The sequence below is a fragment of the Molossus molossus genome, unplaced genomic scaffold, assembly GCF_014108415.1.
Source record: "Molossus molossus isolate mMolMol1 unplaced genomic scaffold, mMolMol1.p scaffold_m16_p_12, whole genome shotgun sequence".
In the NCBI taxonomy this organism is placed as follows: Eukaryota; Metazoa; Chordata; class Mammalia; order Chiroptera; family Molossidae; genus Molossus; species Molossus molossus.
Window position 1 is genome coordinate 38,595,537 of NW_023425347.1, and position 120,226 is coordinate 38,715,762.

At 38.8% G+C, this 120,226-nt stretch overlaps 2 protein-coding genes across 19 annotated transcripts; both read left to right on the top strand.

Moving 5' to 3' along the window:
• The first annotated feature begins 6,770 nt into the window (after positions 1 to 6,770).
• Positions 6,771 to 52,657, top strand: LOC118626117 (SSX family member 2 interacting protein). 17 transcript variants are annotated; one of them, XM_036255461.1, is made up of 16 exons: positions 6,775 to 6,875; positions 13,375 to 13,471; positions 22,004 to 22,105; positions 25,833 to 25,992; positions 26,795 to 26,964; positions 27,409 to 27,621; positions 31,246 to 31,356; positions 33,496 to 33,631; positions 35,917 to 35,992; positions 36,071 to 36,248; positions 40,048 to 40,198; positions 43,459 to 43,601; positions 43,951 to 44,124; positions 47,108 to 47,222; positions 47,936 to 48,098; positions 51,631 to 52,484. In XM_036255461.1, the coding sequence occupies exons 4-16, from the start codon at positions 25,950 to 25,952 to the stop codon at positions 51,806 to 51,808; spliced, it is 1,851 nt and encodes a 616-aa protein (XP_036111354.1). In that variant the 5' UTR covers positions 6,775 to 6,875; positions 13,375 to 13,471; positions 22,004 to 22,105; positions 25,833 to 25,949; the 3' UTR covers positions 51,809 to 52,484. The 17 variants fall into 17 exon arrangements, with proteins under 17 accessions (XP_036111364.1, XP_036111357.1, XP_036111354.1 ...); XM_036255462.1 differs by having other exon boundaries at positions 25,863 to 25,992; XM_036255470.1 differs by lacking the exon at positions 22,004 to 22,105 and having other exon boundaries at positions 43,459 to 43,595; positions 51,634 to 52,657.
• Positions 52,658 to 53,390: 733 nt separating this feature from the next.
• On the top strand, positions 53,391 to 89,650 carry CTBS (chitobiase). 2 transcript variants are annotated; one of them, XM_036256937.1, is made up of 7 exons: positions 53,391 to 53,897; positions 65,976 to 66,114; positions 66,624 to 66,832; positions 73,387 to 73,558; positions 75,369 to 75,466; positions 75,832 to 75,993; positions 89,397 to 89,650. In XM_036256937.1, the coding sequence occupies exons 1-7, from the start codon at positions 53,895 to 53,897 to the stop codon at positions 89,586 to 89,588; spliced, it is 975 nt and encodes a 324-aa protein (XP_036112830.1). In that variant the 5' UTR covers positions 53,391 to 53,894; the 3' UTR covers positions 89,589 to 89,650. The 2 variants fall into 2 exon arrangements, with proteins under 2 accessions (XP_036112830.1, XP_036112829.1); XM_036256936.1 differs by lacking the exon at positions 53,391 to 53,897 and adding an exon at positions 62,711 to 62,884.
• Positions 89,651 to 120,226: the final 30,576 nt, after the last annotated feature.

The following is a 120,226-nucleotide window of genomic DNA, read 5'->3' on the forward strand; positions in this document are numbered from 1 at the left end:
AATACTCATTAAACCACTGAGGAAAATTTGAAACAAGAGCAAGGGAGACTAGGACTACGTAAAATAAAAGGGTGCTTTGGTGCAGAATTAAATTAGAACTTTTCAAGTTGATGCTGGAACTTTGTGCTCTGTGGTTTTTAAATAGATTTCAGTGGGCCTGGCTGGTGTGGCTCATGGATTGAGCTTTGTCCCATGAACTGAGAGGTCCCTGTTTGATTCCCAGTCAGGGCACATGCCGGGGTTGCAGGCTCGATCCCCAGTGAGGGGGTGGGGGGCGTGCAGGAGACAGTCGATGTTTCTCTCTTACATCGATGTTTCTATCTCTCCCTTACTCTCTGTCTAAAAATTCAATAAAGACCTTTTAAAAAATATTAATAATAAAATAAATAAAAAGTGTAATGTTATGAGCTGCGTGATGGAGACCCCATAAGATTTCAGTAAGAATAAAAACAAATTATACTGACTATGATCGGATACTGAAGAAGATGAATTTGTGTCAAGGACCTTAGTTACATGGTCAAAGTGTTATATCAGAATTCAGGACAGTCCTCCTGAATGTGCAAAATGTTCAAAATGATTGCCTATTGTATGTATGCATACGTGTGTATGTATTCACCAATTTAATTAAAGGAGGCGTGCTTTTCTCTTGGAAATACAGGACTTGAGAACTCCCCTGGTTGCTACCTGACTACTCTGGTTGGCTGGCACCTTATAAACTGTTTGAGTGATTTATGCATAACCAAGTTTTACATGGCATATTTGAAAGTCAATTTGGGGACAAATAGAGAGTTGGAAATCAATGTGTTAGAGCTTAATAAAAATCTATCAGCTGTTCTTGCTCAAAAAGAACCATTTCAAAAGAAATAGTGGGGAGAAACACTCAGCAGGCCAGACAAAGATCTGAAGTACTAAGAACAGAGCACCTAGAAGGTGATCAACCATGTCTTCTGTTCTGTGTGCCTGTGTCTGGCAGGGTGAGTTAGCACAGGGTGGGTAATGAGTAAGGATAGTTTTCTTTTCTGAGAATTTTCACCCGAGTGGATGTGGGAGGCAAAGGGAACCACAGTGGTCTGTTTTTCCTGTAAACTCGGCCAGCACTTTGTAAATGGCACAAGATTGTCATTTCAAGTTGGACTACTACTGGCCCAAAGCCAAAGGGATTGGCCAGAAATGAATCATCTTTGGAAATGCAGCATGATGCAGAGAGCCAGAGGAGCCAAGCCCTGCTAACTGTAAGGCCACCTCTACAAGTCAGCAAGCAGAGCCGGTGGTCTGCTATTTCCGTTTGCAGAGTGAAGGCTGCCTCAAGGCCCTACTCCAGTTCTTTCTCCTCCACGGAGTACACCCTGACCACTACAGCCCACATGTGGGACTCTGAGGTCTTGCAGCCCTTGGAAGCTGTTCTGTGCTATTTTGCAGTTAATTACTAACAGCCTTAAATCTAGCTTGTGATTAAAATGAGGCCATGGATATGGAGTTCCTAGCACAGCATCCAGCAAGACTTCGTTTCTCCACCCTGCCACTGCTGGAAAGAAAGTCCTGGCCAGAATGCAGAATTAATGAATGTGGAGCCATTAAGGAAAGGTGACCCAGCCCATCTTCTCATCTGTTATAGCATACAGGCCCTAACAAGAAATGATCTTTGCTAGATCCAGAAATTGTTGCTGCTATTGAAATAATCCAGATGGTATGAATTACAGAAAGCTGTAATTCATAAAAGCCCATTATTACCCAGATTTGAATATACATGTAGTAGAAGCTGTGTGGCCTGAATGTTTGCTGGGGTATTTGAAACATTAGTTTCTGAGAAACACATATGAGTAAATAAGGGTAGGTTATTAACTTAATACGTTTTAAAGTCAGAGCCTATTTATTTCAGCAAAATTAAAATATTTTAAAATTACAATAATACATACTTATAAAAATTCATTTATAACAGAAGTTAATAAAGTGAAAAGTGGATGTTCCTTGCCTTCTATCCACCCAATTTCACTATTAACGGTTTGGTTAGCAACCCTCCAGTTGGGGCATGGAGGGGCTGGGCTACAGAGGCAAGCACAACCAGCAAAGTCCCTGCCTTCTCTGGGCTCACATTCTGGTGGGAAGATATAGACCATAAGCAAGCAAACAAACACACAAATAAAATCAAGCCTGGGAAGTTTGCTTTATATATGGAAGTGGGATCCAAATGATGAAAAAGAATCATAGTCTTGAACCCTGTGGGAAAAGCCTTCCAGGCTAACTGAATGGCAGGTGCAAAGGTCCAGGAGACAAAAAAAGGGGCGGGGGCTACTATGGCTGGCACTTTGTGTGCCCAAGTGAGAGTTCCAAGATGGGGACAGAAGCCAGATCATGTGTGCAAGACTGGGGAGAAAGTTCAATGTCATGCTGAATACAATACAATTAAACGTTCTTCATTGCAAGGGGGTGGGGAGAGGAGTGGAGAGGATTTGATTTTCATCTTTGAAAGACTCTGATGTAATGGGGACAAGAATGGAAGTCTGCAGACAGATTGGAAGAGGTTCATTCACACATACACACAAACATATAGAGTTTAAAATATATATATGCTTTTTCTGAAACTTGTTACAAGTGTACATTTTAAGAACTCCACTCTGACATTATGTTCAGAGTCAGTTTACTATTTTAAAAAATCAAGCACATCTTATTTTTTGACCTTTCTCTATCCATCCAACTGCAGTAACTTAGTTGAAAAAATACAGGTTTGGCATTTTAACGTGGCTCCAGAATGTGTTCATCAGATTTGGCTCTGACTAACTTTTGGATTATTTCAAAAATTAGATTTATTCTCAGATAATTATTGAGCACTAACCACTAAGTACCAGGCACTATTTTAGGCACGATGCATCAGTGAACAAGCAAACAAAACCTCTATCTCTGCTGGGATTACATTCTAGTAAAGGGAGATGGACCAAACGAACAAACAAACAAATAAAGTAAATTCTATATTATGGTTGAAAATTACATTAGAGAGAGGTAAGAGATTTGGAAAACTATAGGGGGGTTCCAATTTTAATGTTGTCAGGTTGGGCCCCACAAAGATGGTGATTTGGGGCAGACTAGAAAGGGGGGAGGTAAGTAATATGAATGTTAAGAGGGAGGACATTCAGAGGGAATAGCTAGTGCAAAGGTCCTGAGGCACTAATGTGCCCTGCAAGGTTGAAGAAAGTGAGGTGGCTAATGGTTACTCGAGTAAGGGACACAGTTGTAGAACATGAGATCAGAGAGGCAAGGAGATAGAGGGTAGTTCATAAGAGCCTTGTAGCCATGGAAGAATTTTGGCTTTAACAATGAATGATGAAAGCAAATGCAGAAAAATGACATGATATAAATTATATTTTAAAAGAATTATTCTGATCACTGTGATATAAATAGACCATAGAGGAGTAGGGGTGGAAGTTTTGATGTGTTTTAGAGAACAACCCTTGATAGTCAGTCACATTCCCTTAATTTTGCTAAAAGAGAGGAAAGTAGCCAAAGTAAAGCATTTAAAAAATATTCTGGATAGCACCTTTTCCCTTTATCTTTCCTTACCTTAGCAAAGTTCTATTAAGCCCAATTTCTTTAGTCTTGTGTTTAATGTGTCCTTACACTATTTTCAGGCTGACGCCAAATTCTTTATCTTGTCCTATATATCAGTCAAGATCTTCTTGGCTGCAAGTAACTGAATACCTGACCCAAATTGGCTTAAGCCATAGGCCATTTGCTAACTCACATGTCAGCAGTCTGGAGATGTGCAGAGCTAGAGTAGGTTAATTTAGCCACTCAGTGACATCTGGGTTCTGGGTTGCCTTCCATGTGTGTGTGTGTTTTCTTTTTTTCCCCTTTCTCTCATTGTTTCAGGATATGCCACCACAGCTCCAAACATGTCTTGCTCACTGGAGAATGGCCAGGGCAGGAAAGAAAAGACTTCTTATGGACTCTCAGGGCTAAAACCCTTCCCCTGAAGCAGCCCCCGACCCCCGCAAAAACAAACAAACAAAAAAAAAACACACACATATACACACACTTCCCATTATGTACTCACCAGAGTTAGGTCACCTGCTCATTTCCTAAACCAGCCACTGACAAGACAGCTTTAGACCAGTTGTATCCCCAAGACTATCTCAGGAAGTCTACAAAGTCAAAACTATTTTTATTACAATACTGAAATGTAACTTTTTACTCCCATTCTCTTAGGAATGTACAGTTTTCCAAAGGCTATGTGAGATATTGCTACAGACTGAATGCAGCGGATATGAAAATCAATTACCTTCCATTAAGCCAGACATTAAAGATATTTGTAAAATTTTTAAGTAATATCACTCTTTTTTTGGGAAAAAAAGTTATTTTTTCATTAAAATGTACTATTTATGTTAAGATGTAATTTTTATTCTTTTTATTATTACTTTTTAGTCCTCACCCAAGGATATGTTTATTTTATTTTTTAGAGAGTGAGGAAGAGAGAGAGACAGATAGATAGACAGACAGACATCAGTGGCAGCAACCAGGGATCAAACCCACAACCTAGGTATGTGCCCTGTCCCGAATCCAACGTGTGACCTTTTGGTGTACCTGCAGACAGTCCAACCAACTAAGCCACAATGGCCTGGGCTCTATTATTATTTTTTAAATAAATATTTAAAAATATCTGTTCTGCCCCGTCGGTATTGCTCAGTGGTCAGGCGTTCAACCCCATGCATCAAGAGGTTCGATTCCTGGTCAGGACGCATGCCTAGGTTGTGGGCCTGATCCCCAGTGGGGGGCATGCAGGAGGCGGCCAATTGATGTTCTATCTCTTCGATGTTTCTATCTCTCTCTCCCTCTCCCTTCCTCTCTCTCCAAAAATCAATAGAGGAAAAAAAAATTTTTAATATCTCAGTTTTAATTTCTAGTGTGGTAAATATCAATAGTTATAACCCACATAAACAAAAGCTCTTTGGGGTTTTCAATAATTTTTAAGGATGAAAAGTTGGTCTTAAGAGCAAAAAGGTTGAAAACCGTTCAGACGGCTCTGTCTGATTGATCCTTGGGGCTGGGGGCGGGGCCGAACTTTTCGCTGTTTATCTCAGCCTGACGTTAACTTTTTAAAATCCTGACTCTGTAAGTGGTTAGGTCACAAAAGTGTGTGCTGGACTCTGCTTATTTAATTCCTTGATCTCAGCTCCTCCAGCTAGTCAGAGAGTGAGCTCTCGCATTTTGACTGTGGAGGAGGTGAAATGGTCAAACTGAAGCCTAAAGTGTCATTTCAAAGAAAAACTGTCACGTTAAATTATTTCTTAAGATGGGAAGGGATGTGGGATTTGGGGACGGACAGTTGAAATTGCAAACCCCCTTTTTGGATCACTGGTAACCCGCCCCCACCACACACACACACACACACACACACACACACACACCAGTATCTGGGGTAGGGAGTAAGGTAATTATTGGTAATCATTGGTTTCCACAGCCCTGCAGTAACAGCGTCCTTAACAATGATGGGCCCTAATGAGTTATTGGGCTGTCATTCACCTAAACTCAATAGCATCCAGCAGGGCCTCCCAATCTCTTAAACCAAAGGCAAACAGGAGGATTTCGTTGGATTCTGAAGTGTTCACCAGGGCTTGCTCATTTTCTCGCCTTCACCTCTCATCCAGGATTGAGGATAAGTACGTGTAAATAGGGAAGGGGCACTCGTTCCTCTCTTGTTCTTCACTGTTAATTTTTTCCCCCATGTCTCATACTATTTTGGTATTTTAGTATTAAAGTGCTCTCAGGAGCCTCCTTAAAATACCAAACCTATTTTTCCCCCTTTTGAGTAAATAAATACCTTGGGTTTCACACACACACACACACACACACAAAAATCCATCAAAGTACTTCTTTGTGTTTATAACTCAACTCATATGCCTGCGATTTCCCAGTCTGATCTTTCCTTTCTCCGGCCTCTCTCCTTCCCCGGAGAATTTTAGGCTCACGTGGAACCGGGGAGGAGCCGGCCTGACCCCGGTACCGGTGCAGCAGGCATACATTTTCTTTCCACATATTTTGCGGGTGGGTGTGAGAAATTTCTGCATAAATTTCTAGATCATAAGTGCCATTTCTTAGTCTTCCCGTTGTCTTCCGCCTAGGTCGTTTTCTTTGCCCCGATTTCACACGTAACTTTCCCCCGGCTGGGTTATTTGCATCCAGGGTTCCCGACGCTTGAAACTCCATTCCCCTGGGCTCAACCTAATTCTGGGTGCCGGCTGTTGTTTGGTTTATTTCTCCACTTTTACAAGCGCACGTGGCTCTTCGGGGAGCTTCACTTTTGCTCTTAAAGTGGGTGTTGGGGTTCACTAGGTGTTGGGATTCACTGGGGTCCGGAACACGTGCTTTAATGCCGCCATGACCCCTCCCCCTCCCCCCACGGGGCCCCGAGCCCAGCCCGGGGGAGGAGGGGGAGGGAGCAAAGCCGGGCCGGGTGAATCACAGGGCGTAACAGGTGCCGCAGCCGCAGCTGCGCCAGCATCCCGTTCGGCTCTAGGGATAAGGTTTTCTTTTTCTCTGGGTTTTTTGGAGGTGGGGAGGAGACTCAGGAGGCCCCACCCGGCCAATGCAGGCCGCGGTTGTTCATTGCCTAGCAACGAGCGGAGCCAATGAGAGGCCGCCGGGCCTGCGGCGCCGGCTGCGCGGGGGCGGGGTGGGAACCGTGCGAACCTGCCGAGGCAGGGAGGCGGCCGCCAGGGGCGGAGCGAGCCCGGCTGGGGACGGGCAAGGCGGGAGCCGGAGGCGGGGGCGGGGCCGCCGGCCCAGGGCGCTGCGTGCGGCGCGCCTGTGCGGGCCCTCGGGGCTGCGCGATCCTGACCGGGACGCCAAGCGGTGTCTCCCCGCGGCTCCCGGGGATTGTGACGGTGAGAGCCTAGCCCCGCGGCGGGGATAGTGACGCGCCCGCCTGGGGAGGGGCGACGGCACCGGCGGGGCCGGGGACAGACCGGCCGGGGGTGGGCGCGGAGGTGAGCGTCGGCACCTGGCTCGGCGCCCCCCCGCTTCTCTGGGAGAGGCGCGGCGTGGCCGTTTGGGCCGTTGGAGGAGGCGGCGAGCGTTGACCCTCCGGCCGCGCCCGGAGGTGGAGGTGGAGGTGGAGGTGGAGGTGGAGGTAGGTGCCAGTTCCGGGACCGCTCCGCTGGCGGTTGCAGTGCTGTGCCTACCGAAGGGCTCCGGCCCGGGGAGCCTAAAACCTCCTGCAGGATGGAGAGCGGGCGGCGCCGGCCTGCGGTGCTGGGGACGTGGGGGAGGAGGGGATGGCCAATTTGGGGCTGCGGTGTCTCAGCTGAGGCTGCGGGGCGTGCGGGCTTCGGGATTTGTTAGCGCGAGCCGCGAGAGTTGTCGCTAGAATTGAGTCCCTCTGTGGCCCTTTACCGCCGCAGCGGAAGGGAACCCCGATGATAAATGTCTAGGAGACGAACATCCTCTAAGAGGCAGGCTTGTGAGAATATTTCGGTGTAGAAATTTACAGTAAAGTACAGTACACTGAATTACGAGCTCCCTGCTCCCTTTTGATCCTGTGCTGATCGCCCTGTTATGCAAGTCACTTCGGCCCAGGAAATGGAATCTGCTAAATAATTTGTTTCAGCACTTGGTAATATGGGAATCTTTAGGTTATTACCCTACTTCGGGGTCCGCAGTTATTATTGCTAAATCATCATTACTTGCAACGCAGACACAGTTCTTGTTGAATCTGAGCGAACTGAGATTTCCTTTTTCTGAACTCCATAATGGGGTGAGGGTTAGAAGAGGCACTCCTCTGAGGGTAGTTCAGAAGTGTAAGAGAGGGGGTTTCCTGGAATTAAAAAAATGCTGGGCTTTCCTATCAATTCAGATTGGAGTCTAGGTCTAGAGTTGGCTATGAGTGACGGGTGCCTTGCAGTCCCTCACGACTGGGGACAGATTGGTTTACTGTTTAGGTAGATGAAAATTCTGGCAGCCTTGACCCTGACCTGGAAAGGTAGAGTAGGACTTAACACATTTAGGAGACTGAACAAAATTTGAAAGGAATGAGAGATCTTGAGAGAGAAAAAATTGCCTTTAGTGTTAAAATTTAGGTCAAGCTATCTTGAAATTTAGAAGAAGGTAGATTTATGAACTTGGATTCAGTCAGCAAAACTTAATCTATCCAGTCCTAGAACTATCTTAACCTACAGGCCCAGGATGCTTAGGTTATTCATTCAAACTAAACCAGTAAAAGCTAATAATTAATTTGACACTCTATTCTGCCTGCTGTCCATGAAAGTTTCTCAAAATGGTTCTTTGCAAAGAGGATGAATGAGCTGAAAAGGAAGGCTCTTTTAGTGACTTGCTGGGTCTTTTCAGCCAAGTCATTTTATATCTTCCCTTCCCTTTCCCCATGTGTACAGTGAAGATAATAAAGCCCTAGGGTTAAGTAACATGAGTGAACCAGCTTGAAGATAACTGCAAGGACTTAGTTATTCTAGGATGAAATGTGAGGATCTCAGCCCCACACATTATGCCTTATGATAAGACTTGTTAAAGTATATTATGTTCCAAACACGCTGAGGCAGTATATGAGAAAACTGAAATTGTTTAGATGACTTGCCAAAGGCCTCAAGGCCAATACAAAATCAGATTATATTCTTGGCCTATCCATAATCCTGCCATAGCTGCTCTTTGACAAAGCTGGCTATGACACAGGTTTTATAAAAGGAGGCATTTGAATATCTTCTATGTAATATGCACCTAGAGATAAAAAGATGAGAAAGACACTGCCCCAGAATTGTGTGATTTTAAGTCATTGCACGTGCGTAAATTGGAGCAATTCCAAAGCTTTTACATGCTGTTTTTCCATATCATTTACCAGTGAATATATATGCCTTATTGGTACTCTGGGGTCACTTTTGTGATGGTGATCATGACCCGCTGTTAATAAAGGTGCAAGTTATCTTGAATTCATGAATTTATAGATTGAGATAGAACAGAAAAGTGCACTATTCATTATTAATAATGGAAAACTACCTAACATTTTTACTTTTGATAATGGGTCAGTATTTTTTGTACCAGCAGATTTACTGAAGTATGCTTTAATAATGTATTCTTTTAATAAATGTTTATTAAACACTAAGCCTCTACTTGTCAGACCTGAGGATAAAAATGATGAGTGTTGCCTTGTGGCGTTTGTTTTAGGAAATTTATAGTATAGTAAGGGAGAGAGCAAAAATAGAAAATAAAAATTGCAAATATGGGAAGGCTTTAGAAAACATAATTTCAGCTGTGTCCTAGTGGAGGAGGAGGAGAAAGAGGAGGAGGTGGTGTCATTCTTCACAGGTTGAACATATAGTGGTATTGTCTGTGCAATGTACTGTGGGGGAGGTACAGGTAGTTTGGTAGTTAGAGCCAGGTGGAGTGGGTTAGTGATAAGAATGAAAAATAGGAAGGTGATCTTTGACCAGTAGATGATAGGGAATCTTTAAAGGGTTTTATTCAGGGGAGTTATATTTTATTTTTAATTTATTTTTTTTCTTTAAAAAAAATTTTGTTTTCTTTATTTTAGAGAGAGAGAGGAAGGGAGAGGGAGAAAGAGATAGAAACATCAATGAGAGAGAGCATCAATCGGCTGCCTCCTCCATGCCCCCCACTGGGGACTGGGCCCACAACCTGGGCATGTGCCCTGACTGGGAATCGAACCATTGACCTCTTGGTGTATGGGTCGATGCTCAACCACTGAGCCACACCAGTCAGGCTGATTTTTACTTTAGAAGTATTTCCACTAAAATTAGTAATTTAAATGATCTAAAAATGTTCTGAACATAGACAATTTAAGTAATATTTGTGAGGCAACAGCCCTACACAGCAAATAAAAACTTTTAAACTATTTTATTGAAGCCCCCAGAAACTTTAAAAGAGTAAAAATGATTATTCGTATAATCAACCTTTGAATATTTTGTTTGTTTTTGTATTTTTTTTATTCCTCACCTGAAGATACCTTTCCACTTATCATCAAATAGAGTGGGAGGGAGGGAGAGCCAGAGAGAAACATCAGTGTGATAGAGCCACATCGATTGGTTGCCTCCAGCACGACCTGACTGGGGCCGGGGAGGAACTACAACTGAGGTATGTGCCCTTGACCAGAATTGAACTCACGATTCACTGGTCCGAGGGCCAAAGCTCTAACCACTGAGAAAGAATGGCCAGGGCTGTTTTTGTACTTTTAAATGAGGTATAATAGACATAACATTCACTTTAGGTGTATAACAATGATTCAGTATTTTTATATATTGTGAAATGAACACCTCTGTAAGTCTGTCTTCTACTTTTAAGATTAGGGGAATAGAGATGCCAGGAAAAATAAGATTCAGCCCCATTTTCAGGCAACTTGCAATTCATTAGGAGATAACACAATTTATAATGCAGTGTAGAATCTGAATGTCATAAGAGGCATAAAAATGTCAGGTCCTAGCAATGTAGGATTCTGAGATGAGAGAAGACAGAAATTCAAATTAAAAAGCCATCTAACCCCTGAGTTGGCAGTAGTCAGGCGTAGGACCCAGGTCTGTGGGTGTCTCATAGCCAGACTGGGTAGAATTGTTTGAAATATTTGAGGAACAGTATATATTTTAAAAAATATCTTTGAAGGACTTTAAGTACAAAGAATCATATTAGTTATATTCCTTGGTTCATGACACAGTTTCATAATTGGTCTATTTATTTATTTAGCTTTAGTAGAATAATAGGCACCACCTAACATAAAAGCTAAGACCTCGATAGTAACCTCGATATAACTATCTGGGCACCTCCATCCCTTCATCCCTTTTTCCTGCTTCCCCTCATCTGAGGCAACTATTTACTGAATCCTATATTTATCATTTCCTTGGTATCTTTCTTTAAAAATATTTTTTCTTTATAGATTTCTTAGAGAGAGGAAGGGAGAGGGAGAGAGAGATAGAAACATTGATGAGAGAAAACATCAGCTGGCCACCTCCTGCATGCCCCCCACCCCATTGGGGATTGGGCCCACAACCTGGGCATGTGCCCTGACTGGGAATCAAATCGGCAACCTCTTGGTGCATGGGTCAACACTCAACCACTGAGCCACACCAGCCGGGCTCCTTGGTTTCTTTTTAAATACAGCTTTATTGCTGTATTTAATGAAATTCCATTTTGCCAAAATGCCAGTCTGTCCATTTTCCTGTTGAGTGCGTCATTGCTTTCAGGGTTATGCTTTTATGCTAGTATGTTGTTGTGAAGGGGGCTGCTGCTTATGTTCATGCCTCCTGGCATACACATGCAAGAGTTTTTCTTGGATTTATACCTAGAAGTGGACTGTCTAGATTGTAGAGTATGTGAATAGAATATATGAATTTCAACTGCCATACTGATTGTTTTTCAAAGGTTCTCCTCATCCTCCAGTATTTAATAAGCCTTAGCCAGGTGTTCCCTAGGACTTTTATTTTCAACTTTGGAACACTTTTCCATTATTATTGCTATCCATTCTATAGCACCCTTAGAAAAGAATACCTTTTTGGCACTCTGTAATCTAAACTGCATAAATAGAGTACTTATTACATATAGAGAGAAACACATTCTATAGAGTACAGCCATATTCTCAAACTTTATGCATTAGAATCACATGAGAGTCAGGTAACATACTGATTTTTTTGGTTCCACTTCCAGAGTTTCTGAACCTGTAGGAGGTCTGAAGTGGGACTTGAGAGTGTGTGTTTTTAACAAGTTCCTAGGTGCTATTGATGGGGCTGGTCCTGGAACCACAATCTGAGAACTAGAACCAATGATTAAATTTGGGCTAAACATTGAAAAAACTATAACAGAAAGGTAACTACACTATTCTGTAAATAATAACAGATCGATAAATAATGTTTAGTTTGTTTGTTATTTTCATGTCTTTTAGTAGATTTTGTTACCTGTTAAGTATTTGAGGAATGAAATAGCAATAAATGGTCATTGATTTTTACTTTATTTGGACTTTTTAGCTGACTTTCAACTTTACGATGTAAGCTAGATTTAAAAGTAGTGCTTCTTGCCGGACTGGTGTGGCTCAGTGGTTGACCCATGCATCAAGACGTCACAGGTTCGATTCCCAGTCAGGGCACATGCCTGGGAATCCCAGTGGGGAGCGTGCAGGAGGCAGCCAATCGATGTTCTCTCTCATTGATGGTTCTATCTCTCCTCCTCCCTCTCTCTCTCTCTCTCTCAAATTGATATACTAACTATAAATCGTCATGTTCTTGATTCATACACTAAATCACCTTTCTGCTTCTCTAAACTGGCACTAGTCAAGATTCAAGCAGTGTGGTGATAGCCAGAGGGAAAGAAGGGTGGGGGTAGGTGGAGGTGGACAAAGGTGGGAGAGTGTGGGAGGAAAATAGATTTTGCTTGAGGTGGTGGGCACATGATGGAATGTGTAGATGATGTTTTGTTGAGTTGTACATTTATTTGACGCCTGTATGATTTTTTGAACCAATGTCACCCCGATATATTCAATTTTTTTTAAAAGCTAAAGTATTCATTCTTGTTTATCGTAATATTACAGTAGCATTCTTTCCGTTAATATATCATTGAACTTCATTGACAAATGAACTTCAGCAAACTTTATTGGGTTCCCACCTTGGGTCAATTATGGTATCTCATAAGAAAGCAGGATACAAGCACTACGATGACAGGCCTACTGACCTGAAACTCAGTTTGGATGGAGAGGGGGTTCATTACTTTTAGATCCCTACTGTAATAGGGTTAATGCAAAGTGTTCTGGAAGCACAAAGAGAATGGTGATTTGGGGAAAGCCTGGCAGTTTGAGCTCTATATTCACTAGATTTTTAAAAAATGTGTTTTTGAGTTGCTTATTTGAATTTAATATTTTGTCTGTTTTTATACAGTTCACATTCCAGTTACTCAGTTGGAGTAATTACTGTCTGGTTGTAATTTAGTGTCAAGGTGAGGTGGTAGAGAAGCAAGTACCTGTGTGTGTGTTCAGTTTGTGAAAGCAGCTCACATATTGTGTATTCCCTCCTCTCCTGCATTATAGTCAGGAGGATGTGATAATTAAATGTGTTGGACGACTGGTTTAAATCGTGGCTTTGTCACATTCTAGTTATGTCACCTTGGGCAAGAAAACTCTCTGGGTCTCAGTTTCCTCATCTGTAGTATGGGAAAAAGAACTATTTGAGTTATTTTGAGATTGAATTAGTTAATATATGTTTTTATATGCTTTTACTTGTTCCAAGTAAATGGTTTATGCATAATAAAGTTTGTTTTTATTGTTAAAATTAAGTCACATCTCATTAGTTAAACATGGTTGTGAAGACAGTGTGTGCACATTCTGTTATAAAAAATGTGAAGAACAAATTAAACATTATCTAGTTTGACCTCTTGATTTTACAGATGTGGAAACTGAAAACCAAAGAAAGTATGACTGGCCCAAGTTTGCTCAGTAAATGACAGAAGTGGCACCGAGAACCACGGCCCTGGACACCATCTGGTACTCTTTCAATACCCTGAGCAGCTTCCTTGAAATGACAGTGCCCTGAAAAAACTAAGTGTAATTAGAGGACCAAGACCAAAGCACATGAAAACATTAGCAATTAAAAGTCAGCCTAGCCCTGGCCAGTTTGGCTCAGCAGTTAGAGTGTTGGCCCGCGGACCAGAGAGACCTGGGTTCGAATCCTGCTAAGGGCACGTACCTTGATTGTGGTTTGTCCCTGGCCCCGGTTGGGGTGGTGTGGGTGGCAACCAGTTGATGTGTCTCTCTCTCTCTCTTAAAAAAAAAAAAAAGTCAGCCTGTAACGAAATACCCAATGGTGTGATATAGACTCTGCTCTCTAGAAGCAGAGAAATGTACCTTATCTGGAGGTTGATAGATTAAGAACATTCTTTATTTTGAAAAGAATCATCATAGTTATAAATCAAAGTCATCTTCCCCCTTCTTTCCTCTTACCAAGTTTGGATTACACTTGAGCTGGAGGGAGAGTCCACCTTTGCTGGGAAGGCCAGTATTCTGTGTCTTTGCTCTTCACAACGTGGAGGGAGATCTGCCTCCCTGATGGGCTGGGTCCCCACAGACACACTGACATAGCAGGGTATCAGTGTGAAGACTGCAACATCCTTGCTCACTTGTATGTGTGATATGTGAGATAGGTGCTAGACTTGTAATTGATTGGTGCAAAGAGTTTATCATTTGTCTAAGTTTGTATTTTCACTGAAGGGCAGGGGTGCTGCTGTTTGGGATTGAGGTGGGAGTACTTTCACACACTATTTCATTAAATCTGCATGAACCCACTGCCTCTAAAAACTTACAAACTGTTATATGCCCCTAAAACATTCCAGCTGTGTCAAGGTACACCCACCCATCCCATTCCCCAGGAATGTCATTGGTAACAGTTTGTAACTCTTCTAGACTTCTTCTCCTAAATGTATTTACATAGTTTGATTTGGTAAAAAATGGTGATCATACTATTCTCCTTATCCATAACCTTGTTCAAGCTATAAGTGCAGATCTACTTCACTTTAATTATCCTAGAGTGCCCTTTCTTCAGTTTGATAATCCCAAAGTACCTCTCCTTCTCACTGTACCATGTATATGTATTGGTTTTAACTGTTTCTCTATTGATGGATATTTAGATTGTCTCCAGTTTCTTCCCATTACAAATAATGCTACAGTATCTTTGTGTATGTATCATGCTTACTCATGTGTGTGATTGAATATGTGGTAATAGATGGAAATACAATTGATCAGTGGAAAGATTTACACATTTCAAATGTTTGTAGACTGTGAGATTCCCACCTAAAACTACAAACTACTGGCCTCTGGTAATGGTCTATTTTCTTTATATAATTGATTATCTGAATAACTCTGGGACATTTCTATAATTTATAACCATGTTTTGCCCAACAGGAGGGCTGCTTGTGTTAAGGTGCTGTAGATTAACTGATTAATCTAGAAATAAATGTATTCTTTATTATTCAAGCTATTCTGCCATTAATTTTGGTGTTTGAGACTGGTGCTATTCATCTCCATTGCCTCTGCTTATCACTGTGATTTCCTTTTAAAAACATATTTTTTTCTCATGTGAAAAACATATTCTCTTATAGAAAATTTGGAAGATGCAAAAAATGTAAAGATTATCCATAATATCTTTATGTGTGTGAAAATGCATGAAGAAAGGGATGAAGGTCCAGCCCTAGCCTCTCCCTTTTCTGTTCCCAGTTTGGTCTGGTCTTCCAGTTTTTCCTGTTCTTCTGTCTTTATAGAGCAGAATTTATACCTGTACGTAGATACTCATATATAATTTTTTAAAGACCAAATAAGATCATTTTATAGATTGTTGTGCAGCTTTTAAAAATTACTTAACAAATTATCATGGAACTCTTTCCAAATTAGTAAAATATCTAATAATAGCCGACTGACGTTTTTGAGCATCTACCATGTACCCAAGACAATTTACATATATAAATTTATTTAATAAACTTATTAAATACATTTTGCAGCTAACTTTATTATTTAACTACATTATAGTCCTTTGAGGTAAAGACTGTTTTTACCCTCCTTTGCAGATGAGGAAAATGAAGTCAGAGATTGGTCAGGGCCACTTACCTTGTAAGTGCTGGAAGTGGGCTTTGAAACCAGGTGGTCTGTCTTTGGATCATGTGCTTTTAGTCATTATAGCATACTATTTTACTTACTGCAACAATAATTGATTCAAGGGTGTATATAAGGAATTTAATGTAGTGTCCTACTCCCTAAGGTTCTAAGAAGATCACTTTCTAATGGTGGATTCTGGCTTGGAGCTTCACTGAGATTGTATTCTTCAACCCAAAGGGTACACATGAAATGGTTTACCATACTGTGTGTTATCACACTAGTTTGTGCAGTCTTTGTCCAGTTGGGAGATTTGATTTAATGAGTGGTGATGTGAGACAGTGCTGCTTCCTGAGCCTCACATCCACTGGGGCCACAACATGTGATGGTTAAGAATAGGCTCTGCCTTGGCCGGTTTGGCTCAGCGATTAGAGCTTCGGCCCGTGGACCACCAGAGAGGCCCTGGTTCTGTTCCCGCTAAGGGCATGTACCTCGGATTGCAGTTTGTCCCCGGCCCCAGTTGGGGTCGTGTGGGTGGCAACCATTCAATGTGTCTCTCTCTTTCTTCCCCCCTCTCTCCCTCGTGCTCTATCTGAAGATAAATGCAAAAAAAAAAGGAATGGGCTCTGAAGTCTGGGCTGGGGAATATCCCCCGGCTCTCCACTTGCCTACTCTAGAACCTTGGGCAAATTACCTAACCCTTGTGTCCTCAATTCCCCTATCTGTGAAAAGGAAATAATATAACACATAGGGTGGCTGTGAGGATTGACCTCGTAATATATCCAGAGCAGTTAGAACAGCACCTAGCATGTGTTTGTCAAATCAGTCCCCTGCATCCTATGTATGCTGTGCTTAGTTTTTTACCCATTGCCTCATTGTGTACCCACAACCACCCTACAGAGTATCACCCCGTTTTCCAGGTGAGGAAACTGGCTCAGAGGGACTTGGTCAGGATATGGCTGCAGTCCGTGTGACCCAGGCCTGTGAGGCTTCATTGTGTGTACTGGACTTTCCAACTGTAAATCCTCCTCATGGTCACAAACTCGGCAAGGGGGCAGGTGATTAAGGGAATACCACATTTTGAGTTTTAGCCATTCAGGTATATATTAAAATTTAATTTATGAATTTATTTCTGTGGAAAATAGCGATATTATTAAATCATGCCACTCAGATGAAGAAATCATTTAGATTTTAAATTTGTAAAATGTGAATTTTTCTAGAGGCTGAATTTTTATTGTTTCTATTCTAATATGCATGTCTGAATTGGGATTTTATTTAAGGTAGCAGAGGCATTTGTAATGGAATTAAAAACTCTCCTCTGGAACAAAACTATAGTAGAAGGTGGTATTAATTTTTTAAATAGTCATAACTTGGTTTTTGAGAGTAATAACATAAAAATATGCTCATAACTACATTCTCAAGTTTTATGACTAAATTTCTAAGATAGAACTAATGTTTAAAGACTTAGTTTTAACTATTTTATTTTATTATTATTACTTTTTATCTTCACCCGAAGATATTTTTTCATTGATTTTTAGATAGAGTGGAAGGGAAGAAAGGAAGGGGTTGAGGGGGAGGGAGAGAGACAGAGACAGAGACATTGATGTGAGAGAGACACATTGATTGGTTGCCTCCTGCACAACCTTGACCAGAGTTGGGGATCTAACCTGCATCCCAGGTATGTGCCCTTGACCGGAAATCTAACCCATAACCCTTCAGTCTGCGGGCCAGTGCTCTAACTGCTGAGCCAAATCGGCCAGAGCCAATTTTATTTTTTTAACTCAACAGTTTGGTAGCTCTAACTTTGTGAGATTTTAGCAAAGACTTTATTTAGTTATTTGTGAAAAATCCTGTGCAATACTTAGAAGCCCAGATGGTATAATGTTACCACGTTCCTGTATAATGAAAAACTTATTTTCTGACACCTGATTGAAGTTTGTTTTAGAATTCTGATTAGGTAGGCAATTGCACCTTCTCAAATTTGAATTCCAAGTGAACTTGAACACTTAAAATAGTGTACAGTGTGAAGGAAATCTTGTAATCATGATCCCAATGTTTCTGCTGTGCTCTCTTTCATTGGTAGATGTGTTAGAGATTTGAGGGATAAAGAGTAATACTTTTCTCTCAAAGACTCACCTCTTTTATATCTTTGCTATTGCTCCCTTACTTTATCCACTTTTGCTGGAATGAACATGTTAATTTATCATCAGTTATTTACTTGAGTATTCATTGATGATTCTGTCTATTAAGATGAATTGGGAGAATACAGAAATGTAATATGTGTGGTAAAGACTAGCTGGGAAAGATGAAATGAGCTCCTAAGTGTATGGCACACTCCCTCCAGCCTGTGCTCCTCCTGTGCTTTCTTCTTTCACCTCCTCCAAACTAATGCTTCTTCAAAGCCCAGCTCAACCGCCACCTTCCCCTCCACATAGCCCACGAAACTCAATTCACTAGGTCCTCCATACACTATTTGTTAGAAGCTAGCCACTAAATCCACCCCACACTCAATGAGCAGAATACAAGGAAGCAGGAATAATTGAGGGCGATCGTAGAGGCTTCCTCTTCCAAAATTCTACAAGTGATTGATGCATATAGAGAACCCCTGGATCTTTGGGTAGAAGGAATAGGAAGAATCAGCCAAGGAACTTTTCTGATGGAAAAAAGCAAACAAAACAAAATACAGGTGTAATTAACTTGAACTACAGATGTTTTTTGCTGAAGATCTATAAAATTACTTTTGATGTTATCTTAATATATATTGTACTACAAAAAATGGTAAGGAGTTATTCCATCCTTATTAAACTTTCTATGTAACTGATCTCATTTCTGGGAATTGTTTTTATGCCTTTTCAAGCAAACTGTATAAATGAGAGGAGCATAACAGTTCATAAATGTGCCTCAATTTTAAGTAGTAGGTAAGTTCCTTTAGAATTGTGTGCTCTGAGTGAAATAAAATAAATTCTGGAAACTCAGCCTTTTAAAGTCACTTGATGAAAATATTTTGTATTACATTGTATTTTGAAGATACATAGATAGGTTGAATGTACAGTGTTGAAAGTTTGGCGATAAAATGAAAAGAGCACAGTTTTGAAGACTGAGATTTGTATCCAGGCTTCACAACCAATTAGAATAGAAATGTGACTTTAGGTAATGCTGTTGACTTTTCTGAGTTCATGTTTTCTGTCTATAACATACATAAATATATATGAAAGAAAATTTGTTGACATGAAAAATGATAAATTTATGAAACTTAGTAAAATCTTTATTTTCTTTCAGAAAAGGCACAATTATATTAAGTTTAAATGTCTCACTGCTTTCCAGTTTTCTTTCAGGATTCTAACCTAGAAAATGCTACTAGATAATTCTTAGGTTCTGCAGAATCATTTTACCCAGAACAAACCAGAGTACCCTTGCTTATTTTACACCTGAAGTGCATGGTATTGGTAGTTTGGGACCCACAACACAGAGGGAAGCCAAAATAGTTCTTCAGAAATAGTAAGATAACTTCTTTTTTTTTTTTCTGAAATGATTAAAATTTTACTGCAAATAAGATTTTTTATTATGAAGACTTATTGACATAAATACATTAAGAAATACATGGGCTCAGCCAGTATGGCTCAGTGGATTGAGCGTCATCCCATGGACTGAGAGTCGTCCCATGGACTGAGAGATCCTGGTTTGGGTTGCAGGCTCAATCCCCAGTGGGGGGCGTGCAGGAGGCAGCCAATCCTAGTTTCTCTCTCACATTGATGTTTCTATCTCCCTTCCTCTCTCTCTCTAAAAAATCAATAAAAAGACATCAAAAAAGAAAAAGAGAACTACTTCGGACAAGGAAGTTTATTAGATGCCTGAATACATATTATTCACCAGTAAGGAAAAAAACTATGTCTCAGAATAGGAGAAAGAATTTTTTTTTTTTTTTTTATCCTCACCCGAGGACATTTTTCCATTTTTTTGTACAGACAGAGTGGGAGGGAGAGAGAGGAAGAGAGAGAGTGAGAAACATCCGATGTGAAAGGGACACATCGAGTGGCTGCCACCCGCACGGCCAACCAGGGCCGGGGACAAACTGCAACCAAGGTACATGCCCTTAGCGGGAACCGAACCCGGGTCTCTCCGGACCGCAGGTGGGCGCTCTAACCGCTGAGCCAAACCGGCCAGGGCTAGGAGAAAGAATTTTTAAAAAATAGATCAGTTATTTAAAAAATCATAGAACACCAGTTTGTGAGGATAAAGCCCACTTATGAGAGCAGACACAGCGGGAAGGTAGCCCTGAGCTGAGGAGCAGCTTTGGTTTTTGGCAGAGTCTGAGCCCACAGCTCGCATTTCTCTTTCTGCGTGTCGAAGCGTCTGGGCTAGCGCAGCTAGAAGTGAGCATCAGTGAGATGTTTGGGAATTTTTATACCATTGATATCAATTTTGGTTGCAATGACAAATTTCTTGTGTGTTCTATGCAGAGGAACTCAATTGAGGGACAAAGGTGCAGTCATAGGTGGCAAGCCACTGATCAGCTAGTCCAGGAAAACCACCCTCCTGCCTCTGTGGCGCCCAGCGAGGATGAGAATGGTCCCGGGAGCGGTTCTCACATGCCAGCTGAAGGGTTTCTTGCCCTGGCTCAGCAGCTTTTGAAGCACATCTTCAGTAGGATAGTATCAAGTATAACCACTCGGGTACCACCGTTCTTGTCACCACCAACTGGTTTCTCCTCTTTTTTCTTTTTCAATCCTGGATTTAGCTGCTGATTACTTCATCTGTACATGGCCTTTGGTAATACATAGCCGATCAGGAAGACCTGTCACTGTCTGACCACGACAGGCTATGCCTGCAGTGCGCCTTCCCCTTGTGCGCCTTGGCTTGAGGTGACGCTTCTTAACATTGCCGCCAGCTCCACTTTCCTGGCTTCGGGTTCTTCTCCATGGTATCTTGCTTCTCAGTTTTATTATTTATTTTTCTAATCCTCACCCGAGGATATTTTTCCATTTATCTTCAGATAGAGTGGGAGGGAGGGATCGGGGGAGAGAGAGAGAAACAGAAACATCAACATGAAAGAGACACATCGACTGGTTGCCTCCCGCATGACCCCGACCAGGGCCGGGGATTGAATCGCAACCGAGGTACATGCCCTTGACCAGAATTGAACCCTCGACTCATTGGTCTGAGGGCCGACGCTCTAACCGCTCAGCCAAACCAGCAGGACTGGCTTCTCAGGTTTTTCACCTGCCATTTTGCAAGATTGGAAAGGAGAAAGAATTCTTACTTATGGAACACTTTATAACTTATTTGCTTTGATATATTTCAAGATTGTTCCTTAACAATCCTAGATGAATGAAGTGATGCTTACAAGGTGTTTAAATTCTTTAAGCATCAGTTTTTGTTCATAAAATTCACTTGTGATTTTAACCTATCTTGGAATCTGAGCCGCTGTCCTAACCAGTGGTATATAGAGAGAATTGGAGATTGCAGATTACCTGAACCAGAATAGGATTCACTATTAACGTTTTTCCTTTCTTTTTTCTATACTGAAACTATAGTAACAATGCTAGCTAGCATAATCAGATTTTTTCTTATATGACTTGTCATGGATAATCATATTCACTATGTAAAGGTTTGCTGTTACTTGATTAATATATAAACACATGTTACATGTTTTATATATCTATATCTATATATATATGTGGAACTTAATTCTGGGATTCTTAAGTCTCCTTTCTTGGAAAAACTGGTGGGATAACTTCTATCATAAGCCTTGTTGTATATAATTAGTTGCATCATTGAGCAGAAAAGGACATAAAAACTGCTAGATGGTGTGAAACCATATACTGTAAGTTTGTTCCATAGCAGTTTAAAATGGGAGTTCTGGTTTTCTTTGTGAACATTTAGCTGGATTTGCCTTAATATTTAGCAGTTTGGTGTTTCTTCTTAATTAATAGGCTAGGTAACAATTCATTGTCTAAACCTGTGGATGCTGGAGAACAAAATGCACAGAGAAAGAGTAACTGACTTAAATTATTATTTTAAAGAATGGATATGCAATAGACACATTTTGATGTTTGTTGATCTTTCTGTATGAGGAGAAGAGGCACTTAGGGCACTTTGTTTCTTATTTTCAAATATATTGGAAGAAAAAAAAGGGACTTGGAAAGGTGCCATGTCAGTTTTCTTATGATTTTGTCTCTCTCCCCAACTTAATGATTACAAAGTTAACCCACTGCCTAATGTGTTTTTTATAAGGATATTTGTCTTAAGACCTTCTAAGGATTTATGTTCAACTTTTATTAAGAGCAACAGTGCATTTTATTACAGGTTTTAGGACCCATTATTTCAACAGTCAGATTGTATCTTGATAATAACAACAGATATTAATTCCTTGTGCCCCATATGCCAGGCAGCGTGCTAAATACTCGATGTGTGTTTATCTCACTTAATCTCCAGGGGAAACTGAAGCAAGAGCCATAATAATGGCAGTTTACAGTGAGGACACTAGGGCTTGGAGACATTAAATAACCTACCCAAAGCAGAGCTGAGTTAGAGCAGGTGGGTTTATTGTCCCTTGGACCCTGTATTGCTTATAGCTCCTACCTCTGAAAGCCAAAAGTAAAATCATTGCCAGTCTTGATGCAAACTCAACCTTTATCCTGCTCATCCTGTTGTTGAAGGCACCCATTTAAGGACAGTGGGAAGTGCACAATGAATAGAAAAATGGTAAAAGGTCAGTGCCAAACTGGATGACCTTCTGTGCATGTGTGTGTGACATCATAACATGTAATACACTCTTAACATCATTTGCATTAGTATAAAGAGTATGCTGCTGTACTGAGTAGGAATTATCTGTGATTTCTCTTTTGTCCATTACTTTAATTTGTACAAGTCCTGAAGGTTCAAACTCCAGAACACATTCCTAATTTATCCACCTGTCTCTGCTTCCACTGTTAGAACTTGAGTGTAACATTGGTCTTGCTTGAACTATTGCAGTATCCTGGTTTCTTTCAGCCTCCTCTATTGCTCACCTATAATCTACTCAGAGGGTAGAGTAGCTAGAGGGATCTTTTCTAAAGCCTAAAGAGATCATGTTGCTCTCTTGACAAAAGTGCTTCAGTAGCATTTTATTGCAATTTAAGAAAGTCCAACTGCCTTTCATCTATCCTTTCTTACTGTGCTTCAAACGACTGACCATTATGTGTTTCATTCTTACCAAATTCATTTCTGTCTTGAGTCTTTGTACCTACAGTTTCCTCTACCTGGTCTGTTCTAGTCATTGATCATCATCCCCTATCATTTAGGTCTCAGTTCAAATGTCAGCACCTTATTGCAGCCTTCTTGACTAATCTGGATACCCTCACCCCAATACTTTCTCATATTACTGTGTTTTCTTTCTAGTTCTTGTCACCTTCTAGTATTATGTTAATGTAATTTAAGGTCCCCACCAGAATGTGAATGTCTCGGGAGCAGGGCCTCCCCTGTGCCTAGAATAGTGTGCCGGGTACATAGTAAATAGCACAATTAAAAATTTATTGGATGAATGAAAATTTTCAACTCACTTTAACGTTGTACTGTAAACATTTCCCCCCCAGTCTCATATATTCAGAATATGGGTTGTGAACTCTTGAGCCACAGTCCAGATCTGGCCTAAAGATATTTTTATTTGGCTTATTAAAAAGTGTTGCCCTGGCCAGTTTGGCTCAGCGGTTAGAGCGTCGGCCTGCGGTCCAGAGAGACCCAGGTTCGGTTCCCGTTAAGGGCACGTATCTCAGTTGCAGTTTGTCCCTGGCTCTGGTTGGGTCATGCGGGTGGCAGCCACTTGATGTGTCCCTTTCATGTCAATGTTTCTCTCTCTCTTCCTCTCTCTCTCCCTCCCACTCTATCTGAACAAAAAATGGAAAAATGTCCTCACGTGAGGATTAAATAAGTAAATAAAAAGTGTTGTTTGCCTGGCTGGTGTGGCTTAGTGGTTGAGTGTCAGTTCATGCACCAATAGGTCGCTGGTTTGGTTCCTGGTCAGGGCACATGCCCAGGTTGTGGGACAAATCCCCATTGAGGGGCATGCAGGAGGCGGCCATTTGATGTTCTCTCTCATCGATGTTTCTATCTCTCTCTCTCCCTTCCTCTCTAAAAATCAATAAAGAAAAAAAAATTTTGTTTCAGTTTTGTTTGAGGTGTAACTTACATCCAGTCAAGTGTGCAAATCTTGCCCTGGCCAGTTTGGCTCAGCGGTTAGAGCGTCAGCCTGTGGTCCTGAGAGACCCGGGTTCGGTTCCCGCTAAGGGCATGTACCTCGGTTGCAGTTTGTCCCCGGCCCTGGTCGGTTGTGCGGGTGGCAGCCACTCGATGTGTCCCTTTCACATCGATGTTTCTCTCTCTCTCTCTCTCTGTTCCTCTCTCTCCCTCCCACTCTACCTGAACAAAAAAAAATGGAAAAATTTCCTCGGGTGAGGATAAAAAAAAAACAACAAAAACGTGTGCAAATCTTAAGTGTACACTTTGATGAATTGCACTGATGTGTATACCTACATAACCACTTTTTAGTCAAGATAACGGAGGCTCTCTCCTATCCCCCTCCTGGCCACTCCCTCTTTCCACAGGATAACTTAACGTAGTTAATTTTTTTAATTGGCATCTAACTTTAAAGATTGGGAGATTTCACACAAAAATCCAGAATTCCAACATATCTTAAAAAATAGAAAGGGTTGCCCTGGCCAGTTTGGCTCAGCGGTTAGAGCGTCCGCCTGCGGTCCGGAGAGACTCGGGTTCGGTTCCCGCTAAGGGCATGTATCTCGGTTGCGGTTTGTCCCCGGCCCTGGTTGGTCGTGCGGGTGGCAGCCACTCGATGTGTCCCTTTCACATCGATGTTTCCCTCTCTCTCTCTTCCTCTCTCTCCCTCCCACTCTATCTGTACAAAAAATGGAAAAATGTCCCCGGATGAGGATAAAAAAAAAAAAAAAAAAAAAAATAGAAAGGGTTAGCCCTGGCCAATTTTGCTCAGCAGTTAGAGCTTCAGCCCATGGACCAGAGAGACCTGGGTTTGGCTCCCGCTAAGGGCACGTACTTCGGTTGCAGTTTGTCCCCCGGCCCTGGTTGGGGTCGTGTTGGTGGCAGCCAGTTGATGTGTCTCTTTGACATTGATGTTTCTCTCTCTCTCTCCCTCTCTCTCCCTCCCTCTCGCCCTCTGGCTCTATCTGAAGATGAATGCAAAAATGTCCTCCGGTGAGGATTAAAAAAAAAAAAGGAAAGGTGTAACAACACAGGACCTGCTTTCTCTTTGGCTACAATTTGCTGTGGCTGAGATGAAGCTGTCCGAAGTGTTGGCATGTGTCCTCCAGTGTGCCTCCAGTCTGACCTCTCCTCCTCCCGTCCCTGGCCTGGAAACCAACTTCCATTTGCCACTTGTAGTTTCACTGCATGTTTGTGATGGAGAAATATTTATTTCTTCAATGACTAATATAAAAAATGGAAACATGAATGGCAGGCTAAGAAGAAAATTTGTTTCGTAGTTGACCTCACACATGTTTCTTAACTTTTATGTATTTGTTAGCTACCCTAATTCTTCTTGTTTATGTTGCAAGGTTGCAGTGTCCTTTTGCATAAATATATTATTTATGTAAACAATCTTCTGTGAAAAATATGTTATTTCATTTTTTTTGATATTATAAAAAACAGATGAATCTTGTACAAATCATTTTATTAGGATAAACTTTTAGAAATGGAATTTCTGGATTAAAAATATTTTTTCTTTTAAGAATTTTGATACATATTGCCAAATTGCTTGATAGTAGTATAAGTTGATATAATCTTTCTGGAGAGCACTGAATGGGAGTATTCACTTCTCTACACCTGTGTCAGCATTGGGAATTATAATTAAAAAGAAAAGTTTTGCTAATGTAGTTTGTAAAAACAAAAAAGGGAAATGCTGGCCAAGAATTTTTTCAACTTATCTGTGTAAATAAGAAGTGTACTGTATTCTAAAAGAAATAATATAGAAATATTTATTACTGCAATGCTGTATCTTGGATCTATATTGTGAGTTAACTCATGTGCCATGTACTTTGTATATGAAGTAATGTGAATACCTCAGTATAACTGGAAAAGCTTTTAACTTTGATCCTTACACACACACACGTACACAAACACGATAATTATTATTGAGTTTTGCCGTATTCTATATGGGTGTACATGAGGGTAAATAATGTAAAGTCCTTCTGTTTTGAAGTACTTAGAACTAATTCTTACACATGGGTTTGATATATGCTTTCATATTTTTAATTAGATGCTGCTGTTGCATGATTTGTTTTTTAAGGAGATGCCTACATAGAAGAGCGACAGCAGCTGGCCTAAATGTTTCACTGCTGAAGTGGCTCCTCAGGTATCCCAGCCTGGCTTTGCTATGGGAGATTGGATGGCTGTTACAGATCCAGGTCTGTCTGCAGGTAGCTGAGTTTAAAATACTTATAAGCTAAAGCAGTAATTGTGAAGGTGATTTTTTTCAATGAAACTATAAAATAATTACCACAAATATTGGAGATGTGACTAATGAAAGATATGAATAATTGTAAAATGTCCAATTTCCATCTTTAGTAAATTATTATGGAGAGCTAAGAATTATGCCATAATTAGTGGGGTTAACTGCCTTGGATGGGATGATTGATCACTTGATTGTTAACTATTTTTGAGAAAATTTTTAGGCATTTGAAATAAATTCATTGGCTGCTTTGGTACATTTCCTTTAATTGCATAAACTTTGAGTGCATAGACAAATGATTTTTATCTGTTATTATAAACCTAAAACACTTTAAATTAAGGTAGCATATTGTATCTTAACACGTCTAATAAAAGCACCACATTACAGTTGTGTGTTTTTGAGAAAAAAGTACATAGGTTGCCTGGCTTAGTGGATTGAGTGTTGTCCCATGGACTGAGAGGTCCTGGTTCGATTCCCGGTCAGGGCACATGGCCGGGTTGCGGGCTCCATCCCCAGTAGAGGAGCATGCAGGAGGCAGCTGATCAGTATTTCTCTCTCTCTCTCTCTCCCCCTTTCTCACTAAAAAAAAAAGTCAATAAAAAACATTTTTTTTAAAGTATATAGTTTTCATATAAAACCAACTTTGCCCTGATTTGGAAATACTTAAAAAATATGTATAGAATCCAAAATTTTTGGTAATGGAGATTATGTTATCATTGCATGCATTTTTACAGAGTATTTACATAAATGCCTTTTGTTGATTCTTTCAGAAAACAAGAATATCTCTCAATATACCTCAGAAACAAAGATGTCTCCATCCAGTCTGTACTCACAGCAAGTGCTATGCTCTTCAATACCTTTATCAAAAAATGTGCACAGTTTTTTCAGTGCCTTCTGCACAGAAGAGAATATTGAACAAAGTATTTCATATCTTGATCAGGTAACATGGTGTTTTGTTTTTGTAAGAAGCAATAGTGTAAATCATGTTCTATCATAGAACATATTGAAGTTGAGAACACTTGCCATTACAAATGTTTTGTTGTGTATTAGTCCAGGACCTGTATTAGATTTGCAGAGGTCCTTGGTGATCACTTGTCTAGATACAAGGTAAACGTTTGTATCTGGAGCAGGTTGGCCTCCTTTCACCCCAGGGCTGCTCCACTGGGAATCTCAGCCTCATTTACTATGTGGAGAAGCCGCATGTGACTGCAGAGCAGAGGCAGAAAAAGCCCAGTTCTCTCAGTCCGCTGTCCTTTGGGATAGTTAGTGTTTTCTTAACCATCACAGGATAGTTTTCTTTCTTTCTCAGAGACGATTTTTATCTTTTGTTTTTTTACTAAGCTGTCTGGTAACCAACTTTTGGGAAAATGTTTTCTCCTACCAGGAATTGACTACTTTTGGTTTTCCTTCATTATATGAAGAATCCAAAGGTAAAGAGACAAAGAGAGAATTAAATATAGTCGCTGTTTTAAATTGTATGAATGAGCTACTTATACTTCAGCGGAAGAACCTTCTAGCTCAGGAAAATGTGGAAACACAAAATCTGAAACTGGGAAGTGATATGGACCATCTACAGAACTGCTATGCAAAACTTAAGGTAAAAATTACGTGTCAGTCTGAATTTCAATGCCATTGCTGTATAATGTGATACTATAAATTTTCATGGGCTTTATCAAAATTTAAGAGTTAACTTTTTTTAAGTTTTAGTTTTTTTAAACAGATAAAAGTGAACTTAGAGTAATTTATGCAAATCAATCATACTGCTTCCTAATATCCATATTGACAACATTGATTTTATGAACCGTGTAGTGACTTGCTGAATCTGTAGAAAGTTAGATTAGGAAATATTTATATCTGAGGAAAATACATAAGGATTCCCCCACGCCATTCAGTCTCGCTTAATAAAATAGATGGTTAATTTACAGAAGTCTTATTTTGAAAGGCTGCATTGTTTAATTCCAAGAAAAAGATTCTAGAGGGCATTTATGCCAAAGCTGTTAAAAAAGCTCAGTAATGGGCCCTGGCCAGTTTGGCTCAGCGGTTGGAGCGTCGGCCTGCGATCCAGAGAGACCCGGGTTCAGTTCCCGCTAAGGGCATGTACCTCGGTTGCAGTTTGTCCCCGGGCCTGGTTGGGTCATGCGGGAGGCAGCCACTCGATGTGTCCCTTTCACATCGATGTTTCTCTCTCTCTCTCTTCCTCTCTCTCCCTCCCGCTCTATCTGAATAAAAAATAGAGAAATGTCCTCGGGTGAGGATAAAAAAAAAAAGCTCAGTAAGATAATCTCTACCTCTTAGAAGTGTCTGGGGCTGTAGAGAAGACCATAGAAGAATGCTTTCGCAAACTTGCTTGTTTCTCTGAACAAAGCAAATATTTTTCATAGGGCCAATGACCTGCTACCTTAAAATATAGAACATGTTACTGGCTTTTGCTTTGCTTCCATCCATTTCTTTTATGTTTTTCTTTTTAAAATTCTTTTTTATTCATTTATTTGAGAAGGAGAGGGGAAAAGGTGTTCAGAATCACAGTATGGTAGTGATTTAAGATTGTATATTAGGAAGGCCGTAATAGAATCAATCCAAGGCAAATTTTTTTCTAAAGATACTATTCTATTTTGGGTTTCCTTATTTGGGGGGGAGGCGCTTTTGGACCTGCAGGATCAGCTTCCTTTTTGTTTTTCACTTGTTGATCCATGCCTTTCTACTTATTTTTCTTCCTCTAGACTCCCTACACCCACCCACAACCTCTAGAACAGACAACAGTTTTTTAAAAACCACTTAATAGCTTGAATCGTTGAGCTCTGTTGGAGAATAATAGGATCTCTATGTAATATTTGAAAATCCTTTAGTAGTGAGTATACAATAAAGAAATGGCTGGAGTGGCCTATAGGTGAACACTGGGAGCCTTCAGTAATTGATTTAGAGAAGCATCTTAGCTCCTCAGCAACACCTGCCCATACCTGCCTGTCATTGCCTAAGGCTCTTTTATGTTATCTTCTAGCTCATACACAGTAACAATAATATGTTTTCTCCTCAATAGTTTTAGTTTTTTATACATCCTATATGCCTAAGGGATAGAGATTATCCAACTATGTATCTTGGCAGGCTCGGGAACTGTGGGGGGCAACATACGTAGATGGTACCCTCCCCCCCAGGTTTATTAGAAGGTTGCAGGTTGTGGATATTACTTTAATCTTAATCAGGGAGACCTACAGAAGGTCTTATGCATTAGACTGAGCCAGAGTTGTAGATCCTAGACTAAGGTTTAAAACTTTTTATCTGGGCACTGTTGGCCAAGTGCCTTATAAGTAGCTACTAAATAATTACATATGATATTGGTAATTTGGGGCTATCGAGCCTTTCCTCTAAGAAGTGATCATTTATTGGGACTACCCAGAGCATGGAGTATTTTACAAGATACCTTCTAATTTAGGATTTGACCTGGGTCAAAAATCAAGTATTTTGGGTCAGCTTTGGAGAGAAATGTGTATTCATTGGGAAAGGTTGCTGATCTATCTTTGAAGAAGGTCTAGATCTAGCATATGATTTATTCAATTTGTTAAGCAAAATTTATTGAGTAGGTACTAGGCACTGGGTTTCAGAGATAAGCAAAGTTATCTGCTTGCAAGGAGATTGTAGTCCAGTGGAAGGAGACACCTTGAACCCTAATCATTTGCTTTACTAATTGTTCTTGGTGTGAGCGGTAAGGAAAAAGCTTCGCAACACTTGATGTAAGATTTGAGGAATGAATAGAAATTTGTTAGCATTTGGAGAAGACACGTTAGGCAGAGCATAGGACCTGTATAAAACATGGAGGCATGAGAGAACATACTTTCGGGGAATAGCATATAGCTCTGTAGGGACTGAAGTATACGATGTGTGATGAAGAGTGGTAAGTGGTGAAGCTGGGATCCAGGCCCCAGCTGATATGAAAGGCATTGTGCAGAAACCCGGAGGCACGGAGGAATGGAAACCGGAGGAAGGTATCATGTAAACATCAGTCTGGCAGTTACAGGGGGAGGTGTGGATTTGTATTTGGAGTGGAAGTAGGGGATGCTCAGAAAGCCTGATGGAAAGGACAGCTGTTAGTGAACCTTGTTAGCCACCCAGACTAGGGCGGTTTTGGACTTGAATGAAGGTAGTGCCAGTGCAGATGGTAAGAGTGAGACATGAGGACAACTTAGGAAGCAGAATGGGTAGAATTTTATGAAGTTAAATTTAGGGAATAAGATTTGTGAATTTAAGATGCCATTCAGGTCTCTGACTTGAGCTTGCTGCAGATGGTGGTATGATCCACTGAGGTGAGAAATGCAGGGGGGTCAGTGTACAGATGTGCAGGGATGATGATGAGTTCAGGTAGTGTTGCTAATGTCTGAGTGAATCTCTCATTTGACATTTATAGGACATGTCAGCTGGCCTAGAGGCTGTAAGTTAGGCCATGCCAAGTGGTCTGGCATGATATGAACTTTTTAGCGAGAGGGTGCCACAATTTTTGACAACCTTAGAATTATCCAAGTTATAGTCCCAAGTTTTGTGTATCTTATTGAGGTCCATTGTTATAGAGATTGTACAAGTCGTTTTTTGTGTCAATTGTGACATAACTTGAGTGGCTTTTATATTTTATGAAGATAAGAGGACTTAAATACTCTAGTGGCTTCACCAAGAACTTGACCCAGTTCCTCTTGGAATGGGCAGAATGAATTGAAAGTCAGCATCTTGTCCCATACTGATTCCAGGATTGCTGCCATTCCTCTCTGGGAAAATCTTCAGTTTACCCCCGCAAGGGAGAGGGGGCACGCTGTCATCCGCCCTTTCTGACCTGAAGTGTTCTGCTTTGCTTGGTCACCAGCCCTCTTCACACGTAGCTTTGAATTACTTTGACTCTTTCTCAGAGTGTGCTATATATACATATAGAAGGTTAAAAAGTATTAAAAAGAAAATTTTTCAATATTCAATGACATCACTGGAATAAGTGAAGAGCCTTTCAAGGAAAACATTTTGAAGCTCTTGAATGTACATGAAATTTGGTATGTAAATTAAGTAAAATATGATATTTAAATAAATTGTATAACTTTATAGTATCAGGACTTATAAATGCTTTAAAAATATTTTCAATTTTAGTGAAAAAACACTAGCAGATGTAACATGTTTTTACTAATCTTAAGAATTCACTTGCTCTGAAGTCTGTGTTAATTGTAATTAGAATTGCACACGGATGTTTTAGGAACAGCTGGAAACCTCCAGGAGAGAAATGATTGGACTTCAGGAAAGGGACAGACAGTTACAGTGCAAGAACAGGAATTTACATCAGTTACTGAAAAATGAGAAAGATGAGGTGAGTTGTCAGTTATTACAGATCAAGTTTAAGTGAATTTTTAAAAATAATTTGAGGTGACCATTAAGAGCCACTTCACTTCACAAGAAAGAATAATGTATTTATCCTGTGTCAAGTGTATGGTGGACCTCTGTGTACACAATATTGTATCATTTTTAACCGAAGTCGAGAGCCCTGCCCACAGTCCCCTCTGCCAAGTATATCCATTTGGCTCGTGACAACCAGTGTCCTTTCCCACCCACTCCGGATGCACAGGCACTGTGGCTTTTTCTCCGGCACCGGGTGCTTGAAATGCACATCTTCTCTGTCCTTCCTATCTGGCATGCCTGTTCCTGCTCCACCATCTTAGATATTGATATTGTTCATCCAGTCAAGCAATTAATTGATTAACTGGGCACAAGAGTTATTGTTTAAAAAGACAACGCACATTTAAAATCTCATTTCTGAGGCCAATGACATAATTCCAACCTCATTTCTACTTTAATGGTTACTTAGTATTTGGACCTATAGAGTCAATGCATTTGAAATTATTTTTAAATTTATATAAGAAGAAACCTTTATGTATAAAAACATAATGGTTAAAAAATGCTGTACAGTTTGATCCTTGACAATCTGATAACTGTAAAAATATAGTACTTAATATAATTCAATGTTGTGTATGGTTTTTTTACTATAAAGACTGTCAGGGGAGTGTATTTCTTTAAAGACTTTGTGATTTAGATATTTTACCATATTTGGTTATTTAGTAGTATATTTAGTAAGTGGTTAATGAAGTATCTTAACTAAACCCCAAGGTTGTTTATACATTTCCTTGAGTTATTTCTCAGGCAATTTTGACTTGACCTGTTGATTACATGTAGATGGTTTGAAAATACTTCACCTTTAGTAAGGATTAAGTTAAGCATGATCATCTCTAGCAGATATTAAAAAAGAAAACTTACTTTCTATTAAGGGCTGCCTGAGAAACTGTAGTAGAAATTAACATTGACCATGTGTTACTGGCATGCAATAAAAACTCAGCAAATGTTTGAATGTTTGAATTGTATTCTGCTATTTGTACTTTAATTTGAGAACTGTTTATGGTCAGAGAAAAATGAACCTGTTTACCTACTGCCATGAACCATGGCCAATTTGCCTTGCCACAGATTGGTAAGGAATAAAGTGATTCAAGTCATTCCTATAAGGAAGTCACTGCAAAGGATCAGATGACCTCTACTTGTTTCAGATGACACTTTAATCACTTTAACACTTCCATAAATGAGTTTCTGGCTTCTAAGTGATCAAGAGTCTGTATGCAGGGTGAAAGGTGTAGAACAGCGATTTTCAACCAGTGTACTGCAAGGATTTTTAAAACATGCAATACCTATTTAGTCAGGAGCATTGACCTATTTCCATTAGATTGTCTAATTAAAAAATGACAATAGCCCTGGCTGGTGTGGCTCAGTTGGTTGAGCAGTTCCCCATGCACCGAAAGGTTGCCCGTTCAATTCCCGGTCAGCGCACATGCCAGGGTTGTGGGCTCAGTCCCCAGTAGGGGGCATGCAGGAGGCAGCTGATTAGTGTTTCGCTCTCCCTCTCCCTTCCACTCTCTCAAAATCAATAAAAATATTGGGAAAAAAATGACAGCCAATACGACAATAGCTGTCCAGTGTGAATGAATCAAAGTTATACTTATTTTTTTGTTGATTGGCAAAAAATATAGTAATTTTTGGTGTACCACAGAATTTCAGTAATTTGTGTATGCCATGAGATGAAAATGGTTGAAAATTGCTAGTGTAGAAGATAATTTAGAAAGTTAGCAACACTTAGAAATTTCAGAACTGAAAATAAAAATTTGATGAGATTAATTTAAATTATATTTTAAAGAATAATTTCCAGTGGTTATGGAGAAGGAAGAATAATCCTAAAATTTTAAAAATGTTTTATTTTATTTTATTTTTTTGGTACGTGCCCCTACCAGGAACCGAACCTGGGACTCTCTGGTCCGCAGGCCTATAATCCAACCGCTGAGCCAAACTGGCCAGGGCTAAAACTGTTTTATGGAGAAGTGAATGCTAGGACCTCTTTTCTCTTTTGAATTTGTGAATTTTAACTGGACTTATCCTAAAGGGACACATTTGATAGAAATTCTTTTTTCAGGTACAAAAATTACAAAATATCATTGCAAGTCGAGCTACTCAATATAATCATGATATGAAGAGAAAAGAGCGTGAATATAATAAACTAAAGGAACGTCTACATCAACTTGTTATGAACAAGAAGGATAAAAAAATAGGTAAGAAGCAGCAGCTAAGATTAGAGCAAAGAGAATAAATAATTAGTACTGTGCTAAGAAATAAATGTAAAAGCATTGAGCACAGTCACTTCTGAAGTGTTATTTTCATGCTTTATACAGTTTTTAAAAAATGGTGTATATCCATATAAACTACAACTTGAGACAACTGGTGAGTGAAAAATAGTAATTTTGCTGTGCTTACTAATTGCATATAAGAATCGTATTTCTTGCTAACATGGCAGGTGTGGATTACTCCATAGAGACAAACTAAGCCAGAGGACACACTCTCTGATCTTCCATAATAAAGAACCGTAATATTAAAAATCAGGATCAGTTGCTGAGTATCAGAAGTATGTTTTTGAAAAAAATGTTGGCCAAAATGACCAATAATTTGTCATTTTGAGTTCCTTTAAGTTGTACATTTTTGAAGCAACTATTCAAAAGGATGGACTATGAAAGTTGCGCTTATATTTGTGTCTAAGGTATACTTCTGTCTAGTATTTTTTTCTGAAAATTAATGTATAACTTCATCACAGTATGTGCATAAGAAGTAGATCTAAACTTACACAAAAGCAGAGCTACACAGATAGTTTTGCTGGCCTGATAAGATTCAAGGAACAGGAAATCTGCGTTTATTGACTGAAGCATGGTTTCCAAGTGGACAGTAGTCTGTCTTGTAACCTTGTTTTGTACAGTCATGCCCCTAAACTCTTTGTAAACTGAAATTGGACTTGCATACAACAGCTAATGGGCAGATGTTTCCAGCTGTCACGTGGTGGGCTCTGCCTGCTATCAGCAAGCAGTTCAGTGATGACTGCATCTCTGTATAGCAGAGATTTTATTTTTAAAATTATTGAAAATGAAAGTGTAATAAGCAAGACAAGGTTGAAAATCTTTAGGTATTCTAAGGTAGTGAATCTTGAACTACACTTGGACACTCACTGTTTTTTTATTTTTTTAATGTTTTTATTGATTTTTTTAGAGAGAGAGAGGAAGGGAGAGAGAGAGAGAAACATCCATGTGAGAGAGATACATCATCAATCGGCTGCCTCCTGTACACCCCCCCCCCCCATTGGGGATTGAGCCCGAAACCCTGGCATGTGCCTTGACCGGGAATTGAACCAGGACCTCTCAGTGCGTGGGACAGCACTCAATCCACTGAGCCACACTGGCTTGGGCCACTAATTGGTGGGGTTTTTTAGGATTTTTTTTTTTTCCTTTATTGATATTAGAGGGAGAGAGAAGAAGGGGGGGGACATCAATGAGAGAGAACATCAGTTGGCCACCTCCTGCATGCCCCCCACTGGGGATTGGGTCCACAACCTGGGCATGTTCCCTGACGGGGAATCGAACCGGCGACCTCTTGGTGCATGGGTCAGTGCTCAACCACTGAGCCACACTGGCTGGGCCACTCATTGGTTTTTAAGGTTGGTTAACCTTGTGTTTATTTATGAAGAAAATAAAGGATTAAATGCTAGAAGTATAACAAGTATCACCTAGAGAAGTTTATTACAATTTTACTCTGGTAACAAAGCCCTTACTTTATTGGGGCAGGGGGGAGGACTCGCTAGTTCACAAACCCAGTTGGAAGTAACAGGTTCATAATGATTTTATCAGCTCTAAACTCTCATCGTACTTCCTTCTTATGCCAACTGTTTCCACCTACACCTGGTGCAGACAAAGCATTAATACTGACGGAGCCTCAACTCCTTTACTGCTGCTGCTGCTGCTGCTGCTGATGATGCAGGGCTTTGCAAACTTCTGTAAAGGTCAAATACTCAGTATTTTCGGATGTTTGGGGTCTAAACTCTGTATCTCTGCCATTGTAGTACAAAAGTAGCTGAAAGACAATATATAAACAAATGGTGTGGCTGTGTCCTAGTAAGTCTTTATTTATAAAATCAACCAGCCAGCCTGCAGGACTTAGTTTGCCAACCCCAATGATAAAATTAATGATGATAATAAAATAACATTTATTAGGTACTTACTGTGTTAAGTGCTTTAACATTTCTTTTGTTCTTCACAACTTCTCTTTGTTAGATACTTTCATTATTATATTACCTGTATGGATGAAGAAACAGGCTTAGCAGATAAATAAGCATAAGATCTCAGTGCTTATAAATGATGGAACTGTAATGTGAAATTTGGGCTGATTGAACCCAAATCTTAATCTGTATACTAGGTTGATTTACGTGCCTGATAAGTTATAGAGAGTGTATTACCGTTTTAAACACTTAAACGTATATGGTGAGAATTAGTATTGTTTTGTGTGTTCTTTTTTGTAGCTATGGAAGTTTTAAATTATGTGGGGAGAGCTGATGGAAAAAGAGGCTCTTGGAGGACTGGTAAAAGTGAAGCAAGGTCAGGTACAATTTAAATTGATCAATTTAGTCAGACTTTTTCTATACTGCATTTTCACAGTGACAGTTTCTTTTTTAGGAATGAAGAGGAAATGTATAAAATTCTCTTGAATGATTATGAATATCGTCAGAAACAAATCCTAATGGAAAATGCTGAACTTAAGAAGGTTCTTCAGCAAATGAAAAAGGAAATGATTTCTCTTCTTTCTCCCCAAAAGCAGAAACCTAGAGAAAGAGCAGATGATAGTACAGGAACTGTAAGTGGCTCTTTGTTCTCTCATATAGTCTTCAGGTTGCTAATTAGAACAGTTGAAACACTAGATAGATATTCTCAATGGGGACACTGTTGATATTTTAGAAACAGGAGGACACTTTCTGCCATGCTACCCACAGTCACCATGACAACCAAAAAAATTTCCCTGTATGTTTCCAGACGTGTCCTGGGAAATGATGGAGGTTATTTTCTGAGGATTTCATCTATGCCAAACACTGTGATAAGCACTTTTATAAACGTTGTGTCATTGCATTCTTATTATAATGTGATGCTTTTGATGCCATCATTATCCCCATTGTATAAATGAAGGCACCTGAGGCACAGTAGTAGCTCAGTGTCACACATGACAGAGCCAGGGTTTGAATCCAAGTCTGTCTTACCCCAGACTTCATGTTTTTAACCACTGTGCCACATATTCTTTAAATATTTTATTTTAAGTATTGTGTACTTAAGCATGCTCTACTTTTCAGGGAGTGGAACCTTTGTTAACTTTAGGAACCAAATAATCATTCAGTTCATAAATACATTGAGTGTACATTATGTTCTAGTCCCTGGAAAGAAAACACTAAAAAGATTTTGACTTTTCCCCTTGTCTTTGTGTCTTTGTTTGGGATGCTATAACAAAGTACCATAGACTGGTTTATAAACAACAAATTGATTTCTCACAGTTCTGGAGCCTGGAAGTCCAAAATCAGGGCGCCAGCAGATTCGGTGCCCAGGGAGGGCCCTCCTCTTGGTTGCAGATTGCTGACTTCTTGCTGTATTTTCACATGGTGGAAAGGGCCAGAGAGCTTACTGGTCCCCTTCATAGAGGCACTCATCTCTTTCACGAGGGCCCTGTGCATGACCTGATCACCTCCCACAGGCCACCTCCTAATACCATCCCACTGGGGGTTAGAATTTCAATGTGTGTGTGTGTGTGTGTGTGTATTTTTTTATCCTCACCCGAGGACATTTTTCCATTTTTTGTTCAGATAGAGTGGGAGGGAGAGAGAGAGAAACATCAATGTAAACGGGATACATCGAGTGGCTGCCTCCCGCAGACCCAACCAGCGCTGGGGACAAACCGCAACCGCCGCACATGCCCTTAGGGGGAAGCAAACCCAGGTCTCTGGTCCGCAGGCCGATCCTCTAACTGCTGAGCCAAATGGGCCAGGGCTCAATGTATAAATTTTGAGGGAGCACAACATTCAGTCCACTGCATCCCGCAAGAAGCTCTTGTGGGGAGAGAGAGATGTAGAGAGTAATAATTCTATCACCATTATAGGGCTATATAATAGGGTGGTGCCATGTGTAAAACAAAACAGTTATGGCAATCAAGGAAGGCCTCATAGAGCAAGTGACATTTGAGTTGGCACTTAAAAAGTTAGTTGTTTGTGAGGTAGAAAGCATGGGTAAGCATTTGATAAAGGGAGAATAATGTGTGAAGGTTCGAAAAAACAAGACAATGGTGAAAAGATTTTTTATGTTAATTGCTTTACATCTAAGTTTAAATTCTGGATTCAAGATTTGTGACGAAAATCTGAAAATAACAATGTTGATAGAAAATGCTAATTACCAGCACGTCACTAGAACTTGTTTTTGTACCTTCCTTTTTGAAAGTTTGCATTCTGCCACTTCACTTTTTTGAAAACCCTACATTAGTATGTGTTTTTGCTAAGTAGAAGAGATCCGAAGAGGATTTTCACTTTTAAATTAATAGTAATTGCTTCTTCACTTGACTCCATTTCAACTTATGGGAGGTTTTGTAGGCACTTGGATAGCAGGGGAAACTGGTATGTTTGTAGTATCACAGATCCCTTCAACCCATAAGCCCATACCACCTCTTACCTTTTTTTTCTTTTTTAAAAACATTACCTGAATGTTCTTTTAAACTCTACAATTTGGGGCCTGCTTAGTGTCTTATATTTAACCTTTTCTCTCAAAATCTCTCCCTTCTGGTCAGGTTCTTAACATTCACTAATACCTCCCCAAGATTGGCATAGTTTCTGTTACTCCTGTAGTTGCTTAAGTTTTTGGCCCAGCCTTTACTAACTGCTCATTACCAGCTTTTAGTCAGCAAAAGTAGGTGGTAAATCAAGAAAATCCTTCTCAGAGAATTAAATTCCCCTTCTCTCCAATTATTCAGCCAGCAGGTAGCATCTGTGTAATTCATAATTCAAATGTTTAGGTTTGGAGAAACAGTTTCTTAAGTATATTTTCAGTTTTTTAAAAGATTTTATTTTCAACCAGCTGGTGTGGCTCACTGAGTGTTGTCCCATGGACTGAGAGGTCCCGGTTCAATTCCCGGTCAGGGCACGTGCCCAGGTTTCGGGCTTGATGCCCGTAGGGAGTGTGCAGAGGCAGCTGATCCATGTTTCTCTCTCTCTCCCTTCCTATCTGTCTCTAAAAAATCAGTAAAAACTTGTTTAAAAAATAAGAGATCTGTTTTTCTAGATCCTTTTTTTTTTTTTTTTTTACAATTGAGTAAATCAACTATATCTTCCTTTTAAGGAAAAATTTTGGAGCATTATAGCGAGAAGAATGAGATGTAATATTGGAATGTCTAGGTAGCATTCAGGTTTCATTTATTTATTATTTGCTTAGTTAATTGTAGCCAAAATTTATACTCAAAGTTCACATTAAATTAAATTTTTATTTTCATTTTGTGGTTTTAGAGTTTCATTCATTTTGGAAATGTGTAGCAATTTTGTTCATTTTTTTTTTAAATGATGGATTTTTAGTATTTTTTAAAATATATAGAAAAGAAGGTATACCTCTTGGGAAAAGTTACTGGCAAATAGCTTTGGAAGATTGATTGGCAAAAACCAGAGTCACAATGAGCTACACCCTGGGCATTTCCCCACCTGCTCCCCATGGTGACCTTGACCTCTACAACCTATTACTGACCTCACTATTGCTACAAATCTTCAGATTTAGTTAGGACTGACTGTTTTATGTAGATTCAGATTATTATGACATATTCATTTTAATAATGTTTCTATATGTTCTTTATCCTTTGATTCTAGGTGATCATATGCAGTAATTCAGTTTGTTACACTTTCCTGTGATTTGATGTCTTGGTAGAATTTACAAAGAAAAATAATCTCCAGTTTTTTTTATCTTTACTTGAGAATATTTTTTCGTTTATCTTCAGATAGAGTGGGAGAGGAGGGGAGAGAGAGAGAGAGAGAGAGACATTGATGTGAGAGAGAGACACTGATTGGTTGCCTCCTGCATGACCCCGACCAGGGCTGGGGACAAACCACAACTGAAATACATGCCCTTGGGAATCAAACCATACCAGCCAGGGCATCTCCGGTATTATTTTGTAAATTTACATGAGAAAATAGGAATAGTAGTTGCTTTTACTTTGGAGATTATTTCACAGGTTTATTTAAGCAGCCTAAGATTGTAGACAGGTTGATCTAACTTGTCTCAATTCTACCTCTTTGGCTGTGTGACATTGGGCATGTTATTCTACGTCTCTAAGCCTGAGTTTCCCCACATTGATTTGAGTAGTACTTAACCTGTGGAAGCATCTAACACATCAGACAGGTAGTAAGTCTTCCTCACACAGCTCCATGACTCTTGTCACTAACTCTGGATTCAAATTCAGGTTTGAAGAGACCTGAATTGGGGAATGTCTACCTTCAACATTAATTGCTTTTTCTTAAAATACTCAGTCATATATTCTTAAGAGACAGCACAGAAATGATTTTGATAAGTATTTGACAATCAATCTGATTACTGCTTAAGTATCTAAAGCCATTTTAAGATACTAGTCTTTTCATCTCTTGTAGGTTATCTCTGATGTTGAAGAAGATCCCGGGGAGCTGAGTAGAGAGAGTATATGGGACCTTTCCTGTGAAACTGTGAGAGAGCAGCTTACAAACAGCATCAGGAAACAGTGGAGAATTTTGAAAAGTCACGTAGAAAAACTTGATAACCAAGGTAACTAACTACTGCCTTAACTACATGCAGTGAGTTGTGATTCTCGGTGAATTTAATTTTCAGTCACTTAAAAAGCCATGTTTTGAGATCAGACCTGAAGTATTTTAGCTCATTTGGGTAGTTTGAATCTCACTGAGAAAATACACTTACTTGGCTCTAGGAGTGAATCTCTGAAAAGAAGACATCATGATTCATGAGCGCTGAATGCAGTGTGCAGCTGGATGAAGTGGTCAGTGTACTGAATCTTGGAAATCAGGAAACACTAATCAGCCCTGGCCAGTTTGGCTCAGTGGTTAGAGCGTCAGCCTGCAGTCCAGAGAGACCCGGGTTCAGTTTCCACTCAGGGCGCGTACCTCGGTTGCAGTTTGTCCCTGGCCCTGGTTGGTCGTGTGGGTGGCAGCCACTCGATGTGTCCCTTTCACATCGATGTTTCTCTCTCTCTTTCTCTCCCTCCCACTCTATCTGAGCAAAAAATATGGAAAAATGTCCTCGAGTGAGGATAAAAAAAAAATACTAATCATTATATGGTACAAATATGAATGTTTTGCTTATTCTAGATACTTGTATCTGGGTTCCTAATCAATTTTTTAAAATTTTTTATATATTTTTTTTATCCTCACCCGAGGACATTTTTGCACTTATCTTCAGATAGAGTAGGAGGGAGAGAGGGAAGAAGAGAGAGAGAAACATCAATGTAAGACACATCGACTGGTTGCTGCCCACATGACCCCAACCAGGGCCAGGGATAAACCGCAACCAAGGTACCTGCCCCTAGCAGGAACTGAACCCGGATCTGTCTGGTCTGCAGGCCAACGCTCTAACCGCTGAGCCAAACCAGCCAGGGCTTTATGTTTTTATTGATTTTTTTTTTTTTTTTTTTTTAGAGAGAGAGAAACATTGATATGGTAGAGAAATGTTGATCGGCTGCCTCCTGTATTCCCCCTACTGGAGATTGTGCCTTGACAGGGAATTGAACAGGGACCTCTCAGTTCATGGAAAATGCTCATTCCACTGAGCCACACTGGCCAGGCTAGTAATCCCTTTTTAAATTATTTTCAGAATAATAGATGTTCAGTGTTTTTGTGTCAATTAGGGAGTACATAGAGTAGAATATCCAGGTCTCTATTCCCTGTGTGTAACACTTACCAGTTTGGTGCATATCTTCTTTTTTTTTAATCCTGTGCCCAAGGATATGTTTTTTATTGATTTTAGAGAGAGAAGTGAGAGAGACACACATACACACAGACATTGACGTGAGAGGGAAACATTGATCTACTGCCTCACGTACAAGCCCTGACTGACCCCAACCAGGGATCGAACCTTCAACCTAGGTATGTGCCCTGACCAGAATCGAACCCATAGCCTTTTGGTGTACAGGACGATACTCCAACCATCTGAGCCACTGGCCAGGGTGGTGTATATCTTTCTAGACTTTTCTCTTTGCATTTGCAAAATATTTATTTAAAAATTCATAAAAAAACAAAAATTGAGTATCTTAGACACCTTCTCCTGTCAATACAGATAATATAGATAGCTCTACATTGATGAATATATTAATATTTTATATTTATTAACGTTTACATGCTTTTAAATCAAGAAAATTAAGTTTCTGCTAAGTAAGTGAAGTCTATTTTTAAAAATTATTCTAAATTGTCAAAAATAAAAAACTCAGTGCCAGTTGCCTTCGATAATAAAAAACAATGAGCGACATTATTATAAGTATCAAAATTAGTTTACATGAGATTTTACTGATTTGAATGAGTCATCACTATTAGTAAATAGCAAGTATGTTTTGACTTCATATTTGTTGAATTTAATACCAGAGAGCAAGATTTATAGCACTTCATTGTTCTTTGAAGAAGTGTCAAAAGAACATAGTTTATGAATGTTATTTTTCACTTTTGTGAATATAGGTTGTCCATTTTTAATTAGCACATGATCTTCAGTAAATATGGATTACAAATTAAATGTTGGCAATAAAGATCTGTTTGTATGGATATCGTTTAGTCCAAAAAGAGTACCAATTTATAGTTGTTATAAACTCCTTACAGTTGCTTAGCTTTTTAAAAATTTTCAAGTGTTGCTCTGGCTGGGTGGTTCAGTTGATTGAAGCGTCGTTCTATACACCAAAACTTTCGGATTTAATTCCCAGTTAGGGCACTTACCTATGTTGCATGTTCAATCCTCGGTTGGGGCCACCAACTGATGTTAGGTACTTTCTGATAAAGAAAAATTTTCAAGCATTAAAATAATATAAATTTAATTTTATTATAGCTTATGAAAAATTTAAAGGGCACAGGGAAATAACTGTTTTTGGAAAACCTATGGGATTCCAGAAAGAGAAAAGTTCTGAAAGCCTTCATTTTATTTATTTATTTATTTATACTAATTAATTTTTGTTACAGATGTTTCTCCTTTTTCCCCCACTGATTCCCCCCTCCCCCTCCCTCCCTGCCCTGTCCCCAGCTTTGTTGTCCATGTCCATTGTTCATGCATACATGCATGTAAGTTCTGTGGTTTATCTCTCCCCCACCACCCCCTCTTCTGGGGATTGTCAGTCTGTACCCCACTTCCACGTCTCTGGCACTACCCCATTCCTCAGACTGCTATGTTCATTATATTCCACAAATAAGTGAGATCATATGATACTTGTCTTTCTCTGTTTGGCTTGTTTCACTTAGGATGATACTTTCCAGGTCCCTCCATGTCGTCTCAAAGGATAAGAGATCTTTCTTTCTTACAGCTGCATAGTACTCCATTGTGTATATGTACCACTGCTTTTTTATCCATTCATCTACTGATGGACACTTGGGCTGTTTCCAGATCTTAGCTATTGTAAATAGTGCTGCTACAAACATGGCGGTACTTACATTCTTTCTGATTGGTGTTTCAGGCTTCTTAGGGTATATTCCTAGAAGTAGGATCACTGGGTCAAATGGAAGTTTAATTTTTAATTTTTTGAGGTAACACCATATTGTCTTCCATAGTGGCTGCACCAGTCTGCATTCCCACCAGCAGTGTACTAGAGTCCCCTTTTCTCCACACCCTCGCCAGCACTTGTTTGATGATTTGTTGATGGCGGCCATTCTGACAGGTGTGAGGTGATACCTCATTGTTGTTTTAATTTGCATCTCTCTGATGATTAGTGATGTTGAGCATTTCTTCATATGTGAGAGCCTTCATTTTTAAATATGTCCAAAAGACACTGTAAACTAAATGGTGACTGTTAAATGTTACGTCTAATTACTGCTTTGTGTTAGTTTCAAAGGTACACCTAGAAGGTTTTAATGAAGAAGATGTAATCTCACGGCAAGACCATGAGGAAGAAACTGAAAAACTTGAGTTAGAAATTCAACAATGTAAAGAAATGATTAAAACTCAGCAACAGCTTTTACAGGTAAATGTGAGTTATTTTTTAAAACTATTCTTCCTTGAAAAGGAACCAGGATGTTACTGAAACTTCCTAGATTTTATTCCTTTATTTCATAAGATCTATAGTATTTGACATTTAAATATCTGCTCTAACGGGTAGTTCTCTGCTTCCTAACAGGTAGATTTCATATCACTGCTTAGTTGGTCTTTGGCAGTTAGAGTAGATGCATTTGGGAAACGACACACCGCAGTGGACATTCTCATTCTTCCTGAGTACTGTCCATCCCCTAAAGTTTGACCCGCCTTCCCTTGTCATTTCAACTTGGTGGAGTGTTTGTTGCAGGGACCTCTGGAACTTACTGTGTCTTAAAATCCAACAGCAGCAGCTTGCTACTGTGTGTGATGATGATACGACTTCACTGCTCCGAGACTGTTATTTATTGGAAGAAAAGGAACGACTCAAAGAAGAGTGGTCCCTGTTTAAAGAACAAAAAAAGAATTTCGAGAAAGAAAGACGAAGCTTTACAGAAGCTGCCATTCGCCTAGGAGTAGAGGTATTTTAAATAAGTGGCTTTCCTTGTAGAGCTGTTCAGAGTTGTGAGGAGGCCTCAGGAAGAATCCGTCCAAGTTCTGTCTGTTTAAACGTATTTTACCAGTGACTTCATAAATAACTTGAAATGAAAGGGATGCCAAGCATGTGAACTGTAGAAGGATATCTTTTTGCCTTTACCAGATTTGGGGATTGAAAATTTTTCAAAAACAACCAAGCATTCATCATCCCTTTTGGATTAGCTTTCCTGTTGTTAAGTGTGTAGCATCACGAGAGATTTCGTGTGGGCCTCTGTCGTCCATCCACTGTCAGTAGGTATGGTGTCAGAAGACAGTACAAACAAGAGCATGTTTGTGGTTTTTTTATTTAAAAAGGAAGTATGGTAAAAATCCAGTCCCTCACTCACGGTGCGTGCCTCACCTTTGAGTTTGGACTGTTGTGTGTGCACTTCTGCAGTGTGCTGTTTTTACTTAGCAGTGTCACCTACAGATTTCCCTTTCAAAAGTTAGAGAAGTAATGTCAGTCATGGTTTAAAAAATAAAATCAACCCATGCAGAAAGCTGCAAAGTGAGAAAGCATCCTCCTTTCTCATCGCGTTTCTTTCCTTAAAGGTAACCACTGTAACAGGTTTCTGTTTGGCATTCTTCTGGGAAATACTATTTTAACTTTAATACATTTCAACGTTTTTTCCCCCTTGATATCAGTCCATTGATTCCCCGCTGTGAAAGAGAAGGCGTTTGATGTCGTTATCTTACTTACCATCTGCACTGCTCCTTTGTTCATAATGTTGTTACTTTTTTAAACAACTTTTTTTGTTTTTTTCTGGTTAACCTTTTTACTTTGAGTAAACTGTTTAATGCTCCTACTTCATGTGTGTGCAGCTTCAGACAGTATTAATTTATCCTTGCTATGGAAGATGACATTCTCTTCATTGCACTTATCTTACTTCTCTTGGCCCTGTACTTCTCAATTTTTGTGATAGTATTTTTCATTGTCAAGTGTTACCATGTTTATATTCTGGCCTATAATATAATCCAGGTGTAAGTACTTTGTGTATGATTGAGACTTAAAAATTGAAAACCAGGAAAGAATATTGATAGCATCATGGTTATGTAAATGTTATTCATTTTATAACTAAGTAATATGTTTGGACACATAGAAAATATTCTATATTATTAAGACTGCCATCTGAAAGAGAATCTTCTATGTATCACTGTGTAGTGAATTATTTTACTTTCTTCCTAGTGTCCTTTATGATTTCCTGATTCAGAGTCAGCTGTTATGTTTCTTATACCTCATATTAGCCTTTTTCTTGGGTTCCTCTTTAAGTATGCTGTAGTACGTTATTAATTTTCTCATAGTAGTGTGGTGAGTGAAAAATATTTTGAATTCTGGAATATATAAAAAATATATTCATACTTGATTGATTTGGCTGGATATAGATTCAGGTTCCAACTTTTCTCATTGAAACTTTGAAAAAGTTATTCCATTTTTTCTGGTATGTGGTTTTGCTCATGAGAAGCCTTATTATAATATAACCTACATTACTTAGTAAATACCCTGTGTTTTGTTTCCTTTCCACCTCCCTCTCGGAAGCTTTTGGAATTTTATATCCATCAAGTTCTGAAATTTTATCAGAACCTGTCTAGCTGACTCCTTTTTGCCTGAAGATAACACTATATTTCTTTAGCTTAGGGAAATTTTTTTCTATTCTGTATTTTTCCTCCTGTGACTTCTCCCTCATTCTGAAACTTTTATTAGACAGATGTTTGGCCTTCAGACTGTATCTATAGATTGACCTTACGTTCTGAATGTGGGGATGTTCTCTCACCTTTATCTTGTACCTCAGCAGCCTGGTGTTCAGCAAGGTCAGTTTCACTATTCACTTCATCCACTGAGGTTTTATTTCAGAGTTTATCTCTTAAGTTTTTAATGTCTTTACTTTTTGCTTTTCTTTATATACCATTGTGTTATTTTATAGGTGTTCACAAGTCTATTGGATAGTTTATATTATAGTTTTTTTTAAAGATTACTTTTTCTATCTTGAACTACCTGTTATCCATGATCAGTTCTCTTTATCTTGGCCATTTTTTCTCTTATACTATTAGTTTTCTTCAATGTCTGGTGATGAATGATTTTATATTAATATTTATGAGTGAAAGACTGTATGTTGGTTATTTTAAATAGTTGACATGGATTTTCTCCACAATTGTGAAAGGCAATTTCATAAATAGCTATCTTTCTCAGGAAACAAAAACAATCTGCACTAGCATTTTCCGTTTTATAGACCACCTCTGTTTCTGAGCTCATATCCCCACCCTACTCCAAGAGATGCTTGTGCTACTTTGCATATCGCTCCCAGTTCTCTGAGGGGAACCTCTCTGCCTCTGGTCTGGGGGGTGGCAGGGCCAGGGAAGGATGGGAAGGAAGGAAGGACCAGAAACCTAAGGGGTGGGGTAGAATTTAGTTTAGGATTCATCAGCTTTATGGAAGGGGGAGGTTTGACATCTGCCCCCTTGTGGTTTAGTGGTGCTGCTCATACTGGTAGATGGTTGGAGGATGAGGGCGATGCTTGATGAAGCCTTATGTCCTTTTTTTATGTGATTTATTTACAGTGGGGTGTTTTTTTATTTATGATTTTATGTATATAATGTTCTGTATGTTCAAAAGGTATGCTAATATTCTGTATGTTTAAAAGTTATGCTAATATGCTATTTTTTTTACATTGTCCATTTGAATTTATTCAAAATTGATGTGAAAAAGCGGTGATTAGTTTGTTTATTAGGTGAAAGAGGTGACTTTTTTAAACAATTTTCTTAAATGAAATTTTTCTTAGTTTTCTAGGTTAATTCATTTGACTTAAGGAATATTGTATGTGGTGGCCAGAAGGCACACACATTTAAATATCTAGAGAAATCGTGTGAAATGGCAACTATGTGAATGTTGAAATGTTGATCAATATTTCTTTGGTTTGCTTGTTATGATAGAGAAAGGCATTTGAAGAAGAAAGAGCCAGTTGGTTAAAGCAACAGTTCTTAAATATGACTACCTTTGACCACCAGAATTCAGAAAATGTGAGAGTTTTCAGTGCCTTCTCAGGAAGTGAGTATTTCATAAACTCTTTACTCTGAAAATGCATGTAAGTAAACTACTGTAAATTATTAATAGGAAACTTTGGAGAGCACCAGTAAGAGCTTTCTAATTGGAACTAAAAAATCAACTTTAATATTTTATTTACTGTGGTCAAAATGGGAATCACAAGAGGACTGTACATACCAAAGACAACTTTTGTTGTGTGATAATGTCAAATTTTTGAAAATTTACATAACAAATATTTATTTTATTTATATATATATATTATGTTTTTTAATCCTTACCCGAGGACATTTTTCTATTTATCTTCAGATAGAGTGGGAGGGAGGGGGAAAGAGAGAGAGAAACATCAATGTGAGAGAGACGCACTGACTGGCTGTCTCCCACACGGCCCCTTCCAGGGCTGGGGACGAACTGCAACCGAGGTACGTGCCTTTGACCAGAATCGAACCCACGACTCTTTGGTCCTCGGGCCAGCGCTCTAACTGCTGAGCCAAGCTGGCCAGGGCAAAACAGAAATATTTTTTAAATGATCCTTTTAAATATTTGTGGAGTCAGCATAACGAAGATTACAGGATGAGCTAAACTAGCGTTCTGTGTCTCACACCTTATTCAGAACTACAAATGATTCATCCCAGTTAACCTACAAATGATTCATCATAGTTAATCACTTTCACTATATTTATTACCTCACCGTATACACTGCCTTTTTTTGCCCACAGGTTCTGATCCAGATAAGCTTACAGTGCACTCAAGGCCACAGCAAAAGCCCCACAGGGTGTCTAACGGGTCTCCAATTTGTACCTCTAAACTTACAAAATCTCTTCCTGCTTCTCCTTCGACTTCAGACTTTTGCCAGATGCGTTCCTGTGTATCTGAACATAGGTATTGGTCTATCGGTCATCTTCTCACGTATACATAACATAGCTGGAGTTGCACTGCTAAGGAAAAGTTGGCATGTTTGTAGAATTAGCAACAGTAGAGGTTTTTGAGAGGCATTTAGTAGGTTGATTCATTCATCATGCAAATATTTATTGGGTGTCCCTTATCTATAGACAACTGTTAGGTGTTGGGAATACAGTTGTGAGCAAGATAGATCTAGTTAGTCTCTGTCTTCTGGGAGCTAAATGATATAATGTGATTTTTTTTTTAATTTCACATTTTAAAATACAATTTAGAATATAGTCTCATTTATAGGAATCACTTAGTATTTTAAGTACTTAAATTTTATTAACTAGAAGGATATTGTTTTGACAGTTTTTGTAGAGCACATGTTTTAGTTCCTTTCGGTGTGCCCATTGCATTGGTGTGGAAGGGCAGAGCACCGAGGCGAGCCTGCCCATCTGACTGTAAAGAGGATCTATGCCTGAGGATGACGGGGTCACACAGCTGCTCCCCCTCCCAGGAAACCCATGGATTGCTATTAGCTGCTGCATTTTGGTATATTCCTCTCTCAAGTTGAATCATTTTCTAAGATATATTATCAGTTCTCCACCTCACACCCTATTCCAAGAATAGCTTTGAACTAATTGGCTAGACCGTGGCTAGTGATACAGAGGAAGAGAGGAGAGCTGTGGGCTGCGTGGAAAGTGTGTGCTGATCGCTTTCCTCTGCAAGGAGGCGGCGGGCTGCGGGTCTGGCCGTTTGCCGGGCGCCTTAGGAAGCAGGAGCGGGCCCGCAGCACCCTCGCAAGGCCTGGGGTAGTGAGGGACGGTGTGGAGCCTAGTGCTGAAGAAGCCGGCTAGCCCTGGGGCCAAGAACGTAAACAGATGAATTTTAAAACAAAAACATGAAGCTTTAAAAAAGGACAAGACACTCTAATTTAGAGTTGACTTTCAAAAGAATTAGGACACTAAGTCAATGTTGGGAGCAAAGAAGAGCTAGGGAAAGAGCCGTCCAGGCAAGTGTGGGGACCCTGAGGTGGGGACACTGGTGTGTTTGTGGTGGTGAGTGTAGTTAGCAAGCAAGACCAAGAGGGGGGGGCAGAGGGGTCACATCCTTTAAGACCCTGGGTGAGTAGATAGGGATTAAACTGTTATTTTGTATAAGTTAGAAAATATATAAATATAGAGAGAATAAGATCAGGAAACCCTGTGTACCCATCACCCTGCTTCAGCAGTTGTCAATTCAGGATAATATTGTTCCTGTGTGACCCTGCTCTGTTGCCTCTCCACCTGCCGCATATGCTCTTGAGATTTTATCTATAAAATAGTTTTAGTCTGTATTTGTAGGTTAAATATTATTCTAAGGGCAATGGAAAAGAACTGGAGACTTTTTAAGCAGGAAAGTGAAAAAAAAAAATTTTAATTTTTAAAAAGATTACTCCAGTCCTGCCAGTATGGCTCAGGTTGAGTATCAACCTATGCACCAAGAGGTCGCAGGTTCGATTCCCGGTCAGGGCACATGCCCAGGTTGTGGGCCCAATCCCCAGTGTGGGGCATACAGGATGCGGCCAGTCGATGTTCTCTCTCATCGATGTTTCTGTCTTTCTCCCTCTCCCTTCCTCTCTCTAAAATCAATAAAGAAAAAGAAATTTATTTATTTATTTATTTTTTAATTAATTTATTTTTTAATCCTCATCCGAGGACATTTTTCCATTTTTTGTACAGACAGAGTGGGAGGGAGAGAGAGGAAGAGAGAGAGAGGGAAACATCGATGTGAAAGGGACACATCGAGTGGCTGCCACCTGCACGACCGACCAGGGCCGGGGACAAACTGCAACCGAGGTACGTGCCCTTAGCGGGAACCGAACCCGGGTCTCTCCAGACCGCAGGCGGATGCTCTAACCGCTGAGCCAAACCGGCCAGGGCTTTTTTTGTTTGTTTGTTTAGGTAGAGTAGGGGGGAGAGAGAGGAACAGAGAGAGAGAGAGAAACATCAACGTGAAAGGGACACATCGAGTGGCTGCCACCCGCACAACCGACCAGGGCCGGGGACAAACTGCAACCGAGGTACATGCCCTTAGCGGGAACCGAACCCGGGTCTCTCAGGACCGCAGGCCGACGCTCCAACCGCTGAGCCAAACCGGCCAGGGCAAGAAATTTTTTTAAATAAATAAAAAATATACATCTATACATATATATATATAAACATAAATGGATTACAAAAATGCTTTTCTGTTTCTTGTATTCCAAGGTTTCATACTGTACGACATCAGTAGCGTAGAAACAGAATTTTGAACTTAAATTTCATTAAGCTGTTCACAGTGGCCTCAGAGAATGAAACAGGACAGAGGCATGTAACTAGTTATCAGGAGAGAAGTTGCAGCTTGGCGTAGTTCTTGAAATTTTATATTATTTGGTAAATTTGGGTTTCTGATCCTGAAGCACCTTGGGTCTGGGTTTTGTAATAAGGTTACAGCAAAGTAATTAGTAGTATTTGTAGGTAATTTCTATAACATCCTCACTACTCCTTCACATTAGGATGGAATTTCACATAAAGGCTGTGCCTGGGTTCCATGCAGAGTAATTGTACTAAATTAAAGAATTTGGTTGATCATTCATCTGAGATGGCAGGGATTCTGAGGGCCGAATTATAAGCAGGTTCTTTTTTTTTAAAGCAATGTTTGTTTTTGGTTTAACTTTTTATTAATTAATGCAACTTAATTTTTTTTAAGATTGCCACATTCTAAGATGGAGTTGGTAGACCAAAGTCAGAAAACATGAACATTTAGAAAAAAGTTTTTTGTGACAAAAATTCAACCTCATGAATTTGGAAGCAATCATTTAACAAGCTGTCTCTGTTTTGAGGCTGGTTGCAGAGCATGTTCAGGTTGTATTGCTGAAGTTAGGAGCTGTGTCTTTGTCCAGACACTAAAGTTGTGATTGCCTGACACAATTAATGAGCGCTGTTGTCAGTGCTTAGTGTATGTTAACTCATTTAGTTCCTGCCCCAACCCTGTGAGATAGGTTGCGTTATTATTTCTATTTTATGACTATGGTAGCTGCAGAACAGGGAGGTTAACTTACCACAGTGGTATAGTAAGTGGTTCAGCTGAGGTATGGCCTCTTAACCATTTTAGTAAGCACTCATTAAGTATCTGTGGGTGAATGGATGGGTAAATGAAACTGCATGAACAAATAGCCGAGGACTGATAGAAACTACAGAGACTGGAAAATAGTAGCAGAAAGATGGGGTATGGGAAACTTTCGCTTTCAGAACCCACATGTTCTCTGTCTATTTTGGGTTTTAGCTGGGCAGCGTGCTTTAGAGTTAGACTAAAGAGATAAATAAAAAAAATAGATGGATAACATAAAAGTGAATAATGAGGCCATTTTGAAAGACTTAATTTATTTGGATCAATGTGTCCTGAAAATTTCCTCAGCATGGACAAGGGAGCAGTCAGCCTGTAGCTGTTGAGGCATATCTACAGTGTAGGAGGAGGAGATGCTTACTACGATCTGCCTTTCTTTCCCCAGCAGTTCAGTCAGTGTGCTAAATATAACTCCTGAAGAGACTAAACCAAATCAGGTCGGAAGAGAATGTGCAAATCAGAAGTGGAGCGTGGCGGCAAGACCTGGGTCACAGGAAGGCTGCTGCAGTGGGTGCTCCTTGGCCTACACAAATGCCCACGTAGAAAAAGATGACTTGCCTTAGACATGTGGACTGGAATTTTTTTCATTAACATGTTCATCAAATTTCACATCTAAATTGAAACAGGGTGTGTCATAAAGTCAATCATCTCTAATAATTTAAGATGGTCTCAGTTGTTTGTTTGAACTTCCTGTTCTTCTCCCCAAAGAACTAAAATGTTAAATCTATTTAAAAGAATATAAAGGTTTGGATATGTATTTTTAGTAATAGAGGCATCTGGTTCTGTGAATAAAGTGATGTATAGATGTTTGGATGGAAACAAAAGCACTAGAATGAGTTTCCTCTTATAGGTATTAAAAATAGCACTTTTAGAAAAATGATTGTTGTAAATGTTTCAATTTTGTCCCATATATAGTTGAGAGTTTAGCCTTTACTTGAATGTATACTGTAGATTTTTAACAAAGCAAGTTCTATATTTATTATGTTTAGTGTGATTTGAAATTTGCTCTTTCATGTTTTAAATAAAGTGAAGTTTATGTATGTTTTGTACATAGATACACATGATTATGTTAAGAGGCTTTAAGATTTAAAAATTGTGCACATCCATAATTATAGTATTTCATGCCAATAAAATTTTTATTAGTGGGATTCTGTTTACAGGTGTATTGGAGCCATTGCCACATTGCGTGTAAGAGTTTTTGGAACCCATTTGAGCAATAAATATTCAAAAGCTATTTCATGAAGCCAAGTTCTTTAGATAATTAACATTACTAACATACATTTTTGAGATTTGTACAGCATTAGATTTTTAAAATATATGTAGATATAATTTTTCAAAGGAGTATTGATTATAGGGTAATAGAGGTAAGACAACAAAAGTACCTTTGAATAAAGCAATTTAAGAATATTGTCTCAAGCCTGGCCAGTGTGGTTCAGTAGTTGAGCATTGACCCATGTACCAAGAGATCGCCAGTTTGATTCCCAGCCAGGGCACGTGCTGAGGATGTGGGCCAAATCCCCAGTGGGGGGCATACAGGAGGCGGCCAATCGATGTTCTCTCTCATCGATGCTTCTGTCTCTCCCTCTCCCTTCCTCTCTCTCTGAAAAAGAGCATCGATCTGCTGGAAGTTGTGTTTCACCCATTAATTCTGCTGTCATGTGCATTCCACTCCAAAATGATTCCCAGTCACACTAACTTCCCAGGATGTGGAAGCGGCTGCCATACTGGGAAACTCCTGGCTCCACACAAAAAACTCCTAGGATCGTGTTTCCCTTCCCTTTCTAGGTATTTGTTGTGTACTGATGTTTTGACCTGGTTAGATTATGGTATACAGTGTACTTCAGCATGAAAAGTTCTGGTAACCTTAAATGTTTTGTTTATCAGTATGCAAATCTGAAATATTTTGTACCTGAAGTTGGTTTTTACAAGGCATATCCATTTTGATTTTTCAAACCATAAAAGTGGCAAAGAAAATTTAAGAGAAAAACTTTATTTCCTACTCTAAAAATTTTTGAATCTTCAATTTATGATGAGAAATTTAATAGAGGCATAATCATGCCAGAAAATTAAGATTAAAATTTAATAAATAGGTATTTTCTTGTAGAAGCAATGTATTAAATGTTTAGATTCATAGAACGGTTCATTTTTTCCTCACAGAATTAATATATTACTTAAGAGTTCCATATTGCCTACCTTGGACTTGTTCGTAGGCTATGATAACATGGTTTTGTGGGGAAATGTGTCCCATGGTGTATGGTGGAAGGGAGAGTGGCCTGGAATCCAGTGTTGACCTCCCCTGATGGGCGGGGCAGGAGATCTTCAGATGTGTGCGCAGAACGCCGTGAGCTAGCAAACCCCTCATTTGATGGCCCTGTTGTAAAAATCTTCCAAATATGTTGCCTAATATAAAATATGCTGTTAGTTACAGGTTGGATTTAAAGTAAGTATGGGTCATGAAAGTCTAGTTAATATACTTTTCCATGTGTTTGTCCTTAATTTTTTTCAATCTCATAATAAGCATTTATAAACTGCCTGCTGTATCAGGACTTATTTCTACATCCTAGTCAGTGGGGATCAGAAGACAACTAAGCCTACTCCCTGCAACTGAGAATCTCATACTTGAGTGGAAGACCAGCTCTATAAAACTAAATGGTAATAACTGATAAATGCTATTCAGACATCGTTAATAAAACTTGGACTGATTGTTCTGCTCCAGGCCTTCATAACAGTGACCTGGCTAGGCTTCTATTCCAGTTAGTCTTGGCATTATGTCCTATGGAAAGTAGTATGGAATTGATACCTTACTGTTTTGTTTTGCTGCATCTTTCTGATGGGTGTTTCAGGCTTCTTAGGGTATATTCCTAGGAGTGGGATCACTGGGTCAAATGGCAATTCAATTTTTAATTTTTTGAGGTAACACCATATTGTTTTCCACAGTGGCTGCACCAGTCTGCATTCCCACCAGCAGTGTACTAGAGTCCCCTTTTCTCCACACCCTCGCCAACACTTGTTGTTTGATGATTTGTTGATGGTGACCATTCTGACAGGTGTGAGGTGATACCTCTTTGTTGTACCCCCATGTTCATAGCAGCACTATTTACAATTGCTAAGATCTGGAAACAGCCCAAGTGTCCATCAGTAGACGAATGGATAAAAAAGCAGTGGTACATATACACAATGGAGTACTATGCAGCTGTAAGAAAGAAAGCTCTTATCCTTTGAGACGATATGGAGGGATCTGGACAGTATAGTATTATCCTAAGCGAAACAAGCCAAGCAGAAAAAGACAAATACCACATGATCTCACTTGTATACGGAATATAATGATCATAAAAGTCTGAGGAATAGGGTAGACTCAGAGACGTGGAAGTAGGGTACAGACAACCCTCAGAAGAGGGGTTAGTGGGGGGAGGGAAGATATAAACCACAGAACTTATATGTATGTACGCATAACCAATGGACATGGACAACAAAGCCAGGGATGGGGTTGGGGGAATGGGGAGGAGGGAGTCAATGGGGTAAAAGAGAAACATCTGTAACAAAAATAATAGTGTACAAATACCGTTTGAAAAAAATTTTTTCTGCCCACTAAAAACCGTGTATTATTATCTATTAGACGAACTATTTACAAAGCTTAGGGCTATGTAAATAAGGGAAATGAAATAGGTTATTCTAGTCATTTTCTAAATACTGGTTTTTTTCAGGCTATATGTAAAAGTGGAGTGGTCTGTTGATTTATATAAAAACTTGCACTTGACTGGTTAAGAGTTTTTAAATTTTTAACATTTACAAATAATTGCTGCAAAGGTATCATGAATTACTGTAATGCCAGTGATACATAAAGGTCTGCAATATTCATATATTTGATGTTCAGAAATATTTATACCCAGTATGATGCTTAACACACAGTAAGCAGATAATATTTGTTAATGAGAAATATAAAATTGTTTTAATTTGCATCTCTGATGATTAGTGATGTTGAGCATTTCTTCATATGTCTGGGCAGAAAATCTTATACTACTTTGCAGGTCACTATTTTGTTGAAAACAAAACAAAATATAAAATTACTAGTTTATTGGCATAAACAGACTATAAATTTCAGATCAGAATCTTAAAACTTCCCATGAGGGTAGGAACTTTCTGGGTATATTCCTAACCCTATGTAGCTTGGTTCCCTGCACAGAGCATTAGGATAGAATAGGCCATCATACAAATAAACACAAAATTGGTGTGGCTCAATACAAAAGTTTAATTTTTGCTCATGAAATGTTTGATATGAATTGGATAGTCTTCCACCATCTTTATCTGGAACACATGAGGTGATGTTGGCAATGAAGGACCTGACTGAAGAGACATGGTTTCCACCTTGACTACTACTCTAAGAGCAGCCCAACCTAACTACAAACACGGCTGGGAGAGAGATGGCAGCTATTTTGTGATTGATGATGTAGCTGGGGCTTGATAGTTCATCCATTAATTACTTATTTTAAAAACAGTACAACACTGCACTCTGTGCAAGGGACTTATTGCTCGATTATTAAAGGCTTCAATATTAATTTTTATAAGGAATGTATTTAAGACTCACCTTCTCTAACATTTTTCATAATACAAAGTTTTAAGATGTTCAGATGGTGGTTTTACACAGTTACTAAAATATCTTACAGTGCACAGAACACTTTTTCTTTTGATCCAATAACCTTGTGAGAGATTATGAACCATATTTTTAGAGCTGGTAACAGACTCAGATGTTAAGTGATGAACCTAAGGTCACATAACTAGTAAGTGATGAAATCAGAACTTAAAAACCAGATCTTCCGATTTCTAAATTTCCAACTTATTTCAGACTGCTACATTGCCTTTCAGTGTGACCTTTTAAATGAAATTGTTCCATTCATAACCCCTAATCTGCCAGCGGTTCTCAACCTGTGGGTCGCGACCCCTTTCAGGGTCTAACGACCCTTTCACAGGGGTCGCCTAAGACCATTGGAAAACATATTTCTGATGGTCTTAGGAACCGAGACACCCGCTGCTCTGACCTCTCCAGGCGTGTCCGCCCACATGCCGATCCGCCCACATACAGGAGGAATCCTACTAAAGGGTAGCAGCATTAGGAAGGTTGAGAACCACCAAAGAAAGGTACTTATTTGGTCCATGTGTAAGACTCAACCTGGTTTTGTGATATTGTGGCAATTCTATTCAGAATTAGACCCAATCTTTTCAAAATTAGGGCATTAAGGCTCTCATTGAAATAGCAAGTTTAAAAATAAAAACAAGGTTAAAAGAATAGTTTGGTATTCCAAAATGGCGGCGGAGAGAGCGGAAGCTACACTGACCATCTCCCAGACCAAACTGGAATTACAACTATAACACAGACAAATCGACAGGGAAAAGCAACAGAAAAGCAGCTTGCAAGGACCATATAACCAGGGGCACTGACTCGATCCTGGAAGGACTGCGAAGGCGTGAGACGGGGGCTGGGAGCCCACGGTCGGCAGCTCGGCAGCGGCCTTAGCTGGGAGCGGCGCCCTCAGGTTACACTCCCAGGCGGCCCCACAGCGCAGAGCCGGGACAGAGGCTAAAACAGCCACAGCCAATCACCTTGGGCTCCGCAGAGGGAGGGCAGACTGGACTGGAGCTGTGTGGGGACACTCGGGGTTTGGAGGGCACTCAAAGCTTTTGCTGAGTTGCTACCACGCAGGACGGTGGCCATATTGCTCCTTCCCATGGCCATGGGGAGAGGCAGCAGCACCTCCCTCGGAGATCCAACCCCACCCTGTGGGCCATTGAAGTGCTAATTGAAGCTCATTAAAAACCAGCATCTGCCACACCCTCGTGAAATCACCTAATGCTAAGCACCTGAGGGAGTTTTTCAATCAACTGACAACCCAAAACTCATCAAGTAACCTCAACTGCTAGTCTCCAGGCAAAAAGCTAGAGGATAACAGTACCTTTCATGGGCTAGCAACTTTAACCAGGAAAGTAAGACTTGACAGTGGTGTTTAACGTGGGTCCTCCCTTGCTCATCTAAACCCAGGAGAGGGAGCCACAAAGAGCAGAACACCAACACCCACAGGGAAAACTTGACAGGCTCCAAAGGCCACTGTGATAGCCAAAATGGTGAAACACAGAACCAAAAGCCAAATAAAAGAGCAAGAGACCTCCACCGAAGATGAGATCAATGTGGAGCAGTTAGGCATGTTAACAGAGCTAGAATTCAGAGCCATGATCTTCAGGAAGCTCAACAGCATGAGTAAGGACATAGAGATGCTGAAAATAAGCCAATTGGAAATTAAAAACCATCAAGAAGAAATAAAAAATGACATATCAGAAATGAAAAACACATGGGAAGGTTAAAAAGCAGAGTAGAGAAAGTTGAGGACCGGATGACTGAATTAGAAGACAGGGTAGAAAAAAATCAACCAATCAGAAAACCAAAAGGAAAAAACGATTAAAAAACAGGAAGACAGTTAAGAGAACTGTGGGACAACTGGAAACGTAATAACATTCACATCATAGGAGTCCCCGAAGAAGAAGAAAACGAGCAAGGGATAGAGAATATATTTTAAAAAAAATAGTGACAGAAAACTTCCCTGATTTGGTGAAGGAAGAAGGCATTCAAGTTCAAGAAGCACAGAGAGTCCCAAGTAAAAAGAACCCAAACAGGCCCACATCAAGACACATAGTTATTAAAATGACAAAAATTAAAGACAGAGAGAATCCTAAAAGCAGCAAGAGATAAGCAACGGGTTGGCTACAAAGGAAACCCCATAAGGCTCTCAGCTGACTTCTCACAAGAAACACTACAGGCCAGAAGGGAATGGCATGAAGTAATCAAGGTCATGAAAAACAAGGATCTGAATCCAAGACTACTCTACTCAGCAAGGCTATCATTTAGAATAGAAGGTCAAATAAAGAGCTACGCAGACAAAAAAAAAGACTAAGGGAATATATTAGCACCAAACCAGCACTACAAGAAATATTAAAAGGACGGCTGTAATTAGTAGAAGAAATAGGAAGAAAAATAAAACCAAACTAAACAAAAATGGCAATAAATAAGTACATATCAATAATCACCTTAAATGTAAATGGACTGAATGCTTTGATAAAAAGACACAGAGTAGCTGATGGGATAATAAAGCATGACTCATCTATATGTTGTTTCCAAGAGATCCACCTCACAACAAAACACTCACATAGGTTGAAAGTGAAGGGATGGAAAAAAAATTTTCAAGCAAATGGAAAGCATAAAAAAGCTGGGGTAGCAATACTCATATCTGATAAAATAGATTTCAAAATGAAGGCCATAACTAGAGACAAAGAAGGCCACTACATAATATTGAAAGGATCTATCCAACAGGAAGATATAACCTTGATAAACATATATTCACCCAATATAGGGGCACCAAAATATATTAAAACTCTTCTGGAAGACTTCAAAGAAAAATATCGAGAGCAATACAATCATAGCAGGGGACTTCAACACCCCATTGACACCACTGGATAGATCCTCTAGACAAAAAATTAGCAAGGAAACAGAGACTCTAAATGAAGCACTAGACGAAATAGATTTAATAGATATCTACAGACAATTAAACCCCAAAACTACAGAATTCACATTCTTCTCAAGTGCACATGGGACATTCTCAAAGATAGACCACATGATAGGATACAAACTAAATCTCTACAAGTTCAAGAAGACTGAAATCATATCAAGCATCTTCTCAGATCACAATGGCATGAAACTAGAAATCAATTGCAACAAGAACATTCAAAGATATTTGAACACATGGAGGCTAAATAGCATGTTATTAAACAATGAATGTGTTACCAAGGAGATCAAGGAAGAAATTAAAAACTTCCTGGAAAGCAATGAAAATGAACACACAACAACACAAAATCTATGGGATGCAGCAAAAGCAGTGCTGAGAGGGAAGTTCATAGCACTACAGGCCTACCTCGAGAAACAAGAAAAATTTCTAATTGACTGTCTAACCTCACAGCTTAAAGAATTAGACAGCAAACAAAAAGAATACCCCAGAGCAAGTAGAAGGAAGGAAATAGTAAAGATCAGAGCAGAAATAAATGACATAGCATCCAAAAACAAAAAACAATTCAAGGGATCAATGAAACAATGAGCTGTGTTTTGTAAAAAGATAAACAAGATTTATGGACCATTAGCTAGACTCACAAAGAAACAAAGAGAACCCAAATACACAAAATCAGAAAAGAAAGAGAAGTAACAACAGACACCACAGAAATACAAAAGATCGTTAACAACTACTATGAACAACTATATGGCAACAAATTCAACAATCTAAGCAAAATGGACAAATTTCTAGAAACACAGAGTCTCCCAAAACTGGATCTGGAAGAGATAGAAAACTTGAACAGACCAATAACAACTAAGGAAATTGAAGAGGTAATCAAGAATCTCCCAGCAAACAAAAGCCCCGGCCCAGATGGCTTCACGGGGGAGTTTTACTGAACATTCAAAGAAGAACTAACACCCATTCTCCACAAACTATTTCAAAAAATTCAAGAAGAAGAAAGACTTCCAAACTTGTTTTATGAGGTCAGCATAATTCTAATTCCAAAATCAGAAAGAGACATTACAAAGAAAGAAAACTACAGGCCAATATCCCTGATGTACATAGACACCAAAATCCTGAACAAAATACTAGCAAATTGGATCCAGCAATACATCAAAATAATTATTCACCATGACCAAGTGGGATTCATTCCAGGGATGCAAGACTGGTACAATATTTGCAAATCAATCAATGTGATACATCACATAAACAAAATGAAGAATAAAAACCACATGTTCATATCAATAGACGCTGAAAAAGCATTCGACAAAATCCAGCATCCATTTCTGATAAAAACGCTCAGCAGTGTGGGAATAGAGGGATCATATCTGGACATAATAAAGGCCATATATGAAAGACCTACAGCCAACATCATACTCAATGGGCAAAATCTAAAATCTTTTCCATAAGAACAGGAACAAGACAGGGATGTCCACTTTTGCCACTCTTATTTAACATAGTACTGGAAGTCTTAGCCACAGCAATCAGACATGAGGAAAAAATAAAAGGGATCCAAATTGCAAAGGAGGAAGTAAAACTGTCATTATTTGCAGATGAAATGATATTATACATAGAAAACCCTAAAGACTCCATCAAATATCTACTAGACTTAACAAATGAATTTGGAAAAGTAGCAGGATACACAATTAACGTCAAGAAATTGACAGCATTCTTATACACCAAGGATGAACTCACAGAAAGAAACCAAAAAAATCCCATTTACCATTGCGGCAAAAAAATTAAGATACCTAGGAATAAACTTAACCAAAGTAGTAAAGGACCTATTTGCAGAAAACTACAGGACATTGAAAAAAGAAATAGAGGAAGATATAAAAAAGTGGAAGCACATACCTTGTTCATGGATTGGAAGAATTAACATCATTAAAATGTCCATACTACCCAAAGCAATCTATAGATTCAATGCAACCTCCATCAAAATACCAATGACATATTTCACAGAACTAGAACAAATACTTCAAAAGTTCATATGGAACCAAAAAACACCCCGAATAGCCACAGCAATTTTGAAAAAGAGACAAAGTAGGTGGGATCACAATACCAGATATCAGGTTATACTACAAAGCGACTGTAATCAAAACAGCCTGGTACTGGCACAAGAACAGGCATATAGACCAGTGGAACAGAATAGACAACCCAGAAATGGACCCAAGGCAATATGCTCAATTAATATTTGACAAAGGTGGCAAGAGCATACAGTGGGGTAAAGACAGCCTTTTTAATAAATGGTGTTGGGAAAATTGGACAGCTACATGCAAAAAAATGAAACTAGACCATCAACTTACACCCTACACAAAAATAAACTCAAAATGGATAAAAGACTTAAATGTGACCCGTGAATCTATAAAAATTCTAGAAGAAAATGTAGGCAACAAAATTTCGGACATCATACAGAGCAGAATTTTCACTGATACATCACCTAAGGCAACAGAAACAAAGGAAAAAATGAACACACGGGACTACATCAAACTAAAAAGCTTCTGCACAGCAAAAGAAACAACCATCAAAATGGAAAGGCAACCCACGGTATGGGAGAACATCATAGCCAATGATGTATCAGATAAGGGGTTAATTTCCAATATATATAGAGTACTCATACAACTCAACAAAAGGAAGACAAATAACCCAATTAAAAAATGGGCAGAGGAGCTGAATAGACACCTCTCCAAACAGGACATACAAATGGCTAAGAGACATATGAAGAAATGCAAATGAAAACAACAATGAGGTATCACCTCACACCTGTCAGAATGGCTGCCATCAAGAAATCATCAAACAACAAGTGTTGGCGAGGGTGTGGAGAAATGGGGACTCTAATACACTGCTGGTGGGAATGCAGACTGGTGCAGCCACTATGGAAAACAATATGATGTTACCTCAAAAAATTAAAAATTGAACTTCCATTTGACCCAATGATCCCGCTTCTAGGAATATACCCTAAGAAGCCTGAAACACCAATCAGGAAGAATGTATGTACCCCCATGGTCATAGCAGCACTATTTACCATAGCTAAGATCTGGAAACAGCCCAAATGTCCATCAGTAGATGAATGGATAAAAAAGCTGTGGTACATATACACAATGGAGTACTATGCAGCTGTAAGAAAGAAAGATCTCTTATCCTTTGAGATGACATGGAGGGACCTGAAAAATATTATCCTAAGTGAAATAAGCCAAGCAGAAAAAGACAAATACCACATGATCTCACTTGTATACGGAATATAATGAACATAACAGTCTGAGGAATACGGTAGACCCAGAAACATGGAGGTAGGGCACAGACTGACATCAGTCAGAAGAGGGGGTGGGGAGGGGTGGGAAGAGATAAACCACAGAACTTATATGCATGTATACATAACCAATAGACATGGACAACAAAGCCGGGGACGGGGCGGGGGTGGGGTGGGGAAGGGGGTGCCAATGGTGTAAAAAAGGAGAAACATCTGTAACAAAAAAATTAATTAAAAAAAGAAAAGAATAGGTAGTTTAATAGCAAATAATACTCTAAATACTCCACCTCCGACTCCACAGGCGTGCACAAACCACTAACTGCTGCAGTGTTGGTGGAGATATGAAAGGTACAGACGATATTTACTTGATTGAGTCAACTGGTCGTCTGTGACCTGAGACGCTGGCTCACTGGAGAGTCACTTTCCACAGAAGCCTTTCTACCACCTCCAGCCTGCAGGCACCCAGCCTTGGCTAATAATGCCCAGGCCCCCACCCGCCCCCACCCGCCCCCTCCACCCCGGGCGCACCGCCCACCCCGCCCCACCTGGAAAGCCGCAGGCCCCGCCCCTCTGGCCTGGCCCGAGGAACCCACTCGCGCCAGGTGACCGGTGACGGGTGAACAATCAGCATGTCCCGACCATCGCTCAGGCTCCAGCGCCTCCTAGCCCGCCGGAGGAGCAGCGCCCTTGGGATCGCTCGGCTTCTGCTGCTGCCGCTGCTGTGGCCCGTCGGGGCTAGGGCCAAATGCCCGTGCCAGGATCCAGCGCTGTGCCAACCCATCTACAAACAGCCCGACTTCGAGGTTCGCGCCTCTCGCCTGCCCCTCTGGGTCTGGTCCTCCAAGCTCAAAGAGGAGTTAGAGTAGAACTGAGCCCTAGAAAGAGCTGGTGTGGGCGCTGAAACCAATTTAACACTCAGCACAGGGCCTTTCTACTTCTGAATTTCCGTCGTCTTTTAAATGAGGAAACTCGATCTCAGCAAGGTTGAGTAACTTCTCCCTGGTCTCACACACAGCAAGTATTCAAACCCAGATCTAACCACACAAAGCTCTTGTCATTACCCGCTGTGTCTCCGCATCGCACTCTAGGCTCACAAGCAAGGAGCTAGGATAATGAGACATTTTCTAAGTAGCAAGACCCCCTGATTTTCAAGAGAATGAGGATTCAGTTGGAAAGAATCTCGGCACTCCAACAGTGCATTGCAGGGCGGAATGTCTGCCTACCTTTGCTTTCCTAGACCCACCACCCCTTTCCTTTAGGCACCTCACAAACCACCCAAGGAGGGGCTAAAAATAGGTCTTTCAGTGAATTTTCCGTCTATTTAACTAACAATCTGTAAGGCCGTTGGCAACTGGAATCAAACTGTTTCCAAGGCAACCTGAAAACTACCTGACTGCCTAGAGTTTGATACTGCAGCAGGAACTGGACATCACAGAGGTGAAAAGGCTCAGTCCAAGGAGCATTATTTTGTAATGTAGGGGCAATTGCTAGTTCTTAATCTAGAAGATGAAGTTTGAGGCTGTGGCAATTCAATGCCAATTTTTGTTTTAAAAAGCATACATACATTGTTTAGGAGAAAAAATTAAAGTGGTGAAAGTGTTTGCTGATGATGGAGAGAGAACCTGCCTACTATGGATACTTAACATCTGAAAGACTTACTATACCAGCAATACCTCTTAGCAGGTTAGACAGTGTCTGTGGGCATTTGGAAAACCAATTGTGCAAACAAGCAAAATTGTGTTCATTTTTATGTTCATGGTAATGGTCTTTTTCTCTACTGACCTTTTCCAACCCCAAGACTAGACTACATAGCTTTTTTTCCCCTTGTACTTTCAATTGGTTCATCCAGCTATTTTTTTTTTTTTTTTTTAGAATTTCTATTATATCACAAGCCACCAGTATTGTTTTTAACGTATTCAGTTTTAATTACCAGATTAAGATAAGGAATAAGTCTTGTGATGGAAATATGAATCTAAAAACAAGCTGTTCAGTTTTGCATTTTTACATTTTTATTATTTCAGTGGGCAATTGCTTAGCAGAAAAAATGAGTTATGCAGAGTTAATTCTGAAAAGTAAAATAAGCTCGGCCGGTGTGGCTCAGTAGTTGAGCATTGACCTATGCACTTAGAGACTGCTGGTTCGATTCCCAGTGGTCAGGGCACATGCCCAGGTTGTGGGCCCGATCCCCAGTGCGGGGCATGCAGGAGGTGGCCAATTGATGTTCTCTCATCGATGTTTCTATCTCTCCCTGTCCCTTCCTCTCCCTATAAATCAGTAAAGAAAAAAAAAAGTAAAATAAAACAAAAACCTAGAGGTTGGAAAATTGAGAAATGTTCAGTTTAACTTTTATAGCTAGCTCTCCCCACTAACCTTCCCCATCTATTCTATTCAAAGTGACCCGCTGATATCTCCTTCCCTCTCCCTTTCCTATTTCTTAATGTACGTCTTAGGTTCCACCCGTACTTAAAATACTCTAATGGCTTCCCATTGATCTCAGAATAAAATACAAAATCCCCCCTGGTCCACAAAGCTTTACTTGATCTTGCCACCACCTGCCTACCTTACTAGTTTCATCTGATTCCATGTACTTACAGGATTTTGTGGTCTCGCCACATTGACGTTCTTTTGGTTCCAAAAATTCAGAATTCTCTTGAGGAATTGAGACCTTTGCACTTTTTGTTCCCTCTGCTGAGAATGCTTTTTGTTGTTCATATGTATGTCTCCTCCATTCTGTCCACATCACTCCCCAGATTTCAGTCCTTTCCTACAAGTGTGTAGTCCTCAGTGAAGTTTTCCTGCCCAGCTAGGGGAAGCGGGTCCCCTAGATGCTGACATGATCTCCTGCATTCCCATGCAGCCCTTAACACCATTGTACTTAAATAACGAACCTATTCTCTCTTTTTATCCTCTTTGTCACTCATGCCTAGCAATATACTATTCCTATACCTTACAGGATGGAATTCAATAAGTATTAGCTGAATCAATTAACTAACACCTTATTTGGGATCCATAATAATAATCATTGAACCTTCTGTGCTTCTAGAATTATCTGTGGGGTAAAAATACTGAAGAAACATAACATTGTCTGTGTTAAAATTTAACTTGAGTACTATTCTAAGAAGTCAGGTTCACCAAAAATCATTCCTAGAAATGCAGCATCTGTGGCTCCACTTACAACAGCCAGAAACTTGAGGGTTATCAAACTCCCCTTTTTCTCTTGCCTAACTCATTCAAATAGTCACAAAGTCCTGTTCATTCTGCCTCCTTGGGATCTTTCAGATCTGGTCACTAATCTCACCTTTGTCTGCTGTTCCACAACATTAGTCGAGATCACCATCATCTCCTGTCTGTATTCTTCCAACAGCTTCCCTATTAGATATCTGCCTCCAGTTTTCACTTCTCTTGAATCCATTTCCACTTCATTTAGAGAATTTTCTGAAATGCATACATAAATAAAGACCTAAAATACAAATGTGTGAGTTCTTTAAACCCCCCTTTTCAGGCTAAAACCTTAATTTCTCAAGAGGGCTTTCAAAGCCTTTTATGATTTATCCTGCCTGCCACTCTCTGGTTCTCCCCTGCTGTTGCAATCCAAATTCTAGGCGCGAGTCATACTCAGTGTTTAGTTACAGAACCACCATGTTTTCTCTGCCTCCAGGCCTTGCCACACAGTCTCCTCCTAGCTACAACTGCCTACTTTTCAGGCTGGCTAATTTCCCCTGCCACCAATTATATTTGGACCCCTACCCGAATGTCTTATTCACTCTGGACTCTCGGTGCCCCCAGTGCCGGGCATATGTTTGGTGTTTAATGTTATTTTAAGGGGGGGGGGGGTCGGCATTATATGCTTCTTGGTTTCAGTGATTGTGCTTGCTTATCCTTGTTGTCCTGCAGGTCTTTGTGTTTGATGTTGGTGACAAAACTTGGAAAAATTATGACTGGTCACATATTACGACTGTGGCAGTTTTTGGAAAATATGACTCAGAACTTATGTGCCATGCTCATTCAAAAGAAGCCAGAGTAGTGCTAAAAGGTGAGTGACAACTTTTACCAGGTATGTCCAGATAATAGGTAAATTTACTTGCATCATTTCGTATTCCTGCTTTCCAAAAAATTCCCTTTTCATGTTCATCTGGTATATTTCTTAGCATCCTACATTCAATCTTAAATACTGTTTAATTCATTTTACAAATACAAATATGATTAAAGCATTAATTATATAAACTGCATTGTTTTGAACAAAAAGTGACTCGTAATTAGCAGGGTGATCTTGAGCTAGTCATAGTACATAATTTCTGCTTCTGCTTTGAAAATGATTTTACTAATTACTCATGATGGTTATTTTGGAGATGAATAAGAAATAACTTTTTATTATTTTGATATCTTATTTCTTCATTTAGAATATTTAAATTGGAAACTTAGTATTCCAAAATGATGAGATGTTTAAAGGACATTTTGATCTCTTTGGAATGGGTTTGTAAAGTGAATGTCATTAACCCGTGAAAAGCATATATGCACAAAATATGTGTATTTCTTTCACAGGAGAAGTAACCTTAAAGGATATCATTGATCCTGATTTCAGAGCATCCTGGATAGCTCAGCAAGTTACTTTGGCCACAACACAGTACATGGACGGAATTAATATAAATGTGGAGGAAGAAGTTAATTGTTCATCACCTGAATATGACGCATTAACTGCTTTAGTCAAAGAAACTGCAGATTCTTTCCATCATGAAATTGAGGGATCACAGGTAAAAATTCCTTTGATGAAATCCCTAAATTTTCTTATCAAAATGTATTCATGAAGGTATAGCTAATAGACTCTCAGTTTTATAGTAATTAAGTAGAAAAAAGTTCAGCACCTGAATGAAGTTCAGTGTAAAGCACCTGGAGCCCACCAAGGCCCAAAGGACTCACTCCGAAGATCTGGTCAGAGCTATGACAAAAGGCTGGGTGCTTCCCCACTGCCATAATGAGTGTGATTAGAGCAGAAGATCATAGCACAAGGCATCTTATCTTGCCAGGCAATGTGTGGGTAACAAAGGATAATGTGGCCCCATATTAGTGATTCTCAAACCTGGCCATATATCAAGGTAAGTATTCGTGGGAAATACTTACACACACACACACACACACACACACACACAAACTCACACTGGAACCCACTCCCAGAGATTACTATTCACATGGTTTAAGTGAGCCTAGAGTCCATATATATATATATATTTCTTTTTGGTACGTGCCCCTAGCGGGACCAAACCCAGGATTCTCTGGTCCACAGGCCGATGCTCCAACCGCTGAGCCAAACCAGCCAGGGCCAGAGTCCATATTTTTAAAAGAGTTTCATAGGTGAATATGATTAAAAATTACTAGACTAGGAGATTCTGGACCAAGTGGAGACATAGGAATTCCTGAGTTTTCTGCCTCAGATGGACACATGGAATGTACAGCTACAAATGAAACAATTTCCTTGGAGAGAAATTCAGAATCTAGCTGACTGCCTACACATCTGGTGACTGAGAAAATAACACTGAAATGGGTAGGAAAGGGTGAAACACACTCTTGCCATAAACCCCATTACTGACCCAGCACCATATAATAGGGAGGGAGCCCCAACTTCAGCTTTTCTCTGAGAGTGGAGGGTTCGGAACGCACATTTAGTGCCTCAGTTTTTTAAGGCTCCACATGAGGGATGGGTCCCCCAAACCTAGCTCTAAAAGCCAGCAGGGCTTGCACTCACCGGTCTCACAGGACATAGCAAAGAAGAGGTTCCCAAGGCACTTGAGTACTTGCAGTGGGTATTCCCCTCTAGGGCTCAGCTCAGGAAGAGCAGACAAACCCCCTCATATCTCCTAGTCTTTTCCTGGAAGGGTTTGACAGCATATTTTACAAGTTGCTGCCTGAGGGTCTGGCTTCTAATTAGCACACGTCTAGGTAGTGACTGCAATTCTCTCCAGACCCAAACAAAATAACAAGATAAAACATTATAAAAAGATCTTAATGAAATAGAGATAAGTGATTTACTCAATAGTGAATTCAAAATAATAGTCATAATGTGACTCACTGAGGTCAGAAAAGCAATATCTGAACAAAATGAGAATCTCAACAAAGAGAAAATACTAAAAAGCACTGAACAGAAATCATAGAAATGAAGAATAACAATAATGGAACTGAAAAATTCAACAGAGGGGTTCAACAAAAGACTGAATCAAGCAGAAAAAAAGGATCAGTAAATGTCATGGTAGAGAAATTCATCTCATCAGAGCATTAAAAAGAAATGAAGAATGAAAAAGACTGAAGATAGCTTAAGGAACTTATGAGACACATCAACTGGACCAATATATGTTATAAATATTTATGCATCCACATTAGAGCACCCAGATATATCAAGCAAATGATAACATATCTGAAGGGAGCAAGAGATAGAAATACGGTAACAGTAGGGGACTTCTATACTCCACTACCAACAGTGGATAGATTATCCAGACAGATAATCAGCAGGGAGACTTCAATAAGGAAACTACATGTTAGAGCGGAGACTTTCAGCCTGTTTCATCTCATGGCACACACAAATGACTAAAATTCTGCAGCACACCAAAAAATATATTTCTTGCTGATCTGACAAAAAAAATAAGTATAATTTTGATTAATTTACAAAAAAATATATACTAATTACCTCCCCTTTTGGCTCCAAAGTGACTTAAAATCAGGTGCCTGTACTTGTATATAAGGACTTCTGGTACCAAGAATTAATAAATCAGATACAACCTTATTATGCGACAAGCAACTCTATTATATGAGACATATTTATGGTTCAAGAAAGGGCACACACTAGAGGACTGTTGTTGTGTTGGCTGTTGTCATTTTTTATTTGACAATCAAAGGGAAAAGAGGTCAGTGCCCCTGACTAAATAGTCAGATGTTTATTATTGATTTTTAGAAAGAGGAAGGAAGAGCCCTGGCTGGTTTTGCTCAGTGGTTAGAGCATCGGCCTGCGGTCCAGAGAGACCCGGGTTCGGTTCCCGCTAAGGGCACGTACCTCCGTTGTGGTTTGTCCCCAGCCTTGGTTGGGTCGTGTGGGAGGCAGCCACTTGATGTGTCCCTTTCACGTCAATGTTTTTCTCTCTCTCTGTCTCTTCCTCTCTCTCCCTTCCACTTTATCTGAACAAAACAAAAAAAAAGGAAAAATGTACTCAGGTGAGGATTTAAAAAAAAAGAAAGAGGAAGGGAGTGAGAGAGAAATACCGATGTGAGAGAGAAACAGCTATTGTACATGCCCTGACCGGGGACTGAACCTGCAACCTAGGTATATGCCCTGATCTGGAATCAAACTTGCAACCCTTTAATGTACAGGATAATGCTTCAGCCAACTGAGCCACCCAGCCAGGACAAGTATTGCATGTTTTAAAAATTCTGACCACAATGATATGAAACTAAAAATCAATTATAAGAAGAAAACTGGAAAATTTACAAATATGTACAAATTAAACAGTATGTTACTGAACAACCAATGGATCAAAAAAAGAAATAAAAATTGAAATAAAAATATCTTGAGACAAATGAAAGGAGAAATACAACATGTTAAAACTCATGGGATGCAGGCAAAAGCAACTCTAAGAAGGAAGTTTATACTAATAAATGCCTGCATTAAGAAGAAATCTCTTGAATAAACAACCTAATCTTATACTTCAGAGAAACTAGAAAAGAAAACAAAAAACAAATGAAGCCCAGAGTTAGTAGAAGGAAGGAAATAACAATGATCAGAATGGAAATGAATGAAATAGACTATAAAGATAATAGAAAAGATTAATGAAACTAAGAGCTGGGTTTTTATGAAAGATAAAATTGACAAACTTTTAACTAGACTATAAAAGAAGACTCACGTAATGAAAGAAGAGACATTGCGACTGATAAATGAGACATCCTAAGGATCATAAGACACTACTATGAACAATTATACATCAACAAATTAGATAACTTAGAACATATGGATAAATTCTGATAAACATGCAACCTTGTTACTGTTGGTAGGAATGTAAACTTGGTACAACCACTGTGAAAAATAGTTCTTCACGAAATTAAAAATAGAACTAATATAAAATTCAGGACTCCTACCTCCGGATATATATCCAAGGAAACAAAATATCTCAAAGAGATAGCTGTACTCCCATGGTATTGCAGCATTATTCACAAGAGCAAAGTTATGAAAACAGCCTAAGTATCTGTCAATGGATGAATGGATAAGAAAATGTGATTATACTTCTCCCGCCACCTATCTCCCCCCCCCCACCCCCCCCTCACACACAGAAATATTACCCAGATTTTAAAAAGAAGGCAAGCCCTGGTCAGGTAGCTCAGTTGATTGGAGCATTGTTCAGGTATGCCAGGATTGTGGGTTCTATCCCTGGTCAGGGGGCACTGGAGAATCAACCAATGAGTAATGAGTAGAACAGCAAATCTATGTTCTCTCTCCTTTCTCTCTCTCAAAATAAAAAAAAAAAAAAAGGAAAAAGAATTAAATCTTGCCATTAGTGACTACTTGAATAACCTGGAAGAAATTGTGCTCAGGGAAGTATGCCGGACAGACAAAGGCAGATACTACATGGTATCACTTATGTGTAGAATCTTAATAGGAGAGGCTGGTAAAAGGGTATAAACTTATAATTAAAAAATGAATAAAGTCTGAGGATTACTATATAATATAGTGACTATAGTTGATAATGCTGTATTATATAAATGAAATTTGATTATAAAGTAGAACTTAAATATTATCGCTAATAAAAAAAAAAGTAAATATGTGGCATGTTTGATGTGTTAATTAACTTGGTGGTGGGAATCCTTTCATAATATATATGCACATCAAATCATCATGTTGCACTCTAAATATATTACAATTTTATTTGTTAATTATACCTCAACAAAGCTAAAAATAAAATATTAAGCCTAGACAGTGAGTTTTATGAAGACAGGGACCAGCTCCTTTAAACATCATTGAGAGAATGAATGATACTTGCCTTTCAAAAAATTTAAATCTAGTTAACTAGGAAATATAGAGAGAGATAAAATATATCTTATATTATATATTATGTAAGTGATATTAACCAGTGATTCCAAACCTCTCTCAGAATCACAAAAATATCCCCAGTGATTGATTCAGACTGAGGCAGCCAGACTCCTCTCCTCACATAGTTTGGTCTTAAAAACTTTTCCCTCATTCATTACATTGCTGTTATTAATAGATTAGAATTGGTGTGTGGAAAAAAATAACCTATTTGCTAGTACTGGTTAAGCTATAGTGAGACAGCAAGAAGAAAGATTGAGCAGACTTTGCAGTAGGAATATCTATGTTTGAGGGGCAAGTAGAACAATTTGGGCTTCTATGTCAAGTTCATGTTAGGTAAATTAGTGGGAGGCACAGTTGCCAAGATAGGTCAGATTGTGTCAGATCAAGAATATCAGACTGAAGGGCATACAATTTATTCTGTAAGTAACAGGTTACATGTGTAGAAAGTGTTTGGATAAGAAGATTCTATAGCAGTGTGTAAAATAGTCTAGAGGAGAAAGGAAAACCAGTAAGGACTAAGCCAATAAAACAATAATGGGATTTGTGGTTTGGATTGTGATGATGGCATAACCCTAACAGTCAGCAAGTATTCAATTAATATTTATTGAATTAATTAATGGAAAAGAGAGGGCTGAACACTTGTGAGAAGCCACCCAAAGGAAAATATGAGATTAGTGATGGAGTATAGGGAAGAGGAGTCAGAAAAGGTTCCGAAACTGGTGACCAAAAAAAAAGGGACTAAAATAGAGTCTGGAAGGAGAAATGTGTTTGGGGGTAAAGATGGTAATTTAAGATTACAGAATGTTGGTCATAGAATTAAAGAACTAAAAATACTTTTGAAGAGTTCCTTCTACAGCCTCATTTTCATAGGTATGAACACAAATTTAGATGTTTTACGTTACGCAGACCTAGTTATAACAGAGTCAAGACCAGAGTCTTTTGATTTGTCTAAATTATTAATGCTGCCTTCTCAAAAATATAAGATTAACTATGACATGAAATCCCAGTGGAAATGCTCTTAATGCTCAGGAGAGAAGTAAGGACTTACAAAATGGATTTGAAATTTACCTGCTTGGTAGCAATTATTTAGTTTCTTCTTTACAATAGTATAGCTCCCATTCTGTAATAGGAAGCAGTAATAAAACAGGGTCCAATAAGTAAAAATTTCACTTTATAACCTATAAGCTTTTTTTTGTAAAGCAGAGAGATTAATTTAGTGCTAATATTCCAAGAATTATTACTTTTAAAAAGAGTAATAGTAGAATAAATTGGCAAAAGTGTAAAAATTTTAACCAAAGTATCTCAATTGTTTGTAATAATTATTCAATGGGTTTACTGGGAGCCTAATTAAGAACTGTTAATGAAACTTTAGAATATTTGCACACATATAAGACTCACCATTCAAAATGAAAGGTAATTTACCACTCAAGTTTTATTGGAACGGAACATTTTCATAAAATTAGAGCATTTAAGTGATTTGCTCAACATTTGAGTTGATTATACCTGTAGCTATAAAACACCACTATTCTTTAACTGTAATATTGGAATGAACCTACCATAATGATGTAATTGTAAATCAGAGCTCAAACTTCCAACACAGGCCAGTCAGCTTGTGCCAGACATATGTCTGACCAATTAAGCCTGCACGATTTAAAAAAAACACTTTTGGCCCTAGTCTCGCTCTGGCCAGTTTGGCTCAGTGGTTGGAGCATCAGCCTGAGGACCAGAGTCCCGGGTTCGGTTCCCGCTAGGGGCATGTACCAAAAAAACAAAACAAAACAAAAACACGTTTGTATTTGAATTATTTCTGTGTGCTGCTTTTATTTTCCAGTTGCTTAGAGGCCCCACCACACCTTACTGTCATTATACCGGTTTCTTTCAATCTGTTGAGTTTCCAGTCTCACCTCTGAAGACATTTGAGTTTAATACCCCTCTACACAGTTCTCTGTTCCTGGTCATTGTATAGTATGTCCAAATGTGTCTGGTTCCAAATATATGTCCATTATTCAAATATAGATCCAAAACATTGTTCAAATATATGTCTGGGTCAGTCCACGTAGTCAAAAAAGTATGTTTCTTAGAACTGTTCTAGTTCTACATGTGTCAAACCTTACATTCATTTATGAAAGCAGTTCTGTTCTCTTGGGTAGGATGAGGCAAGAGAATATGTACTCAACAAAACAACTGATATAATATGTATATTTGATCATGTTACATAAAATGGTTTGCGTTTCTCCACAGGTAACCTTTGATGTACCTTGGTCTCCTAAATGCGTAGACAGAAGGTGCTATAATTATAGGGGGATTGCAGATGCCTGTGACTTTCTCTTTGTGATGTCGTATAATGTACAAAGTCAGATCTGGTCAGAATGTATCGCAGCAGCCAATGCTCCCTATAATAAGATAATAACTGGTAAGATGCAACAAATAATCAGCTATTGCTAATATTAATTCCAAAACCTCAAACACTAAGACATATTTTAGTATTTCTAAGTCATTTATATACCTTTTCCATTTGTAAAGCTTTCTTGAAATATGAAAAATACTTAATTTGGAGAGCTTTAAAGTTTTACAAAAAGTATTCATTTAATTCTTCAAAAAATCTTGTGGGATAAGTATGTTATTTATTAACCATCTATTATACATGAGATGAAGGGTGTTGTCTTAATTGCACAACTATTAAGTATTATATAGTTGAAACTCAAGCAGGTGTTTTAACTTCAAGTTGTCACACTTCTCTCAAAATTACATGAATAAGATATTTTTAAATCTAGAAATTAACAAGGTATTTTTTGTTAAAATAACCAATAGTAAATACTTTAATAACAAAGATAGTCATGACTGAGTACCTTCTATACATGATTAATAGGATTGGCTTTTATGTTGACAATTACTATTAGTAACATGCTGTATACAAATTATATGCAGACCTAGGAGATATTATAGGTTTGGTTCTAGACCACAGCAATAAAGCAAGTATCACAATAAAGCAAGTCATAATCATTTTGTGGGTGGAGAGTCTGTTGTCAATTTGCAAAACAAGCAACATCTTTGAAGTGCAATAAGGAGGGTATGACTGTATAGCATCACAATTAAGAGTATTTGTGATCTGTCATTCATATGATGCATTATACTTTTCAAAGTTTGCATTGGTTTGTATCCCATCAGCTAATCGAATTAAAGGTTGCTTGTTATCATATGGACTCAAGTAAGTTTTTCTCAAACAGTTGGCACTGATTAATTGTTAATTGGTAAATACATTTAAAAATTCTTTCTTTTTCATATAGAGGTAAAACCTTAGAACCTGGCCTCATTTTATCATGTCCTCGTTGTTTGGGCAGAATAGTCTGATCACAGCACATACTATTAAAATTTTGACAAATAATTTAATTCTGATACAATTAAAAAGTAATTATTTAATTTAATATTCCCAAACTGTGTTTCATGGAAGAGATGATAATTGTGTTCTATCAATAAAAGTTTCATAATCAAATATGTTTGGGAAATGATGCATACCCCAGCCCTTTCTTGGATATTGAATGGTACACAACAACCTCAAAGGCCCTGAAAAGTACCAAATTTACTTAACATTCTAGTTGGTCTTGGACTTCTCTTGGTGGAAAAACATATCTTGCAGCATTGGGCAGAAAGGGATTGATAGTAGCAGTACTTTCTTCATTTTTCTCTTTGTTTCTATATAAATTATCTAATACTCTGTATTAAATACAGAGTAAGAAGGGGACATTTCTCATCCCCAGCTGTAGTTCGTACTTTTAGGATATTTGTAAAACATGGAACACTTGTGCTTTCTATTAGAAATTCCAAGGTCATCCCAGACCGAAAATTTAAAACTTACAGAACTTTATCAAAACTTTAGAATCTAAAATATCAAACATACATCTTAGCAGTTAATAGACACAATCAGCATGTTTTCCTTAAATGTGTCTTTAATTCTTCCTAGAATTAAATTTTGTAATTTTTTTGCATCAATTTGATCTTAATGGTTTGTATGTTATTACTTAAAGGAAAAAGTTTAGAAAGTGTTTTAGAATTTATAGTTAAGGGATGACTTTCAGAATATCAGAGAAACACTGTATTAGTATTTTGCATAAATGCACCTGTTTTTACAAACTCAGATTTGGAATGGCTGCATAGCTTGTATGAACATATTAGTAGATGTATGAAGAGAAAAAAATATGCTTTTTCTGTCCCTGTTTGATTAGCATTTGATGACTACATCCAGTTGGGCATTAACCCTAAGAAACTTGTAATGGGTCATCCCTGGTTTGGTTATGATTATACTTGCCTGAATCTATCAGAGGTAAGAACAGCTCATTTCTTATGTAATTTTTTTTTCTCTTTATTTTGTATTTTTACACCTTGTTTTCATATATATATATTCTATTTAGAACTTATAGGCTATTCTATATATAGAATATGTAAACTTTAGAATTTCTAAAACATAGTTTGAAACTAAAAAGGAGAGAGTTTATTTTTAAATATTCAATCCCATGAAAGTTTCTGAATGTTCTATATTTTCATTTAACAATGGAATTTAATTTTCATACTGTATAGTCAGTATGTTTATAGTACATATTTTTTCTCATAGTCTTTGGTATATTTAGATTTAACTCTTAACTTATGCTTAGTTAATCATCTATAATATGAACATTTTTGCATTTCTAGGATAATGTTTGCAACATTACACATGCCTCTTTCCGGGGAGCTCCCTGTAGTGATGCTGCAGGACGTCAGTTGCCTTATAAAGAAATTATGAAGCAAACAAAATGTTCTATGTCTGGAATCCTGTGGGACAATAATCAGAAGTGTCCATATTTTAACTATAAAGTAAGACTTCACAACCTAGGAACATTCATTTCTATTAGTTTTCATAATTGTATATTTGATATGGAGAATTTCTGTCAGTTTTCTTTTAAGGTACAGCAGCTGTTTACAGTAGTCGACGCGTCTTTCAATTTGATCTGTGTAATCAGTATCTTTACTTCCCTGGTGAGCAGTTCCAGTTATGGTCACAGTGGAAATGCCCTGCGCCACTTGTCGCTGTAGGTGGGGTAATAAAAACATGCACATCACAAACAGGAGTTCCTTATGGTTGACAAGTATGAAGAGTGTGACTTCTAATAAGCTTTGGGCCAAAATAGGCTGCTAGCTCTGAATGCCTCCATTTCAAAGTAAATAAAATCTCTGATGAGGCTCTGACGTGGGAAAGAATGAGACTGAGAACAAGAAATACTCCATCATGGACTTTGCAGTGGAAAATGGCATCATTTCCAATTTATTTCACAATTCAGTCAAGCTATGTGATATTAGACCAATAAAAAACACTGTTAAAGTCAAAGACTAAAAATATTACAGACATGAAGAAACTAAGTGAATGATTAGCAATTCTGTCAGGTAACGTTTGATGAATGGGAATTGCCATGACAAAGAGGCATAAGAAAAATTATATTTTTCACAATTTACCTTTAGCATAATAAAAACTTCACACCTCAAAAATCTAAGTACACACTATCTTTGAATTCACTTTGGATTATGTTACTGTAAAAGGAGCCCTAAAAAGATATGATGTAAGTTAATTCCAGTAAGAATAAGTATTTTTAACTAATGGTCTGATACTCTTTTATAAAAAATGACTGCAAACATACACGTTTAACAGATTATAATGAATTTACATTTATATATACCTATATATCAATTACATAGAAAGCTTTACTGAACAGTTTTCTAAACTTTAGAATCTAGTGTACATACCTAGTAATTAAACTCGGGCATACTGTGACCTCGCCTTTGCCAAACAGCATTTATAGAACTCTGTTCTGGGAACTATGAATATTACGCACACACACCATGGATAAATATATTTGGAAAACAATGCATACTGTATGTCCCTCTTGGAGATTTAAAATGTACATTATAGTAAAAGATTTGAGAAGTGCTGCCCGACATACGCCGTTTGATTGTTTGACATGGAACCTTGTTCCCCAGCACTCATAGAAACATGGAGGGGGAAGAGCTTGTCATGGATGTGTTTTGTAAGGGCTGTGTGTAACCAATTACACATAATTTAGACATATGTAATATAGAATAATGATTGACACTATGATGTAGTGTTGTTGAATCCCTGACTTATTTTTTTCTTAATGAATAAGAAGACACATTCTTTAAGGTCTTAGAATTCAGAAAACATTCTGATGAGCCTTGAAGGACATTCATTTAATGGCGCATTAGACAACAACCTAGTTATACCTCTTTTTATTCATTGTAGAATTTGTAGCAACCAAAATCAAGTTTCTGGTGTGACCAAAGAGAATCACCCTGCTTTCTTATGCTGTCTCAGCAACAGCAGCTTCATCTTGCTACTCAATATTCTTGAAGACATTTATGCCTTAATCACACATATATCAATCTTACATATACTCAGTTTTTCATCCCTGATCCTTCACTATTTTGAGGCATTTGAAATTTCTTAACAGTGTCAAAAAGTACTAGCTAGAATGACAATAAATTCAAAGGTATATGTATTTGGGTTTGCTTCTAAATCTTCAAAAATCAGTATTTCTATATTTACATACAAGCTTTTCAAGTTTCCTTTTAATGGTGAATCACAATTGTTACTAGAGCATGCGTGGCTTTTACTAGTTCTAAATATTTGAAAAGACAGAATATAAGATATAGTATAAGATGTGCTTGTATGAAATGAGTTTATTATACTTAAATATGCCATAGCTTATTTATTTACCAAGTGACTATTGTCCTTCAAAGTACTCATTTTAGGAGACTATTTTAATTCCAGCAACGCTACCATAAAGAAAAAAAATGTTACTGGCATTAGTTGAGAATTGCCTTTAAAAATTTCCCCAGATGTATCTAAAAAATCAGTAAATTATTTTTAACCACGGGTCATTCTAATTTTTACCTATTTTTCCTCTTCCTCTACCCTTTTGCCTAGATCTTCTTTTCTCTTTCCTTTATCCCTTATCCAACAGATGATATACCTTCTAAGAGAGACTGTTAGTATTAAGTAGAGGCAGGTGTTATTGGGGCGAAGGACTTTACAGGGTAGAAAGTGAGCACAGACCATTTTCTAGTTTATGGTTCTTCATCAGCTATGTGCATAAGGCACACATGGAGTTCAGACCTGACAGGCTCTTAGATCAATTCTGTAAGACGGAGAAAAAGAGGTACTTACCTTGTCTATTGCCATTAACTTTTTTTTTTTTATGCATATAAGTTCTTTGGTTTATATCTCCCCAAACCCCAACCCCTTTCCCTTTGAGGTTTGTCAGTCTAGCAATGAATTTGTACTTCTTAATCCCTTCACCTTTTTCACCCATTCCCCCAACCCCCCTCCCATCTGGCAACCAACAAAATGTTCTCTGTATCTATGAGAATGTTTCCGTTCTGCCTGCTCATTTTGTTTGTAGATTCCATTGTCGATAGATATGTATTCATTGCCATTTTGTTTGCTCATATATTTTATCTTTTTCTTCAAAAAAACCCTTCAGACCTGGCCGGTTTGGCTCAGCAGTTAGAGCATCAGCCTGCGGTCCCGAGAGACCCGGGTTCGGTTCCCGCTAAGGGCATGTACCTTGGTTGCAGTTTGTCCCTGGCCCTGGTTGGTCATGCGGGTGGCAGCCACTTGATGTGTCCCTTTCACATCGATGTTTCTCTCTCTCTCTCTCCCTCCTATTCTATCTGAACAAAAAATGTCCTCAGGTGAGGATAAAAAAAAACCAAAAAGACCCTTCATCATTTCATATAATAACGGTTTGGTGGTGGTGAACGCCTTTAGGTTTTTCTTGTCTGGGAAAGTCTTTATATGGCCATCGATTTTAAATGACAGCTTTGCAGGATAGAGTAATCTTGGTTGTAGGTTCTTGCTTTTCATCACTCTGAATATTTCTTGCCACTCCCTTCTGGCCTGCAAAGTTTCTTTTGAGAAACTAGCTGACAGTCTTATAGGAACTCCCTTGTAGGTAACTGCTTTTCTCTTGCTGCTTTTAAGATTCTCTCTTTGTCTTGAACCTTTTGCATTTTGATGATGATGTGTCTTGGTGTGGGCCCCTTGAGGTTCATCTTATTTGGGACTCTCTGTGCTTCCTGGACTTGTATGTCTGTTTCCTTCACCAAGTTAGGAAAGTTTTCTGCCATTATGGTTTCAAACAGGTTTTCAATTTCTTGTTCTCGCTTTTCTCCTTCTGGCATCCCCAAGATGCAAATGTTGGCACGCTTGAAGTTGTCCCAGAGGCTCCTTACACTATCCTCATTTTTTTGGATTCTTTTTCTTTCTTTTTTTTTTTTATCCTCACCCGAGGACATTTTTCCATTTTTTGTTCAGATAGAGCGGGAGGGAGAGAGAGGAAGAGAGAGAGAGAGAGAAACATCGATGTGAAGGGACACATCGAGTGGCTGCCACCCGCACGACTAACCAGGGCCGGGGACAAACTACAACCGAGGTACGTGCCCTTAGCGGGAACCGAACCCGGGTCGCTCTGTACCGCAGGCCGACGCTCCAACCGCTGAGCCAAACCGGCCAGGGCAATTCTTTTTCTTTTTGCTGTTCTGATTGGGCATTTTTTGCTTCCTTATATTCCAAGTCAATGGTTTGCTTCTTGGATTTACGTACTCTACTATTGAATCTGTGTAAATTATTCTTTATTTCAGTTAGTGCTTCCTTCATTTCTGACTGTGCATCCATCATTTCTGACTGGTCCTTTTTTATGCTCTTGAGGCCCTCACTAAGTTCACTGAGGTTCTCACTAAGTTCATTGAGCATCTTTATAAGCAGTATTTTGAACTCATCATCTGTTAGGTTGCTTATCTCCATTTTGCTTAGTTCTTTTCTTGGGGTTTTGTTCTGTTCTTTCATTTGGGACCCGTTTCTTTGTCTCCTCATTTTGGCTGCCTCCCTGTTTGTTTCTGTGTATTACTTAAAGAGCGGTATGGGGCTAGCTGAGACCAGATGCTGCTTGTTTGAAAGGATTTAGGAAAAACCTGAAGCAGGATCCAAGACAGGCCAATCCTATGGTTAAGCAAGTGGCAACAGCTTGGGTGGGCCTGAAAGTTGGGTGGGGCGGGGCCTCAGGGAGTCAGCAGGGCGGGGCTACCAGTGTGAGCCAGGTTGCTGGAGTTCCAGATATGGCTTCTGGCTGCCGCCCCAGGGAAAGTCTCACCAAAAGAACAAAGGCCTTCGACAGCACGTTTGTCCCAGAGAAAGCCCCCTCTCCAGCCCTCGCTCCAGTCCAAACAGCTCATTTCTTCCCTGTGTGTCCCTGGTGCCCCTCAAGCTGCCTCCCCTCCAAGCTTAGAGGAAGTGAGTCCCATAAGTCCGTGCGCGGGCCCTGTAAGGAGCTGCCTGGGGCTCCAGCCGGTTCAGCTTCCCTGAGCCTCAGTTCCTGCTGGTGTTTCCAGCCAGAAGTTATAGGGATTTCTCTTCCTGGCACTGGAACCCTGAGCGGGGCGCCTGGTGGGGGACAGGGACCCCTCAGTCCTCAGGGAGGACCTTCCCAGCAGTGGTATCCTGATTTTTATCTGCCACACGTGGGTGTGGGACCAGCATGTCGTGCCTCTGCCCCTCCTACCAGTCTCAATGTGGCTGCTGCTTTAATTCCGTAGTGGTAGGACTTCCATTCAGCTTGATTTCAGGCAGTTTTGAATGATGGTTGTTCTGTAGTTTAGTTGTAACTTTGATGTGGTTGTGGGAGGACGTGATACCGCGTTTACCTACGCCACCATCTTGACAGGAAGTCGTGTGTCGCCATTACCTTTTGATTTGACTAATTCATTGTAAACAAAAGCATCTGTTGAGCTCCTAACTAGGCACACTTCTAGGAACTGTAGAGAATACAAAAAAAAGTATATAAGCTTACATCAGAGAATGCAAAGCAAACAAGTACACATCAGAGCACTTGCCCTGGAAAGTTTTGATTCAGTAGGTTTCATGTTGTATGGGTCCCAGGAATCTGGACTTTTAAAAGCTCTCCAAACCTGGCTGGTTTGGCTCAGAAGTTAGAGTGTCGACCCCAGGGCCAAAGAGTTGAGTTCAGTTCCCGGTCAAGGGTACATATTTCGGTTTTGGGTTTGATCCCTGACACCTTTTGGGGTCGTGTGGGAGGCAGCCAATAGATGTGTCTCTCTCACATAGATGTTTCTCTCTGTCTCTCCCTCCCACCCTCCCACTCTATCTAAAAAGTCAGTGGAGGAATACCCTTCGGTGAGGACTTATTTTATTTCTTTTTGTTGTTTGTTTGTTTGTTTGTTTGGGGGTTTGTGTGTGTGTGTGTGTGCTTTTTGTTTTGTTTTATTTTTTACTGTTTCCCCACTTCCTGAAGCTCTGGGTTGAGGAAAGCCCAGAGTGTCATCCCAGAGAGAGGGATGTTTCTGTGGCTGTAGATACTGGCACAAACCTCACCTCTGATGCCACGAGGCTCCGTCAGGTAACAAGGAAGCCCAGGCGGGCCAATCCAGGCCAGGCTTCTATCTCCACCCGCTTCTCTCTCTTCTTTTTAAAAAAAATTATTTATTTATTTTTGTTACAGATGTTTCTCCTCCCCCCACCCCAGACACCCTCCTCCTGATCCGCCCCCAGCATTGTTGTTTGTGTCCATTGGTTATACATATATGAATATAAGTTTTTTGGTGTATCTCATCCCTGACCCACCCCTCCTCTGAAGTTTGTCAGTCTAACCCTACTTCCTTTTTTTTTTTTAATTTTTTTTTTTTGTTATAGATATTTCTCCTTTTTTACCCCATTGACACCCTCCTCCCCATCACCCCCGCCCCATCCCCAACTTTGTTGTCCATGTCCATTGGTTATGCATACATGCATATCAGTTCTGCGGTTTCTCTCTTCCCACCCCTCATTACCCCCCCTTCTGAGGGTTGTCAGTCTGTACCCTACTTTCGTGTTTCTGAGTCTACCCTATTCCTCAGACTGTTATATTCATTATATTCCATATATAAGTGAGATCATATGGTATTTGTCTTTTTCTGCTTGGCTTGTTTCACTTAGGATAATACTTTCCAGGTCCCTCCACGCCGACTCAAAGGATAAGAGATCCTTCTTTCTTACAGCTGCATAGTACTCCATGTGTATATGCACCACAGATTTTTTATCCATTCGTCTACTGATGGACACTTGGGCTGTTTCCAGATATTACCTATTGTAAATAGTGCTGCTATGAACATGGGGGTACATATATTCTTTCTGATTGGTGTTTCAGGCTTAATAGGGTATATTCCAGGAAGCAGGATCACTGGGTCAAATGGAAGTTCAATTTTTAATTTTTTGAGGTAACACCATATTATTTTCTATAGTGGCTGCACCAGTCTACATTCCCACCAGCAGTGCACTAGAGTCCCCTTTTCTCCACACCCTCGCCAACATTGTTTGATGATTTGCTGGTGGCGGTCATTCTGACAGGTGTGAGGTGATACCTCATTGTTATTTTAATTAGCATCTCTCTGATGATTAATGACGTTGAGGATTTCTTCATATGTCTCTTGGTCATTTGTATGTCCTGTTTGGAGAGATGTCTATTCAGCTCCTCTGCCCATTTTTTAATTGGGTTCTTTGTCTTCCTTTTGTTGAGTTGTATGAGTACTCTATATATTTTGAAAATTAACCCCTTATCTGATGTATCATTGGCAATGATGTTCTCCCATACAGTGGGTTGCCTTTCCATTTTGATGGTTGTTTCTTTTGCTGTGCAGAAGCTTTTTACTTTGATGTAGTCCCATGTGTTCATTTTTTCCTTTGTTTCTGTTGCCTTAGGTGATGGGTAGTGAAAATTCTGCTGTGTATGATGTCCAACATTTTGTTGCCTACATTTTCTTCTAGGATTGTTATGGATTCATGAGTCACATTTAAGTCTTTTATCCATTTTGAGTTTATTCTTGTGTATGGTGTAAGTTGATGGTCTAGATTCATTTTTTTGCATGTACCTGCCAATTCTCCCAACACCATTTATTAAAGAGGCTGTCTTTACTCCACTGTATGCTCTTGCCACCTTTGTCAAATATTAATTGAGCTATTGCCTTGGGCCAATTTTTGGGTTGTCTATTCTGTTCCACTGGTCTATATGCCTGTTCTTGTGCCAGTACCAGGCTGTTTTGATTACAGTGGCTTTGTAGTATAACCTGAAGTCTGGTATTGTGATCCCACATACTTTGTCTCTTTTTCAAAATTGCTGTGGCTATTTGGAGTCTTTTTTGGTTCCATATGAACTTTTGAAGTATTTTTTCTAGTTCTGTGAAATATGTCATTGGTATTTTGATGGGGATTGCACTGAATCTATAGATTGCTTTGGATAATATGGACATTTTAATGATGTTAATTATTCCAATCCATGAACAAGGTATGTGCTTCCACGTTTTTATATCTTCCTCTATTTCTTTTTTCAATGTCCTGTAGTTTTCTGCAAATAGGTCCTTTACTTCTTTGGTTAAGTTTACTCCTAGGTGTCTTAATTTTTTTGCCGTGATGGTAAATGGGATTGTTTTTTCAGTTTCTCTTTCTGTGAGTTTATCATTGTGTATAAGAATGCTGTCAATTTTTTTTTTTTTTTAATCCTCACCCGAGGACATTTTTCCATTTTTTTGTACAGATAGAGTGGGAGGGAGAGAGAGGAAGAGAGAGAGAGGGAAACATCGATGTGGAAGGGACACATCGAGTGGCTGCCACCCGCACGACCAACCAGGGCCGGGGACAAACTGCAACCGAGGTACGTGCCCTTAGCGGGAACTGAACCCGGGTCTCTCCGGACCGCAGGCGGATGCTTTAATTGCTGAGCCAAACCGGCCAGGGCAAATGCTGTCAATTTTTTGACATTAATTTTGTATCCTGCTTCTTTGCCAAATTCATTTATTAAGTCTAGTAGATTTTTGATGGAGTCTTTGGGGTTTTCTATGTATAATATCATGTCATCTGCAAATAATGACAGTTTCACTTCCTCCTTTCTAATTTGGATCCCTTTTATTTTTTCTTCCTGTCTCATTGCTGAGGCTAAGACTTCCAGTACAATGTTAAATAAGAGTGGTGAAAGTAGACATCCCTGTCTTGTTCCTGTTCTTCAGGGAAATGTTTTTAGTTTTTGCCCATTGAGTATGATGTTGGCTGTAGGTCTTTCATATATGGCCTTTATTGTGTCCAGATATGATCCTTCTATTCCCACATTGCTGAGTGTTTTTATCAGAAATGGATGCTGGATTTTGTAGAATTCTTTTTCAGCATCTATTGATATGATCATGTGGTTTTTATTCTTCATTTTATTTATGTGGTGTATCACATTTATTGATTTGCAAATATTGTACCAGCCTTGCATCCCTGAGATAAATCCCACTTGGTCATGGTGAATAATGTTTTTAATGTATTGCTGGATCTGATGCTCTAGTATTTTGTTCAGGATTTTGGAGTCTATGTTCATCAAGAATATTGGCCTGTAGTTTTCTTTCTTTGTAATGTCTTTCTGGTTTTGGAATTAAAATTATGCTGGCCTCATAAAACAAGTTTGGAAGTCTTCCTTCTTCTTGAATTTTTTGAAATAGTTTGAGGAGAGTGGGTGTTAGTTCTTTTTTTGAATGTTTGGTAAAACTCCCCTGTGAAGCCATCCGGGCCTGGGTTTTGTTTGCTGGGAGATTCTTGATTACCTCTTCAATTTCCTTAGTTGTTATTGGTCTATTCACGTTTTCTATCTCTTCCCGGTCCAGTTTTGGGAGACTGTGTGTTTCTAGAAATTTGTCCATTTCGCTTAGATTGTCGAATTTGTTGCCATATAATTGTTCATAGTAGCTGTTAACGATCTTTTGTATTTCTGTGGTGTCAGTTGTTACTTCTCCTCTTTCATTTCTGATTTTGTGCATTTGGGTTCTCTCTCTTTGTTTTTTGATTAATCTAGCTAATGGTTCATCAATCTTGTTTATCTTTTTGAAAAAACCAGCTCTTTGTTTCATTGATCCTTTGAATTGTTTTTTGGGACGCTATGTCATTTATTTCTGCTCTTATCTTTACTATTTCCTTCCTTCTATTGCTCTGGGGTTTTCTTTTGTTTGCTTTCTAATTCTTTAAGCTGTGAGGTTAGACAGTCAATTAGAAATTTTTGTTGTTTCTTGAGGTAGGCCTCGGGTGCTATGAACTTCCTTCTCAGAACTGCTTTTGCTGCATCCCATAGATTTTGTGTTGTTGTGCGTTCATTTTCATTGCTCTCCAGGAAGTTTTTAATTTCTTCCTTGATCTCCTCGGTAACCCATTCATTGTTTAATAACATGCTATTTAGCTTCCATGTGTTCAAATATCTTTGCATGTTCTTGTTGCAACTGATTTCTAGTTTCATGCCATTGTGATCTGAGAAGATGCTTGATATGATTTCAGTCTTCTTGAACTTGTAGAGATTTAGTTTGTGTCCTATCATGTAGTCTATGAGAATGTCCCATGTGCACTTGAGAAGAATGTGAATTGTGTAGTTTTGGGGTTTAATTCTCTGTAGATATCTATTAAATCCATTTGGTCTAGTGCTTCATTTAGAGTCTGTTTCCTTGCTAATTTTTTGTCTAGAGGATCTATCCAGTGGTGTCAATGGGGTGTTGAAGTCCCCTGCTATGATTGTATTGCTATTGATTTTTCCTTTGAAGTCCTCCAGAAGAGTTTTAATATATTTTGGTGCTCCTATATTGGGTGCATATATGTTTATGAAGGTTATATCTTCCTGTTGCATAGATCCTTTCAATATTATGTAGTGGCCTTCTTTGTCTCTAGTTATGGCCTTCATTTTGAAATCTATTTTATCAGATATGAGTATTGCTATCCCAGCTTTTTTATGCTTTCCGTTTGCTTGGAAAATTTTTTTCCATGCCTTCACGTTCAACCTATGTGAGTCTTTTGTTGTGAGGTGGGTCTCTTGTAAACAACATATAGATGAGTCATGCTTTCTTATCCAATCAGCTACTCTGTGTCTTTTTATTGGAGCATTCAGTCCATATACATTTAAGGTGATTACTGATATGTACTTATTTATTGCCATTTTTGTTTAGTTTGGTTATATTTTTCTTCCTATTTCTTCTACTAATTACAGCCGTCCTTTTAACATTTCTTGTAGTGCTGTTTTGTTGCTAATGTATTCCCTTAGTCTTTTTTTGTGTGTGTCTGGGTAGCTATTTATTTGACCTTCTATTTTGAATGACAGCCTTGCTGAGTAGAGTAGTCTTGGATTCAGATCCTTGTTTTTCATGACCTTGATTACTTCATGCCATTCCCTTCTGGCCTGTAGTGTTTCTTGTGAGAAGTCAGCTGGGAGCCTTATGGGGTTTCCTTTGTAGCTAACCCATTGCTTATCTCTTGCTGCTTTTAGGATTCTCTCTTTGTCTTTAATTTCTGACATTTTGATCACTATGTGTCTTGGTGTGGGCCTGTTTGGGTTCTTTTTACTTGGGGCTCTCTGTGCTTCTTGAACTTGAATGCCTTCTTCCTTCACCAAATTAGGGAAGTTTTCTGTCACTATTTCTTCTAATATATTCTCTAACCCTTGCTCATTTTCTTCTTCTTCGTGGACTCCTATGATGGGAATATTATTATGTTTCCAGTTGTCCCACAGTTCTCTTAACTGTCTTCCTGATTTTTAATTGTTTTTTTCCTTTTGGTTTTCTGATTGGTTGATTTTTTTCTACCCTGTCTTCTAATTCATTGATCTGGTCCTCAGCTTCCTCTACTCTGCTCTTTAGACCTTCCAATGTGTTCTTTATTTCTGATATGTCACTCTTGATCTCTTCTTGGTGGTTTTTAATTTCCAATTGATTTATTTCTTAGCATCTTTATATCCTTACTCATGCTGTTTAGCTTCCTCAAGACCATGGCTCTGAATTCTAGCCCTGTTAACATGCCTTACTGCTCCACATTGATATCATCTTTGGTGGAGGTCTCTTTTTCTTTCATTTGGCTTTTGTTTCTGTGTTTCACCATTTTGGCTATCACAGTAGGCTTTGGAGCCTGCCAAGTTTTCTCTGTGAGTATCGGTGTTCTGCTGTTTGTGGCTCCCTCTCCTGGGTTTAGATGAGCGAAGGAGGACCCATGTTAAACACCGCTGTCAAGTCTTACTGTCTTCGTTAGAGTTGCTCCCCCAGGAATCGTACTGTTATCCTCTAGCTTTTTGCCTGGAGGCTAGCAGTCCAGGTTACTTGAAAAGTTTTGGGTTCTTAGTTGATTGAAAAACTCCCTCAGGTGCTCAGCCTAAGTGGATTTCACGAGGGTGGGGCAGATGCTGGTTGTTTGTGAGCCTCAATTTGCATTTCAATGGCCCACAGAGTAGGGTTGAATCTCCGAGGGAGGGGCCGCCACCTCTCCACATAACCCTGTGAAGGAGAAATATGGCCATCGTCCTGCGTGGTTGCAACTCAATAAAAGCTCTGAACACCCTCCAAATCCCGGGTGTCCCCACACAGTTCCAGTCCAGTCTGCCCTCCCTCTGCCAGAACCCAAGGTGAGTGGCTATGGCTATTTTAGCCTCTGTACTGGCTCTGTGCTGTGGAGCCACTTGGGAGTGTAACCTGAGGGCAATGCTCACAGTTAAGGCCACTGCTGAGCTGCTGACAGTGGACTCCCAGCCCTCATCTCGCACCTTCGCAATCCTATTAGGATCAAGTCAGTGTCCCTGGTTCTAAGGTCCTTGCAAGCTATTTTTCTGTTGCTTTTTCCCGTCGATTTGTCTGTGTTTTAGTTGTAATTCCAGTTTGGTTTTGGGAGACTGTCTGTGTAGCTTCCATTCATGCTGCCGCCATTTTGGAATCCCAGTCTCTATGTGGCTGCTTCATTAATTCCGTAGTTGTAGGACTTCCATTCAGCTTGATTTCAGGCGGTTCTTAAGGATGTTTGTTCTGTAGTTTAGTTCTGACCCTACTTCTTTCTGTGTCTCTGGGTCTGTCTTGTTCATCAGCTTATGTTGTTCATTATATTCCACAAATAAGTGAGATCATGTAGTATTTGTCTTTCTCTGATTGGCTCATTTCACTTAGCATAATACTCTCTAGGTCCCTCCATGTCATCTCATAGGATACAAGATCTCTCTTTTTTTACAGCTGCATAGTATTCCATTGTATATATGTACCACAGTGGGTTTTTTTAATCCATTTATCTATTAATGGACACGGGTTGTTTCCAGATCTTGACAATTGTAAATAGCGCTGCTATGAACATAGGTAGTACATATATTCTTTCTGATGGGTGTTTCAGGCTTCTTAGGATATATTCCTAGAAGTGGGATCACTGGGTCAAATGGCTGTTCAATTTTTAATTGTTTGAGGTAACACCATATTGTTTTCCATGGTGGCTACACCAGTCTGCATTCCCACCAGCAGTGTACTAGAGTCCCCTTTTCTCCACACCCTCGCCAACACTTGTTGTTTGATGATTTGTTGATGGCAGCCATTCTGGCAGGTGTGAGGTGATACCTCATTGTTGTTTTAATTTATATTTCTCTGATGATTAGTGACATTGAGTATTTTTTCATATGTCTCTTGGCCATTTATTTGTCCTGTTTGGAGAGGTGACTATTTAGGTCCTCTGCCCATTTTTTAATTTGATTCTTTGTCTTCCTTCGGGTGAGGATTTAAAAACAAGAAGAAGAGCCCTGGCCGGTTTGGCTCAGTGGTTAGAGCGTCCACCTGCGGTCAAGAGAGACCCGGGTTCGGTTTCTGCTAAGGGCATGTACCTCGGTTGCAGTTTGTCCCCGGCCCTGGTTGGTCGTGCGGGTGGCAGCCACTCGATGTGTCCCTTTCACATCGATGTTTCCATCTCTCTCTCTTCCTCCTCTCTCTCCTTCCCACTCTGTACAAAAAATGGAAAAATGTCCTCGGATGAGGATTAAAAAAACAAAAAACAAACAAAAAAAACAACAAGAAGAAGAAAAAACAAAAGAGTAAAAGCTCCACAAGTGACTCTGATATAGTTCTTGGTTGATAATCATCAGATCAGAGCAAAGAAGGAATCTTAGGGCATGAGAAGAACCTTAAATGGAAGCTATTAGGAGGTATATTTGTGTAATTTCTCCTGTTGTAAAAATGCCACAAGCAATGACATTTACAAAGTATCATATACAGAGCCATGGAATCATAGAGCTGGAAAGTGTTGTGCCCTTAAATTTTTGCTATTTCATTGCATCATTTTTGAACCCTTGAAATTAATAAATGTTTTTCCTCTTATTGTACTGAATACTTAAAATTTCCATTTTCATTTATTTGTATAGGATTCTACTGGCCATTTTCATCAAGTGTGGTATGATGACCCGAAGAGCATTTCTTTAAAGGCAGCATATATACAAATGCATGGCTTACGGGGCACTGGCATGTGGAATGCAGACTGTCTTGACTACTCTGAAGATACTCTAGCCAAACAGCAAACTCAAGACATGTGGCAAGTCTTAAAACCAAAGCCATGAACGTCTTTTGTCAAACTACTAAAATTTTAAAAATGATCTGTAAAAATAGATCTAGTTTCCTGAAGAGATAAAAAAAAAAATTATACATTTTTGTCATGTGGCTATATATTTCACTTATTATTATAATTAAAAATAGGTAAAGAGCCTTGGCCGGTTTGGCTCAGCAATTAGAATGTCAGCCTGCGGACCAAAGGGTCACAGATTCTATTCCCCATCAAGGGCATGTACCTGGGTTTCAGGTTCAATCACTGGCCCTAGTCAGAGTTGTGTGGGAGGCAGCCAATGGACATCAATGTTTCTCTTTCTTTCCCCCTCCCTCCCTCCCTTCCACTCTATCTAAAAATCAATGGAAAAATATCCTTGGGTGAGGATTAACAACAACAACAAAAACAGATAAAGAATAAAGAGATGCTTTGATTGAATGTGAAAGATACATATATCGATATCTTCAATGTCCAGAAACACAATGGTAAGGAACTAGTCGACTTACTATACTAAATATTCCTCTATAAGATGTTTTAATACTATAATAAGAACAATTGCTCTCAGAATTTTATGCTAAATTTTCCCCTATAATATATTAACATATGTGCTTACAAACAAATGCTAATTTTAAAATATGTATAATTTGAAGTAGAAATGTTTGCTTCAAGAGATTTTTAAAAACCTAGTTTTTGAGGACAGTTTACTCTACTTTTTTTTCAATAAATCCAAACTTAAATCCTGCAATTCATTTTCCTGCTTAGGTTCATCAAACTGCTGGAGATAATTTTCCTGCTCCTTGACTCTATATAGTACTCATGTTCTCTGAGGCATATGAATTAAATTTAAACCTGTGAGGTTGGGGTGTATATATATATATTTAAAATACTGAAAAAAATACAGGAAGATAATTTAGTAATATTTTAAATTAATGGTTAGACCTACCTTCTTTTTTCCAACTAAATTTTTTGACATGGTTATATCTGATATTTTATAATAGGAAATACTTGCTGTTGAACCTAATTCTATCCATTGTCATTTATCCTTCTAATTCTTAAAACTCCTTCACCATAGGCATCTATACCTTATTTCTTGGCTAGTTTTCTTCTTCTTTATCTGCATTTTACTTTTAATTATCTAAATAAATTGTTTTCTCAAGTAGTTTCTCTTTCTAAAAGAGACATTTTGTGCAAAGAACTTTTGTAAATGTACAGAGGTCTCTGTTTTTTTTCTCAAGGAAATTAAGAACACTGTGTTGCACTGATATTAGTTCCTATAAATTCTTAGATTAAAAGTCTGTATCCTTAAACTCTGAACTTACATAAACCCTGCATCCCTGTGCATTTCCCCCTCTAAATTGAAACAAATGAATTCAGTCATCTGTTATGAGAATATTCCATTTCCTATTTACACAATTATTATGGCAAAGACCAACCATTTTCCATAAAATATGCTGAATTTCTAATGTCTTTGTGTTTCTAAAACAAATTACTAAAACAATTTAATTTTTTTAGACACTACGCTCTGTCATAATTCTGAATGCAAGTTTAATATCCCTATTCTTTTATATTTCCAGATTGCTTTCAATTAAAGTACAATAAATAAAATAGTATCTCTTTACATGAAAATATATTTATATTTACTGAACTATGATTTTTAATTATATTTTACAGTCATATTACCTATTAAAATTTAAGACTATTTAAAAATGAATGTTGTAAAATACAATACTGTCAAATATGCAATAGATTTGAAACCATCAAAAATAACCAAATAGTCCTGGCTGCTTTGGCTTGTAGTTAGAGTGTTCGCCCTCAGACCAAACAGTCTCATGTTCGATTCCAGTAAAGGGCACTACCTTGGTTGCCGTTCAGTTCCTGGCCCTGGTCAGGGTTGTGTGTGAGGCAACCAATCAATATGTCTCTCTCACATCGATAATCCTTCTCTCTATTCCTCCCCCCACCCCCAACTCTATCTGAAGGTAAATGGGAAAATATCCTCTGGTAAGGATTAAAAATAAATAAATAACCAAATAGACACCATTTTACTTTTATACATATATTTCCTGAAATTCTTTGTAATACCAAAGAATTTGGTGAAAAATATAAACCTTATGATTTACATAAAACATTACCAAGGAGAACAAAGGTTAAACAAATCTGATCAAATATTTAATATTTTTGACAAGGTTTTAAATTAGCATATCTAATTCAGACTGTAAAGATACATTAATTTTATTCAGTGTGCATACATCTATTATTGCTTTTCTCATCTATAAAATGAATTATTTTTCAAGAATGAACTTCATTTTACTCATCTAAAATTACATAATTGTTATGTAAATAAAGGTTTTTTTGTAACTGTTTTCTTTCATTTCCCTTTAACGCCTTCACTTCCACTAGATTACTACATTAAATATATAGGTAAAAAGTCCTGTTGAGCCCACCCCGTGTGGCTCAGTTGGTTGAGCATCATCAACCCATGGACCAAGTGGTTGCCAGTTTGATTCCTGGTCAGGGCACATGACTGGGTTTCAGGTTTAATCCCCAGTGGGAGGTGTGCAGTACGGAATCGACTCTCATTGGCGTTTCTCTCTCTTTCTCTCCCTCTCCCTTCCTTTCTCTCTAAAATAATCAATAAAAACATATTTTTAAAAAAATTCCTGTTGAATAAGCATGCTTATTTACTGCTAGATAAACTATCAAATGATTTTATTTATTAGTATATAGTCATGATAAAATTAAACTTCTAAAAAACTAGAGAGAAAAAATATTTTTATCTTTTGCTGGGGCTTCAAAATTTGTTCTCAAGTGAATAGAAATAGCCAAAAACAAAAACCCATAATTACAAAAACCTTAATTCCCAGCCCTGAGAAACTGAACAGGTACTTAAGTAATATAATAGTGTTATTCTGTGGCAAAAACTATTCTAAGTAGATTAACCTCTTTTATTCTATCAAAAATTGTACTGATACAGATATTACTTATCTGCATTTTATAGCTGAGCAAACTGAGAAGCCTGGAAGATAAGTAACTCGCTCCAGGTATAGAACTACACAGCCAGGATTCAAACCCAAATCATCTGGTGCCACTGCCCTTACTATTCCATGAAGTGTCTGGACCAAAACATTCACAGCACCTGGGAGCTTCTTCAGACTTAAGTCTCAGGCTTCGCCCTGGCCGGTTTGGCTCAGCGGTTAGAGCATCGGCCTGTGGTCCCAAGAGACCATGGTCCAGTTCCCGCTAAGGGCACGTCCACGGTTGCAGTTTGTCCCCGGCCCTGGTTGGGTTGTGCGGGTGGCGGCTACTTGATGTGTCCCTTTCATGTCGATGTTTCTCTCTCTCTCTCCCTCCCACTCTATCTGAACAAAATATCAAAAAATGTCCTTGGGTGAGGATAGAAAAAAAAAGTGGAAAAAAAAAAAGAATCTCAGGCTTCACCCCACACCTATTAATTCAGATCCAGGTGACCTCACCTTAAACTTTGAGAAGCACTGCTTATGCTAGCGATACTAACTTGAGTATGGTTGTAACAGACTCAGGCTTGGTTTTCTGCCCCTTAGTTCTGAACCTTAGAAGTAAGTTTGAGGTAAATTATTTAGGAATCAATAATAAATAATAATGATGTCTACTGTGTGCCAATTAGGCACTATGGTTAAATGTGGGATTTTACCCCCAATCTGTAAACTGAAAGTTTGGTTCTCTTTTTCCCATTAGTCTTTCCTGTCGTTGTTGCTTTTTATTACTAATTATAATATGGGTTAAAACTACTCATAAGTGATATGTATAGAGTTAAAATATACAAAGATGGTAAGATCTAATGTGCTTGCTTTCCAAAAGAAAAGAGCAGTCAAGAGACTCATGATTGAAGGCTCTGGAGGTATTTCTATTACTCTCTTTTTACCCACCCAATGATCCTTAAGTGTGAAAGTTTCCACAGTGGCTTTCTCTCCATTTTTTTAATACATAGAGTTTTCATTCATTGAGCAAAGTGTGTGTGTGTGTGTGTGTGTGTGTGTGTACATACTATATAAGAATGCTAAATATTTATATTTTGTTAAAAACGATTCTTTGTCACCCAGCCAGTGTGGCTCAGTGGTTGAGCATCAACCCATGCACCAAGAAATTGTAGGTTCGATTCCCAGTCAGGGCACAAGCCCAAGTTGTGGGCCTGATCACAAGTGGAGGGCATGTGAGAGAGACACATCCTTTGGTTGCCACCCACACGACCCCAACCGAGGCCAGAAACAAACCGCAACTGAGGTACATGCCCTTGGCTGGAATTGAACTGGGACTCCCTGGTCTGCAGGACCTCTAACCACTGAGCCAAACCTGCCAGGGCCTCATCGATGATTCTCTCTCTCTCTCCCTCCCTCTCTCTCTCTCTAAAAATCAATAAAGAAAAAAATTTGTTTTTTAAATAGTCCTTTGCCCTTTTCCTTTTCTGTATTTTATTTTTTAAGGTTTTTTTTTTTTTTTTTATCCTCACCCGAGGACATTTTTCCATTTTTTGTTCAGGTAGAGTGGTGGGGAGAGAGAGGAACAGAGAGAGAGAGAGAAACATCGATGTGAAAGGGACACATTGCCACCCGCACAACCGACCAGGGCCGGGGACAAACTGCAACAGAGTTACGTGCCCTTAGCGGGAACCGAACCTGGGTCTCTCAGGACCGCAGGCCGACGCTCTAACTGCTGAGCCAAACCGGCCAGGGCTGTTTTAAGCTTCTTGATGCTGAGCCAAGGATCAGCCTTGAAGATGCAGGTACTGAAAATAATCTAGAACTGTGCTGTGCCGTATAATATCACTGTGCTTTGACTACAGTGGCCATTTACCAAATGTAGCTATTTAAATTTAAATTAACTCAAATTAAATAAAATTCAAAATTCAATTTCTTAGTCGCCCAACAAGCTACATTTCTTTTTTCTTTTTTTTAAGTACTTGATAAAGGTCAGCCTTTATTTATTTATTTTTTTGTTTTTTACTTTTAAAAAAAAATTATTATTTTATTTTTCTAATTTTTTATTTTTGTTACAGATTTTTCTCCTTTTTCCCCCAAAGACACCCTGCTACCTATCCCATTGTCCCCCAAGCATTGTTGTCTATGTCCATTGGTTACGCATCCATGCATATAATTTCTTTGGTTTATATCACACACACCCCCCCCCCCGCCTCTCCCCTGAGATTTGTCAGTCTGAACCATACCCTTTTCTATGTCTCTGAGTCTGTTTTGTTCATCAGCTTTGTTTTGTTTATTATATTCTACAAATAAGTGAGATCATGTGGTATTTGTCTTTCTCTGATTGGCTTATTTCACTTAGCATGATACTCTCCAGGTCCCTTCATGTCATTTCAAAGCATATGAGATCTTTCTTTCTTACACCTGCATAATGTTCCATTGCGTATATGTACCACAGCTTTTTTATTGACTTATTTATTGATGGACACTTGGGCTGTTTCCTGATCTTATCCTTGTTAATTTTTTGTCTAGAGGATCTACCCAGTGATGTCAGTGGGGTGTTGAAGTCCCCTGCTATGATTGTATTGCTGTCAATTTCTCCTTTGAAGTCCTCCAGAAACATTTAAATATATTTTGGTGCTCCTATGTTGAGTACATATATGTTTACCAAGATTATATATTCTTGTTAGATAGATCCTTTCAATATTATGTAGTGGTCTTTTTTGTCTCCAGTTATGGCCTTCATTTTGAAGTCTATTTTATTGGATATGAGTATTGCTATCCCAGCTCTTTTTTCCTTTCTGTGTGCTTGGAAGATTTTTTTCCATCTCTTCACTTTCAACCTATGTGAGTATTTTGTTGTGAGGTGGGTTTATTGTAAACAATATATATGCGAGTCATGCTTTCTTATCCAATCAGCTACTCTGTGGTTTTTTTGTTTTGTTTTTTTTTATCCTCATCCGAGGACATTTTTGCATTTATCTTTAGATAGAGTGGGGGGTGGGGGAGAAAGAGAGAGAGATACACACCGACATGAGAGAGACACATCAACTGGCTGCAACCCACACAACCCCAGCCGGGGCTGGGGAAAAACTGCAACGGAGGTACATGCCCTTAGCGGGAACCAAACCTGGGACTCTCCGGTCCATGGGCCGATGCACTAACTGCTGAGCCAAATCAGCCAGGGCTACTCTGTGTCTTTTGATCGCAGCATTCAATCCATTTACGTTTAAGGTTATTATTGATATGTACTTATTTATTACCATTTTTGTTTATTGTGGTTATACTTTTCTTCCTATTTGTTCTACTAATTACAGCAGTCCTTTTAATATTTCCTGCAGTGCTGGTTTGGTGCTAATATATTTCCTCAGCTTTTTTTTTTTGGTCTGGGAAGCTCTTTATTTCACCTTCTAGTTTGAATGATAGCCTTGCTGGATAGAGTGGTCTTGGACTCAGATGCTTGTTTTTCATGACCTTGATTACTTCATGCCATTCCCTTCTGACCTTTAGTGTTTCTGTTGAGAAGTCAGCTGATAACCGTATGGGGGTTCTTTTGTAGGTAACCTGTTGCTTATCTCTTGCTGCCTTTAGGATTCTTTCTTTGTCTTTAATTTTTGGCATTTTAATTATTATGTGACTTGGTGTGGGCCTGTCTGGGTTCTTCCTACTTGGGACTCTCTGTGCTTCTCGTACTTGTACGCCCTTTTCCTTCACCAGGTTAGGGAAGTTTCTGTCACAATTTCTTCAAATATATTATCTAACCCTCGCTCATTTTCTTCTTCTTCTGTAACTCCTATAATGTGGATGTTCATATGTTTCATATTGTCCAAAAGTTCTCTTAGACTGTCTTCCTGTTTTTTCTTTTTGATTCTGATTGGGCAATTTTCTCTACCCTGTCTTCTATTTCATTGATCCAATCCTCGGCCCCCTCAACTCTGCTGGTATTCCTTTCAATGTGTTCTTTATTTCTGCTATGTCATTCTTTATTTCCAATTGGTTGGTTTTCAATGCTTCTATTTCTTTACTCATGCTGTTGAACTTCCTCATAATTATTACTCTGAACTTGCCCTCTGATATCTTGCTCAATTCCCTTTCATTTATTTCATCTTCTGTCCAATTCTCTTATTCTTTCATTTGGGATTTCTTTGTTTCATCATTTTGGCTGTCTCAGTGGGTTTTGGATCCTGCTGAATTTTTCCTGTGCGTGTTGGTGTTCCACTGGTTATAACTCCCTCTACTGGGTTTGGATGAGCGTGGCAGGACCCATGTTAAACACCACTGTCAAGTCTTACTTTCCTGGGTAGATTTGCAAGCTTAGGAAAGGTTCAGTTATCCTCTAGCTTTTTGCATGGGGGCTATTAGTCTCAGTTACTTGGTGGGCCTTGGGTTGTAGCTTTCAACTGAATGAAAAAATCCCTCGGGTGTTCAGGGTAAGAGGATTTTCAGAGGGTGGGCAGATGCTGGCTGTTAATGAACCTCAATTTGCATTTCTCTGGCCTCACTGGTTGGTGTTAAATTCCTGAGGGAGGGGCTGTTGCTTCTCTCTGGGGTTCCAGGAATGGGCTCTTTGAGTACAATGACTACTGTCCTGTGAAGGAGTGATTCAGCAAAAAGAACTCCCACTGCTGTCCCAGCTCTCCAAGCTCTCCAAGCAATTGGGTCTCTCCACACAGTTCCAATCCAGTCTGCCTTCCCTCTGCTGGAGCCCAAGGTTAGTGGCTATAGATAATTTAGTGCTCTGTCCCGGCCCTCTGAGCTGTGGAGCAGGCTTGGGATTTTAACCCGAGGGAGCTGCTCACAGCTAAAACAGCTGCTGTCCGTGGGCTCCCTGCCCACCTCTTGTGCCTCTGCAGATCCTACCAGGCTTGATTTTGTGTCCCCTTTCTCACCTTGGTTATATGGGTCCTCTCATGCTGCTTTTCTGTTGTTTTTTTCCCGACGATTTGTCTTTATTTTAGTTGTAATTTCAGTTTGGTCCCGGGAGATGGTCTGCGTAGCTTCCTTTCACTCCACTGCCATTTTAGAATTCTCCAAGCTACATTTCAACTTCTTAATATCCTTAGGTGGCTATTGGCTATCATATCGGACAGTGCAGTTATGAAGCATGTCCATCAACCCAGAAAGTTCTCCTGGACAGTGCTGATTCTAGAAAGGGGCCATTATTCCATCATAAAGCTATTTCTGATAGAGGTAAATTGAGAGCATTCATATAAGTATATAAATGAAAATAACCAGAGAGAACAAGATAATTGCCCAAGAGAGAAGAAAAAATTTAAATGGGAGTTCAGTGGTTTGTCAGACTTATTTATGAATGATTCTAATTCATCACAACTATATCTTTTAAAACACTTTATTGAGTCTTTGTACTGATTTACAGGGACCTTTTCCTTTAATTCTTATTGGAATATTACTAAATTTTACTTTGACCTTGATATAACATGTATGTTTTCAGGATTTAGTTATTCTTGACCCCTCCACCCCCGACATGCTCTTTGTTGTTAAGGTAACAATTTAAAAACATTCAATCCTCCCTACCCTAATGCTATTGATACCCAAAGTTAAAAAACCCAAATTATGTCAAGATAAATGTTATAATCTAACTAGGAGAAATGCAAATTACCTTAGCTTCTATGATGAGTTTCATTGTCTTAGTATCCATTTTTCTCTTAAATTGGTCAATTGCATGCTATACCGCAGTGATCTGGATTATAAGGTAATTCTGTGTGAGGTATATTAAGATGTCTTTATTAAGGATAACATCTATACATTTTTATTTTTAACTGCCTTGTTAACAAACTATGATGTAATAACAAATACCAAAAGACCAAATCATGAAAATGACCTATTCCATAAAATAAACTGATTGCTTTGGAGTAAATTACTATTAATCTGTCGATTTCTTCAGTTTTAGGGACTGCTTTTTCTTTTGTTCTACTACCATCATTCATGTATTATAAAAGTAAATAGGTATTTGTAAAAGTTACCATTAATTTAGTACCACAAATGTCAGTGACTATTACTATGAAAGAAATATTCTGGGTTTAAGATACTAGCAAGGCTTTAGAGATTGGCATAATGCTTTATTAGCTGAATGAGATTAGAATTACTTTAAAATACTTAATAGTAAAATAGTATATTTTATATAAGAAAATTTATTTAATATAAGATAACCTATTTAACATAAGAAGTCTTTTCAGTTACTTTTGCTCAAAAAGCTTATGAGGTATAATGGTCAATTAAAAATTTTGAAGCTGCCTTGCCCTAGCTCGTTTGGGTCAGCAGTTAGAGCATTGGCCCAAGGACTGAAGGGTTGTGGGTTTGATTCCCAGTCAAGGGCATGTACGTACCTGGGTTGCAGGTTTGATCCCTGGCCCCAGTCAAGGTCATGTGAGAGGCAACCAATCAGTGTGTGTCTCTCACACTGATGTTTCTCTCTCTCTCTCTCACTTTCTCTCTCCCTCTCTCTTCCTCCCTTCCACTCTATTTAAAAATCAATAAAAAGCCCTGGCTAGTTTGGCTCAGTGGTTAGAGTGTCGGTCAGTGGACCAATGAGTCACGGGTTCGATTCTGGTCAAGGGCACATGCCTCGGTTGTAGTTTGTCCCCCACCCTGGTTGGGTTGTGCAGGAGGCAGCCAGTCAATGTGTCTCTCAGAGATGTTTTTCTCCCTCTCCCTCCCTCCCTCCTACTCTATCTGATAATAAATGGAAAAGTATCCTTAGGTGAGAATTATAAATAAATAAATAAATAAATAAATAAATAAATAAATATCAATAAAAAATATCCTCATGTGAGGATTAACAACAAAAATAATGTGAGCTGCCTTTGTGAAAAAGAAATCCTATATTTTTTAACTTGATAAAATAGGAAAATAAAAAGTATCAGCTATGCTAAAGAAGAGTATCAGCTAATATGGACAAAGCATTACTTGAGACTATTTGGATTTTATATTTTACATTTATTTCAAACAGTATACTTTTACAGTGAACACTTGGTTGTTGCCAGAGGTTGGGAGTGGGCAAAGCAGATGAATTGGACAAAAGGTACAAATTTCTATTTATAAGATAAATAAGTTATGGGGATATAATGTACAACATGGCAACTATAGTTAACAATACTGTATTGTATATTTGGTAGCTGCTAAGAGAGTAGGTCTTAAAAGTTCTCATTACAAGAAAAAAATTTTAAATGGGAGGCATTAGATGTTAACTAGACTTAATGGGATAATCATTTCACAGTATATACATGTATCAATATATTGTTTTAGGCCTTAAATCAATATAGTGTTATGTCAATTATACCTCAGTAAAACTCAGAAAATATAAACAAGGACACCTTTAATATTTCATCATATCTAACCATACCCTTAATCATGATGAACATATTATAAAAACATTTTTTGCATAGTAGGATCAGGCAATAAAAATTAAATGGATGAACGGCCTCTGGAATTTATTGTTTAATTATATGGCGGAATTACTCAATTAAAAAATAAACTTCAGCCCTGGCCAGATTGGATCAGTGGTTAGAGTGTTGGCCTGCAGACCAGAGAGACCCAGGTTCAATTCCCGCTAAGGGCACATACCTCGGTTGCAGTTTGTCCCTGGACCCGGTTGGAGTAGTAAGGGTGGCAACCAGTCAATGTGTCTCTCTCACATGGATGTTTCTCTCTCTCTTCTTCTTCCCTCTCTCCCTCCCACTCTGTCCGAACATAAATGCAAAAATGTTCTCAGGGGAGGATAAAAACGAACAAACAAACAAACAAACAAACAAACAAACAAACTTCAGCCTGGCCAGTTTGGCTCAGTGGATTGAGCATTGTCCCATGGACAGAGAGGTCCCTGTTCAATTCCCAGCCAGGGCATATGCCTGGGTTTTGGACTTGATCCCCAGTAGGGGGCATGCAGGAGGCAACTGGTAGATGTTTCTCTCATATTAATGTTTCTATCTCTCTCCCTTCCTCTCTAAAAAAAATCAATAAAAACATTAAAATAAATAAATAAAATAATCTTATGTGTCTGATTTTTCAATATTCAAGACCATCTTAAGAAAAAAATTAATTTGACAAATTTAATGATTTAATAATTTCTTTAGAAATTCAATAATTTTAGATCCCACATATAAAAAGAAGAATTTAATATGTACTATTTGTTCCCTACTATATTTCCTCATGTGTTCATCTCCTTCCCATAGAATCAGAGAAACTGACCCTATCCTCAAGTACAGACTTTGTTTGTAATTGGCCTAAGTCAACAACATAGCATTTCCTGGTATGTATTATCACTCCATGGTAGGCCTGGTTGATCTTCCACCAAGCAAAAGGGAAAGGTTTATACATTCCATGTGTCTGAAAGAGGTTGTCTTTTGGCTTGGAGGTATATAGCCTTCCTTGCCATTGGCAACTCTATTGCTAGCACCAAGGAAAGCAGTTCTATAAGGAAACCAACACTTGAAAATAAGAAGGAAATACCAGGAGCACTTAGGCCCTGAAAGACATCATTAAGCTGCTTAATGTATCTCCTCAGCACCCATTCATAAGATCATGAATTTTCATATTGTTTAAGTCAGGTTAAGTCAAAGTTTGTTTTACCTGTAGCCCAAAGCATGCTAAGTATAATAACAATAACAATTATAAAGCAAATATTTTGAATAGAACTTCTCTAATAGAATGTGAACACATTTAGTAGCATTTGAGAGTCTGTGATGTTTGCCATATTAATTGGTCTTGACCTTCCTGGCTTCAAGTTGGATGAGCAGATTTTTATAGTAGAGTTCCAAATCTTCTTGAAGTTTTGTTAAAACCTCCTCCAGTAACACTGTGACTTTGTTTCAATGTATTTTTTTCTTCCAACTATCAAAAGCTATTTTAAAAAGCAAAGGCACCCTGGCTGGTTTGGCTCAGTGGTTAGAGCACCGGCCCATGGACCACAGAGTTGCAGTTTCGATCCTGGTCAAGGGATGTTTCTCTTTCTCTCTCTTTCTCTCTCTCTTTCTCTCTCTCTTTCTCTCTCTCTCTCTCTCCCCCCCCCTCCACACACACACTCTACCTGAAAATCATTACAAAAATATTCTTGGGTGAAGATTTTTTTTTAAAAAAAGCAAAGGCTATAGTTTTAGTCTGATTAAAGGATTAAACTTTTAAACCTGGAAAGGTCCCTAGAGTTAATTTAAACTCTTCTGTTCCCCACTACTTCCTCCCTTATATGCTGAAAAAATTAGAGCTAAGAGCAAAATGTTTATTAAATAATAGAAGTACATATCTACAAATATAGTAAAATAGTGATAAATCCAAAAACCACAACCAAATTTTTCTTTAAGCTTATAATTATTTCTGGAAAATTTTTATTAAAAATACTATGTATAGCAAAATGCACATATTTTAAAATTTTGATTACTTTTATTTATAATTATAACTATGAAAAAAAAAAGTCATAACATACTTTTTCAGATTTTTTTCTTTTTATTTTCAGTTCCCCCAATGACTTATATTTTGTGATATTAGCTGATTCTGATTCCTTTTTTATCAAAATCATTCTGACTATATCCCCAAAATTGTGTGGGGCAGAATTTCTCAAACCTCAGACCCTTAATTAAAAATCCAGCACTGCCAGCTAGGGAATTGCTTTGGCACCAGTGGGATTCTAAGTACAAACTTAAGAGCAACACAGACTACAAACTAGTATGCCAGTTTATATTCATGTTTATTTTTTTTAGATTATCAAAGAAATGTAAACACCATATTTAAAAATTCTATATGGTGATGTGATTAAAATTATATACTATATGGAACTTAATTCAAAATTTTAACTATTACCCTACATCTAATTCTCATGTCTTATATTTCAGGCATTTTTTTTTTTCTAGCTGGTCTCTCTGCTTTCTACAGGCTATTCCGTATAGCAGTTGTTCTGATTTTTCTAAAATATTTTTTAAATCTCCCGGATGGTGTGCAATCGAACTGGTGAACTCTTGGTTCAAAGGTCGACACTCAACCACTGAGCCACACCAGCCAGGCATAATTTGTACTTCTTAATACCTTCACCCTTTTCACCCATTCCCCCAACCCCCCTCCTGTCTGGCAAGCAAAAAAAAAAGTTCTCTGTATCTATGAGTCTGTTTCTGTCCTGCTTGTTCATTTCGTTTGTAGATTCAGTTGATAGATATTTATTGCCATTTTATTGTTTGTATTTTTTATCTTTTTCTTCAAGAAGACCCTTCAACATTTCATAATACTGATTTGTAGTGATGAACTCCTTTAGCTTTTTCTTGTCTGGGAACTTCTTTATATGTCCATCAATTCTAAATGATAGCTTTGCAGGATAGAGTAATCTTGGTTGTAGGTTCTTGCTTTTCATCACTCTGAATATTTCTTGCCACTCCCTTCTGGCCTGTAAAGTTTCTTTTGAGAAATCATCTGACAGTCTTATGGGAACTCCCTTATAGGTAACTAATAGTTTTTCTCTTGCTGCTTTTAAGATTTTCTCCTTGTCTTTAACCTTTTGCATTTTGATGATGATGTGTCTTGGTGTGGGCCTCTTTGGGTTCATCTTGCTTGGGACTCTCTGTGCTTCATATGTCTGTTTCCTTCACCAAGTTAGGGAAGTCTTCTGTCATTATTTTTTCAAAAAGGTTTCCAATTTCTTGCTCTCTCTTCTCCTTCTGGCACCCCCATGATGTGAATGTTGGTACTCTTGAAGTTGTCCCAGAGGCTTCTTACACGTGCCTCACATATATATTTTTTATTCTTTTTCCTTTTTGTTGTTCTGATTGGGTGTGTTTTGCTTCCTTATATTCCAAATCAATGGTTTGCTTCTTGGCTTTATCTACTGTACTATGGATTCCCGGTAAATTATTCTTTATTTCAGTTAGTGCCTCCTTCATTTCTAACTGTGCATCCTCCATTTCTGACTCTTCCTTTTTTATGATCTTGAGGCCCTCACTAAGTTCACTGAGCATCTTTACAACCAGTGTTTTGAACTCTGCATCTATTAGATTGCTTATCTCCATTTTGTTTAGTTCTTTTCCTGGAGTTTTGTTCTGTTCTTTCATTTGGGACATGTTTCTCTGTCTCCTCATTTTGGCTGCTTCCCTGTGATTGTTTCCATGTATTAGGTAGGCCTATTGTAGTAGGTATCCTGTAATGTCCAGTGGCACAGCCTCCCCTGATTACCCCAGCCAGGCCCTCAAGGTGCACCCCTCGTGTGGACTGTACACCCTTCTGTTGTAATTGAGTCTTGATTGCTATTGGCACGTCAATGGGAGGGCTTTACTCAGCTGCAAGGACTGGCTGTGCCCACTGACCACTGGGCTCTGACTCCCTTGGAGGATCAGCTATGCAGGGGCCTACTACACAGAGCAGGACTTAATTCAACGGGGTCCTGGTACCCACTGAGTTCACTCATTGAGTGTGTCACTTATGGAGGTGGTTGGGTGGTGGTATTTCGATGTGGTCTGAAGCTGTCCACTGGGTGTTCTGGCTCTGGATCAAGGTCAGCCACTGCCTGTGTTCTATCTGGGGCCACCAGGCATAAGCTACAAAGCTGTCTACAGATGGCTGCTGCTTGTGTTGGGCTTGGAGGTGCCCAGGGAAAGCCAAATTGTCAACCAAGGCTAACTGCTACTAGTGCCTGGCCTGGAGTCACTTAGTGAGAGATACAGGGTTTTCTGAGGCCAGAAGTTGCTTTTATAAGAGAATTTAGGAAAATCTGAAACAGGAGCCAAGACAGGCCAATCCTATGGTAAAACCACTGGAAAAGCTTGGGTGGGCCTGAAAGTTGGGTGATTCCTCAGGGAATCACCAGGGCAGGGCAAACAGTGTGAGCCAGGTTGCTGCAGTCCCATATATGGCAGTTATTTGCCAGCCCTGTTGGGGAAGGGCTCACCAAAAGAACAATGGCTGTGCCAGCACGTCTGTCTGGGAGAAAGCTGCCTCTCCAGTGTCAAACAACTCAGTTCTTCCCACTATGTTGCTGGTGGCTTTCAAGCTGCCTCCCCCATGCTAGAGCCTGGAGGGTGTAAGTCAGAGTAAGTCTGTGTGGGGGCCCTTTAAGAGGAAGTGCCTGGGGCTCCAGCAGCCTCAGCCTCCTTCATCCTCAATTCCTGCTGGTTTTTACAGCCAGAAGTGATGGGGACTTCTCTTCCTGGCACTGGAATTCTGAGCTGGGAACCTGGTGTGGGACAGGGACCCCTCAATCCTCAGGAATTACCTTCACAGCCAAGGTATCCCTCCTGATTTTCATCTACCACATGTGGGTGTGGGACCAGCCTGACCATGCCTCTGCCTCTCCTGCTAGTCTCAATGTGGCTTCTTTAATTTCATAATTGTAGAACGTCCATTTAGCTCGATTAGGCATTTTTGAACGATGGTAGTTCTGTAGTTTAGTTGTAATTTTGATGTGGTTGTGAAAGGAGGTGATACTGCATTTACCTCCACCACCATCTTGACCACAAGTCCCCATTACTCTTTTTTTTTTAAATTTTTTTTAATCCTCACCCGAGGACATTTTTCCATTTTTTGTTCAGGTAGAGTGGGAGGGAAAGAGAGAGAGAGAGAGAGAGAGAGAGAGAGAAACATTGATGTGAAAGGGACACATCGAGTGGCTGCCACCCACACGACCAACCAGGGCCAGGGAAAAACTGCAACCGAGGTACATGCCCTTAGCGGGAACAGAACCTGGGTCTCTCTGGACCGCAGGCCAATGCTCCAACTGCTGAGCCAAACCGGTCAGGGCCCCATTACTCTTTAGCATGCTCTTTTCTTTTTTTTTTTTAATCCTCAACCGAGGACATTTTTCCATTTTTTGTTCAGATAGAGCTGGAGGGAGAGAGAGGAAGAGAGAGAGAGAGAAACATCAATGTGAAGGGACACATCGAGTGGCTGCCACCCGCACGACCAACCAGGGCCGGGGACAAACTGCAACCGAGGTACGTGCCCTTAGCGGAACCGAACCCGGGTCTCTCTGTACCGCAGGCCGATGCTCCAACTGCTGAGCCAAACCGGCCAGGGCTAGCATGCTCTTTTCAATCGACTTATCACCTCTAATCAGTAGCTGATATTGTCTTACTTATTTGTTTATTGCCTGCCTTCCCCATCCTCCCACCCTCCACTTTCAGAAGCTAGCTCCTTAAGGGAAGGGCCATGTTTGTCTTATTTACTGCAGTTGAAGCACATAGTAGGCTCAATAAATATCTGATGGCTGATGGCTGATATGTGCCTTAAACTGGAAACATTCCTGTTGAAATAGAAAGTGACTGATCATTCCATTTTATAAACAAAAAGAGTAAGGCACAAAAAGGAGATATAACTTGCCTAAGTAAAAGATTGACCTGGTATTAGAATAAATCTTTTGATTTCTCATCCATTGCTTGGATCTGTCTAATAAAATTGCTCATTTAAAGTACAAGGCTGAGTCATTGCCATCACTTCCAGGATAACATTTTAATATTAGGAGGTAAGAACTTCAGAAATATGTCCTGACATTGTCTGTAACCTTCTGTCAATTCTAGTACTGAAGCAACAATTTTGCTGTAAATCGAGAATCCTAAAACCAGTTAATTCTATATAATCCAGTTACCCTTAAAATTCTCAAGTACAACCCAAAACACATGACTATAAAATCATTTAACATCTCTCAAACCGCCCTGGCCGGTTTGGCTCAGCGGTTGGAGCATCGGCCTGCGGTACAGAGAGACCCAGGTTTGGTTCCTGCTGGGGGCATGTGCCTCGGTTGCAGTTTGTCCCCTGCCCTGGTTGGTGGCAGCCACTCGATGTGTCCCTTCACATCGATGTTTCTCTCTCTCTCTCTTCCTCTCTCTCCCTCCCGCTCTATATGAACAAAAAAAGGGAAAAATGTCCTCGGGTGAGGATAAAAAAAAAAAAAACATCTCTCAAACCATTATCCTATACTTTCTCCACCCTGCCTCATTTTTCCACATCTACCAATCTTAACGTTTCTATTTCTACTACAAGAAAACTACCACCTTCTCCTCCCTAATTCTCCCATTCATTCATTCAGTTTAGCAAAGCAGACACACATATCAAAAAATTAAGCACCTTGCCCTGGCTAGTGTGGCTCAATTGTTTGAGTATCATCCAGTGCACCAAAAGGTTGCCAGTTTGATCCCTGGTCAGGTGCTTGCAGGAGGCAACTGATCAATATCACATTGATGTTTCTCTCTCTATCTCTCCCTTCCTCCCCCACGCCCAAGTCAATAAAAACATTAAAAAAAAACAACTAAGTAAGCACCTTGAGGAGACTAAAGAAATCAAGGCTTCTAGAGTGATATTTAAGCTGAGACTGAATGATTAGTAAGAAATAGCCAGGTGAACTGGGAAGAAGGGGATAGAGTGAGATTGTAGGAGAAGCAGATGTAGATGGCAGAGGGAAAAACATGCCTGAAGACCTGCCTGCATCCAAGAGGAGGCACAATTCAGATTCTAGCACATCTTTTTTTAGAGCCTTTCTTATCTCTTCCATCTAATTTAGTTGTTCTTCCTCTGTATGCATAGAGTTCTCTAATTCCTTTATCATAGTATTCATTGGGATGTATCATTACTGTTTGACTTGATTATTATTTTCCCACTGGACTGTAAGTTCTTTGAGGTCAGGAATAAAATTGTGCCTGACTATTAGTATCTCCTCAGTCCCTATAATAGTAGCTAAATTCAGTTGGCACTTAATAAATATTTATTTAGTAAGTAAATAGAATGAATAAATGTCACTTATGAAAAATATTTTAATTTTAATAAGAAAAAAACAACAAAAATGGCGGCAGAGTAAATGGAAGCTACACAGACCATCTCCCAGAACCAAACTGGAATTACAACGAAAATAAAGACAAATCGTCAGGAAAAGGCAACCGAAAAACAGCGTGGAGAACCACATAACCAGGGACACTGACTCAATCCTGGTAGGCTTGTGGAGATGCGAGAGGGGGCTGGGAGCCCATGGTCCACAGCGGCCACGGCTGGGAGCTGTGGCCTTGGCTGGGAGCTACGCCCTCGGCTGGGAGCTGTGGCCTCGGCTGGGAGTTGCGGCCTTGGCTGGGAGCTAGGGCCTTGGCCGGGAGCGACAGCCTTAGCTGGGAGCGGGGCCCTCGGGTTAAACTTCCAAGTGGCTCCACAGTGCAGAGCAGGGACAGAGGCTAAAATAGCAGCGGCCACTCACCTTGGGCTCAGGCAGAGAAAGGGCAGACTGGGCTGGAACTGTGTGGGGACACTCGGGATTTGGAGGGCCCTCAGAGCTTTGGCTCAGTTGCAGCCACACTGGACTGTGGTCATCTTACTCCTTCCCAGGGCACTGGGGAGAGGTGGTGGCCCCTCCCTCAGAGATTCAACCCCACCCAGTGGCCATCGAAATGCTAATTGAGGCCCATTTATAACCAGCATCTGCCCCACCCTTGGCAAATCCTCTTACACTGAGCACCTGGGGAGTTTTTCATTCAACTCAGAAACCAAGGTTCTTCAGGTGACCACTATTAATAGCCTCCAGGCAAAAAGCTAGAGGATAACTGGACCATTCCCTGGGCTAGTAATTCTAACCAGGAAAGTTAAGACTTGATAGTGGTGTCTAACATGGGTCCTCCCTGCCTCATCCAAATACAGGAGAGGGAGCCACAAGCAGCAGAACATTAACACCCACAGGGAAAATTTGGCAGGCTCCAAAGCCCACTGTGATAGCGAAAATGGTGAAACACAGAAACAAAAGCCAAATGAAAGAACAAGAGACCTCTGCCAAAGAGGAGATAAATGAGGTGCAGTTAAGCAAGTTAACAGAACTAGAATTCAGAGCCATGATCTTGAGGAAGCTCAACAGCATGTGTAAGGACATAAGCACCATGAGTAAAGACATAGAAATGTTGAAAATCAACCAGATGGAAACTAAAAACCACCAAGAAGAAATGAAGAATGACATATCAGAAATAAAGAACACATTGGAAGGTCTAAATAGCAGAGTAGAGGAAGCTGAGGACCAGATCAGTGAATTAGAAGATAGGGTAGAAAAAAAATCAACCAATCAGAAAACCAAAAGGAAAAAACAATTAAAAAACAGGAAAATGGCTTAAGAGACCTGTGGGACAACTGGAAACGTAATAACATTCGCATCATAGGAGTCCCCAAAGAAGAAAATGAGCAAGGGTTAGAGAATATATTAGAAGAAATAGTGACAGAAAACTTCCCTAATTTGGTGAAGGAAGAAGGCATTCAAGTTCAAGAAGCACAGAGAGTCCCAAATAAGAAGAACCCAAACAGGCCCACACCAAGACACACAGTAATCAAAATGTCAAAAATTAAAGACGAAGAGAGAATCCTAAAAGCAGCAAGAGATAAGCAACAGGTTACCTAAAAAGGAAACCCCTTAAGGCTCTCAGCTGACTTCTCAACAGAAACACTACAGGCCAGAAGGAAATGGTATGAAGTAATCAAGGTCATGAAAAACAAGGATCTGAATCCAAGACTACTCTACTCAGCAAGGCTATCATTCAAAATAGAAGGTCAAATAAAGAGCTTCCTAGACAAAAAAAGACTAAGGGAATATATTAGCACCAAACCAGCACTGCAAGAAATATTAAAAGGACTGCTGTAATTAGCAGGAGAAATAGAAAGAAAAATAGAACCACACTAAACAAAAATGACAATAAATAAATACATATCAATAATCACCTTAAATGTAAATGGACTGAATGCTCCGAAAAAAAAGACACAGAGTAGCTGATTAGATAAGAAAGCATGACTCATCTATATGTTGTTTACAAGAGACCCACCTCACAACACAACACTCACATAGGTTGAAAGTGAAGGCATGGAAAAAAATTTTCCAAGCAAACGGAAAGCATAAAAAAGCTGGGATAGCAATACTCATATCTGATAAAATAGATTTCAAAATGAAGGCCATAACTAGAGACAAAGAAGGCCACTACATAATATTGAAAGGATCTATGCAACAGGAAGATATAACCTTCATAAACATATATGCACCCAATATAGGAGCACCAAAATATATCAAAACTCTTCTGGAAGACTTCAAAGGAGAAATCGATAGCAATACAATCATAGCAGGGGATTTCAACACCCCAATGACATCACTGGATAGATTCTCTCGACAAAAAATTAGCAAGGAAACAGAGACTCTAAATGAAGCCCTAGACCAAATGGATTTAATAGATATCTACAGAGAATTAAACCCCAAAACTACACAATTCACATTCTTCTCAAGTGCACATGGGACATCCTCAAAGATAGACCACATGTTAGGACACCAATTAAGACTACAAGTTCAAGAAGACTGAAATCATATCAAGCATCTTCTCAGATCACAATGGCATGAAACTAGAAATCAATTGCAACAAGAACATGCAAAGACATTTGAACACATGGGAGCTAAATAGCATGTTATTAAATAATGAATTGGTCAATGAGGAGAACAAGGAAGAAATTAAAAACTTCCTGGAATCCAATGAAAATGAACACACAACACAAAACCTATGGGATACAGCGAAAGTAGTTCTGAGAGGGAAGTTTATAGCACTACAGGCCTACCTCAAGAAGCAAGAAAAATCTCTAATAGACTACCTAACCTCACAACTTAAAGAACTAGAAAGCAAACAAAAAGAAAACCCTAGAGCAAGTAGAAGGAAGGAAATAGTAAAGATCAGAGCAGAAATAAAGGACATAGAGTCCAAAAAAGCAATTCAAAGGATCAATGAAACAAAGAGCTGGTTTTTCGAAAAGATAAACAAGAATTATGGACTCTTAGCTAGACTCACCAAAAAACAAAGAGAGAGAACCCAAATACACAAAATCAGAAATGAAAGAGGAGAAGTAACAACTGACACCACAGAAATACAAAAGATTGTCAACAACTACTATGAACAATTACATGGCAACTAATTCGAAAATCTAAGTGAAATGGACAACTTTCTAGAAATACATAGTCTCCCAAAAGTGGACCGGGAAGAGATAGAAAACTTGAACAGACCAATAACAACTAAGGAAATTGAAGATGTAATCAAGACTCTCCCAGCAAACAAAAGCCCAGGCCTGAATGGCTTCATGGGGGAGTTTTACCGAACATTCAAAAAAGAACTAACACCCATTCTCCTCAAACTATTTTAAAAAATTCAAGAAGAAAGAAGACTTCCAAAATCGTTTTATGAGGCCAGCATAATTCTAATTCCAAAACCAGAAAAAGACATTACAAAGAAAGAAAACTATAGGCCAATATCCCTGATGAACATAGATGCCAAAATCCTGAACAAAATACTAGCAAATCAGATCCAGCAATACATCAAAAAAATTATTCACCATGACCAAGTGGGATTCAGGGATGCAAGGCTGGTACAATATTCACAAACCAATAAATGTAATACAACACATAAACAAAATGAAGAATAAAAACCACATGATCATATCAATAGATGCCGAAAAAGCCTTCGCCAAAATCCAGCATCCATTTCTCATAAAAACACTCAGCAGTGTGGAAATAGAGGGATTATATCTGGACATAATAAAGTCCATATATGAAAGACCTACAGCCAACATCATACTCAATGGGCAAAAACTAAAAGCATTTTGCTTAAGAACAAAAACAAGACAGGGATGCCCACTTTTGCCACTCTTATTTAACATAGTACTGGAAGTCTTAGCCACCGCAATCAGACATGAAGAAAAATAAAAGGGATCCAAATTGGAAAGGAGGAAGTGAAACTGTCATTATTTGCAGATGACATGATATTATACATAGAAAACCCCAAAGACTCCAACAAAAATTTACTAGACTTAATAAATCAATTTGGCAAAGTAGCAGGATACAAAATTAAATCAAGAAATCGATGGCATTCTTATACACCAATGATGAACTCACAGAAAGAGAAACTGAAAAAACAATCCCATTTACCATCACGGCAAAAAAATTAAGATACCTAGGAGTAAACTTAACCAAAGAAGTAAGGGACCTATTTGCAGAAAACTACAGGTCATTGGAAAAAGAAATAGAGGAAGATATAAAAAAAGTGGAAGCACATACCATGTTCATGGATTGGAAGAATTAACATCATTAAAATGTCCATATTACCCAAAGCAATCTATAGATTCAATGCAATCCCCATAAAAGTACCAACAACATATTTCACAGAACTAGAACAAATACTTCAAAAGTTCATATGGAACCAAAAAAGACCTCCAATAGCCACAGCAATCTTGAAAAAGAAGAACAAAGCAGGGGGGATCACATTAGCAGATTCCAGGTTATACTACAAAGCCACTGCAATCAAAACAGCCTGGTACTGGCACAAGAACAGTCATATAGACCAGTGGAACAGAACAGAGAACCCAGAAATGGACCCAAGGCAATATGCTCAATTAATATTTGACAAAGGTGGCAAGAGCATACAGTGGAGTAAAGACAGCCTCTTTAATAAATGGTGTTGGGAAAATTGGACAGGTACATGCAAAAAATTAAAACTAGACCATCAACTTACACTATACACAAGAATAAACTCAAAATGGATAAAAGACTTAAATGTGACTCATGAATCCATAAAACTCCTACAATAAAATATAGGCAGCAAAATTTCAGACACCATACACAGCAGAATTTTCACTGACACATCACCTAAGGCAATAGAAACAAAGGAGAAAATGAACACATGGGATTACATCAAACTCAAAAGCTTCTGTACAGCAAAAGATACAATCATGAAAATGGAAAGACTACCTACTGTATGAGAGAGTATAATTGCCAATGATATATCAGATAAGGGGTTAATTTTCAATATATATAGAGTGCTCATACAACTCAACAAAAGGAAAATAAAGAACCCAATTAAAAAATAGGCAGAGGAACTAAATAGACACCTCTCCAAACAGGACATACAAATGGCTAAGAGACATATGAAGAAATGCTCAACGTCACTAATCAGAGAGATGCAAATTAAAATGACTTTGAAGGATCACCTCAAACCTGCCAGAATGGCTGCCAACAAAAAATCACCAAACAAGAGCTGGCGAGGGTGTGGAGAAAAGGGGACTCTAGGACACTTTTGGTGGAAATGCAGACTTGTGCAGCCACTATGGAAAACAATATGGAGTTTCCTCAGAAAATTAAAAATTGAACTTCCATTTGACCCAGTGATCCCACTTCTAGGAATATACCCTAAGAAGCCTGAAACACTAATCTGAAAGAATATATGTACCCCCATGTTCATAGCAGCACTATTTACAGTAGCTAAGATCTGGAAACAGCCCAAGTGTCCATCAGTAGACAAATGGATAAAAAATCAGTGGTACATATACACAATGGAGTACTATGCAACTGTAAGAAAGAAAGGTCCTTTATCTTTTGAGAAGACATGGTGGGACCTGGAAAGTGTCATCCTAAGAGAAACAAGCCAAACAGAGAAAGACAAGTGTCATATGATCTCACTTATTTGTGGAATATAATGAACATAACAGTCTGAGGAATGGGGTAGTACCAGAGACGTGGAAGTGGGGTACAGACTGACAATCCCCAGATGAGGGGGTGGGGAGGAGAGATAAACCACAGAACTCATATGCATGTATGCATGAACAATGGACAGGGACACCAAAGCTGGGGAGAATGTGGAAAGGGAGGGGGAGGGGGGAACCAGTGGGGGGAAGAGGAGAAACATCTGTAACAAAAATAAATTAATTAATTAATTAAGAAAAAAAAAAAACCACATAAAGCATGTTGCATTTACTATATATAGAGTTGAAAATTATTTCATGTTTTCTGTATTAACTTCTATTAAATATACCACTTAAACCATGACAGTAAAATAGTAAATATTACAAAGCACAAATTCTGTAAAACTTAAGTTTTTATAGTGGTAAAAGATATGTAATAAGCTTTACCATAATATTGCTTCAATGTGCTTTGTTAATATAACTTTTCAACTTTTATTAGTTCTTCTCTAATTCTTTGCAGATATCTTCTTCCTTTACTTGTTTCATTTGTTTGATAATCTTCTCTTCTAAAACGTTATAACCCATACTCATTAATGTGTAGAAGCTAAAAGATGGTTCATTTCCTAAAATATAGTGTGTACAACTTAAAAGTGCTTAAAACAGTAAGAATAAATTTCACCCAAAAATCTACTTTTCTTCCTGCAATATAGTATTTGCCCCTATGGAAAACACTGAGGAGTCCTTTCACTTTCTAAGAGTAATATATAAGGGGATTTACATATATGTGAAGAATACAATATGTTCCATCTGCATTTACATGTACATGTAAAACTAAGTAAAGCTCAAGTAGTTACATGTTTTGATTTTATTCTTTTGGTAAATTTATCTTGGGCCCAAAGTCACTATACTTAAATCTTACATGAAAAATGTAAATTTGAGAGTATATTTTTAAAAGCAAAAATCATATTAGTGATTAAACATATTTACCAATTAACATAAGATTTATATAATTAAAAATAATGTAAGTTTTTGTGGTAAAATACACATAATAAAATGATCATTTTAACCATTTTTAGTGTACATACAGTTCAATGACATTAAATACATTTACAGTGTTATGCTGCCATTACCACTATCCATCTCTGGAACTTTTTTTAACTTCCCAAACAGAAACTCATTACTCATCATACAATAATTCCCCATTAACATTATTTAACTTCATCTCACAGAATCATCTGTACTTATGTCATCATACTTATTCTCAATCTGTAATAAAGCTATTTAAGTTATTCCTGGAAAAACATCAGGTTGACAAGGAAGTGAAGAAAAATCAATATCTGGTAGGGTGATGCACTCTTTTTTATCTATCTTAAAGATAACATAAAAATCAGTAAGATTTAGTAGGGTGGTACATTATTTTTCCCACATCTGTAAGCATTTGATAATGTATAACAGCAATGCATTTTTTTACTTACATGGTGATTTTTAAAAGTTTATATGTATCTATACCTATTGACTCTTTCTTGTGCTCCAGCTTCTCCATTCAACTATTACTTGGACATTATACAAAGTGGCTTCAAACATCAAATTTCAAAAAAAGAATCCATATTGCTTTCTAAACATGATTTCCTCCATAGTTATCTGATCTTAGTTATTTCTTTAACATTTAAATTTTTCTAAGATGTCTATTGATTATTTTTCATCTTAAGTCAACTTTGATCATTTATATTTGCTTAGAAAATTGGGTGTCATCCTATCACATTTTCAAATTTTAGCATTAAGTTTTTTCTATACATTTTCTCTTCTGTATTTGTGTTTATATCATCTTTATCTTTCCTGATTTTTGTGTTTCTGCCCATTTTTTATAAACTACTTCAAGCCTTACCAATGTTGATATTTTTCCCACCACCACCTTATAGATCTTGAATTGTTTCAATTCTGCTGGGGTTTTTTTTTTAAACTTCTGTAACTTACTAGTTTCTACTTATCTTTATAAAGTCCTTACTACAGCTTTGTTTTATTATTCTTTTGCAAGTTTGTGGTATTTTATTTTCTTAACTTATAAAGTCAGGTTCTCACAGGATAATGGCAACCACCTAAATTAGAATCTTTCCATGCATCCTACCAACTACTATAAAAAGGAAGCAAATAAAATCAACCATAATTTATGTCTGCAGCATCACTAGGATACAGAATCCTTTAATTTACACATGCTTTAATTTACATGTAAGTGGGGAAATAAACACCCTAGGCCAGCATAGTGTGTTCAGAAGCCATCAACTGAGCAGAGTCAGATGTGACTATGCATTAGAGAGAACTATGTGAACCCTGAGCAAGAACATACCTATTAAGAAGGGCTCCTGCCCTGGCCAGTTTGGCTCAGCGGTTGGAGCGTCGGCCTGTGGTCCGGAGAGACCCGGGTTTGGTTCCCGCTAAGGGCATGTACTTCGGTTGCAGTTTGTCCCCGGCCCTGGTTGGTCATGCGGGTGGCAGCCACTCGATGTGTCCCTTCACGTCGATGTTTCTCTCTCTCTCTCCTTCCTCTCTCTCCCTCCCACTCTATCTGTACAAAATATGGAAAAATATCCTCTGGTGAGGATAAAAAAAAAAAAAAAAAAAAAAAAAAGAAGGGCTCCTAGTAGCTAAGTAGGCTCAAAAAAACAGAGCCTAGCAGCCATTTCTATACAGGGGCCTCACATACAAACTGCACTTCATGGAGAAGCCTGCACTGAACTGCCTGCTTGCACTGTGGTTCTGCCATCTGAGCCAGGCCTTATAAAGGAGTTCCTGGAATCCTATTTCAACCAGTAGGACTGAGGCTTTCACCTTCCAATCTGAGCTATTCAGCTATATCACTAGCAACATCTTCACTGACCAATCAGAGCAGCTCCATTCTCACCAATCAGGAAAGTGCCTTTTGGACCAAACTTCAAGAATTTGGAGTCCTCATTTGCATGAGAACAGACCAATCAGGGACCAGGGCTCCTGGCCTTCTGCCCACATAAGCCAGCTCCCCTATAGCTCAGGCAATTTACCTGTCCACCAAAGACTGAAGACTTGTGTTTCCCAGACTGAGCTGAAACACTGAAGATGTTGCACCACAGCAGAGTAAAACAGACCAACACAAGCCAGAGCACACTGGCACAGAACCCAGCAGAGCAGCACAGTGCAAAGCAGACCAGCAAGGAGCAGAGCGGAGCAGAGCAGAGCAGAGCAGCAAGGAGCGGAGCAAAGCTGTCTGCATGGAGAGGGGCCTGGACCCAGGCTGCCTCACAGCCCTGATGTATCACAATTGAGCTGTATTGCTCTGAATAAAGTTTCCTTCTTCACCACAGCCCAAATTGGAGATCCCTGTTAGCAATGAACTGGCACCAATGACCATTAGTTGATAACTACGAACAGAAAACACAGTAAACATGAACCATAGTTTTGTCTGGAATAAGAGGCCTCTTGCCCATGCAGTACAGAAATAATAATAAGATCTGATAATTCAGAGCACTTTCTATGAGGAATGCAGAAGAAAGAGGCTTGTAGAATGTAGGGGGCCAGAGGTGGTAATCATGGGAAGAAACAGCTTCTGAGGGGAAACTGCTTTGAAAACAAGAGGTATTCCTTCAGGCCTAGATAAGAGAGAATAAGAAAGTGGCCAAGATAAGAGCTCTGCAGAATTAAATTAATAGAAAAAACAAGCACACAAACAAAGAAAACAGACCCCTTCCCCCAAAAGCCCCATTTACTTAAAAATAAATAAATAGCAGGATGATTGCTGAAAGTGTTGATTTTTCTGTCAGTGAAAATTCTTTTTTTTTTTTTTATCCTCACCTGAGGAGATTTTTCGATATTTGTTCAGATAGAGTGGGAGGGAGAGAGACTATAAAGTACATGATTTTCTATGTCAGTGAAAATTCTTAAACTTGGAGCAACTAAAATGCTTCCTGGACAGAAAAATAAGTAAATAATTAACTAACTAACAACTGCATTTTGCTGTATCAGCAGAAGAGGGCGCTCCTAACCTAAGCAGAAAAGCTACCAAAATATCAGTTCAACTATAAGAACTATTACTGATAAAGAAAAAATCAACACAAGTAAACATGAACATCTAAAAGACAACTTAGTATCCATATACTTAGTTTTTAAAAATCCTCAAAATTAAGCCCAGCTGGTGTAGCTCAGTGGTTGAGTGTTGTCACCAGTTTGACTCCCAGTCAGGGCACATGCCCAGGTTGTGGGTCCAATCCCCAGTGAAGGGCATGCTGGAGGCGGCCAATCGATGTTCTCTCTCACCGATGTTTCTATCTAGCTCTCCCTCTCCTTTCCTCTCTCTGTAAAAATCAATAAAGAAAAATAAAAATTCTCAAAATTAAGAACTAAACCAAAACAAAACAAAAGAGGCAGCAATAAAGCAGAGAAAAACTTAACACTCCTCACCTAGATAAAATATAATTAAGCAAGCTTTTTCAGGTATTAAAAAATACCATCAATGAAAATTTAATAACTCAGAATAAAAATGGAAAAATAATAGAAAGATGTGAAATGGAAGTTGGCCAAACAGAAGAAAGAAATGAAAGAAAAAAGAAAACTGTCTTAGAAATGAATAAATTAGCAATTATCCAAGAACAGATATGATACAATATTCGGTTAGTAAAGAATAGAAATAAAAAGGGGAAAGAATATGAAATACAAAGAAAATAGTGAGATGTAGGGGAAATACATGGTGATAACAAAATAAAATTTAAAAATCTAAAAAATTATATCAGAAATATGCATATAATTAGGGCAACAAACTGAGCTGGACACATATTCCAAATATTATTAAATTGTACATTACCATGTTTAGAGTTTATAAGCTAACGGTTACCCATATGGTAGGGATGAACATACTGTGACTGTGAGAACTGTGAGGTTAAAATACTGCTAAATGAGATGAATGTTTTGTTACATAATTAGCATATTATGTGCTTGTGTGTTTCATGTAGGTCTGTTTCTATATTTAGCATAATCATAATCCTTCTGTCCATGCTTTTTATCTATCCCACCCCATCTTCCCTAAAATTAAGTTTACTTAATAACTGCCTTGTTCCCAAGTTGTTTCATCTTTCTCCTACAATTAGTTCTCTACCTTCTCACTTCTTGTAGCCACAAGACTCCATATAATACAACAGTGAGCTATTTTTAGAGAAGGTACCAGCTTGAAAAGTAAACATGAAGCCAGCACAACAAAGGAAGACCCCTGAAAAAACAGAAACAGTACTCTCAATCCTCCATGCTAAAGTTTTGTAAATGCTTTAGAAAGATGTAATTGGTGATTAATGTCAAATTTACACTGTGGATATGACGGTTTATAAATCGTGATTTGTATTTGCTGTATAGAGTTATTAAGTATTTACTCAATGATAAATAGTTCATTCCAACTGTGAATTTAGTTCTTTTCAATGAGTCCATTTGTTGTTCTTATATAATTCTAAATTATTGAAATTCTTCAGTATTGATCCATTGAAAAAATTAAAATATTCATTTATAACCCTCACCCGAGGATATTTTTCTATCTATCTTCAGATTAACTGAATTTTTCTGTGTGTATGTTGCGTTTTCTAAGTTCTTTGTAAATTTGGGGTATTAATTTCTTATCAGATGTATCATTAGCAAAATTGTTCTCCCATTCAGCAGATTGTCTTTTTGTTTTGTTGATCGGTTTCCTTTGCTGTGCAAACTTTTTAGTTTGATGTAATCCCATTTGTTTATTTTTTCTTTTGTTTTCTTGCCTGAGGAGATATATCAGAAAAAATATTGCTATAAATAATGTCTGAGATTTCACTGCCTATGTTTTCTCTTAGGATTTTTATGGTTTTGAGTCTAAAGTTTGAGTCTTTAACACATTTTGAGTTTATTCTTGTGTATGGTGTAAAAAGATGGTCTAGTTTCATCTTGTTGCATGTATCTGCCAATTTTCCTAACACAATTTATTGAATAGACTATCTTTACCCCATCATGATTTTGTCTCTTTTGTCAAATATTGACAATAAAGATGTGAGTTTATTTCTGGGATCTCTTCTGTCCCATTGATCTATGTCTGTTTTTCTGCCAGTACTATGCTGTTTTTACTACTATGGCCTTGTAGTATATAGTTTGATATCAGGTAATGTGATTCCTCCAACTTTGTTCTTCTTTTTCAAGATTGCTGTGGTTATTTGGGGTTTTTTGATAGGAATTGTGTTGAATCTATAGATTGCTTTGGGTAGTATGGACATTTTAAGATGTTAATTCTTCTTATCCATGAACATGATATATGCTTCCACTTATCTGTATCTTCTTCATTCTCTTTCTTCAGTGTCTTATAATTTTCTGAGTACAGGTCTTTTATACCCTTGGTTAAATGTATTCATAGGCATTTTATTTTATTTTTTATGCAATTATAAATGAGATTGTTTTCTTAAGTTTTCTCATTGTAATCGCTTATATTGGTGTATAAAAATGCAATTGACTTCTGGATATATATTTTGTATTTTATATTTACTTTACTGAATTCATTTATCACTTCCAGTAGTTTTTTTGTGTGGAATCTTTAGGGAAGCTTAAGAATTCCAATACTCTGTCCAGTGCCTAGAAATAAAGATTCTGATAATTTTTATTTCCTGTCTGATTTGATTATAGTGTATACAAAGAGATGCTCAATGGACTTTAGAAAATCCTAAATAAATACTAAAACTGGAAACCTGAAATGGGCTACATTTAAACATACCAACATAGTAGAATCTCACATCAAGTAATTAAATGGATTGAGGGGCAGAGAAGCAGGTTTCTAGTTCTGTATAATCTATAAGACCATTCATACATGTTACATTCTTTGGGTAAAGGTACTTATTTTTAATTTTCCAAATGTGTAAACTATGAAGTTAGTCAACAAGCCACCAAAAGTGAAATTATTTAAAATGCTGCTGGGGAAGAGGTAGAAGTGCAATTTATTGAGATACTTGTCATATTGTAATGTATGTAATTTCATTTCATTCCCAAAAACAACTCTGGGAAGTTTTATTATTTCATTTTGAAATGAGGAAACAGAATCTCAGCAAAGTTTAAGTGGCTTGCCCAGGGATACCAAGGGTAGATAGAGCCAAAATTCAAACCCTGGTTTAAAATCCTACTCATTACATCCATTGTATGAATTAAGTACAAAGCTGAAGTACACTGTACATTTTGTAAAATGATTAAAATTGTTCAGGAAATAAGTTTTGTTGACATACAGCAAATTATATATGGTGTTTATCACTATACAAAA

Bases quoted from the DNA above. Each gene is read 5' to 3' on its own strand.
- CTBS (XM_036256936.1), top strand. From the start codon at position 62,711: ATGTCCCGACCATCGCTCAGGCTCCAGCGCCTCCTAGCCCGCCGGAGG. The intron at 62,885-65,975 runs GTTCGCGCCTCT...GTTGTCCTGCAG, and splicing joins ACAAACAGCCCGACTTCGAG to GTCTTTGTGTTTGATGTTGG. The intron at 66,833-73,386 runs GTAAAAATTCCT...GTTTCTCCACAG, and splicing joins ATGAAATTGAGGGATCACAG to GTAACCTTTGATGTACCTTG.
- LOC118626117 (XM_036255464.1), top strand. From the start codon at position 25,950: ATGGGAGATTGGATGGCTGTTACAGATCCAGGTCTGTCTGCAG. The intron at 33,632-35,916 runs GTAAGAAGCAGC...TCTTTTTTGTAG, and splicing joins CAAGAAGGATAAAAAAATAG to CTATGGAAGTTTTAAATTAT. The intron at 36,249-40,047 runs GTAAGTGGCTCT...CATCTCTTGTAG, and splicing joins CAGATGATAGTACAGGAACT to GTTATCTCTGATGTTGAAGA.